This window comes from Ovis aries, chromosome 11 (assembly GCF_016772045.2).
Source record: "Ovis aries strain OAR_USU_Benz2616 breed Rambouillet chromosome 11, ARS-UI_Ramb_v3.0, whole genome shotgun sequence".
Lineage (NCBI taxonomy): Eukaryota > Metazoa > Chordata > Mammalia > Artiodactyla > Bovidae > Ovis > Ovis aries.
The window spans coordinates 43,462,139-43,602,476 of record NC_056064.1 but is presented as its reverse complement, the minus strand read 5'-3'; the positions used below and the strand labels follow the sequence as shown (position 1 = coordinate 43,602,476).

The 140,338-nt window shown below is 48.6% G+C and overlaps 4 protein-coding genes across 43 annotated transcripts; 3 read left to right on the top strand and 1 right to left on the bottom strand.

Moving 5' to 3' along the window:
• Positions 1-24,281: 24,281 nt before the first annotated feature.
• On the top strand, positions 24,282-37,737 carry PYY (peptide YY). Of its 2 annotated transcripts, none has more exons than XM_042256044.2 (4): positions 24,282-24,372; positions 36,984-37,171; positions 37,261-37,341; positions 37,495-37,737. In XM_042256044.2, the coding sequence occupies exons 2-4, from the start codon at positions 36,984-36,986 to the stop codon at positions 37,517-37,519; spliced, it is 294 nt and encodes a 97-aa protein (XP_042111978.2). In that variant the 5' UTR covers positions 24,282-24,372; the 3' UTR covers positions 37,520-37,737. The 2 variants fall into 2 exon arrangements, with proteins under 2 accessions (XP_042111978.2, XP_042111977.1); XM_042256043.1 differs by lacking the exon at positions 24,282-24,372 and adding an exon at positions 36,482-36,572.
• Positions 37,738-44,613: 6,876 nt separating this feature from the next.
• On the top strand, positions 44,614-46,184 carry PPY (pancreatic polypeptide). The gene is made up of 4 exons (XM_027975444.2): positions 44,614-44,674; positions 45,431-45,621; positions 45,818-45,889; positions 46,035-46,184. Exons 2-4 carry the CDS (start codon positions 45,431-45,433, stop codon positions 46,057-46,059), a joined length of 288 nt encoding a protein of 95 aa, XP_027831245.1. The 5' UTR covers positions 44,614-44,674; the 3' UTR covers positions 46,060-46,184.
• A 3,539-nt stretch (positions 46,185-49,723) lies between these two features.
• Positions 49,724-95,524, top strand: MPP2 (MAGUK p55 scaffold protein 2). 8 transcript variants are annotated; one of them, XM_060394906.1, is made up of 17 exons: positions 49,724-49,886; positions 52,201-52,352; positions 52,987-53,155; positions 66,646-66,752; positions 66,947-67,113; positions 69,584-69,634; positions 74,321-74,439; positions 87,854-88,006; positions 88,120-88,269; positions 88,567-88,794; positions 89,556-89,687; positions 89,781-89,886; positions 89,968-90,036; positions 90,256-90,417; positions 91,066-91,268; positions 91,612-91,740; positions 92,994-95,524. In XM_060394906.1, the coding sequence occupies exons 6-17, from the start codon at positions 69,604-69,606 to the stop codon at positions 93,168-93,170; spliced, it is 1,659 nt and encodes a 552-aa protein (XP_060250889.1). In that variant the 5' UTR covers positions 49,724-49,886; positions 52,201-52,352; positions 52,987-53,155; positions 66,646-66,752; positions 66,947-67,113; positions 69,584-69,603; the 3' UTR covers positions 93,171-95,524. The 8 variants fall into 8 exon arrangements, with proteins under 8 accessions (XP_060250889.1, XP_060250890.1, XP_060250888.1 ...); XM_060394907.1 differs by lacking the exon at positions 52,201-52,352; XM_060394905.1 differs by lacking the exons at positions 52,201-52,352; positions 52,987-53,155.
• Positions 95,525-111,981: 16,457 nt separating this feature from the next.
• On the bottom strand, positions 111,982-123,852 carry CD300LG (CD300 molecule like family member g). 32 transcript variants are annotated; one of them, XM_027974451.2, is made up of 7 exons: positions 123,769-123,852; positions 122,556-122,882; positions 121,273-121,735; positions 120,323-120,457; positions 118,231-118,283; positions 114,920-115,039; positions 111,982-114,437 (listed from the first exon to the last, which is right to left on the bottom strand). In XM_027974451.2, exons 1-7 carry the CDS (start codon positions 123,809-123,811, stop codon positions 114,424-114,426), a joined length of 1,155 nt encoding a protein of 384 aa, XP_027830252.1. In that variant the 5' UTR covers positions 123,812-123,852; the 3' UTR covers positions 111,982-114,423. The 32 variants fall into 32 exon arrangements, 30 of the variants coding, with proteins under 30 accessions (XP_027830252.1, XP_014954298.2, XP_014954299.2 ...); XM_015098812.3 differs by having other exon boundaries at positions 120,323-120,435; XM_015098813.3 differs by having other exon boundaries at positions 120,323-120,435; positions 121,273-121,642.
• Positions 123,853-140,338: the final 16,486 nt, after the last annotated feature.

Sequence of the window (140,338 nt, the reverse complement as noted above, 5' to 3'; positions counted from 1 at the left end):
TTCCCGGTTCTGGGTCTCTCCTGCCTTTGCTGCTCTGGATCCCTGCCTCTGTCCTGGCCCCTCATCAATTCTTCCAGGTCTTTCCCCGCCAGCTGCAGTTGAGTCCTGCCTCTTGCCAACTCGGGGCCTTTGTGAGGGCAAGGATGACCTCTCTTTTCAGATTGGGCTCCCTGAGGGCAGGGTTGGTGTCTCTCTCTTCAGCTGGGGGGCTTCCCGAGGGCCCCAAGTAGCCAAGAGCATCCACCCCATTTCCCCTGGCTGGTGGGGCTCACCCTGGCTGGGGATCTCCTTCCCTCTTCTTGGGCTTCAGCCCAGAGGGCTGTGTCCGCAGACAGCCAATGGGACCCAGGAATACCCCAAGTAGATGATTAACTCCAGGCCAGATGACCCTGGGGTCACTATCCCTGGGGCAGGCCAGCCTATGGTTGGGAACCGACCCTGCCTTCTGGAGGAGACGTCTGTGGGTGTGTGGGGTCAGCACCCTCGCCTAACCCGCCCTCTGACCTGAAGGCCTGCAGGATCACTGTTGGTCTATGATTCCAGCTTGAATTTTGTTTTTCCCTCATTTTTCAGAGCAAGATCTGTTGTCAATGGGCTCAGAACTGGGCTCCTATCTTTTTTTTTTTAATATTTATTTATTTGACTGCGTAAGGCCTACTTGCAGCACATAGTATCTCTGTTACATCATGTGGGAGCATCACGTGGTGTTGTAGCATGGGGACTCAGTAGTTGCAGCAAGCTACACTTAGTTGCTACAAGGCATGTGGGATCTTAGTTCCCTGCCCAGGGATGCAACCTGCATCCCCTGCAATGCAAGGTGGATTCTTAACTACTAGACCATCAAGGAAGTCCCAGGGCACTTATCAGGTCTTGGGTCCTCAAGATGCTGGGAGCAGAAATAACCTTCTAACTCCTCCAGACACCTCCCCTCAGCAGGGGCCTCAGCCCTGGACACAGGGGCAGGTTTGGAGGGTCAAGGTTTTCCCTCCCGTTAGAGTCCTCCTTGGCTGCCACTTAGTATACGTGGACATGGAGGCAACAGGAATCTGGGCAGGTGAGGGGCCAGGGTTGACAGCTGACAGTCTCAATCATAGCACAGGAAGAAACACACACATAGATACACAGATCAGACAAAAGCAGAGACCCACACCATCCGTTAAGATGCACACAGGTATGCAGACACAGAGTACATAACCTGGAGACTCCCAGCATCTACAGTCTCACGGACACACATGTGCACATGGATACACAGTGCAGACACACAGATGGAGAGAGAGAGAGAGTTCTGCTCAGACACACGTTTGCACATTTGCAGAGACTTTCTCAGCAACTGTCATACATAGAAACACACGCACATATATGTGCAAAGGTACTGAGAGCATGTAGGTATACACCTAGCTGTAGTCGTGGACGGTTTCAGGGACATGTAGATCCGGAGATTCAAGTGTACACAGACTTGTGCACACACACATGCACACACACACACACAACATCCAGAGTTAGAAGCCCAACCCACTCCTCCTTGAGACCACACCCATCTACCCATGTACAGAGGCACGCAGCCGCACTCATTCACATGCTGTGATGGCATCTGGCATGTGAGAAGTGTCCAGCAACTACTTATTGGATGAATTATTGAAGAGAGAACAGAGAGAAAGAAGCAGAGGCTGTATGAGACTTCACTGGCGGTCCAGTGGTTAAGGACTCTGTGCTTCCAAAGCAGGGGGGGCAGATCTCATCCTGGTCAGAGGACTAAGATCCCACAGGCCTTGTAGTGTGGCAAAAAATAAAAATAAAAAGCAGAACCCATGGCAAGGAAAGGTTGGCTTCATGGTTTGCCAGGTCTGTGGAATCTGTGTTCACAGGCTGCCCTGAGGCAGCCCTCTTCACTGTTCAGTATGTACATGCCAGGTACTGAACTAGGGGCTCTGAGGATGAGGTTCCTTTTTTTTTTTTTTTTCTTTTCTGGATGGAAGACAGGCGGCCTGGGCTCTGCTGCTTCTTTGATTATAGAGGTTTTGGCAAGGCATGTATTCTCTGAGCCTCAGTTTTCTCACCTGTAAAATGGGGGAAAGATCATAAAACTTGATCTCACTGCATCATGGTGAAGATGTAAAGCTCTCGGTGGGCATGCAGTCAGCCAATTCCTGGTAAATTTTGTAGGACAAACAACCCGATTTGTTCAACAAATTTCAAGGAAAAGAGGAGGAGGGGAAAGGACGAACACATAAGTCAAAAGATGTATTTTGAAAGTCCCTTTTCGTCCTTATTTGGATTCCTTTTTTAAAAAAAATTGAAGTATAGCTGATTTACAATGTTGTGTCAATTTCTGCTATACAGGAAAGTGATTCAGTTATATGTGTGTGTGTGTGTTAGTCACTCAATCATGTCCAACTCTTTGTGACCCCATGGACTGTAGCCCGCCAGTCTTCTCTGTCCATGGGATTCTCCAGGCAAGAATACTGGAGTGGGTAGCCATGTATATATTCTTTTTCATATTCTTTTCTATTCTGGTTTATCATAAGGTATTGAATATAGTTCCTTGTACTATACAATAGGACCTTGTTGTTTCTTATTTGGATTCTGATTCAAACAAACAGTAAGCGTTTTGACAATCAGGGAAATTGGAGCACAAAAGATATTTTGTATTTTAATTTTTAGGTGTTATTTGATTGTGCATTAATGTTTTAAAAATGATTCCATGTTTTTTAGTGTACATATGGGATATTTATAAATGAAATGATAAGATGCCTTGAATTTGCTTCAAAAAAGCCAAGAGAACAGAAAGTGGGGTGGAGGAACAAAGCCACAAGACTGACCATGAGTTAGGAGCTGACACTTGTTGAAGCTGGGTGATGGCTCCAGGGGATTCACTATACAATCTCAACTTTTATGAATGCTTGCTGCTGCTGCTAAGTCACTTCAGTCGTGTCTGACTCTTAGCGACCCCATGGACTGCAGCCTACCAGGTTCCTCCATCCATGGGATTTTCCAGGCAAGAGTACTGAAGTGGGTTGTCATTGCCTTCTCTATGAATGCTTGGACATTTGCCAAATACAAGATTTAATGAATTCCCACATGTGTATGTTCCCAGTCTGACATAATGTAAACACTTAATAAAAACTAGTTTTTTCCTTCCAAGCAGTTTTCCTCCAAGGCATAAATATGTGAAATAATAAATACTCCATAAATACATAATACAAGGTGGAGGAGGAAACCCACAGATTTATGGATTTAAGATTTTCAGTTCTAAGTGTGTCATGAGCCTCTTGTCCAGCAGGGGGCTCTCTACTCTCTGCCTCGCTCACCCTGCTGTCCTGGGGATTTGTTAAAAGGAATAAACGATCGGCCGTTTAAGAAAGATGAGGCTGGCATGCAGACATGTTAACATCTGATAGAGCCTCTCTATCTGAGATGACAGAAGGAAACAGAGGGAGAAAGAAGGCTTTGTCCATAACCTTATGATAAGAAGGGTCTTTCTTGAGTTTATAATCTCTAGGTATCGAGGATATTTGTTTCAGGAAGGGCTACTATAATAATGGACTTCCTAGGTAGCACTAGTGGTAAAGACCCCCACCTCAGAGAGGCAGGTTCATTCCCTGGGTCGGGAAGATTCCCTGGAGGAGGGCATGACAACCCACTCCAGTATTCTTGCCTGGAGAATCCCATGGACAAAAGAGCCCTATAGATTCTCACTTGGACAAAGGAGGGCTATTAGTCCATAGGGTTGCCACGAGTCAGACACGGCTGAGTGACTGAGCACGCACTATAATAATAGCGAATTCTGGGAATGCTCAGGTACCCCAGGGGTTAGGACTTGGTGCTTTCATTGCTGTGGCCTGGAACTAAGATCCCACCAGCTGTGCAGCGCAGCAAAACAAATAAGGCAAACTCTTCCTGATCTAGGCATGTGATATGTATTAACTTGATTCTCACACAAGGCCAGGAAGTTAGGCATTACTTTGTTTTGGCCATGCCACCCAGCTTAGGGGAACTTATTTCCTTGACCAGTGACTAAACCCATGCCCTTGGCAGTGAAAGCACAGAGTCCTAACCACTGGACACCAGGGAATTCCCACCATTATTACAGAGATCCTACGAGGCTGGTTTCAGACAAGTGGACGTAAGGTGCTTTCAGGGCACAGGCAGAGCTTCCTAGCAGACAATTGGAAAAGGGGTCTGGAACTCAGGAGAGAGGTCAGGGCTGGAGAGGCACAGAGAGGGTTATAGATGAGCCCCTGGGCCTGGGCATGAGCTGCCAAGGAGGGCTGCAGGAAGAGGAGAGGTTAGAGGTGGTGCAGGGCAGGAGGCCCACCAGGAGTCACCCTGAATCCATGTTTCAAGAAGGAAGGGGCAGCCCTCTGTGTAGATGTCCCAAAGCCTGAGAAAGGACCATTGGCTTTACTCATCTGTGACTGTTCAGAGGGGTGGTGGAGAGGTGGGGGGGCAGTCAAGTGGCAGGGAGTTGGGAAGGGGCATGGGATAAGACCATAGCATGGAAGTCCTAGAGAAAATGAGGCTGGAGAAAAAAGCAGGGCCATGGAATTCAAAGTGTGGTCCGTGGCATCACCTGGGAGATGGTTAGAGATGCCCAGTCTGGGGTCCACTTTAGGCCTACCAAGTGACAATCTGCAGTTTAACAGGACCCCTAGGGGATTCTATGGGCATTAAAGTGTGGAAAGTAGTGTTGTAGAGACATGGGCTGGAGTGGTGGTTTTCGATATGGGGAGGTCCCTAGTGAGTTTGAGGAGGAGGAGAGGGAGAGGTGAAGAGGCTGGGGCTGGGGAGCTGGACCGAGGTGTGTTGTGTGTGTGCCTATGGGCGTCGGGGGACTGAGGTATTGTGTGGCACTCAGGGCTAAGGTATTGTGGTGCTACTTGGTATTCCTGTGTCATTTGGCTGAAAGCTCCAGTGTTCTCCAGAGGAGACAGGAGTGTGTGTGTGTGTGTGTGTGTGTGTGTGTGTGTGTGTGTGTGTTGCATGTATGAAGATAAGATGTGGGACAGAGTCCATACGTGTCATTTGTACTGAGATGTTTTTGTGTGTTCTTTATATGTTAAAAAGGTCAACTAATGGAAATTTCTTGGGGTTAATCCTGAGATGCGCCTGTTTAGAGGTGAGGTTAACGTGTAGATAGCGGGTTAAGAGGCAGCAAGGTTCAGGAAACTGTCCTAAGGGTGAATAGTCAGCCTTCCGGACTCAGCGAACTCAGGGCACAGCTCCACACCCCAAACTTCGCGCCTGGTCCTCAGCGGGCGGTGGACGCGGATTTCCCTGTGCGCCCTCAGGCTGTAATTACACACTGTTGCCACGAGGGGGTGACGCCGGCCCGGCCACGCGGTACGAGACCCTGGTGAGCCTCCGACAGGCCGCGTCCCATCCGCCTGTGCAGCGATCTCCTCAGTAAAGCGATCTGCGTGAGGGGCCAGTGGGAGCACACCCTTGAGCGGTGGGTCTGGGGGTGGACCCCGGGGTCCTTCGTGGCCCGACTTACGCCCCCTCTCTCCGAGTTCTGGCCACCAAGCTGGCCACCGAGCCAGCACCTTCTCAGAGCCACCCCATCTTAGCGCGCTTCTCTCGGATCCAGTTACTCCAGCCCTCTTCCCTAAAAGCTCAGCCCAGGTCGACTGAGACGCCCTGGGGAAAGTACCAGTGTTGCCGCCTGGACTGTTAGTGTGGTGGGGCGGGCGAAGGGGAGGGAAGGGCTCAGCTCCAGGATGGGTTGAGGCCGGTGCTGTGGGTGCAGATTAAAGAGCCTGAGTAGCCAGTGAAGGACTTTTGAGGAGGAAAGGGGCTAGATCCTAGCCAGGCTCTTGGAAGAAGTCATGTATGGATGTGAGAATTGGACCATAAAGAAGGCTGAGGGCTGAAGAATTGATGCTTTCGAACTGTGGTGGTGGAGAAGACTCTTGAGTCCCTTGGACTGCAAGGAGATCAGTTAATCCTAAAGGAAATCAATCCTGAATATTCATTGGAAGGACCGATGCTGAAGCTAAGGCTGAGGCTCCAATACTTTGGCCACCTGATGCGAAGAGCTGACTCATTTGAAAAGACCCTGATGCTAGGAAAGATTGAGGGCGGGAGGAGAAGGGGACGACAGAGGATGAGATGGTTGGATGGCATCACCGACTCAATGGACATAGGTTTGGGTGGACTCCGGGAGTTGGTGATGGACAGCGAGGCCTGGCATGCTGCGGTTCACAGAGTCACAAAGAGTTGGACGCGACTGAGCGACTGAACTGAACTGAACTGATAACCATCCTATAATGTGATCCAATAAGGCTACATTCTGAGGTACAGGGGTTAGAATTTAAACATTTCTTTTTGGGACACAGTTCAACCCATAGCACTTCTTAATGGTGCCTTGTAGTGACTGCTTAAGACTTCAACAAGGGTAAAATTTTTTCATTTATGACTTAATCAGCTTTCTATTATTAAATGCCTAATTTGCATCCAATTTACATACAATTATAAATAATGTCCTAGGACTTCCCTGAAGAATCCTATGGACAGGGAAGCCTGGCATGCTGCAGTCCACGGGGTTGCAAAGAGTCAGACCTGACTTAGCAACTGAACAGCAACATCAAAAATAAAAATAAACACAAGAAGACATCAAGGTGCCCACGGACCATGAAGATCAAAGTAGAAATCACTGTTCTCAGCATAGCTTCATCTCTGCTTTGATAGAGGGTTGAGCAGCTGGGGTGCAGGGAGCAGTCAAGGGTGACAGCTGATCCAGAGGGACCCAGAGTGGGTGAGTGGTAGGGTGGGGGTCAGGGAAGTTTCCTTGCGGGGCTGAATCTAGAACACATTAGGAGTTAGCCTGGCAGAGGGAGGTGATCCGAGCCGTAATATTGGCTATGCTTTTATGACAGGCACACACGCTTAACGCTTCCGTGGGCACGGCTGCTGTTGACCTTTCTCTCTGTGATTTCTTCCAGTGCTTTTATGCTCGCTCGTAAAGAGCTCTTTCCTCAAGAGGTCTGATCATCCTGTTTCTTCCTGGTTTCCTAGGGTTCAGTCTATTTTTGCATTTAACTCTCTGATCTACCTGGAAATTATTTTGGTGGTTGATGTAGGGATCAGAGACCCCAGTGGAAGGACCAAGGGACCGACAGGGGAGGTTGGGTGGCTGCAGGGAACCCTGCCTTCAATTCCTGACATGGTGGCTCCTGGGCTCCCGCAGGTCACCCTCTACTCCCTGTGGTTCTTTTAGGTGGTAGCTGGGGTGGGTGTTGTGACTGAAGCATTGGGCCATTGGAGGTGACGATCCAGTAAGACCATGTTGGCCTAACAGGATGAGAGATGCAGAGCAGACTGCTGTTAAGAACTTCCAGGATAAGGATCAAGCAAGATGGGGAGGAGGTGTCTGTCGTCTGTCCTTGTCCATTCCCTGCCACCCACGCTATCGTTCTCTCTCTGCTCCCACTCTCCACCTCCTCAGAAATAATTGTATTTATCTGTTTGTTTGCTGGTTTGGGGCTGTGTTCCTGCTAGACTGTGAGCTCCTAGAGGACATGCATAGCTTGTCTCCCTTGCTCCTTGTCGTGTTCCCAGTGGTGGGAACAGGGATCGGCACCAAACAGGTGCTCAGGGAGTATTGGGTGAATGAAGGAAGGTTGGCCTCTTTGGGCTGGTCCTATGGCGGGGTGTGGGCAGGTAGGGGGCCAGGAGCAGCTGCCATTTGGAGCATCTGCTCCAAAGCCAGAGGGCAGATTGTTTGGGGGCACACTGAGGATCCAACCTCCCCCTCACCTGGGGAAGATCTATTGTGTCTGGTTTTTGGGTCTGCATTTGATCAGGGGCAGGGAGGTGGAGGCGCTGGGGGTCTCCCTCTCACAGATGCTCTCTGTAGCTAAAGCGGGTCAGAGGCAGAGGCTGGGCCTGTGTCTGGGTCTGAAGGGACGAGGCTGGGGGGCGGGGCTGAGTCATGGAGGCGGCCAATCCTGATGAAGTTTCCTGTCTGGGGGCTCCGAGACATTCATTACAGCCAGGAGGAGAAGTAATTAAGCCAGAGAAGAGCAAGGGTGGGGAGAGAAGGGCCTGATTTTCTCAGGAGGCTCTCGGTATAATTAATCAGGGCACAGGAAGGCAGAGCTCTGCCCAGTCTGGGAATATAGGTAATAGAGACACGGCTTCACGGCCTCAGTCACCCATGATTGTGATGACACCAGAGGGGCAGGGGCCCAGGAGTGCGCTGGCACCTGGCTCCATGAGGCAGCCTGAAGCAGAGAAATGAGCTCTGGCCCTACTAGACTGGCATGGCCACCTGCTTGGAGTGGGACCTGGGGCAAGGTGCTTCACTTCTCTGAGCCTGTTTCCTCATCAGTAGAATGGAGCTAATAACTTGGACCTCACAGGACTGCTCTGCAGAATAAAGGTGAAACAATGAGCAGAGTGTTTAGCAAGCAGCACACACATGTAGAGCTGGGGTCCAAAAAGTAGTTTGTGACAGCTGGGTGTGAGAGTCCCGGGGGGAGCAGATGACTGGGCGAGGAGTAGGGAACTCGCAGGCTGCCCTGACGGTGGTCTGTGTTCTGAGTTCTGGGGCAGGCACAACAGCCTCGGGTACTGCTAACAGACACTTACTCTGTGGTTTTTGGTTTGTTTGTTTGTTTTCCCATTATGTGAAAAATATAATGGCAAATATAATGGGACCATATCCATTATGTGTGGTCCCTGCAGTGCTCTTTGTAAGGGTGTTCTCATGCCTATTTTCAGATGAGGAAACTGAGGCTCAGAGAGGCAAAGTGGCTTACTGAAAACCAGAGGGTTGTGAGCTGGGATTCTAGCTTAGGCCTGTCTGGTACCGTATTCCTCAAATAACCCTTTCCTTTAGGCTGAAAGGCTATAGAAACTTGGGGTTCACAAGGCCCCATCACTTCCATGGGGAGTGATGGGGCACCCAGCCTCCTCCTCAGTCACCCAAAAGGCCTTCTTCCTGGACATACACTTGGGCATGTGTCTTCAGGAGAAAAAGAGCTGGATACTCACTTCTCTATGGGCCTTGGGGGTGTACCTACCCTGTTACCTAATCCTGGCGAATCACGGGTCTTTCCTCCTCCCCGGTCCGGAGTCTGGTCGCTACTGTTTCCCAGCTGAGACCACAGCCCCTCTGGGGTCTGGTCCTAACTCAGGCTCCTCATTCCTGACCAGAGATTGGAGGAGGTGGGAGAGGGGCCTGGACTTTGACGCTGGGCCAGGAAGGCGGCGGTCAGTTCCACATTTTTTGTTCTCATTTCTTTTGTTTGTTTTTAATTTTTTCGACTAGCACTTTTCTGACTCTAAATACGTATTCATTGTAAGCTAGAAAAAGTAGAGAAACGTAAAGAAAAAAAATCTATAATTCCATCCCAAGAGATGTTTACTCTTCATATTTGTTTTAATTTTAATTTTTAAGAAAGTTCTAATGGAATATAGTTGATTTATAATATTGTGTTAGTTTCAGGTGTCAGCAAAATGAATCATTTATACATATATGAACATTTTAATGTATAGTATATCCCTGCAGGATTTCTTCCTAGAAATAGATATATAGAAACATTTCTTTCTATAAATATATATGTATGTGTTAGTCGCTCAGTTGTGTCCAACTTTTTTCGACCCCATGGACTGTAGCCTGACAGGGTCCTCTGTCCACATGTGCTCCTCCAGGGGATATTCCCAACCCAGGTCCTGAACCTGGGTTATGTATATACAAGTACGTGTATATACATAACATAGTTACAAACTCAGAATCATTCTATATGAATGATTTTTGTACTCTGCTTTTCCCCCCCTTAAGCACATAAGCATTTCCATATCACTTAACATTTTTCTAAAACATCATTTTTAATGGCTCCATTAAAATGGTGCATATTTCCTACATACTATAATTTGCCTGTTGCTGGACATTTTGGGGGATTTGTGTTTCCCTTATTGTGTGTGTGCTGTTGTTAATTGCGGCTGTGATGTGTATCCAGGTGCTTATTCCTGGATGTATCCAATGGTTACATTCACAGAAATGGAAACTCTGGATGAAAGATTATATACATGTTACCAGCCTTCTGAAAGTTCTCTTGTAGTCTTATCTCTAGTGTTTGCAAAAGGGCCTGAGCAGCACTGGGCATTATCATTAAAAAAAAAAAAAAAAAAAACTTTGCCAAAAATTCTTAATAGAAAAAAAACATCTGTTTGTTTTAATTTGCATTTTTTGATTAATAGTGGAATAGAATCAATTCCCATTTGTAAGTTATTTGTGCATTATCCTTCCTCACAGTTTAAAACAGGGGTCTCTGACTTTTTTCATGGACTTATTTAACTGGACTGGATTTAATTAAGAGCAAAACCGAGATGTAACAATGTCGCAGGTCCAGATCTAGACTTAGATGATCAATATCAGCAACCCCAGAGCCAACCTGCTGCCTGAGGCCTGAATGCAATGGGCAGGGCACAGACGTGGCACACCGCGGGCTACCTGGGAATTGCCTTCCTGATCGTGCCTCAGTTTCTCCATTGATAGGCTCAGGAAGCTGGATGAACCCTCTGGTTTCTTGTGAGGGGGTGGGTGCAGGCTCCGGATTCAGGCAGCATCAGGTTCAAGCGCTGGGTGCTAAGCTTTTCAACTTCTCTAAGTCAGCAATTTCCACTTCTGTGAAGTGAAAGTCACTCAGTTGTGTCCCACTCTTCGCGAATTCTCCAGGCCAGAATACTGGAGTGGGTTCCCTTCTCCAGGGATCTTCCCAACCCAGGGATCAATCCCAGGTCTCCCACATCGTGGGCAGATTCTTCAGCAGCTGAGCCACCAGAGAAGCTGGAGAATACTGGAGTGAGTAGCCTATCCCTTCTCCAGCAGATTTTCCCGACCCAGGAATCGAAACAGGATCTCCTGCATTGCAGGCAGATTCTTTACCAGCTGAGCTACAAGGGACACCCTTCCACCTCTGTAAACAGGGGCGAATAACAATGCCTTCCTCACTCAATTGTTGGACAATGGCTGGGAAGATGAAATCAGATGATAGTGATGCTTCTCAGGCAGCCCTGTGCCCCAGTTAAGCTTTGGTCACATTAGATATTATTTTGATGATGATATTATTTAGTAGTAGTAGTAGTTGGAGCAGCAGCAGCAGCAGTGGGGGGTGGGGGGGTGGGGTAACATTTAGGGATTCCTGTTGAGTCTCCTGCTTCATTGAGAATCCAGGTCAAGATGTGGGTACCACAAGGGAAAGGAGGCCAGCACAGCCAGGCGTCTAAGGGGCAGCCAGGCTGATATCAGGCCACAGTCCTGGCTGTCTGGAGAGGAAGGGATCAGGGCTGACCGAGCAGGTATGGGGCAGCTGCGGGAGAGGCACTGGAAGGGCTCAGGCCTCCCGGGGGTTGGAGCTCCACTGATAGGGATCCGGTCACTTTTCCTGGCCCCACGGGGAGATTGGAGGCCGTGGGGTGCCGGGGAGGGGCGGTGCCCTCCACTCGACCCCCGCTCTTTATCAGTGATGGCCGGATGAGCGCACAGAACTAAGGGTTCCGGGCCCGGGCCTAATGTAGGCAGGCAGTGGGTGCCGTGTTTGCGAGAGATAAGAGATAAGAGCGAAGCTTTGTACACAGACGCCACTTAGTTGCACAAACAGGCGCCGCTCGCCTGGCTGCTCAGGACCCTGGGCAGGCGCGACCGTGGCTTCCTGGCCAGAGTTGAGCAGTGTGGGGGATGGGAGAGCATGGAGGGGCATGGGGCAAACTGTGGGGCGTTGTCAGTTTCTGGAGTGTGTCCCCCTGAGCCCCGGGTGGGGCGGGGGGTGGGGGGTGTGTGGGTCAGAGTGGAAGCGTGTGTGCTCTGTCCATGTTCCTGAGGGTGAGAGCTGGGTGCCCGAGCTTGCGGGGGAGTTGGCAGTGGGAGCTAGTAGGCCTCCTGTGGAGTGTGAGCGCCCAGGGCACAGGCTCACATCCAGCACATCCCCTCCAGCCAGCCTGCGGGGACCTACTTGTCCACTGCCCCTTGACAAACCTCACCTTCCTGCCCTTGGGGACAGGCACCCACACCCGTGGGTTTCCAGGAGTGGGAGGCTCAGGCTGCCTGTGTTCCAGCAGGGCTGGGACTGGGGGACACTGAGCAGACCCCAGAGTTGGGGGTGTCACCAGTCAGGGGTCAGGGCCAGAGAGCGCCGGGAAGGCCACACCCATGTTTCACTTCCTCCTTTGTCCAGGGCTGTCAGCTCCGTCCCCACATCCCTCCTTTGGCCCCCATCTTCCACTCCAAGCTGCCTTCAGAATCTCAACATACTGCTGGGGACCTCAGACTTGGGGCCACAACCCTCCTCTTCCTCCTCAGGGCACCCCCTGCCCAGGGTTGTCTGCGGAAGAAATCATCTTATCTAGGACAAAATGAGCAGCTGCCCCAGACCAGGGAAACCTGCCAAACATAGATGGGTCATAGGCATACGGCCCAGATTCCCAGTTGAGTACAGAATCCAGTTTGGCCCAAGCTGGCCAGAAGAGTTGGACACAGCTTGGCGACTAAACAACAGCAACAGAGCCTTACTGACCTCTGATTAGGTTGAAAGATGGTCCAATTCTGTCCAGTCATGTCTGAGCAGACGCAGGAGCCTGCCACGTACTTAGGTCTGTTTTTGTATTTCCTTACTTTGGCTTGAGCCATGGCTCAAACTTTCTCTGATTTTGCTCTATTCCTGCTTGAAAGCAAGACCGCCAAGTACTAGGATCCAGGTTGTGCACGGCACAAGAGCATTGACTCTCAGGGGCACCGTTCACATTGTAGACATAGAGTGGTGTATATGAGCATACGGCAGCCTCCCCATGAAGTCCTTGATCAGAAGGGGAGGCCATGTATATGCATGGGAGAACACACTAATGGCTCACACACGCACAAATGGTTTGACCCCATCCAATCTGTGCTCCAGAGTCTTCTGGCCTTTTCTGACAGCCTGCCACTCTGAGATGTAATTCTCAGCCCATTCACTCTGAAGTGGGGATGCTTGCCAATTAGTGCTGACCTGCCATTCAACTTCAGCGTTGGGGAAATGTGTGTGGGTGAGAAAGTGGGTTCAAGTGTGCATGTGGCTAGAGCTTCCATCCTCTGGGGTTCTGGAGACCCCGTCCCTGCCCAGGCAGAGCTGGACAGAGCTGGAGGGTGTCTATGCAGTGATAATTTCATCCAGTTCCTTAAAGAATGCATATGTTTTTTGACTGCCGACTTAAAATGTTTATAGAAATTGATAACATTGGACTGTAGTGATCATACCACTAAGAGAGTGGAAAAGCAAGCAACAGAGTGGAAGAAGAGATTTGTACAGGACTCATATCCAAATATATATAAAGAACTTGTACAAATCAATAAGAAAAAGACAATTTGATTTAAAAAATTGGATAGAAGGCATGAACAGGAATTTCACAAAAGAAGTCAATAAACATATGAATAGATGTTCAACTTTATTAGTGATTGTTGTTATGGTTGCTTAGTTGCTAAGTAGTGCCCGACTCTTTGTGGCCCCATGGATTGTTGCCTGCCAGGCTCCTCTGTCCATGGGATTTCCCAGGCAAGAATACTGGAGTGGGTTTTTGTTTCATTTTCCAGAGGAATCTTCCTGACTCAGGCATCGAACTGGAGTCTCCTGCATTGGCAGGCTGATTCTTTACCACTGAGCCACAGGGGAAGACCTTATTAGTCATTCAGTTCAGTCACTCAGTCGTGTCCGACTCTTTGCGACCCCATGAATCGCAGCACGCCAGGCCTCCCTGTCCATCACCAATTCCCAGAGTTCACTCAAACTCACATCCATCGAGTCGGTGATGCCATCTGGCCATCTCATCCACTGTCGTCCCCTTCTACTCCTGCCCCCAATCCCTCCCAGCATCAGAGTCTTTTCCAGTGAGTCAACTCTTCGCATGAGGTGGCCAAAGTACTGGAGTTTCAGCTTTAGCATCATTCCTTCCAAAGAACACCCAGGGCTGATCTCCTTTAGAATGGACTGGTTGGATCTCCTTGCAGTCCAAGGGACTCTCAGGAGTCTTCTCCAACACCACAGTTCAAAAGCATCAATTCTTCGGTGCTCAGCTTTCTTCACAGTCCAACTCTCACATCCATACATGACCACGGGAAAAACCATAGCCTTGACTAGATGGACCTTTGTTGGCAAAGTAATGTCTCTGCTTTTCAATATGCTGTCTAGGCTGGTCATAACTTTCCTTCCAAGGAGTAAGCGTCTTTTAATTTCATGGCTGCAGTCACCATCTGCAGTGATTTTGGAGCCCAAAATAATAAAGTCTGACACTGTTTCCCCATCTATTTGCCATGAAGTGATGGGACCAGATGCCATGATCTTAGTTTTCTGAATGTTGAGCTTTGATCCAACTTTTCACTCTCCTCTTTCATTTGCATAAGAGGCTTTTTAGTTCCTCTTCACTTTCTGCCATAAGGGTGGTGTCATCTGCATATCTGAGCTTATTGATATTTCTCCCAGCAATCTTGATTCCAGCTTGTGTTTCTTCCAGCCCAGCATTTCTCATCATGTACTCTGCATAGAAGTTAAATCAGCAGGGTGACAATATACAGCCTTGACGTACTCCTTTTCCTATTTGGAACCAGTCTGTTGTTCCATGTCCAGTTCTAACTGTTGCTTCCTGACCTGCATACAGGTTTCTCAAGAGACAGGTCAGGTGGTCTGATATTCCCATCTCTTGAAGAATTTTCCACAGTTTATTGTGATCTACACAGTCAAAGGCAAATGCAAATTAAGACCACAATGAGCTACTACTACACATCCATCAGAATGGCCAAAATGCTATGTATTGACAGGGATGTGGAGCAACCAGGAATCTTATCCTGCTGGTGGGAGCATAAACTGGTACAGACATTTTGGCAAAACTGTTTGTCTTCCCTTTCTACTAAAGCTTAACATATGCACCCTATAATCCAGCAGTTCTACTCCTAAGGATATACACTCAACAGAAATGTGTACACACAGGACTTGCCTGGTGGTCCAGTGGTTAAGAATCTGCCCGCCAATGCAGAGGACACAGGTTTGATCCCTAGTCTGGGGAGATTCCACATGCCACAGAGCAACTAAGCCCCTGCACCGCAACCACTGAGCCTGTGCTCTAGAGCCTGTACGCCACAACGGTTGGGTCCTGCCTACCCTAGGTCACTTGTTTCGCAGCTAGAGAGTAGCCCCGCTCACTGCAACTACAGAAAGCCTGTGTGCAATAACAAAGACCCAGCACAGCCAAAAATAAATTTAAAAAAGAAATGTTTGTGTACACAGTCACCCAAAGACACTTCCAAGGATGTGTTCATAACCTCAGTTTTCATTATGTCCTCAAACTCGAAACTACTCAAATACCCATCAGCAGTAGAATGAAGAAATAAATTGTGACAAATTCGCACAATAGTCACAGAATATTATATAGAGATGAGAATGAACAAACTAATTACACACAAGAATGAATGTCACAAGCATAATGTTTAGTGAAAGAAACTGGACATAAAAGAATACCTATGTGATTCTGTTGCTGTGTAAGAAGTAAAGTGACCAGGCAGGGACGTGATGGGAGGGGGCGCTAGTAGGACTTCTCGGGGAGGGTGATGGTAATATGCTCCTTTGTTGTACTGGGTGCAAGTTACACTGGTGTGTTTAGTTTTTGAAAACCCACTGAGGGACTTCCCTAGTGGTCCGATGGCTAAGACTCTGAGGTCCCAATGCAGGGGCCGCAGCTTCAATCTCTGTTCAGGGAACTAGATTCCACCTGAGATCCCACATGCTGAAACTAAGACCTGGCACAGACAAATAAATTTAAAAAAAAAGAACACACATTGAAGTGAACATTTACAATTTGTACATATTAATGTGTGGGTACTATTCTCAAATAAAAAGTGGATTTTTTTTTTTTTAACATTTATGGAGCTCCTGTTTGGATGAATTTCAGCTCTGCACCACTGATTCAACTCTCTCTGCTCTGTCCCCACCCCCATCCTCTTGCCCTCTTCTCCTCTTGATCCTCATCTAGATGCCCACATTCTCATTTCCTCCAGGACCAGCCTGCTTCTGGTTGCTCAGGTCATATAATTATATCCAAATATATTAATTTTTTTTGTTAGAGGAAGGAATGCTTTAAATTTATGGTTCACAAAGATGCTGTATAGGCAAGTGCAATCCTTGCCTGGAAGTCTTATTTCCCATTTGATATTTTATCAGTTAGAGTTAGGTTCACTTTGAGTGAAGATAAACTCAGATCAGCAATGCCTTAAACCAGTGGTCCTTAAACTAGAGCATGAATCAGAATCACATAGAGGATTTCTTAAAACACAAATTACCTATTGTAAATCAACTATATCTCAATTTTTAAAAGTTAAAACAATAAAATAAACAGTGTGAGATTAAAAAAAATCATATTTCTGGACCCCATCCCAAGATTCTGATTCAGTAGGTCTAGGATGGGCCTTGAGACTATAGTTTTAACAAGTTGCCAGGTGATAATGTTGCTATTATCTGGAAACTGCACTTTGAAAATGACTGCCATAAATACACAAGGTTTTATTCTTTCATATAAAAAGCCCAGAGGTTGGCAACCCAAGTGGTGTGGCAGTGGGTTGTCAGGGACCCAGGATACTTTAAACTTTTCTTTCTGGCCTCCTCACGTGTCACTTGCCTCATGGTTCATTATGGCTGCTTGAGCTCCAACCATCAGGTCTTCCTCCAGCAAACAGGAAAGAGGAAGAAGCAGGAAAAAAACCAAAAATCAGAAAAACCCTAAAACCCATGTCGTTATGGTGCCTTAAAATGTCTTTAAAGAAACTTCCTGGAAATTATAATTATAATCAGCACTTCCATTTGCAATTGATTGGCCAGAACTAGGTTACATATACAAAACTAACTGCAAATGAGGCTGAGACTGTTCTTTTCTGGATGACCAGGTGACAGCTAAGTCAGGAGTTCTCTGACTCATGAAGAAGAGAACTGGGGGTCACCAGGAAGAGCCAAAGAGCACACCCCACCCTGTCTGCACAGGAAGTGGGAGCCCAGGGTCAATAGTTAAGATTAGCTGACCTCAGGTTATGCAAGTCAGCTAACTTCCATGTCTCTCTTATCTTTGTGAAATGGGGACTTATTCATGTCTTCATCTGACACACACTTACTGAGGCTTTTCCCTGACCTGGCACCAGGCTGTGGCCAGGATGGAGAGGAATAAGTCAAAGGCATTGCATGTAAGGTACCACCGTCGAGGGTCCAGATGGACAGATGCCTCTGTCCTCCTGATGAGGGGTATGGAGGGCTATGCTGTGAGAATCACAGGGAGGGGCCCTGAGCAACTCATGTCTGGGTGTATATACATTTATATGTGTGATTTTGTGGAAACTGTGCTGCCACTGAAAGTAAGGATGTGAATTCATTCATTCAAGTATTGCTAGACCCCCACTATGTGGCAGACCCTACTCTAGATATACATATGTCTCTGAAGAAAACAGACAAACCTCTTTCCTCATGGAACCAACATTCTAGTAGGATCTTAGTTGGTTCAGCCTACTGTAACAAATTACTGCAAACTTAGTGGCTTAAAAAGCAAAATGTAGGGACTTCCTGGTGGTCCAGTGGTTCAGACTCAGTGCTTCTGCTCCAGGAGGTATAGGTTTGATCCCTGGTGGGGGAAAAAGACTTCACATGCTATACAATGCAGCCAAAAAAAAAAATTTTTTTTTTAGATTTCTCATGGTTCTAGAGACTGAAAATTCCAAGATCAAGGCACTTACAAATTCAGTCTTTGGTGAGGGCCCCCTTCCTAGTTCAAAGAAGGCTATCTTCTCACTGAGTCCTCATATGGCAGAGAGGGGAGGGAGCTCTTTGGAGTCGCTTTTATAAGGGTACTGATCCCATTTATAAGAGCTCCACCCTCATGACTCATGACCTCATCACCCACCAAAGGCCCCCACCTCCTAATGTGGTCACAAAACTCTCTAAATGATGGGGTTTGGAGAGGTTCTGAGTTGATGACAGCATTCATGTGCCAGGAGGGTGGCACACCCCAACTCCATAGAACAAAATGTCTTGCGCTTGGGACATGCCAGACCTCACCCTGTGTACCTCTTTATCTGTGTTCCTTATAACGTCCTCTATAATAAATCAGTATGTAAAAGTAAAGTGTGTTCCTGAGTTCTTTGAGCTCTTTTACCAAATTATCAAACCTGAGGAGCGGGTGAGGGAATTCTCAATTTACAACCAGGTGGCCAGAAGTACAAGAGGCCCAAGAGTTGTGATGCTTCTCGAGGGGTATGGGGAGGACAGTCTTGTGGGATGGAGCTCGTAAGTTCTGGGTCTGTGTTAACTTCAGGTAGTTACTGTCAGGATCGAATCAAACTGTTGAACATCCAGTCAGTGTCAGGAGAATCAGAAAATTGGTTGTTGGTACTGAAAACATCCCAGAGGTGGTTAAAACCATAGGGGTAGATAATACCTTCATGGTGGGAACTATACACCCCAGTCTCCCTCCAAGCTTGGTGTGGATGCAGCCAAGTTCTGACCACTGGGGTGGGGCAGAAGGAAGGTGTGCAGCTTTCCTATCAGATTTTTTAAAGGAAAATGCTTGCCTTCTACTTCCTCTTTTCTCATTTCCATAGCTAGAATGAGGATGTGGGGGGATGACTGTTCTTCAGCCATGCAGATGGGTGCAACAATCTTGGGGTAACAAGACAGAAGGGGTCTGGGCTCCCTGTGGATCAGAGGCATCCACCCTTTGGACTGTCTGCCAGTGTGGACCATTATGTGAGAGAAAATTAAACTTCGGTGGCATTTAAGCTACTGCTATTTGATCTCTATTAAGGCAGCTATATCTTAATTAATGTGTTCGCTGTTGATTGATTCAATGACCATTTCCTAGTGCCAACGATTTACTAGCCCATGTGAAACATCGTTGATCACAGATACAAGGTCTGAAAATGCTGGGCGATCAGGGAGCTGACTGTCCTTCAGTTCACACCGTTTTCAGGACGTGAGTTTCTGTACCAGCAGCGCAAGTTTCCTGTGACTGTTAGCCCCTGAGGAGTTTCAGACTCAGACAGGAGTCTCATTCCTAAGAACAGGAGTGCTTACGTGTTAGCGAAGCACACAGGGACCCAGGGGGTGGGGTGGGGCTGGAGCCCGGGCTCCTTACTGTATCTTGTTCCAGGATTCAGCACAAAGGCCAGCATTAAAAAAAATTTTAGTTAAAAAAAATGTAACTGTGATTTCAATTACTAAAGTAATGTATATACACCCTATAAGAACATCAAAGCTATAGATCAGTCAGTTTAGTCACTCAGTCATGTCCGACTCTTTGTGACCCTATGGACTGCAGCACAACAGGCTTCCCTGTCCATCACCAACTCCCAGAACTTGCTCAAACTCATGTCCATTGAGTTGGTGATGCTATCCAACCATCTCATCCTCTGTTGTCCCTTTCTCTTCCTGTCTTCAATCTTTCCCAGCATCAGAATCTTTTCCAGTGAGTCAGTTCTTTGCATCAGGTGGCCAAAGCATTGGAGTTTCAGCTTCAGCATCAGTCCTTCCAATGAATATTCAGGACTGATTTCCTTTAGGATGGGCTGGTTGGATCTCCTTGCAGTCCAAGGAACTCTTAAGAGTCCTCTCCAACACTACAGTTCAAAAGCATCAGTCCTTTGGTGCTCAGCTTTCTTTATGGTCCAACTCTCACATCCACTCGTGACTACTGGAAAAACCGTAGCTTTGACTAGATGGACCTTTGCTGGCAAACTATAAATAGAAAGTGGATAACATACTGGGGCCTTGGGTTAAAAAATCTCAGTTAAAGTTGGGCAATCAGAAAAAGAGACTCAAACATGCCTTATTCATTTTCTTTGGACTTCAAACATATCATGCGCATTCAGATATCCACCTCTCTCTGGATCTCCTGACTCAAGCTCCTCTTGTCTTTCCTGTGTAAATCCCACTGACAGTCCTGCAATCCATCACTACTATTTCATGTTTCGCTAAATGGGCTGAGAATCTAAAGACACATGTGAAATTCTCCCACATAGAATTGCCTTGATTTGTTAGGACTTTCCTTGACTATTTTGCAGTCATCTTTCACACCTAATCTCACATTTCAGTCATTCCCTTTGTTGAGTCTTTCCAAAGCATTCAACTTAGTTTTCTGGGAACTGATTGTTTATGCACTCACATTTCATCAGTGTGTGTAGTAATAGATTATACTGTTATATGATATCAGTGAAAGTATACCTGGTATAAACAGCAAGAGAACACACCCACCTTACTCTTGGTAAACAGACAATTCAATACAGAGAGAGTCCTGTTTTTTACACTGAGGGTCAGCAAACTGTAGTCTGTGGACATGTTTTGGTATATCCTGTAGATCAGGAAAGACTTTAAATTCTTCTCTCTCTTTTTTTTTTTTTTTAAATTAAGGTAGAATTGATTTACAATAATGTGTTAGTTTCAGGTATACAGCTTGGATTCTTATGAAAGAGAAAAATAAAACTTGGTGGTGTTTAACCTACTGTTATCTGGTCTCTATTAAGGGAAGGCTTCCCTGGTAGCTTAGCTGGTAAAGAATCCACCTGCAACCATGGTTCAATTCCTGGGTTGGGAAGATCCTCTGGGGAAGGGGTAGGCTACCCACTCCAGTGTTCTTGGGCTTCCCTGGTGGCTCAGCTGGTAAAAGAATCTGCCTGCAAGGCAGGAGACCTGGATTTAATCCCTGGATTGGGAAGATCCCCTGAAGAAGGGAGAGGCTACCCACTCCAGTATTCTGGCCTGGAGAACGCCATGGACTGTATAGCACTTGGGGTTACCAAGAGTCAGACACGACTGAGTGACTTTCACTTTGTTTCACTTCATAGTTGATTTACAATGATGTGTTAGTTTCAGGTGTACAGCTTGGAGTCTTATGTCAGAGAGAAATAAACCTCAGTGGTATTTAAGCTACGGTTATTTGGTCTCTATAAGGCATCTCTATCTTAACTAATGGGCTTCCCTGGTGGTTCAGCAGCAAAGAATCTGCTGGCAATGCAGGAGCCGCAGGAGACGTTGGTTCGATCCCTGGGTCAGGAAGATCCCCTGGAGGAGGGCATGGCAACCCACTCCAGTGTTCTTGCCTGGGGAATCCTATTGACAGAGGAGCTTGGCAGGCTACAGTCCATAGGTCGCAAAGAATCAGACACGAGTGAAGCGACTGAGCACGCGTTCATCTTAACTAGTTGAATCACTGATTGATTCAATGACCATTTCCTAGATGCCCATGATACGCCAGTTCCACGTGAAACTTCAGGAATCACAGATGCAAGGTCTGAAATGGCCTCCCTAGCTCAGCTCCTTCTGACTCTTCTCATTGCTCATAGAAGGAAATGGCAAGCCACTCCAGTACTCTTGCCTGGAAAAATCCATGGACTGGGGAGCCTGGTAAACTACAGTCCATGGGGCCGCAAAGAGTCGGACACGACTGAGCGACTTCACTTCACTTCACTCCAGCCCTACAGGCCTCCTCACCATTCCTCAAACTGTCAACCTGACTTCAACCTCAGGGCCTTTGCACTTGCTCTTTCCCCCACCTGGAACATTCCTCCTAGGGTAGACTCATGGTTTGCTTCCTTACATCCTTCAAACGCCATCTTATGGTGAGGTCTTCCCTGACCATCCAACATAAAGCAAGTCCCCTGCACCCTGCACTCTATCCTTACCTGGATTTGTTTTCTATAGCACTTATTTTCTCTCTCTCTTTTTAAAATTTATTTTAATTGAAGGCTAATTACTTTACAGCACTTCTTGAAATCAGACATACTATTAATACATGATTTCTTGTTTATTCATTTCCTGGGCTAACTTTTTAAAAAATGCACAACATGAGATTTGCAAGTTACCTTATCCTGGGGCAAAATAAAGACTATAACCTGGGAGGCAACATTTCAAGTAGCTCTTAGAAACTGCTCCAAAGAGGTAGGAGGGGAAGGTCAGTAAGTATGTGATTTTGGTAAAAAGGGAGTACATATAATCAAGCACATATTTCTCTGCAGAAGGTTTCTGTAGGTCACAAGACACAGTCGTCACCATGAAGGATTTTTCGTGCTTTTCTAGATATAAGGAGATATGAGAATTGGGCTCATAAAATCGGCTCCTGAAAATGTCTAACTATCTGAAGATCTGTTCTGCCAGATTTTTCCAGAGCACAGAGTGCCTCATTTCTGCTCCACCCTGAATTCCTATCTGGGGGATGTTGAAGGTCAGCAGCTGCAGCAGTACATGATTTAAATCCTTGTAGAGGTAAATGTCAAGTGCAGATGGCAAGTGCCATATAGGTGATACCTACCACTAGAATGTAAACTCCAAGAGGGTATGGATTTGCCTGTTCATTCACTGCTCAGTCCTGGGTGCTTAGAAGAGTGTCTGACAGAGAGTAGGGGCCCAATAAGTGCTCGTTGAGTGAGGATTGATCACTCTTGCTGCATGGCCATTTGCTGTGTTTAGATTCCTCGGTATGAGGCCCTGCCTGAGGCTGGAAGGTAGTGGACTAGTGCTGCTCAATGGATGGGATATCAGAGAGTGAGGGAGATAGCGGAGGGTGGGCAGGTGGTGGGATGTACAAAATTAAGACTTAGGGCAGGGATGGCATGGACTACCCTCTCCTGATGAGTAGCCCTTGAGTCAACCACTGGGCAAGAACAATAGTCAACTGGGGTCTAAGACCATGGCCTCCTTGACCCCTAAGGTGGCCTTGCTAGGTGTTCTGAAAATGGGGATCAAGGGAACCCTAGTGATTCTGTCCCTACTTTCCTTTGAGGACACATTGGAGGCAGGTGCTGGATACGAGTCTATAATAACAACCATTTGGAAGTTTCTCCACTCACAGATGTCAGTCCCCCATCCTCCAGACATATCTCATAGTGACTGAATCATGGGTCAGTGATAGCGTTGAGAGTGTGTGGGGGGGCAGCTGAGCCCATTGATCAAGGGCTAGGACATCCTCTCCACTAATCAGAAAGTTAATACTCTTCAATGAGGCGGTGGTGATTAATGAATCAATAGGTTGATCCTGTAATTGTGGAGTGGCAGTCTGGCTCTTTCCCTCTCTTTTAGTGGTATGGGCAGGTGGATCAGATGGGGTTGGTAGACCCCATACTTACTTAGGTTCCCTAATTCTACTCCCATACCTGACTCCTAAGCCCCATGATTATACAAGATAGTAAGCCTTTCTGTCCATCATGACTGAGTGGGCCTCTCCCTGGGGTCAGCCTCAGCCCTTTTCTCTGGTTTGTATCCCAGGTGACCTTGGCTGTTGCTTCCTCACCTCTCAGAGCATTAGTTTCCTCATCTGTAATGTGGGGAGAAACGCAGCTCATTGTGTTATTGTGCCTGAAATCATGTACTGCCCACTACACAGTAGGTGCTTAACAAACAGGAGTCTTTCCCTTGGTGGGAATCTTTGACCCTGAGCCCAGAGGAGATTGTAATGGGCTAGGGATGGTGGCATGTTGTTGGGCATTCCTGGCATCACTCAATCCTGTAAGACTCCAGTACCCAAGTGACCCCTAGAGGGAAATGGGGGCACACTGCCTTGCAAGGGGTCTGTATACCAGGCCTGCTGGACCCGAACGTGTATGTGTCAGGCTGGGTGTACAGGTGGCTGACTCAGCTGCTTCTGGGAGAGAACTGACCTTTGCCCCCTCCCACCCCTCTCCCAACTCTTGAACAGAGGGAGACATCGTGGAGTATCCAGAGGAGTCCCTCCTCCAAGACTTCACAGACAGCAGGTCAAGAGCCAAGGTTATTGCTCCCATCCTGTCCCCAGTGGAGAGAGATTTTTCCCCCACAGGTCTTGTCACTCCTCAGTTCTCCTCCAACATATTATGAAGCAGGGGATGAAAAGACTGGCTTTTGGAAGGTGAGGCTACAGGTCCCACAGGCTGGAAAATATATTCTGGCCTCCTGCCTGCATCTCCTCTCCCCCACCATGGACAGGCTAGAAAAGACAGAATGTCAACCCTGGTCCTAGGGGTCTTCCCAGGAATCTAGACCGAATGGTTCACTTCCTCAGGAGGCTACACCTGCTGTTGGGGTGCTGAAGGGTGAAGATGGGGTTCTGACTAGGCATCCTGTCCAGAGGTACCCTGAATCCAAGTGTGGGGGCTCCCCCCTGGGCTCCTTGGAGGTGGAGACATCATGTACTGTCTGAGTGTAATCTCAGCGATCTGCTGTGGGGTGGGGGGAGGAAAAAGGAAGAACCCCCTCCCTTCAACTCCCCTCCCCTTTCAGACCAGGATATAAGCCCCACATGAAACGCACTGAGCTGAGGAGGCTGCAGCCCCACCTGCAGCAGTCCAGCCCTTCGGACTCCTCTGGCCTTCCATCTCCTGACCACCCTGCCTCTGGAGCTGTCGCTGTGAGTGGCCTGGGACCCAGCAATGGTCTGGTCGGGGGATCCCAGGCTAGTTTGTGGGGAAACTGAGGCTAGCAAGGTGGAAACGGACTGAGTGGTGAGAAGCTGGTTTAGAAGGGGGTCAGTAGAAGTGGGAAGGAGAAAAGCCGGGGAGTCCCTGCTGCCAGCATAGTCTTTTTCCTCCATTTGCCCTTCTGGGTAAACATGGTGGAGGAAGGCAGGGCTTATGCCCTTTTAAAAGATGAGGAAACTGAGGCCAGAGATGGTGCAGTGCCTGAGAACACACAGCCAGCAGGTGGCTAAGCCTTGGTCGGGAACCAGCCCCAGACAGGTCGCTGAAGCTTGGACCAGATGGCAGCCTCAGACTCCCGCCTCAGGAGCAGTTGCTCTAGCTGAATCTAGTGCCCCTCTGCAGATGATGGCGGGGCGCAGATCGTGGCCCGCCATGGCCATAGTGCTGCTGGCCCTGCTTGTCTGCCTGGGGGAGCTGGTCGACGCCGACTCCAAACCCCAGCCTTCAGGTGAAAAAGCCTCATGGGAAAAGCACCACTTCTCGCTGAGCCACTATGCCAAGCTGGCCAATCGGTAGCGGTGAGCGAGTGCGCGGGGTGGGCGGGGCAGGGTCTATGACAGGGGCGTGATCACTCATGACCCCGCCCGTTTCTGGCCCCGCCCCACAGACTTGTGGATCCTAAACTCTTAGGATCTTTCCTCTCCAAACGGATCAGTGATCATGCGAATCGCCCAGTCAAGTAGCGGTAAAAGTGCCCCGCCACACGGCTGTCCCCTGGAGCGCGGCCTGATCCTTCTGCCACCCTAGCCCCGCCACCTACTACTTTCCCCCAGTCTCATCTACCCAGATCCGACGCCGAGCTTGGTTCCTTTCCTTTCTCTCCTGCAGGCCAGAGGAGCCGTTAACTGTGGTGAAGACCACCACGGCCCCCAGAGAGAGATATGCTAAGACACCGACCCCATTTCCATGTTTGCTCCTGACCCCGGAACCTGGATTCCTCTCCAGGCTTGCTGTGTCTGAGGAGTGTTGGGGGTGGGGTCCTCATTCCTTTTCTCGGTGTCCCTTCCCTTGGGGTGGAGGGCTATGAATGGTCCTTCCTTGTTCCCTAAATAAAGTGCAAATTTCTTTGAAATGGAAAGTGTGATTATCTATTTCCTTTACCTAATCCTTCCTGGAAGTGGCATCAGGTGGGAGTTGTAGGGTGGAGGGGAAGATAGAGCTGAGAGGGTAGAAGATGACGCCTAAGACAAAAGGAGCTGGAGGTCAGGGCTGGGGCAGAGTTCAGGCTGGGTCTCTCTCTGCTCGGACCTAAGAGAAAATGTTACCGCCCTGCAGGGGGAGTGAATGGCACCCAGACAAGGGTCCTCTGGCGCTCTAGGCAGGTGGGGTGGGGGCAGGTTGAAAGTTCTTCCAAAGGGTTAGGGAGGAGCAGGAAGAATTGCTGCTGGAGGGTGAAGGGTGTGGAAAGGAGCAAGCTAGGCAGACCAGCAGAGTAGCTGGGGACAGAGCTGCGCCATCCCCCAAAGAGGGAAGTGTCTGGAGAATGGGCTTGGCACCAACACCCCAGGTTACCCCAAGGAGATGTATCACTAACCCCGGGGGCTGTAGTGGCTAGGAGCGGAGATGGGACCCCAGCTGAGGCTGTGGAGGGAGAGTCATTTGTGGGGTGAGATGGGTGTGTGTGCTGGGGCAAGGGGTCACTTCCAAGACCCCCAATGCCTGGGCAGGAGCAGTGGGAGTGTGGAGGCTGCCCTTTTTCTCCGCTGCCGCCCTCCCCTTTCTGCATTCACACTCAGGAGATAAGTCACCAAGCATGGTGTTCTGGGGACAAGGTCATGAGAGGGATGCCCTCCTGAGGTGGCTCTGGGAGAGGAGCCTCAAGCTGGCTCTGCCATCGCTGGAGGAGAGGCCCCTGGTCAGACACCACCTGCCCTGGGGTCCCTGGGGCTCTAGCACCTTCCCTTCCCTGCACTTCCCTCTAGCCTCCTAGAAGGTAGGGTGGAAGGGGGAGAGGGAAGCAGGTGGAGGGCCTGGTCAGGTCGCAGGCCATGTAGACTCCAGTGCTCTAAGCCTTCGGCCTGGCCACTTCCCCTTCTGTAGATCCCTTTCTCATTTCATTCTGGAGATCAGTTTCAGGGTAGTGGCTACCTCCTCCTAGAAGCCTGCCCTGACTGCTTTGAAAGGTAGAGTTAGTTCTTTTCTCTGGTTTCCTCTTCCTAAAGCATTCCACTATCTGAGACCCATTTCCTGCCACTATTCCTCTGTCTTCTTTCCTCTACTCTAACCAACCCCTAAAACCACTCCATGCCATGGCTGCCTCAAGTTTTGGTTCATTTTGTGGTTGGAGGCATGGGACGATGTGAATCTGTGTTGGTGTCCATGGTTTTCTGTCTGTTGGTCTGCATGGAAGAGCTGTGGTCAGTTTGAGGCTTGTAGATGAGAACTCTGGTATAAATTATATAACCACGGACAATTTATGCCCAGCTTGACATGGGTTTGCCTCAAGTCCACTGTGGGGAGTGTTGAGAGGTGGTTAATCCATTGCTGATCAGATTTAACCAATATTAAGGGTCAGAGGGAAGCTTAGATGTAATATTGATGACGATAATATCAATAGCTACCCTTTCAAAAAAAAAAAACAAAAACACTTGCTCGGAATTCACTGGTGGTCCAGTTGTTAGTACTTGGCATTTTCACTGCAGGGGCCTAGGTTTGATCACTGGTCAGGAAACTAACATCCTACAAGCTGTGCAGCTTATCCAAAAAAAGAAACAAAAAGCACTTACTTATGTGCTAGACACTAGCTATTTGTTTTATATACATTATATTGCTAAGGTATTGATCTGATTTTAGTAATCGAGACAGAATTAAGAATGACTTAAACAAGAAAGTATTTTATTTTTCTTGTATAAAATGTGAGTAGTATCCAGGGAGCTGGCAGCTCTTCTCCACTGAGAATGTCCAACAGCCCAGTTTCCTATTCTGTGGCTTCCGTATGCCCTCATCTACATGAATGAAGATGGCTCACCTGGTCCACAATCACTGAAGCTGTATTTTAGCCACCAGGGAGGGAGGAAAGGAGAAAGAGCAGGTGTGCCGCTTACTATGCTGTGTAACAATTAAACCTAAAACTTAGTGACTTAACCGTTGTATTTCACTCATGATTTTGTGGGTCAGGATTGAGAAGGACCTGACTAGGCTGTTGTGACGCGGAGTGTCTCATGCAGTAACTGTCAGAAGCTGTCTGAGTCTGATACCCAAGAAGCCTCATTCATATGTCTGGTGGGTTCTGGTGGGTGTTAGCTGGGAGCTCATACTGACCCCTACACGTGTCATCTCCAGCCTGATGTCTTGGGGTGGTTGGACTTACAGAACAGTGGCTCCTAGAGCTAGTGGTCCAAGAGAACCAGGAGGTTGACTGCCTTGCTGTATTAGTTTGCTGGGGCTGCCATTACAAAGTCCCACAAACTGAGTGGTTTCACAACAGTTCTGGAGGCTGGAAGTCTGAAATCAAGGTGTTGGCAGGGTTTATTCCTTTGGAGATCTGTGAGCGAAGGAGGTGTGCCCGGCTTCCCTCTGTGGCTTCTAGATGGGGGTCTTTACCCCATGTCTCTTCACATCATCTTCCCTGTATGCCTGTCTGCTTCTGTGTCCAAATTTCTCTTTTTGGAATGACAATAGTCATGTTGGATTAGGAGCTCACTATACTGCAGTATAGTGAAGTAAAGTCACTCAGTCGTGTCCTACTCTTTGTGACCCCATGGACTGTAGCCTACCAGGCTCCTCTGTCTATGGGATTTTCCGGGCAGGAGTACTGGAATGGGTTGCCATTTCCTTCTCCAGGGGATCTTTCTGACCTAGGAATCGAACCCGGGTCTCCCGCATTGTAGGCAGACGCTTTACCATCTGAGCCACCAGGGAAGTACCTCACCTTAATGAATGACATCTGCAATGACGTTATTTCCAAGTAATGTCACATTTCTGAAGTACTGTGGGTTAGGATTTCAACACATGAATTGGAAAGCGAGGAGAGCAGAACACACTTTAATTCATAATAATTACCTTTTGTGACCTGGCCTCAGAAGTCATATAGCATCTTTTTTTCTTTAATTATTTAATTAATTTATTTGGCTGGGCTGAGTCTTAGTTGCAGCAAGCAGGATCTTTGATGTTCATTGCAGCATGCTGGGGGTTTCCCAGATGGAGCAGTCGTTAAGAATCCAACTGCCAATGCAAGAGCTATAGGAGATGCGATTTCTATCCTAGGGTTGGGAAATCCCCTAGAGAAGGAAATGGCAACCCACTCCAGTATTCTTGCAAGATAATTCCATGGACAGAGAAGACTGGAGGGCTACAGTTCATAAGGTTGCAAGCTGAGCATGCATGCAGCAGGCAGAATTTTTTTTTCTAGGTGTGGCATGTGGGAGCTTTAGTTGAAATGTTTTAGTTGGGGCATATGTGTTCTTTAGTTGGGGCATGCGAAGACTTAGTTGTAGCATGCGGGATCTGGTTCCCTGACCAGAAATCCAACTGCAATCCCTTGCATTGAGAGTGCTGAGTCTTAGCCACTGGATCACAAGGGAGTCCCTGGCCAGTTGTCTTCTGTATATTCCAGAATTTATATACATACTTAATTTTCTTAAATCCAACCAGGTAGAGCTCACTTACAAATCAACCTCAGCAATGTTCTCCAAATACACCTATTGAGACATACATATATGCAGGCAGACACAAGGAGAGATCTCATTGATCCATTTTCTAAACTTAGTCATGAAGCAGCTATCACAATATGACTCACTTGTTGTAAATAATAATTGGAAGAAGTTAAATTTAAAATAATTTTTTCTCTCCTCTTTTCATTTATTTTCTCAGTCTCAGAAATCAGAGATTATCTAGATAAGATACTTTATCCTGAGAGCTCAGGTCTCAGGGAGAGAAAAATCAGAGTCTTCTAGAAGGACTTACTCCCACAGGGTCAGAATTCTAGAGAGATATATTTCCCCCCTTCAATCTGGCTTTCTCTGCTGGTTGGGAATTAAGCAGGGGTAGGTTAAAGTTCAGCTAGCATTATGTACTTAATTGGCATCACTGAAGGTTCATAATTTTCATAGATAGCCCCTTACTTTCTTTTTAATGATTTGTAAAGTTGGTCAGCCTGTGTAACAAGAGTGTGTGTAACTCAGACCAACCTAAGTTGTGCCTTTTGCCTAGAGTAGCCATATCCTCTAAGTCATCTAAAAATGTGAAGCCAAGCAAAGGCTCATTATGGTGCTTAGAGAATGATTCAGGTGTCAAACCAGAATACTACTTAAAGGTTTTTTCAAATCTTTCATAATAGTCCAAAATGGATTTGTATGATCTTTGCTTGAACTGCTGAATCTCTGTCTAGTCTACAGTTTTGGGGGAAAGCTCTGGGATAAGTTTGAGCAATTTCTGGCTAATTCCTTGCATTCAGTGTGAGTTTGTGGTTCAAAATCCTTTAAGAGGTGTTTCCATTCTGCTTTCTTTCTTTATTCCCTTGCTTTCTGATGGCTCAGCAGGTAAAGAATCTGCTTGCAGTGTAGGAGACACAGGAGGTATGGGTTCGATCCCTGGGTTGGGAAGATCCCCTGGAGGAGACAATGGCAACCCACTCCAGTATTCTTGCCTGGAAAATCCCAAGGACAGAGGAACCAAAGGCGGTCTATGGAGTTGCAAATACTCAGACATGACTGAGCGACTAACACTTTGCTTTCAGAAAATAACTGATGTATTAACTGAAAACTTAGGCTCGTAGGTCAGGATGGTTAACTGGATTCCTTACTATATATATTAAATATAAATTCTGTAGCAAATCTCAATAGATTCTGACTTGGATTCCTTAACTAAGGAATTCTAATTTCCTTGGAAATTCCTTAACTAAGGTTCTAAGTTCTGCTTGGTCCAGAGTGTGTACACCAAGGATGGTTTATCTCTTGCTATAATAGGTTTCTTCTTAAAGGTAGCTATAATCACTTCCGATTTTTAAAAAAATCTTCCTTTACTAGAAAAGGGAAGAGGTGAAAGAATTGGAAGAGAAAAAGACAGTGTCTGGGACAGGCAATTCAGATAGAAGAGCATATGTGGGGGGAGCAGACGGAGAGGCAGAGCCAGAGGCAGAGTGCTAGCAACCTTTTCAAGTTCTGCTATAGTTTCAAGCAGTTAATTGTTGATTTCCTGCAAAGAAGTTACGCTATCATTTCTCTTTTAGGATCTTCTAGGTACCAATCAATGTAAGCATTCCATTCTGTCTATTTGATCCTAGGCCTTTTCTAACTGTGTGCACAAAAATTAGCGATTTTGGAATATCTGAAAACTCCGATTTGGCCATTTTAGGTTGAGATCTCCTTTAGTATGATTTGCCAATTAATTACATACTTGTAACTGTGAGTTTTGTATATACATAACTCTGGCTGGGGTGTTAGTTAGAGACTGGCTTTCTGATGCCCCTTGTTTCTGTGTTTGAGAGGCTCTATTTCCCATTTTAAAAACTGAATTTATTTGTCAGGGACAAAATTTGCTAGTGAAATTGTGTGATGGGCCAGCGTGCTGCTTGTGAGCGTAACTCCCGCAAGTGTCGCCCTAGCGTTGTTTCAGTCCTCTTGCATGTCTTAGCTGCTTCTTTTGGTGGCCTAAAACCAACATGGGTGCTCAGATCACTGACTGTCCAATTCTTGTTCGTGACCCTCAGTGAGCAAATATTTTAATTAATGAATGGGATTTCCCTATGGGACCACTGCATGGTATGAGGGCTCTGCCTCCACCACTCCTGTAAATTTCTCAGTCTCTTGAGAAAGCCATAACCGGCTGGAAGGAGTCTTATCCCTTTTCTTTGGGGCTTTCATGTAATATCTTCACTTTTATTCCAACAAATTCTATTAAGGCAGTCAAATGGAGGAAAACATCAGATCAGGCTCTTACCTCACCATCCAGCACAGACCACTCAGTTTCTTACAACTGAGCAAACCCTGGCATCCTTCCCACCCCACCTCACCAGTATCCTTCACTGGAGTGGGGCAGCTACCTGTCACTCAGTCGTGTCTGATTCTTTGGGACCCCATGGACTGTATAGCCCATAGAATTCTCTAGGCCAGAATACTGGAGTGAGTAGTCTTTCCCTTCTCTAAGGAAAGGCTGGGATCAAATCCAGGTCTCCTGAATAGCAGGCAGATTCTTTACTGGCTGAGCCACAAGGGAAGCCCAGGAATACTGGAGTGGGTAGCCTATCCCTTTTCCAGCGGATCTTCCTGAACCGGAAATTGAACCGGGGTCTCCCGCACTGCAGGAGGATTCTTTACCAACTGAGTTGTCAGGGGAGTCCTAGGTACCTGCTACGCACCGCTACATAAGACTCAGGATCATCAACAAGTATGGCAGACCCGAGAACCAGGAGTTCCGTTCAGTCCAGTTCAGTCGCTCAGTCGTGTCTGACTCTTTGTGACCCCATGAATCGCAGCAGGCCAGGCCTCCCTGTCCATCACCAACTCCTGGAGTTCACTCAGACTCACGTCCATCCAGTCAGTGATGCCATCCAGCCATCTCATCCTCTGTTGTCCCCTTCTCTTCCTGCCCCCAATCCCTCCCAGCATCAGAGTCTTTTCCAATGAGTCAGCTCTTCGCATGAGGTGGCCAAAGTACTGGAGCTTCAGCTTTAGCATCATTCCTTCCAAAGAAATCCCAGAGATGATCTCCTTCAGAATGGACTGGTTGGATCTCCTTGCAGTCCAAGGGACTCTCAAGAGTCTTCTCCAACACCACAGTTCAAAAGCATCAATTCTTCGGCGCTCTGCCTTCTTCACAGTCCAACTCTCACATCCATACATGACCACGGGAAAAACCATAGCCTTGACTAGACAGACCTTAGTCGGCAAAGTAATGTTTCTGCTTTTGAATATACTATCTAGGTTGGTCATAACTTTTCTTCCAAGGAGTAAGCGTCTTTTAATTTCATGGCTGCAGTCACCATCTGCAGTGATTTTGGAGCCCAAAATAATAAAGTCTGACACTATTTCCACTATTTCCCCATCTATTTGCCATGAAGTGATGGGACCAGATGCCATGATCTTCGTTTTCTGAATGTTGAGCTTTAAGCCAACTTTTTTGCTCTCCTCTTTCACTTTCATCAAGAGGCTTTTTAGCTCCTCTTCACTTTCTGCCATAAGGGTGGTGTCATCTGCATATCTGAGGTTATTGATATTTCTCCCGGCAATCTTGATTCCAGCTTGTGTTTCTTCCAGCCCAGCGTTTCTCATGATGTACTCTGCATAGAAGTTAAATAAGCAGGGTGACAATATACAGCCTTGACGTACTCCTTTTCCTATTTGGAACCAGTCTGTTGTTCCATGTCCAGTTCTAACTGTTGCTTCCTGACCTGCATACAGGTTTCTCAAGAGGCAGGTTAAGTGGTCGGGTATTCCCATCTCATTCAGAGACTTACCCAAATGGGTCTGGATTCTCCAAGGAGGCAGATGGGCACAAGGGACCTCTGCTGGTATGAGGGCTCTGGATCCTCACAGAGTTCAGGCAAAGTACAGAATTCCACTCTGGGTCCCTTCCTCATGGTTTCCATAACAGCTGACTTCTTGAAAAATGTAAATGTGAGTTCCATGAGTTAAGTTTTATTTGAGGCAGCATTTCAGATAGCTCTGAAAAACTGCTCCAAAGAAGTGAGTGTATGTGTGTTTGTGTGTGTGTGTGAGAGAGAAAGAAGGTCTATATACATGTGAATTTGGTGAAGGGGGAGTACAAACAGTCAAGCATGTGTTTTTTGACAAAAAGTTTCTGCTAGTCACAAAGGGCAGATGTTACCACAAAGGACTTTAGTGCTTTTCTAGATATGAGGAATTGGTCTCATAAAATCGGCTCCTGAAAATGTCTATCTGAAGAACTGTTCTGTCGGTTTTTCCCTGAGCACAGAGTGCCTCACTTCTGCTCTCCACCCTGAGCTCCTTTCAGGGGGTGTTGAAGATCAGCAGCCGCAGCAGTACATGATAATCCTTGTAGAGGTAGATAGCAAGTGCCAATTTGTAATTGACATCTGCCACTAGAATGTAAACTCCACGAGGGTATGGATTTTGCCTGTTTGTTTGCTGCTCGGTCCCTGGTGCTTAGAAGGATGTCTTGTTCATAGTAGGGACCTAAGAAGTGTTCATTGAGTGAGGACTGATTACTCTCGCTACATGGCCATGTACTGTGTGTAGACCCTTGGACATGAGGCCCCACCCGAGGGTGGAAGGTAAGGGGCTAGTGCTGCCCAGTGGATGGGATATCAGACAGAGGTCTTGTGTAGGGGAGGTGGGGAGGTGGGCAGGTGATGGGATATATGGAATTAAGACTCTAGGGATGAATGGCATGGGCTACCCTCTCCTGATGAGTAGCCCTTGAGCCCATTGGGCAAGAGCAATGGTCAACAGGGGTCCAAGTCCATAAGCCTCCTTGACCCCTAGGGTGGCCTTGCTAGGTGTTCCGAGAATAGGGATCAAGGGAACGTCAGTGTTTCTGTCCCCACTTCCCTTTGAGGACAAGTTGGAGGAAGGTGCTGATCCCAAGTCTACAATAACAGTTATTTGGAAGTTTCTCCTCTCTCAGATGTCAGTTCCCCACCATCCAGACAGGTCTCATAGCGACTGAATCAAGTGTCAGTGATGGTGGGTGTGTGAGTTGGGGGATAGCTGAGCCCACTGATCGATGGCTGAGACATCCTCTCCACCAATCAACAAGTTAATACACTCTTCAATGAGGGAGTGGTGATTAATGAGTCAATTGGCTGGCCCTATAATTGTGCAGTGGGAGTCTGGCTTCTGGCCCACCCTGAGGGACCTCTTCTGGTCCCATTTGCTTTCACTCTAATAGTAGAGGGGAAAATGATTTATTGAGAGGTTGAACCTGAATCTGGGTCTTTGCCCATGCCTTCTTAACTTCTGCCCTCTACCCTCAGACTCCACCCTCCCCAAGATGTCAGGGGGTTCCAGGGATGCCACAAATTCCCTGTGGGCATCTCACAGCTCATGTCATCACTCTCTGCCTTGGTCAGAATGCTACAAACACCCTGTCACCACCCTAGCTGGTGCTGCGGTATTAGCTCAGATGTCCCTGACCCCTTTAGCTTGCAGGCTCCTTGTCTAGGCCTTGATCCTGGGACTGTAGCTGTCCTCACCAGTTCTGTGGCCACCCTCTCCATCGCTATGGTGAGCACCTGTCTTTGTCTTCCCAAGGCCTCTGGAAGGGTGGAGTTCTTTCATTTCTGCTGTTTCCTCTCCAAACTGGACACAGGCTTGTTCCCATGTTTTTGTCTGTCCCTGTGTTGCGGGAACTACTCCAGTTGGGGCTGCACAGGGATGACGGAGTATCTCTGCCCTCAGATGAGGGCTCCCCAGTGAAACTGCTGCTCCTCTCACCACAGACAGGGAATCCCCAGGGATGTGACCTGGGATTTCTGGAGAACAGAGTTGGGCCTCACCCTCTAGACATGACGTCCTAAGAAAAAAAGATTTTTCTCCCCGCACTGAGGATAGGGTTCATGTCCCCTCATCCTCAGGGCATCTTCCACATCCATGCTCAGTGTGCCCACCTGGCCTTTCTTGGGACGTGTGGAGCCCAGAGGGCCCAACTAGCTGATAAGCAGCCATTTCCGGAGAGTACAGGTGACTGAACCCATAAAAAGGTGATTGAGAGAGCCGTGGGCTCCACTTCCAGAGCTCTAAAAATAACACCCATGGCCATCTGTCCTGAGGGTGGAAGGGCTGGCCCAGAACTAGGGGCCTGAACAAGAGGGTCCCTCCTGCTCTCATGGGCTGATGGGAAGTCTGCAAGCACTGGAGGATCCAGGCAGGGCAGAGAAAGGGAGCTGGAAATGTTCATTAGAGACTTCCTTGTAGCACTCTTTTTTCCTGTCGGAGGCAGGTGGGTCTGATGGGGTTGGTAGACTCCATACTTACTTAGCTTCCCTTCCCCTCCCTGCATGCCTGACTCCTAAGCCTCACGGTTGTCTGAGATAGTAAGGCTTTCTGTCCATCGTGATTGAGTGGGCCTCTCCCTGGGGTCAGCCTCAGCCCTTTTCTCTGGTTTGAATCCCGGGTGACCTTGGCTGTTGTTTCCTTACCTCTTAGAGCATTAGTTTCCTCATCTGTAATGTGGGGAGAAACGCAGCTCATTGTGTTATTGTGCCTGAAATCATGTACTGCCCACTACACAGTAGGTGCTTAACAAACAAGAGTCCTTTCCTTGGTGGGGATCTTTGACCCTGAGCCCAGTGGAGATTGTAATGGGCTAGGGATGGTGGCATGTTGTTGGGCATTCCTGGCATCACTCAGTCCTGTAAGACCCCAGTGCCCAAGTGACCCCTGGATGGAAATGGGGGCACACTGCCTTGCAAGGGGTCTGTATACCAGGCCTGCTGGACCTGAACATGTACGTGTCAGGCTGGGTGTACAGGTGGCTGACTCAGCTGCTTCTGGGGAGAGGACTGACCTTTGCCCCCTCCCACCCCTCTCCCAACTCTTGAACAGAGGGAGACATAGTGGAGTGTCCAGAGGGGTCCCTCCTCCAAGACTTCACAGACAGCAGGTCAAGAGCCAAGGTTATAGCTCGCGTTCTGCCTCCAGTAGCAAGAGGTTTTCCCCACAGTTCCTGTCAATGCATTATGGAGAAGAGGCTGAAAAGGTTGGCTTTTGGAAGGAGTGGTCGTAAGTCCCACAGGCTGGAAAATATGAATCTGGCCTCCTGCCTGCATCTCCTCTCCCCCACCATGGACAGGCTAGAAAAGACAGAATGTCAACCCTGGTCCTAGGGGTCTTCCCAGGAATCTAGACCGAATGGCTCACTTCCTCAGGAGGCTACACCTGCTGTTGGGGTGCTGAAGGGTGAAGATGGGGTTCTGACTAGGCATCCTGTCCAGAGGCACCCTGAGTACAAGTGTTGGGGGCTCCGCCTTGGCTCCTTGGAGGTGGAGACATCACTTACTGTCTGAATGTAAGCTCAGCGATCTGCCCCTGGGTGGAGTGAGGAAGGAGAGCCCTCCCCCCTCCAGTTCCCCTCCCCTTTCACACCAGGATATAAGCCCCACATGGAACGCACTGAGCTGAGGAGGCCACAGCCCCACCTGCAGCAGTCCAGCCCTTTGGACTCCTCTGGCCTTCCATCTCCTGACCACCCTGCCTCTGGAGCTGTCACTGTGAGTGGCCTGGGACCCAGTAATGGTCTGGTCGGGGGATCCCAGGCTAGTTTGTGGGAAAACTGAGGCTAGCAAGGTGGAAACGGACTGAGTGGTGAGAAGCTGGTTTAGAAGGGGGTCAGTGGAAGTGGGAAGGAGAAAAGCCGGGGAGTCCCTGCTGCCAGCATAGTCTTTTTCCTCCATTTGCCCTTCTGGGTAAACATGGTGGAGGCAGGCAGGGCGTATGCTCTTTTAAAAGATGAGGAAACTGAGGCCAGAGATGGTGCAGTGCCTGAGAACACACAGCCAGCAGGTGGCTAAGCCTTGGTCGGGAACCAGCCCCAGACAGGTCGCTGAAGCCTCGGCTAGATGGCAGCCTCAGCTTCCCGCTTCCGAGTAGATACTCGGACTGACTCTAGTGCCCCTCTGCAGATGATGGCGGGGCGCAGATCGCGGCCTGCGATGGCCACAGTGCTGCTGGCCCTGCTCGTCTGCCTGGGGGAGCTGGTCGACGCCTACCCCGCCAAACCCCAAGCTCCGGGAGAGCACGCCTCGCCAGATGAGCTGAACCGCTACTACACCTCGCTGCGCCACTACCTCAACCTGGTCACTCGGCAACGGTGAGAAGGTGTGCGGGGTGGGCGGGGCCTGGCGGCCACCAGGGGCGTGGCCAGACACGACCCCACCCATCTCTGGCTCCGCCCCGCAGGTTTGGGAAACGAGACTCCTCAGAAGCTCTTCTGTCTGTACTGCTCTTTCCAGATCGCGAGGACCCGCCGGTCAAGTCGCGGTAAAAGCGCCCCGCCGGACGGCTGTCCCATGGGGGGTGGCCTGGTCCTCCTTCCACCCTATTCCCGCCGCCTCGTACTTTTCCCCAATCTCGCCTACCCAGATCCGACCCCGGGCTTGGCTCCGTATGACTCCTTTCCTTTCCCTCCTACAGGCCAGAAGGAGCCTACCTGTGGTGAAGACCCCGACGGCCTCGAGAGAGAGACATGTGCTAAGACACCAACCCCATTTCCATGTTTGCTCCTGACCCCGGAGTCTGGATTCCTCTCAGGGCTTGCTGGCTCTGAAGTCCTTATTTGGGGTCCTTTTTTCCATTTCTCCCTGTCCCCGCCCCTGGGCTGGAGGGGCCGGATGTGGTCCTTCCTTGATCTCTAAATAAAGTGCAAATTTCACTGAACTGGAAATGGTTTCTACATCTTGTCTCTTGTCCTTCGTGGAGGTGGCATCCAGGTGGGAGTGGAGGGTGGAGGGGAGAAAGCTGAGAGGATAGAAGATGACGCCTGAGACCAAAGGAGCCCGAGGCCAGGGCTGGGGTGGAGTGAGGGGCCCTCTCTGCTCTGAACTAAGAGAAAACGCTACCCCCCAGTGTGAGGAGTGGATGGCACCCAGACAAGGGTCCTCTGGCGCTCTAGGCAGGTGGGGTGGGGGCAGGTTGAAAGTTCTTCCAAAGGGTTAGGGAGGAGCAGGAAGAATTGCTGCTGGAGGGTGAAGGGTGTGGAAAGGAGCAAGCTAGGCAGACCAGCAGAGTAGCTGGGGACAGAGCTGCGCCATCCCCCAAAGAGGGAAGTGTCTGGAGAATGGGCTTGGCACCAACACCCCAGGTTACCCCAAGGAGATATATCACTAACCCCGGGGGCTGTAGTGGCTAGGAGCGGAGATGGGACCCCAGCTGAGGCTGTGGAGGGAGAGTCATTTGTGGGGTGAGATGGGTGTGTGTGCTGGGGCAAGGGGTCACTTCCAATACCCCCAATGCCTGGGCAGGAGCAGTGGGAGTGTGGAGGCTGCCCTTTCTCTCTGCTGCCCTCTTCCCCTTTCTGAATTCACACTCAGGAGATAAGTCACCAAGCATGGTGTTCTGGGGACAAGGTCATGAGAGGGATGCCCTCCTGAGGTGGCTCTGGGAGAGGAGCCTCAAGCTGGCTCTGCCATCGCTGGAGGAGAGGCCCCTGGTCAGACACCACCTGCCCTGGGGTCCCTGGGGCTCTAGCACCTTCCCTTCCCTGCACTTCCCTCTAGCCTCCTAGAAGGTAGGGTGGAAGGGGGAGAGGGAAGCAGGTGGAGGGCCTGGTCAGGTTACAGGCCGTGTAGACTCCAGTGCTCTAAGCCTTCGGCCTGGCCACTTCCCCTGCTGTAGATCCCTTTCCCTCTCCTCAGTCTGGGGATGAGCTTCAGGGTAGTGGCTACCTCCTCCCAGAAGCCTGCCCTGATTGCTTGGGGGTGGAGTTGGATCTCTCTGGTTTCCTCTTCCTACAACAGTCTACCTTCTGAGACTCACTTTCCATCACAATTCCTCCTGTCTTCTCTCCTCTACTCTAACCACTCCTCTACTCTAACCATTCTAACCAGTTGATCAAGTCCCAGGCCCAACCCCAGGAGAGGTAGGATGGGATCATGCAATGGCTGCTACAGACTTTGGTTCATTTTGTGGTTGGAGGTGTGGGAGGATGTGAATCTGTGTTTGTGTCCATGGTCTCCTATCTGTTGGTCTGCTGGGAGAGCTGTGGTCAGTTTGAAGCTAATAGAAGAGAGCCCTGGTATAAATTATACGGCCACAGACAATTTCTGCCCAGCTTGACATGTCTGGTTCACCATAGGTGACAAGGGTTTGCTTCAAGTCCACTGGAGGAAGTGTTGAGAGATGATTACTCCACTGCTGATCAGACTCAACCAATGTTGGAGCTGGAGGGAACCTTAGATGTAACATTAATGATGCCAATATCAATAGTTACTTAAAAAAAAAAAGGCACTTTACTGAGAATTCGCTTGTGGTGCAGTGGTTAGGACTCAGCACTTCACTGCAGGGGCTTGGGTTTGATCCCTGGTCAGGAAACTAAGATTCTGCAAGCTGCGTAATACAGCCAAAAAAAGCACTTACTTATGTGTTAGACAATAAGCTAATTGTTTTACATACATCATATGGCCACGGTATTGATCTGGCTTTTAAACTTGAGATGTAATTAAAAATTCCTTAAGAAAGGAATTTACCTCTCTCTTACATAAAATGCCAGTTTCATCTGGGGCATTGGCAGCTCTGCTCGATGGGGTTGTTAACAGCCCAGCTGCCTATCCTGTGGTTTTCCCAAGCCCTCATCTAAATGACTGAAGATAACCCATCAGGCTCATAGCAGCATCCCAGTTCTAGCCACTGGGACGGGAGGGAAGGAGAAAGGGTAGTTGTGCTGGTTATTGTCCTGTACAGCAAGATATCCTAAAAGCAGCTCTATCTTACACCATGAGTCTTTCAAGGGCAGGAACCCCACAGTTGCTGCAGAAGCCTCAGAGACAAAAGATCTGGATTTGAGTCCCATGTCCATCATTCCCTGGCTGTGTGACTGGCCTAGTCATTTCATGTCACTGCATTTATTTCTTCACTGATGAAACAGGGATCCTCAGACCTTAAATAATATTGGATTGGCCAAAAAGTTCATTTGGGTTTTCCCGTAAGTTTATGGAAAAATTCTAACACACCTTTTGGCCAATTCAATAATATTAGTTCACCATTTTAAGGCTCAGAGAGATGTAAGCTGCCAAAAGTCACGCAGCTAATGAATGTCAGAGCTAGTGAGAGGAAGAGCTGAGTCTACAGGTCAGCTTGACACAGCCTGGCACATGCTTATGAATGTCCCCCTTCTTTTCCTTTCTTCTCCTACTCACTCCGAAAAGTGAAAGTGTTAATCCCTTAGTCGTGTCCGACTCTTTGTGACCCCATGGATTGTGGCCTGCCAGACTCCTCTGTCCATGGGATTCTCCAGGCAAGAATACTGGAGTGGATTGCCATTTCCTTCTCCAAGAATACTGGAGTGGATTACCATGCCCTCCTCCGGGGGATTTCCCCAACCCAGGGATGGAACCCAGGTCTCCTGCATTGCAGTTGGATTCTTTACCATCTGAGCTACCAGGGAAACCCAAGAATACTGGAATGGGTAGTCTATCTCTTCTCCAGGGGAACTTTCTGACACAGGAATTGAACTGATGTCTCCTGCATTGCAGGCAGATTCTTTTTTTTTTTTTTCCTTTTAAATTAATTTATTTTAATTGGAGACTAATTACTTTATAATATTGTGGTGGCTTCTGCCACACATTGACATGAATCAGCCACAGGTGTACATGTATCCCCCATCCCGAACCCCCTGCCACCTCCCTCTTCACCCCATTCCTCTGGGTTGTCCCAGAGCACCAGCTTTGAGTTCCCCGCTTCATGCATGGAACTTGCACTGGTCATCTATTCTACATATGGTAATATACATCTTTCAGTGGTATTCTCTCAAATCATCCCACCCTTGCCTTCTCCAACAGAGTTCAAAAGTCTATTCCTTACATCTGTGTCTCTCATGCAGTCTTGCTTATAGGGTCGCCATTACCATCTTTATAAATTCCATATATATGCGTTAATATACTGTATTAGTGTTTCTCTTTCTGACTTACTTCACTTTGTATAATAGGCTTCAGTTTCACCCACCTCATTAGAACTGACTCAAATGCTTTCTTTTTTATTGCTGAGTAATATTCCATTGTGTATATGTGCCACAACTTCTTTACCCACTCTTCTGCCAGTGTACACCTAGGTTGCTTCCATGTCCTAGCTATTGTAACCAGTGCTGCAATGAACATTGGGGTAAATGTGTCTCTTTCAATTTTGGTTTCCTTGGTGTGTATGCCCAGCAGTGGGATTGCTGGGTTGTATGACAGTTCTGTTTCCAGTTTTTTAAGGAATCTCCATTCTGGTCTCCAGAGTGGTAGGTATCAACAGTGTAAGAGGGTTCCCTTTTCTCCACACCCTCTCCAGCATTTATTGTTTGTAGACTTTTTGACGGCAGCCATTCTAACCGGCGTGAGATGGTACCTCATTGTGGTTTTGATTTGCATTTCTCTGATAATGAGTGATATTGAGCATCTTTTCATGTGTTTGTTAGTGCAGGCAGATTCTTTACCAGCTGAACTACCAGGGAAGAACTCACTCCTAACCCATCTCAAAACGGCTCTGACACTGTTTCCTTCCAACCACCCCAAGGGAAAAACTCCCCTCCTTCCACACCCAGCCCGTATGTGACCCAAAGCCCTTACTTGACCCACATGCAGTTTTTCTTTCCTCCCCATTCAACTATTCTTCTCCTGCAGTAATTTATTATATGGATTGGTTTAGCCTGTCTCTTAGAAAGAAAAAAGCCTTCCTCAGGAAAAAATTGAGCTGAAAATGACAGGATTTGCTTTTGCAGGCACTGTGGGCAGGGAGGACTACTCAGCCCTCCTGAGCCTTTAGGGGACCCTGGAGGCAGATGGACTTCTCATGGTGGACAGAAGTCGGGGCAGAGCCCAGGTTGCAAATTAATGACCCGAGCTCCTAGTTGGGCCTGAGTGGGTGGGACAAGGACCCCAGGGGTGTGTGTGTGTGTGTGTGTGAGAGAGAGAGATAAACCTCAACCCAAGGGCTTCCCTAGGGAATGGGGGACCCCCTGAGTTCCTGGTATCTGGGGCTGGCCACCATTTCCTTTCCCTGCCCCCTTGCTGCTGCCAACCCAGTGTGAGAATAAGACAGTGGCCTAAGAGTTGACCCAGGCTGCTTTGGAGGAATTTTTGGAGGGGTTATGTAAAGCTAATCGCATTCCTGCCTTTGCAGTCCTGTATGTAAGGACCACCTTCGCCCTGTGGCCTCAGGTGTTTCTGGGGTCTTCCTTTCCTGGTTGTAAGAAGTGAAGTGCAGCCTTCACTCCATCCTAACACTGCCCAGTGGCCACCGTCCCTGTCCCAGAGAGCGTGGGGTTGGGCAGGGGAGGCGGACCACTTTCACTTAGTCTGTCTGCAGATACGTCCTTGGTGCTTCTTGAAGCAGAGCTCCATGGCAAGCCCTGGGAACAGATGAAGGTGAGTGAGAAGGATCACCCAGTCTGGATGTGATCATACGTTTGAGAAAACACATCCACTGCCCACTCCTCCTCAGTTGTCACAGCATCGTTGAGAGGATCCAGAAGAAGAATCTCTTGTTCACAACGGAGAAAAATGAAAGCTGTAGGTTCTGCTGACATTGTAGAGTAACTGTCGTTTTTGTAGGCACTGACAAAGCTGTTTACCTCTGTGACAGGACGCAACTATAGATGGCCTCAGCTTTGAGCCAATCCCCAGATCTACCATCTGTCTGCAGGGGCTGGGACCTGCCCTGGGTAATGGCCATAACCGGTCCCACAGCAGCTGCAGTCCTGTGGGAGCCCAAGCCCTTTGTACTATGGCTGGAGCCTGGCGCCCCCTGGTGGCACCCTGCAGCCCCTGCCGGCCTCACTAGAGGCCTGCCTATTGGGGTGTATATGCTAAGTCGCTTGAGTTATGTCCGACTCTTCGCGATCCTATGGACTGTAACCCGCCAGGCTCCTCTGTCCGTGGGATTCTCCAGGCAAGAATACTGGAGTGAGTATCTATGCTCTCCTCCAGGGAATCTCCATGACCCAGCGATCGAAGCCATATCTCTTACGTCTGCTGCACTGGCAGGTGCGTTCTTTACCACAGGTGCCACCTGGGCAGCTCCAGCCATTAGGAGACCAGCCACTAATTCACCAGCCTCATTTTATCAAGTTGGACCCCGAAGCCCAGGGAAGGGCCAGCAGGGCTTTTGGAGACAGAACGATCTCTATTCTGCTCTGCGGAATTGGGTGGAGCGTTATTGTTCTTGTTGCCAGAAATCAGAATTGAGAGGAGGAAGGCAGAACTCTGGCAATTCCTGAGCCTTCCTTTATCCTCATTATCGTGAGGAAAATCAAAGCTTGGATCTGTGCAGCATCACCTCCAGTCCTCATCTCCACCCCACCCTTGCCCATGGTCCTCTCCCAACACACTCTTTTGGTGTTGTGATCTGAAATGGCAGAACCTCGGGGGTGAGAAGTCCCTTGCCCACTACTAGGGCTTCACTGAGTCATTCAGACACAGTCAGTTATGCTCCTACCCCTGAGCTGGGGAGGGAGCCAGGGGTGGGGGAAGGGACACTGAGCAGGGAAGACGCAGAGGCTCCTGGGACCAGGGCGGGGGGCTGGGCAGGGGGAGGTGGTGGTGGTTTGCTGGCACTGGTGGGGTTGGAAATCTAAGTCAGAACTTGAGTCTTAGACAGCTGTGTGACCTTGGGCTAGTATCTTTGCCTCTCTGAGCCTCACGTTTCTTAGTCAGAAAGTGGGAAATTATAGCAATACTTTAACAGCCTTACTTAGAAAAAAGAAAAAAAGAGCACAGATTTTGGAGTTAGACTTTGTTTCAAACCCTGGATCTCCACTGACTAGTTACGTGGCTTGAGGCTAGTTACTTAATGTCTCTGAGACTCAGTTTCTGAATCTGTAAAATGGATTGTTGTAGGAACTCACTGAGGTGATTGAGCTGGGAGCACTTTAGAAAATTCAAGGCTGTACAAGTGATTCTGGTTTTTATCTTTATCTTGGAATAGAGGCACTGGGAAATGGCTACCAGATACTGGCCTCCCTACCCAGGAATAAGAACAGGCACACCAGTTCTCATTGCGCATCTATCTGCTATCCGGGGAGAGGTTTCTCCCTACCTGGGTCCCCACTCCTTTTCACATTCCCCAGTTCCCTGAGGCATCTCTCCCGTTCCATCTTGTTCTAATCACAGATGCACAGGAAGTCCTGAGTCTCCAGCCTTCATCCCTGGAGTCTCAGAGCCACAGCCTCAATCTTCTGCCCAGAGGGAATCTGCTTGAGTATTTGGGTTAACCCTGGGGAGGCAGGCAGGGCTGTTCTGAGTTCTGCAATCAGAACCTTTCAGTTATCCTGCATTCCCAGGACCCCATCCTTCTTGAACTAAGCCTGCTCTGGCGCCCGAAGGCAGACGGGGGCCTGCAGGAGACTGATCGTGGCCCACTTTAACCCATTATGCTGCCAGTGTGACACCCACAACACTGCCCTGTCCCCCTCTTGTCCCTGGTCCTGGTGCTGGCGTTGCAGGCACCAGGGAGATGGTGGGAGGAGGGGGTGAGGGCTGGGGAGGGAGAGAGGCTGACAGGAGGCGGGGACTCGGGGGGCTGAGGACTATAAAAGGGCCGTGGTCAAGGACAGAGTGGGGTCCATCCAGCCTGAGGCAGGCACTGATTTTGTCCAGCGCCCACTCGCTCAGGACTCAGGGTAAGTGGGCTCAGCCTGTTCCTAGCTCTGGGGCCGGGGGGCTCAGAGGGGCCAAGGGTGGGTTGTGTGGAAGGATATGGTGCTTTGCAGGGCTGGGGGCCTCCAGAGGCCTGAGGTCCTGCTTGGGTCTAGCTCTACACTTGGACAAATCCATTACTTTGGGAGAGCAGCCTGCTGGCTAGAAGCCTGCAGGTGTGCGCCGGGCAGGGGGTGGTGGCTGTGAGTCCGTGTGTGTGGCCATCCCTCCTGGTGACACGGGCTGCGGTGTCCTCTCCAGGACTTGCATCTGCGTGTCTATCCCTGGCAGAGTGGCTGAGGGAAAGTGGGGTGGAAGGCTGTGGATTTCTGCCCCTTGGTTCACAAGTCCCTTCTGTGCACCCCCACCCTGTAGGGGAGCTGGAGCACCCCTACTTCCCACAGCCCCTCCCCTCCAACTCTCACCCGTAGCTGCCTCTTCAGAGCCATCAGGCCCTGGTGTCTGGAGTCCTGGGTCTCCTACCCAAGTCCCAACCCCCTACTTCTCTGCTACACTTTTCTGCTTTGCCGAGGCCCTAGCTGAGCTCCAGCTGCTGTTCTGCTCTGAAGAGGGGCCTGGTGAGCTCTCCAGGGCAGATCTAGGAGGTGGGGTGATCAGCTCCCAGTAGCCCTTTGCTCTGCCCCTTGGTCTCCAGGCTTGGAGAAATGAGTGATGGGCTACGGGGAGGGGGGCGGGGTGGGCACTCTGCTCCCTCTATCTCCCTGATCCTGGCTCCTCAGATGGCTGCCGCGCACCGCTGCCTCTTCCTGCTCCTTCTGTCCACGTGCGTGGCTCTGTTGCTGCAGCCACCCCTGGGTGCCCTGGGAGCCTCGCTGGAGCCAGAGTATCCGGGGGACAATGCCACGCCAGAGCAAATGGCCCAGTATGCGGCTGAGCTCCGCAGATACATCAACATGCTGACCAGGCCCAGGTGAGTGTGAGACGGGGAGAGAGGCCCCAGCCAAGACCCCAGGCCCAGCCACTTCCATGTTCTTTGGGAGCAGAGTATCTCTACAGTCTGGCCCAGGCCCCTGTGCCCTGGGCAGGATGGTGCCCAGGGATAGGCATGAGGCAGGTGAACTGGTACCTGGCCATAGGGCTGGCCCCAGCTGTCTCTCCCCTCCCAGGTATGGGAAAAGAGACAAAGAAGGCACGCTGGACTTCTTGGAGTGTGGGTCTCCCCACTCAGCGGTCCCCAGGTGGGTTTTGTTCTTTGTCCTGTGTGCCCAGATGCCTGGAGCAGGAAATGGGGGTGTGTAGAATGGGGGAGAACAGGTGCCTGAGGTCTCCAGAGGGCACAAGGACTACTCACTCACACTGCCATGTTTTGCCCTCTTCTTGCAGGGAGATCAGTACAATGGACTCATAATGCCACCTCCTGCTCCTCTGACTCCAGGGTGAGGCTGGCCCAGCTCTCCCACCTGCACCCTTGGCTCTGGCTGTAGCTTGCTCCCTGCTTCCATATTGGCTAAATAAAGCAAATCAAAGTTCTTAGCCTCACTGTCTCTGTGTCTCTGTGGACCCCTGGTTGGGGCAGAAGCAGGCCAAATGCACAGGAAGAAAGGGGCAGGCAGAGAGAAGGGAACCGAGGGTGTTATGACGGATCCAGAACGTCTGGAGGGTCATCAGAGCCATTTAATTCATCCTGTCCACTTCACAGAGGGGCAAGTTGTGGCCCAGGGGGAGACAGGGACTCCCCCAAGGTCATTCAGAAAGTCAGTGAAACTTCAATCGTCCCATTTCACACCTCTAGACCCTCCCAATCATTGGCTTGATGGCAGCCCTGCCCCCAAATGGATCCCCACCAACGTGTTCTTATAGCCTAGGCAGTAGGTGAAGTGCTAGTTTGTCCTAGAGAGAGTCCAGCCCAGAGGAACAACTGGGGTTAAGACAGTCACGGTTTACATTGGGGCATTTGGAGTTGCCCTCCTTGGGGCGGTGAGAGGTGGGTCACTGTGCATGATGGGCTGAAGTGTGGCCCCTCACAGGCACAGCACACAGCAGAAGCATGGCCGGAAGAGGGGGACAGAGATGGGGAGGGGTCTGGAGATAGTGTCACGTGAAATTGTTGGGAAAATGAGCGTCTGTGTGCCAGGGGCATTTAACCCTCTCAACGACTCTGTGAGGGGGGAGATACTGTTATCCTCACTCTGCAAAGGAGGAAACCGAGGCTCAGAGAGGTCCAGCATTTTGTCCAAGGTCGGGCAGCAGATGGTAATCCAATACAGGGACACAGCATCGATTTTAGAGTCAGATGAACCTGGGTTTGAATCCCGGATTGGCCATATTCCCTCTGTGTGCTTTTGGGCAGATCCATAACCTCTCTGAGTCTCAGGTTCCTCATCTGTAAAATGGAAAGAATGATAGGGTTGTAGTGAGCAGGACATGAAATGATGCACGTGAAGTTTTTAGCATGGCCCTTAACCCAGGAACGCGCTCAGCAGACCAGAGCTTCTGAGGGGCAGACTTGCAGCCAAGCAGCTGTTTCCATGAAGTGTGGCGGAAAGACATGAGCAGAGGGATGACTGGTCTTCAAACAAACACAGCTTCAGCTTATGGAGGGTTAGGGTTACCTCCACGTGCCTCCAGAAAAGGGCTCCAGAAGGCAGACATTGCTGGACTGTAAGGAAGCATCACTGAAGAACCAGAAAGCTGGGAAGAACTTGTTCTGAGAGACAGTGAACTCCTGGGCAAGCCAAGTCGCAGAAGGGAGGCTGCAGGAGGAAGCTGACCTTACAGGGAGGAGGTTGGATTAGCTGAGTGATGGCCACCTCCAGGAGACCAATCTGTGGTCTGCACGCTCCAGTTCAGGGAGGGAGAGAAGCCGGACTCTGCCTGGGGAGGCATGGGCTGCGGAGGGGTCTTAGTGGCCTTTGCCAGCCCTCCTCTTCTCGGGCATCTTGAATAAGGCGGGTGGGATGTGTGTCTATGTGTGACTGAGAGGGAGCGCCCTCATCTCTCTCCTCTTTTCCTGGCCTAGGAGCACCTGTGGATAAGGGACCGTCACGGTGGGGCTGGGAGCAAGAAGTGAGAGAATGTAAATCTTTGTGGTTCCTGGAATGCCTCCTTCTGCTTCTCTCACATGCTCTGCCTGAAGGGATGAAGCCTGTCGGTTTGGGGAATGAGGGGATCCACTTTCCTGGGCTCAGCACCTCATGTTGAACACATGGCAATGACACCAGAGTTGTGGTTCCCCTCAAGTTCTGGCTGTGCAAACAACTCAAAAGTGGACCTAGGCCCTAAAAGTCAAAGGGCTAGCAAGGATGCCACACTGGGCAAGTGCATGGCTCAGGCAAGGGGGTGTCTGGGAGGAATGCTGGTTTCAGCAGAAGAACAGTTTGGATGATGGAGCCTGAAGTCCCAGAATTTTCTCTGGCAGCTAAGGGGATGGGTTCTGAGTGGGGAGAGGTGTAGATACTTCCCAGAGGCAGGAATTGGGATTCTACTCAGAACATCCCTGTGTGAGAGTTGGATGAGGATGGGGCCTCTGCCCCTGCCCAGGCCTCTCTGATGGTCCCCAGTTCCCAGAGGAGACAGCTTCTTAGGGACAGGCCTAGGTAAGCTCCTGCCTTCCCTTTGCTCTGCTCACAGCCAGAGGGGCCAAGATGATCCCTGAAGCCAAGGCAGGACTTATGCTCTGCACACTGTGGGGGGTGGGGTGGGTGGGTGCTTGTTTGCAGGCTGGCATCACGGCTGCCCTGCTCTGTGTAGAAACTTGAGGGGGGCGGGTGTTAAATCTGGCTGGAGTCCCTCCTCTGAGGTGGCTGGGATCCACTTCCCTCACCTATGCTCTCCCTCTTGGTTGCTGTTCAGTTGCTCAGTCGTGTCCAATTCTTTGTGACCCCATGGACTGCAGCACTGCCAGGCTTCCCTGTCCTTCACTATCTCCTGGAGTTTGCTCAAACTCATGTCCATTGAATCGGTGATGCCATCCAAACATCTCATCCTCTGTCTCCTACTCCTCCTGCCCGCGATCTTTCCCAGCATCAGATACCCTATGTTCAAAGGCAAAGAAGAAGCCGCAGCAACACGGACGGAGCAGCGCAATCGCGTTCAAAATCAAACCCTCTTGGCTAGGGCCTCCACAGCAGCCTCCTCAACCCCCAAGTAGAGTAAGTGCCTGGGGTGTGGGAAGGTGGATGGGTTGCAGGAAGGAGGCAGGGAAGACCCCTAAACCCAGGTCCTTCCTTCCTACGGTAGGAGCTCCAGGAACCCCGCTTTCCCCTCCAAGGACAGGTCCTTTCCCGCCCAGGGCTCACAGAAGTCAAGGAAGCAACAGAGATTCCGTTTCTCTTTATTGTTCTCACTGAGGGCGGGCTGGGCAGGAGTTAGGGCCCCTCTCATAGTATAAAGAGGGTCGATGGGCGGGGAGACTTGAGTTAAACTTCGGAAGTCAAAGCCCAGCCTGGAGAAGGAAGTCCCCGGGAATCTCCCGGGTCCCCCCAGCCCTCCTTTCGCTCCCGCCCAACCTGCCCCTACTTCCGAGGACCCCGACTGGGGCCAGCCGGGCCCAGGCTCTCCTACCTGGGGCCCTGGGAGGAGGCTGGTGGTTGGGGTTTCGGGGTGTTCCGCGGCTAGGGGTTCGTGGTTTTCCGTCCGCGGAGTTTCGTCGCGTTCGTAGGCAGAGGTTTCGTAGCGTTCGCTGATAGGGGTTTCGTACTATTCCTGGGGTTCGCGTCACTAGAGTTCTTGGTGTTCTTGGACTTCATGCTGAGGAACACGTCTTTTCAGAAGCCATGGGGCTGCTCTGAGAGCCCAGTTCCCGGCTGCGATGAGCAGGGAGCTGGGTGGGGTGGGGTGGGCCAGGGGGGCAGGCGGCGTCTGTTTCCTTCCATCCCTTTCCCTTCCCCCTTGCCCACCTGCTATTGAAGAGCTTCTCTATGAACTTGTTGAACTGGCCTAAGTTGGACAGCCAACGGGCGGCCCGGGACATCCAATGCTGTTGTCCTTGCAGCTCCTCCCCCACGGCCCCGTCCGGTCGCCGAAGCACCACTAGGCAAACCAGGGCTAGTGCGCACGCGCAGCGCAGAGCCGTGGGCTTGAGGGGGCGGGGCAGACAGAGGAGGGGCGGTCACGTGACGTCCAGACCCGAGACGTGGGACGTAGACAGGTACACGAGCGCCATAAGGGACTTCCAGGTACCCAGGCCGAATGGTGCGCACCTGGCCACGCACAGTGATGGACACAAAGCACCAGGTACACGGGGACCCTGGCGATGGACTGGGAGGTACACCCTGAGATGGACACACCGGGATGGTATAGAGCCATTGGCCAGCTCCGTGACCTCACTGACTTCTTCAACTCCTTTTCGCCTCACTCTTGGCTCTGCGGCCTCCTTGCTGTTCCCCCAAAGTGTCAGACATGCCATTCACTCTGCGTGGAGCCTTCCTCCAGGTATCCATATGACCAACTTCCTCCCCTTCTTCATCTCAAAATTCAAAAATCATCTCAAAATTCACCTTCTAACGGACCCTACTGGGATGCCCCTACTTAACATTGCAACTCATCTCTTCATCCTGTTCTATTCTCCCTCTCTTGCAACTTCTAACTTACTATATTCTATGCCTTTTTAAAAAATGAGTAAATCCTCAGTGGTAACCCCTCTACCAGTGTAAGCACCTGGCAGCTAAGGGGATGGGCAACTGGGCCCTTTGCCTGTTTTGTTTACTGATGTATCACAAGCACCTAGAACAATGCCTGATGCTTAGTAGGTGTCCCCTGGGATTCTCCAGGCAAGAATACTGTTGTGGGTTGCCTTTTCCTACTTCAGGGGATCTTCCCCACCCAAGGATTGAACCCGAGTCTCCTGAATTGCAGGCGTATTCTTTACCATCTGAGCCACCAGGGAATCCCAGGTGCTCAATAGTACATGTTAAATGAAAGACTTAACACAGTTGCATACAGCAATGATAGTCCAAGAGTCCCCATGAACACCTGTCACACACAGAGAATTTTGTGCTGGCAACACTCAGGCGGATCCAGTGATTGATACACTGTGATGCCCATATACATGCTGCTTATGGCTGGAGCCTGTGAGACCGTTAACCCTCTCTTGGCCAGGAACTCCCCTCCTCCCCACCACCCAAAGCAGGCAACCCTGGCAGCTGTCCTGGCAGAGGGGGCTGCCCTGGCCTCACTCCTTCATGCCCTCAATGGCTTGAGGAGGGCCCCTGAGTGCCAGTCTCCATCCCAAGCTCCAGGAGAGCACAGCTGACAGGGACCACCAGACATTACCATGGTGCTGGGCAGGTGCAGAGCGGCACGGCAAAAGTATCTCTGCCCAGGACCTCCCTGGCTCTTTATATTCTTCGGCATCCATGCCCTCTTTCCCTCTAAGGCTCCACCCCTCCTCCTGCCCTGTGTAATAACCTGCGAATTGGGAACAGGGAGAGGCTGGGGGTGGAAGCACATGGGCTGCCAGCCGTCCTGAGCAGGGCACAGTGCCTGCCAGAGGCCCAGAGGTGTGGGTGGCAGAGGCAGAGGCACTGGGGAGTAAGGTAATTTTGCTCCAAGCCTACAGATCCCAGGGAGGAACTGTCTCTGGGGTTGAAATGGGGCAGTGCTTTTCCCAGAGGCTATTTTCAGGGATAGGAGGGCTTTCCTGGTGGCTCAGGTGGTAAAGAATCAGCCTGCAATGCGGGAGACCTGGGTTTGATCCCTGGGTTGGGGAGATCCCATGGAGGAGGGCATGGCAACCCACTCCAGTATTCTTGCCTGGAGAATCCCCAAGGACAGAGGAGCCTGGTGGGCTACAGTCCATGGGGTTGCAAACAGTCGGACACGACTGAGCGACTAAGCACAGGAGGGAAGCTAGGTGCCCCTTACCTTCTAGCAGCCTCCAGGGTGCCTCCCTTCCCCACAGGGCTACTGTGAGGCCTCAGCTGCTGGCTTCTGGGCCTCTGGCCTTGGGAGGTGGGTGGCAGTGAAGCTGAGGTTTCTGCCTTCAGGATCACAGACCTCTCTGCTCATCCTGGAGGATTTTCTGGCCTGCTCAGCCACTTTGGAGCCCCTGCTGTATGATCCGCAGAGCATTCTGAAGGGTGGTTGGTCTTGGCTACTTGCTTGAAGGAGGAACTCAGGTCTTGGGTTGCCTCGGGTCACAGAGTTTTGGCTGTCTGGACCTGTCAGGGCCTCTCCAACTGCTCAGCATTGCTGCTTTTCTGGGGTAAGGTTGTGAAATATAGACTGATGCTTTTTCATGCCTACCCTATCCCCAGAAGGGGCACAGTAGGAAGAATAGGGGCTTCTGGGTAGGAATCCTGATTTCATTACTTCCTGGCCATGTGACTGTGATCAAAGGACATTATTTCCCCTGAGCCTCCGCAGCCTTGTCTGTGCGATGGAGCTGGCTACACCTACAGCACAGAGCTGTTGTGAAAACTGAGTCCGATGATGCAGCTGAAGCCCTTGGACAACTCCTGGCATAAATAAGCGACTAGCCAGTATGAGGCCTCCCACTCCGAGATATGCTCCCCCACTCCCCCAACCTCCATCTGCCTTTCTCCCTCAGGGGAAGTGGTGAGAAACTCAGTGTCAACATAATAGAAATTTATGGGATGGCTCAGTAGCCAAGTGAGACCAGGACTACACTTCCATGGAGCCAAGGATCTCCAGGAGAAGAAATGAGATTCCTATGATAAAATTCCACAGTACAGATGAGAGGTGAGATATAGAGGCCAGTATACCTCAAATCCCAACAAACAGGCTATTATTTATTCTGTTTAGGCACAGGCCCGGGGCTTCGCAGGTGACACTAGTGGTAAAGAACCTGCCTGCTGATGCAAGAGACATAAGAGGCATGGTTTCAGTCCCTGGGTTGGGAAGATCCCCTGGAGGAGGGCATTACCACCCACTCCAATATTCTTGCCTGAAGAATCCCATGGACAGAGGGGCTTGGCGGGCTGCAGTCCATGGGGTCACAAAGAGTTGGACATGATTGAAGTGACTTAGCATGCACGCACAAGCCCAGCTCTGATACCCCGTCTCCAAAAGAGCTCCAATATGTGTCTTCTTGTAGCACTGGCTGTGAGAACCCAGGCTGCCCTTACACATCCCTGGGCTCCTCCTCAGGCAGCAGGGCCTTCAGTCCCTCACTCTTCTGGGTTCAGTTCATTCCAGGAACCCTCAAGTTCTGAGGGCTGGTGCTTGACTCCCCTCCTTCCTTAGCCAGGATAAAAGAAAATGCTCGATGGGGTGAGCAGGTTGGGGGAGGAGGCCTAAAGAACGCTGTGTTATTATCAATAACAGTAGTTCTGTGAGTACAGAGTTACATACTGATAACTGATAATCATTGCAGCTGCTCAGTGCCGCCAGGAGGAGCGTTCTGGTACAGCAGCTATAATTTTGATGATCCATGCAGGCGTTGTTAACTGCTTTCACATTTGAGGAGTCAGAGAAGTTCTGAGACCTACCTAATTGGATCTGGAGGAGCAGTCCCATCTTCTTGGAAAGCTGCCCCTAGCCAGGTACATGCCTGTCTTTCCCTCAGGCCTCCAACCATCTGCTGTCCTGAGTCCTGCTCCATTGCCTCCCAGTTCCTTCGCCCATCTAGTGCTCCTAACTCCCGCAGGGGGGCTGGTCACCTTCTGTACCCCTCCCCTCCCCAGTCCCCTTCCATCTGCTAGGCTGTTTTTCCCAGGGGCCTTTTCGAGTGATTGCTTCCCTGCTCCTCCAGGCCAGACACAGGCATCGGCATCAGACTGACCTGGGCTCCAGGTTTGCTGTGCTGCCTGCTGACTGTGTGTTTCTGGATAAGTCACTTTGCTTCTCTGAGCATGATGTCCTCAGCTATGGCCAGTACACACAGCTAGGTCACGGGGTTATTGGGAGGCAAAGCTGAGAGGAAGCTCCTCAGGCGTTAAGCTACAAATCTGCCTTGAATTCTGTGAGTCGCCCCCAGACCCTTCAGAGAAATTCCCTCTTTTGCTTAAACTGGCTTGAGTTGGACTTTTACTTGCAACCAAAGTCTTCCCTGGTGGCTCAGATGGTAAAGAATCTGCCTGCAGTGCTGGAGACCTGGGTTCCATCCCTGGGTTAGGAAGATCCCCTGGAGAAGGAAATGGCCACCAACTCCAGTATTCTTGCCTGGCGAATTCCATGAACAGAAGAGCTTGGTGGGCTACAGTCCATGGGGACGCAAAGAGTCCAACACGACTGAGCGACTAGCGAACTGTCACGCGAGGGTACGTTCCTCAGTTCTTTGTCTCGTCACAACAAAGATTTGCAGTGACAAACATTAAAGCCCCCTCAGCGTGTCACAGCTCTCAGGTCTTGGATAGACCGTGTTACAGCTCTCAGGTCTCGAATGGACCATGTTATAGCTCTTAGACAAATCAGTGTTACAGCTCTATTTTATTTAGAAGATAGCAGGAAAATCCATCTTCGAGGCATGTCGATCCAAAGAGGAGAAGAGCGCCCCAACGCGTAGGAGAGAGAGCTGGCTTTGGCTCCTCTATTTATACGTTTATCTCTCCCTGGGCCTGTCCTGTGTAAATTGGGCCACCAGGAATGTTGTTTGTTTTACCTGAGGTCCTCACTCCGGTCCTCGGACCTTCTTTTGTTTTATTTTTGCGGGCTTTTCCCTTCCTTGTCTTTTAGCCACTGCCATTTTGGACTCCTTTTCCCTATTCTACCTACCTAACAGAACCAAACCAAAGAAAACTGAGAAACTTCCCATTACTTCCTGGATAAAGTCTAATCTTCTTAGCATGATGTCTTCACAATTTGAACTCAAGTCCTTCACAATTGGAACTCAACCTACTTTAAGAAAAAAAAAAAAAGAAAAACCTGTAAAAACTTTATAGAAGAATTTAAACACAAAAATCTGCCCATTTTAAATAGATAATAGATGCATTTTGACAAATATGTAGTCACCCCCACATAGATTCAGAACATTTCTGCCACCCCAGCAAGTTCCCTCTTGCTCCTTTTCAGTTCCTCTGGCCCCAGGCCAGCGCTGATCTGATTTCCATCGGTTAGTGTTGCCTATTTTGTTTTAGTTTTGCCATCATACTATTGTTGTTCAGTCGCCAAGTCATATCTGACTTTTTGCAACCCCATGGACTGCAGCACGCCAGGCCTCCCTGTCCCTCACCATTCATATAAATGGCATCAAACAGTGTGTTCTCTTTGTGTCTGGCTTCTTTCATTCAGTGTGACGTTTTTGACATTTCTGTGTAGTGTTAGGCGTCTTGGCCATTTGATCTCTCTTCTTGTTGAATGGTACTCTTCCTTTGTGAGATGTATCACAGTTTGTTTATCTTCCCCTGTTCTCGCCATTTGCATTTCAGTCCACTTTCTTCAGCCACCTTCCCACTGTTCCTGGCTCCTTGCACCTGTCTAGCCCTCTGCCTGCTACATTCCAATGGTCTCCTAGACAGCCTCGCTCTTTCACATTCCTCCTCCTTTGCTTGTGCTGCTGCTTGTCTGGAATGAATTGTTTCTCCTTCTCTGCCTGGTAAAACACCCCTGCCCCCCAGCCCCGGGGGCAATTCCACTTTGCCTCCCTGGTCCCCTCCCTGCCCTGCCCTGCCCTGGGCTCCTGGGGCTTCTTTTTCTGCTCTGGTGACTGTGATGGTGTTTATGGGGTCTGCTGACAGGTGATGCCCACGTCTGGTTCTTGTGCCAGCCTGAACTCCAGCAGAGGGAACAGTGCCTTAGTCATTCCCCATCCCACGGATAGGGCCCAGTGCCTGGAGAACAGATGCCTGGGGTTAGTTGGGAGAACGTGTGTTAACTACCTTGCCTGAGTAACAGAATATGAAAAATCAGGATGTGAGTTTCACTTCTTTGAATATTCCTAGAGGGATGAGGAGGAGGGGCAGGGCAGGCCACCTCCCAAAAGGGGCCAAAGCTGCCCGGGGAAGGATCAGAGAACCTTGGAGAGAAATGGGGGAGCCAGTTCTTGAGTCTGGTTCTTCTTGCCTGAGCTTGGCAGGGACATCCAATACCCTTTTGCTCAAGCTGGAGAAGGCAATGGCACCCCACTCCAGTACTCTTGCCTGGAAAATCCCATGGACGGAGGAGCCTGGTAGGCTGCAGTCCATGGGGTCGCACAGAGTCGGACACGACTGAGCAACTTCACTTTCACTTTTCACTTTCATGCATTGGAGAAGGAAATGGCAACACACTCCAGTGTTCTTGCCTGGAGAATCTCAGGGATGGGGGAGCCTGGTGGGCTGCCGTCTATGGGGTCTCACAGAGTCGGACACGACTGAAGCGACTTAGCAGCAGCAGCAGTAGCAGCAGCAGAGACTCCTTCCAAAGGGGGCCGGCCTAGCTCTCTCCTCACAGCCTGTGGAGCTGAGAGCTTCAGACTCAAATCTTTTGCCTTAAGGAATCTATTTGATGATGTGGGTATCTGGGCTAACTCATGGGAGGCTGGTGGAGCTGCTCCCATGCCTGGGACTCAGTAGCTCAATCTTCTTGATGTCCTTCCATCCTCTTTGTCTTGACCTCACTCTTAGGCCACAGGCTTTGACCTGATCTAGCTAAGCCTTTTGACTGGATCCCAAAGCAGAGTAGGGGGGCAGGTGTTCTAAAAACAGTTCTTGTTTATGCAAAGGGGAGTGTTCTGGAAAATCCCAGACGGGAAGCCCTCAGGGTCCTGCTTTAGTTCAAGAGGTCACTTAGCATTTTTTTTTGTTTCCCGTGTGGTAGAAGTTTTATTACAGTGAAAAAGGGATAGAAAAAGGTTCTGACATAGACATCAGAAGGGGGCAGAGAGTGCTTTTTTTCTAGCAGCAAGCTAGTAAAAAAATATTTATTTGGTCGCATCGGGTCTTAGTTGTGGCACATGGTATCTAGTTCCCTGACCAGGGATTGAACCTGGACTACCTCCATTGGAAGCATGGAGTCTTAGCCACTGAACCACTAGGGAAGTCCCCACTTGGCATGTTTATTGCACAGTGTTTATGGAGCACCTGTCTGCCTGCAGGGGTTGTAGGCACTGGGGCACATCATGAAATCAATAAAGTTCCCCTTCTAGGAGCTTCAGTCCCACTCACACTCTTATTGGGGGATGGTGGCTCAGAGAGTAAAGAATCCACCTGCAATTCAGGAGACAGGGGTTCCATCCCTGGGTCGGGAAGACCCCCTGGAGAAGGGAATGGCTACTCACTCCAGTATTCTTGCCTAGAAAATTCCATGGACAGAGGAGCCTGGTGAGATACAGTCCATGGGGTCACAAAAGGTCAGAGACAACTGAGCAACTGTCACTTTCACTTTCAAAGGTTTCATTGAGATATAATTCATATATCATAAAATTCATCCATTTACTGAATACAGTTCACTGGTTTCTGGTATATTCACAGAACTGTGCAGTTGCCATCACAATCAATTTCGGAGTATTTTTTTTAATCACCTCCCAAAAGATACTCCATGCCCTTTGGCAGTCACCTTCTATCCTTCCCAGCCCTAGACAGCCAGCAGTCAACTTTTATAGCTGAAAAACATTCCATTTCATGGCTATACCACATTTTGTGTATCCATCCATCAATTGATATATATTTGGTTTGTTTCCACTTTTTGGCTATAGTGAATAACACTGCTATATGTGGACCCCAGGTTTTCATTTCTTTTGAGTCCACACCTAGGAGTGGAATCGCTGGATCATATGGTTCTTTGTTCAGCGTTTTGAGGAACTGCCAGACTGTGTCCCACGGGGCTGCTGCACCATTGGTTCTATGCACTCTCACTGAGGGAGGCTCCCCTGGGCCAGACCAGAGTGAGAACTAGTGAGCTGATGTCATCTTTCCTGTAAGACAAAATACCAGTAATTTCCCAACCAGAGTTTAGTTTCCTAGCCTCAATTTAAGATAATATTATTTGCATTCTTGTCATTCGAATATTTAGTCTACTACTGAAGGGTCAATATATAACCTACTTGATTTCTTAACCTGATAGCTACATTCTCTCATAAACCACCACAGACAACTGTTTCCTCCAGAACCTTCCATTTTGGGCCACATTCTCAGTCCCAGGGGATGCCCGGTTCTGGCTTCATTGTCAGCGTGAGCAGTGGTGAGATGCCCATGTGCGTGACTCCTGAGGCCTGTGCAGGCAGAGGACGAGAAGGAGCTGGGTTTTTAAAAAAATATTTATTATTTATTTTGGTTGCGCTGGGTGTTAGTTGCAGACTGTGGTGTGCGGGCTTGGTTGCCCAGCTGCATGTGAGATCTCAGCTACCCCACAAGGGATGTGAACCTGCATCCCCTGCATTGCAAGGCAGATTCTTAACTCCTGGACCACTAGGGAAATCCCTGGGTTGTTTTTTCTTTTTTTTAATTATATTTTATTTATTTTTTAAAAAGTTTTTTTTTAATTGTGATAAAAGTCACATAATGTTAAACATGCTATTTTAACCATGTTTAACTTTATGGTTCAGTGGCACTAAGTATGTTCACATTGTTGTAGAACTCTCACCATCATCTGTCTCCCAAAATTTTCACCTTCCTAAACTGAAACTCTGTCTCCATTAAACACTAACTCCCCATTCCCTCTCCCTTCTTCCTTAACCTGGGCCCAGCCTCAGGGACTGACCAATGTACTTTCTGACTCTATGACGTTGACTGTATTCTAGTCAACTAGTCTAGTCTACTTTAGTACCTCGTGTGTGTGCTGTGCTTAGTCACTCAGTCATGTCTGACTCTTTGTGACCCCATGGACTATAGCCCACCAGGCTCCTCTGTCCATGGGAGAATGGCAAGAATACTGGAGTGGGTTGCCATGCCCTCCTCCATGGGATCTTCCCAACCCAGGGATCCAACCCAGGTCTTCCACATTGCAGGGGGATTCTTTACTGTCTGGGCCACCAGGAAAGCCCAATACCTCGTATAAGTGGAATCAAACAATATTTGTCCACACCCAGTGTGTGTTGGAATGCATTTTTAAGGTTAACTTAATATATGGAGGAGTTTGGTCCCTGGGTTGGGAAGATTCCCCTGGAGGAGGGCATGGCAACCCACTCCAGTGTCCTTGCCTAGAGTATTCCATGGATAAGAGTCTGGCTGGCTATAGTTCATAGGGTCAAAAAGAGTTGGACACAACTGAAGCGACTTAGCACACAGCACAATACATGGAGGAGGAGCTATTTTGATCGAATTTTTGCTGGCAGAGAAGTCCCTCCTCTATCCTTCATCCTTAGACCCTAGAAGAGAAGGAAGACAGCTCCCTTATCATAGTATCACAAACTAACGAATGCCTAATGTGTCCCTTTCCCAGCCCCCCTCTCCCATCCAAATAGGGGTGCCCTAAGAGGAATGTTAGCGTCACATCAGACCCAGGAGAAGTGGGAGAGAATTTGGCATTGACTTAATAAAAATATCTGCTAAATAGGTAAACAACAAGGACCTACTCTAAGGTACAGGGGGCTATATTCAATATCTTGTAATAACCTATAATGGAAAAGAATATATTTACAACTGAATCACTTTGCAGTACGACAGAAACTAATATAACAGTGTAAACCAACTACAAAAGTGGAAGTGTTAGTCTCTCAGTCATGTCCGACTCTTATTGACCCCATGGACTCTAGCCTGCCAGGCTCCTCTGTCCATGGAATTCTCCAGACAAGAATACTGAAGTGGGTTGCCATTCCCTTCTTCAGGGAATCTTCCTGATCCAGGGATTGAACCAGGGTCTCTTGCTTTGCAGGCAGATTCTTTATTGTCTGAGCCACCAGGGAAGCCCATACCTCAAATAAAAAAAAAAAGTCTGATGAAACATGAAAGCATATATTCTTAAAATTCATAGAAAGAAATATCTTTTTTAACCAACTCAACATAATTAAGATTTATACAATTTTCACACAAAGCAAGATACAAAGAGAAACATCTTTCATCATGCAGATATCGATCAACCATTTTTGCATGTCTCTTTGGAAGGAGGGCTTCCCTGGTGGCTCAGACAGTAAAGAACCTGCCTGCAATTTGGGAGACCTGAGTTCCATCACTGGGTTGGGAAGATGCCCTGGAGAAGGGCATGGCTACCCACTCCAGTATTCTTGCGTAGAGAATTCCATGGACAGAGGAGCCTGACGGGCTACAGTCCATGGAATGGCAAAGAGTAGGACTTTCACTTTCAGTTTTGGAAGGAGAGACAGTCTTCCTGAGTGAAGGAACGGAGTTGACTCCTCTTGAGGGCATCGGCTCTGCCCCTGCTCTCAGATGCTGTGCCAGGGACAGTGAGGACCAGAGGCCCTGCAGCTCCCAGCTGGGTGTGGCCAGAGACTAGTCGTGGACCTCTCTGGGCTCCTGAGTCCTTAGACACCAAACTTAAGCTCCCCTCACAGGGTGGGCACTAGAGAGCACAGAGGGAAGCATCAGTTCTGGGTGGCCTCTTTTCTTCTCTTGGTTCTGGGGGTCCATTCATCTCCCTCTCCTGGGTTCCCTCAGCTCCTCCTGCTGTCCCCAGTGCCTGCCTCATTCACAGCTGCCTTCTCAGCAAAGAGACTTTGGGGGTCATCTCTGCATCTAGTCACCTGGAAGTCCTCACCTGTCCACACCGTAGCCCCAGTCTCACACCCAAGGGCCTCAGGCCACATCTCCTGCTGACAATCCCTGCCTCGAACCTGTTCCCAGCCTTGGCTGTATGTTGGAATACCCTGGGAACTTTTCAAACTTCTTTTATGTGACCCCTCCCTCAGAGCCTGTATGCATGTTAGCAGAGCATTCACTTGACATCAGGCGCTTCACTAGATGCTGGAATTACAGTGGTTAATAAGATGAAGTCAACATCTTCAAAGAACTTTACAGTAGTAGGAATAGGTACATAGTGGAATAATTAATATTTCAAAAAATATCTTCAAAGAACTTTACAGTAGTGGGCGGTGGCGGTGGTTTATTCGCTAAGTCGTGTCTGACTGTTGTAACCCCATGGACTGTAGCCCGCCAGGCTCCTCTGTCCATGGGATTCTCCAGGCAAGAATACTGGAGTGGGTTGCCATTTCCTTCTCCAGTGGATCTTCCCGACCCAGGAATCGAACCCCGGTCTCCTGCACTGCACCCAGATTCTTTACTGACTGAGCTATAAGGGAATGGGAATAGGTACTTATTTAGTAGAATAATTAATATTTCAAAAAATATCTATCAAGAGGCTACTTTTTGGAAATCCCTGTTGGAAAGGTTTTTATCTCCTTTACGAGCAGAGTGGAAGGTGATCTCTTTAGATATATGGATGGATGGAGTCAGAAGAGATTTTGGTTAACTAATCCTCCCATTTTACAGATGAGAAAACCAAGGCCAAATGGCCATGTTTTCTGTGTATGAGGTGGAAGCTGTTCTCCAAAAACTAGAAGACTCTTGCTTGCAGTATGGTATCCCTGCCAGGTGCTCTCGAGAGCCGCTAAGCCTTTCTCAATCCAGTATCTGATGCCAAGTTAATAAAAGATTTAAGGCGCATTAGTATTATAATCAAGTTTAGATAAATTAAAGATTAGATTAAGCTGTGATGAATAACAGCTAAGGATTAGCAAGGAAGATTACAATTGCTTTTAAGTATTTATTTCTTTTAAGGCTGATTATTATATGAGTGATCTTAAACTAAGTCCAATTTAAATGTTATTTAAGTTCAGCTCTTTTTGCGACTTACCATGTTTTTGGAAATTGAAGAATAATTGGTGAGAAACCAAGCAAATCTCTTTACTAACCAAACCTACTAAGCCAGATTCTGCCACTTGCTTGCTAGGTGATATTGGGCAAGTCACTGAACTTCTCTGGCTTTCAGTTTCTTCATTTATAAAAGGAAGCTAATAATAGTAGCTATGAAGTGAGGAGCACCGTGCGTACAGCAGAGCCAAGATGACCTGGGGTCAAATACCAGCTCTACCACTTAGCAGTGTAATGCCTTTGGGCAAATTGCTTAACGTCTCTGTGTGCAGTTTCTTCATCTGTAAACTGGGGTGATAGAATTCCCCACCTTGGTATGTAATTATGAGGATCAAAGAAATGAACACATGTGAAGAGACAGGAATTGTGCCTGGCAGTGTGCTTACAAACAGTGGCTCTGGCGGGGATGATGTTTAGAGCACAGAGCATCAACCCACAATTGCAAGATAAAATTTTGAATTATGAGCAAGCTTTCTGAAAATCGAAGAATGCAGATCTAACCGGTGGGGTGAATTGTGAGGAGGCAGGTGCGTCAGACTCAGATGAAAAAGATCTCTCTCATTTCTCCTAAACTCAGCCTCCTTTCATTCCTTCATCTTTGACCCTTCCGCCTTCCTGCCTTGTCCAGGGTCTGCAGGGGCACTCCAAGGCCCAGTTGGCGTGTGGGAGTCTCCAGCCATAGACACTGGCTTATGGGGGTGGATAGCAGGACTTCCTCCCATGCCCAGAGCCTGCACTGCCTTTTGTGAAGTTAAAGAAAGTGAAAGTCGATCAGTCGTGTCTGACTCTGTGAACCCATGGACTATACAGTCCATGGAATTCTCCAGGCCAAAATACTGGATTGGGTAGCCTCCAGGGAATCTTCCCAACCCAGGGATTGAACCCAAGTCTCCCACGTTGCAGACAGATACTTTACCATCTGAGCCACCAGGGAAGCCTTTTGTGAGCTCGTGCCTACTCTTGTCGATGGACTACTTATGCCTGGTCCCCTTACATGGTGCCTGAAGCAAAGCTCTTGCCACCTCGATCGGGCGCTGGAAAGAGGGTAAGTGTGGTGGGTGGCACAGTTAGGACTAGGCAGGATGCCACTAACAGGTGGGCAGGAAGGAAGAGGACATGCTGTCTGTAGCAGATACCTGGGGCTCCAGAAGCCCTGGGGGGGCCGCCGTCTTCCCCGGGAGGACCCGAGGTCAGTTATGGGCACATCAGACAGCCAGAGAGAGAGACTAACCACCCACTGCTCAGCTGGCACCTAGTGAGGGCCTGCTCAGACCTACTCCCAGGAAGGAGCCACAGTTATAGGGCATTTTCTGTGTGCCTGGTACTGTGGCATCCACTCTGTGCCCTCTCCCAAGGTGGAGGCTGTTATCCCTATTGTGCAGATGAGGAAACTGAGGCTCAGAGAGGTTATGTAACTGACCTAGGACACATATACCACGTGGCAGAGCCAGGATTTCAACGCAGAGCTCTCTAGTTCCAGAACATCCCACCCCATGGGGTTGTGGCAGAGTAAAGCAAGGAGGCAGGGCAAAGTGGAAGTGTTGGGCCAGGGATGGGGTAAGGAGGGGAGGGCAGTGCAGCGGCTTCTGGGAGAAGTTTTGGACCTCTAGACCGGTATGTGATGTGGGGGCAGGGCCGGTTGGTGTGTGGCTGGTGGGTGATGATGATGGTGGAGGGGGTTTCAGAATGTCTGAGGTTGTGATGGGAATCAGGGCCCAGAACATTTGGTTCTCCAGGGAGAATTTGGTTTGATCCTGGAGGCTGGGGTTGAGGGGTGGGGAGGGGGGCCACAGCTAGCTGTCCAGATGCCCTGTTGAGGCTTGGGTTAAGCTAGTGCTGAAGTTGGTATCTGACTCAGTATCAGTGAAGCTGGCACCCTATCTGGAACAGAATAAGAGCAGCCTTTCTCATAGAAATTTGGTTTTCTTTAGAAATTTGGTTTTCGAAGTGGGGAGTGCACCTAGGGGTGCATCAGATGATCCTTTAGGGTGTGGTAAGAAAATACTGGAACTTCTATTTATAGTTTAAAAATAATCATTAGAATTTTTGAGTGTGATTTTTAATATACATATTAATAGTAACTGTGTATATTAAAAATCACACTCGAAAATTCTAATGATTATTTAGTAGCATATATATAATAATATGGCTTCCCTGGTGGCTCAGATGGTAAAGCGTCTGCCTGCAATGCAGGGGACCCAGGTTTGATCCCTGGGTTGGAAAGAGCCCCTGGAGAAGGAAATGGCAACCCACTCCAGTACTCTTGCCTGGAAAATCCCATGGACGAAGGAGCCTGATAGGCTAAAGTCCATGGGGTCGCAGTCAGACATGACTGAGCGACTTCACTTCACTTCATATAATAATATATAAATATAAGTATACTTACAGTGATGGTTCCAAACTTTTTTGTTTTAACTGAGAGATACAGACAGTAGAAAAGGCTTCTAGAACAAGACTGGTGAATTGCTGCGGTAGTGGGCTAAGAGATCGGAGCGGGTGGGTGAAGAAACAGAGACTCGGGGTAACTGTTGGCGGCCCATGCTGGTCATTACCGGAAATGCAACATCACTCAATATAGCACGGGCTCTTTTAGGGCTTCCCTGATAGCTCAGCGGGTAAAGAATCCGCCTGCAATGCGCGAGACCTGGCTTCGATCCCTGGATTCGATCCCTGAATGGGGAAGATCCCCTGGAGACGGGAAAGGCTTCCTTCTCCAGTATTCTGACCTGGAGAATTCCATGGACTAGAGTCGGACACGACGGAGGGACTTATTTCACTTCACTTCACTTCTGCTGAAAATTTAGAACAGTCGGACACGGCTGAAGTGACTTAGCAGCAGCAGCTCCGAGTTTTATCTCTTTCTGTGCGTTGAATCCCAACGCCTTGGAATGAATATCCACTAGAGGAATATCTTGATTTGAGGGTAAGCAGAGACACTGCCTACACCGTTGTGACCTCTGGGGCGCAGGCAGGGAAGAAGACAGATCTCAGAGGAAGAGGACACATTCCTCTCTTTTCCACCTACCTCCTCCCCAGCCCCACCGCCTCATTTCTCCTTACTCCCCCTGTTCCTCCATCCCACCGGCAGAGGGGGCAGCCTTTAACTGCCATGGAATGCGTGTGGACCCCTCCAACCTGCTTCCTGCCCCAGCTACCCTATACCCCATCAGTAATATCCTCATTCTTTGGGGCCCTGCTTAGAACACAGCACGTCTATTATGACATTCAGTTGTACCGCTAGAAAGTGATTTGTGTGTCTGACATTCCCGCTTCCGGACCTCCACCTTCAGGAATCACTGATGCTGGCCCCATAGCTGGTATCTGACGGTATCAGTGAGGCTGGCACCCTATCTGGACCAGAATAAGAGCATCCTACTCTGTATCAGGAAATGTTTCTCCTCTCTCTGTAACCTCATGGGGCTGTTGTGAGAATTAAACAATTTATCAATTGTAAGGTCTTGAACAGATGTGAGGAGCTGGCATTCTATAAGGCCCTTATAAGAGAGATGCTTGCTGACTAATGGGGCAGGGGGCAGGGTGGGGGGAGTGCGAGGAGGCAGCTGGTAAGAGTAATGAGTTGGGCTCCATTTCCTAGAGGGCCAAAATCAGGGATCCTTGTTCTGGGGATCTTGAATGAAACTAAAAGTTTGCTGTATGTTGCTATGGGGTAATAGTTGCCTGACTGAGAAGTAATACTATGGAGAGATTCAAGATGCTTCCACTTCCCCACCACCAAATAGCCAGGTGGACAGGCTAGAGTAGAGGGTAACTTTCATGATGGGAAGAAGACTTCTCTTTTTAAAAAAAATTTATTTGGCTACTCCTGTTCTTTGTTGTAGCATGTGGATCTATTTCCCCGACCAGGGATCGAACCCCGGGCCCCCTGCATTGGGAACGCAGAGTCCTAGCCACTCGACTACCAGGGAACTCCAGGGGACTTCTTCCTAAATTGAATTAGGAAGATCTTTTGGCTTGAAGGCAGAAGAGAGGGCAGAAAGCATTTTGTTCCAGCAAGTTCTTTGGTTGGAGACAGAAGCCTGTAATTCCAGTCCCTGCCATCTGGGGTCGCTAACTAACTTTCTTCTCCTTGCTCAGTAATAAGGGATCGAACCGAGGTCTCCTGCACCGCAGGCAAACTCTTTAGCTATACTCAAACCTGGCTTTCCCCCGTGGCTCAGTGGTAAAGAATCCGCCTGCAATGCAGGAGACGCAGGTTTGATCCCTGGGTTGGGAAGATTTCCTGAAGAAGGAAATGGCAACCCACTCCAGTGTTCTTGACTGGGAAATCCCATGGACAGAGGAGCCGGTCGGGCTACAGTCCACGGGTTCGGAAAGGAGTCGGACAAGACTTAGTGACTAAACAACAACGGTACTGAAACGTATGATTGCCGGAGCTCAGGGCAAGCTGAGTCTCCTGCAACAAGGGGACCAGTCCCCCCTGCTTCCAGGATCAATTTCCAAGTCAAACCCGTTTCTGAGATTTCCAAGCAAGTTTCCAGAATGCAGTGCCTTTCTGATCTTAGGAGACCTTCATATTCTAGAGAACAGTTGGAGAAGGTGCAGGGTGGGGAATACCGCTGCCAGAGTAGTACCTCGGCTGACCCTGAGTGCACCGCGCACGTCATAGTCATCCGGCTGAGCTTTCAGTACTCCACGGCTAGAACTAAGTGCAGGTCTACAGTGGAGCCAGAAGCTGGGGTGACGGCGGGCAACTGGGTTTGTCTTTATTTCTTGAGATGGAACTACGAAGAAGGATGGCGAGTCACCTTGTTCTGTATTCCGTAAACTGGGGTATGGACCAGCTCTCCTGTCCAGGCTTGAAATAGAGTCTCAGCTCGCCCCGCTCCCCCCCCCCCCCCCCCCCCCCCCCTTTTTTTTTTTTTTTTTTTTGCAAATTCGCCTAGCGAGTCTGGGATCCAGGTATCCACCAAAGAATTCTTAAAAGCTGCTCCTGAGTTTGAGGTCCTATGGGGGTGGCTCTCCTGCTCCTTGAGGGGTCTCCCTAAACTTCTGCTCCTTTACCCAGTTGGGAAGCAGGATAATGAGGAAAGGTGAGGCAAACCTTGAACTGGAACGCGGGTCTAAAGCTGAGAGAAGGGGTCGGGTCTCTTACCATCGCCCTTTTAAGGGAATCACTGGGCGCCGAGAGACTAGTGGGTACAGGTCCCAGTCCTTGCTTCCCCGGGTAGGAAGCCAGCTGCGGGTCGGAGAATCGTGGGCTGTGTAGTGTCTCCTAAGTCACCACCTCCCTGCCTACCCACTAGCTGCTCGGAAAGGGTACTTTCTGCGGGTGGTCCCGCGGCGTCCTTACCCTCTTCCTCTCCTCTCTCGGTCTCCGCCCCTTCGCGCAGAGGAGGCCTCGCCGCTTTAAGAGCCGGAGTAGCGATTGACAAGCAATAAACGCCGAGCGCCCGGCTGCGCGGGAGCCACCCGGAGCTAGGGGCCTCTCCGGGCGCAGGTAGGCGCCCCCCGGCCCCCTGGCCAGCACCCACCCGAGGGCCCTCTTGGTCCTGGAACGGCACTTGGGGCCCTTTCTCTGCGTTACACCTCTCCTGGCCTCTTCCCTCTGGCCCCTCCCCTCCCTCTCACCCTCCCGCCCCTTCTCTCCCTCTCACCCTCCCGCCCCCACTCCCCTTTTCTCGGGGCTCGTAGAGAAAGATCAGACCTCGCTGCCCGTGGACACTGGACCCCCGCCCCTGCGGTGAGGGCTCCTAAGTGACGTCAGGCACAGAGCCTGGTGAGCTGTGCCGGGGCCCGAGTGTCCGTGCGGCTTCTCCGGGGACTGTGCGGATTCTGGGGACTTCGGAGCCGGGCATTACGTAAGAACCGTGTTATTAGCTCTTCCGGGGGTGGGGGCGCAAGACGGAGGTTGTGTGGGTCCCCTTGGCTCCCCTGCCACCTTGGGGGATTGAGATTGAGGCCAACACCTCAATCTCTCCTGGGAGAGGGTCCTGCGAAGGGGGTGTGCTGCTGCTTCGCCTCCCAGGTTGTAGAGGGGGCGGGTCTGGGTCGGGGGCCAGGACTAGGATCTGGAGACCTGGGAATGGGTCGGTGACAGGAGCGAGGAGTCAGGGCCAGAAAGTTAGGTCAACTCAGAGCGGGGAGCGTGAGGACGCGGGCGGGGGTGCGGGGTGTGCAGCCATTCAGTGACCTCATCCCCTAGTCTCCGCCGGGCGCGCACGCAGAGAGTCTTCTTTGATGGCTCGCAACACACCCCCCTCCTCCCAGGTCCTAGCGCCCAGCTTTTTAGGACCGGGCTCTTGGGGCGGGGGCGCTCCGATCGTCGGTGCGTGCAGGCCCTCCTGGCCACTAGACCCCATCCTGCAGTCTGCCTACCGCTCCCCACGACCTGTAGATCTTCAAAGCTCTTTTGTCAGACCTTTCTCCTCTATATCTCTTTGTACGCGTCTTGACAGAGCTCGGAGGAAACCTCTCCCTTTCTCGGTGGGCCCACATCGGCTACCGACCCTGGGTGGTGTGGGTAGCCTGGAGATAGGGGTGAGAGGGCACGTGGGCCCAGGGTTTTGGAAGCTGAGGTGCGAGTTCTCAGATGCCTGGGCTCTGGACCTTGACTCGGAGCCAGGCTGGTTTGCCTGGCACTGCTGTTCTCCTGTGGGCACAGCTGGCCCCGCCCTCCCAGAGGCTTGGGTGGGGGTAGGGCAGAGCTAGCCGATGCCCGTGGGAATCGACTTCTCAGGGAGAAAACCCAGGCAGGCTGGGCAAGACTTCTGGGGACCGGATCCTCCCTGCCTCTTCCCACCCTCCACCCTCTGGGGAAGGAGGACTTGGGAGAGTAGTGCCAGCTGGAGAGAGCTGCAGGCTCCAGGTCCTCAGGACCCGGGCGGGCCGGGGGTGGGGTTGGGGGGTGGGGAGAAAGGGATCCCTCTCTGATGCTCTCTAGGAATAGGGGTGGCAGGGGTTGTGCCCAGGGCACTAGCTGGCGCAGTGGATCCTGGGCATTGCTCCCAGTCTGGGTGCTAGCCTGACAGGGGATGTCCTCCCTTTCCCCTAAAGCTCCTTTCTTCCTTGTCCTCGGGGCAGATCCAGGAGGAAGGGGAGTCATCCTTCCACTTTTGTAATTTCTGCTACTTGAAATTACAAGTAGCAGGGAGCACAGATGACCTGCTCAGGCCTGGGAAGGTGATAGGAAGAGAGAGGATTTCATTAAAATCAGGTAGTGGTCCCTCTAGGGACCTTTTTAGGGGGAGGAGGTGAAATCGTGGCTCCCCCACCCCCAGGGCCCAGTAGCAGTCAGTCCTAAAGTGGGCACTGCCAGATGCTTTCTTCCACTCCCCCACCCCTGCTGGGAGCCACCGCGCCTCCTGTTGTCATGGCAACTGGGAATTAGGGTTTTCTCCAGTGGCACAGGCCCAGAAAGGCAAAGGGATGAAGGATGGTGGGTTACCCACCTGCACCCTTCCTTGGAGAATAAGGGATCCAACCCCATTCCAGGAGGACCTGGGATGCAAACTGGGTCTATAAGTTCCATGATGGGTTTTGCCCAGAGCCCCCTGCTCTCCTTGTCCCAGCTCTGGGCTAAGAAGGGGTAAAGGGAGAAGGAGAAAGCAAGAGAGGCCCTATTGAGGTATGACATCATTTCTGCTAGACAGATGAACAGATGTTTGTAGAGCATCTTCACTGTGCTGGGTCTAGGATCCAGAGGCAAAATAAAACAGCTGTGATTCTTGACCCATGGAGCTTAAAGTCAGGGAACACCCATTTTCTTACTTTTTACCTTTTTACTCACATTGGACTTTTCCCCATCCTCTCTCTCTCTCAAAATAAATAAAATAAAAAAGACAGATGGTAGGCAGAAATAAATTTTTTTTGAGTCATAAAACCTGGAGTTTCATTGTAGCTCTCCTTTTCTTTAAAAAAATATTTTTATTCATTTATTTGGCTGCACCGAGTCTTACTTATACATGTGGAATTTTCAGTTTTGACATGTGGGTTTTAGTTCCCTGGCCAGGGATCGAACCCAGGCCCCTAGCATCGGGAACCCAACATTTTAGCCATTGGACCACCAGGGAAGTCCCCATAGCTCTCTTTATTAGCTTTGTGACCTTGGACAAATCAACTAACCTCTCTGATCCTCTGTCTCCTCCTCCTTGGAGAGATGGATGCGTCATGTCTGCCCTTCTTGCCTCCCAGAACTAAGGGATAGTTTAGTATCAGGGCGGTGCCCTCTCCCCTACCCCACTGGCTCCTCCTGAGGGGGAGGTCCTTCCTAATTCCTTCCCCATTATTTTGCCCTTCTGCCTTCTCAACCTCCTCTCTCCCTTTCTTCAGGAGCCCTTGCTGATTTCACCATGCCGGTCGCAGCCACCAACTCCGAGACTGGTAAGAAGTGGGGGTTGGGATGTCAGTTATATCAGTGGTTCAGGGGATTCCAGGCAGGTTGGGGAGCACAGTCAGCCACTGCCACAGCTCCCTGTAAGAGCAAACTGACCCTGCTGCAGCTGTTCCATCCAGCTGCTCAGCCATTCCTCCGGGCAACTTCTATCACCCTGCTGCACCTGCCCCAGGGTGGGGCTGGAGACAGAGCACAACTCACCTCCATGGAGGGGGATGCATGCTCTGGAGACTTCCACAGTGCAGTGCCCCCCAGATAGGTAACGTGGACCAACACATGGGAGTGTGTGTGTGCTGGGCTGTGGAGAATGCCAGGTCAGGAAGCCTTGGCTTAGTTCTGTAGGAGGTTTTAGGGCAAGGTTGTGGGCCACCCAGACAAGCTAGGACGCCTCAGGAATGATCTGCTTAGATTCTTGGAGGCTGTGTCTCTTCCTCTGTCAAGAGGTGATGCGAAACTCAAAGGCTGTAATAGGGAAAGCATGTTGCCATTAGGGATATTCACAGCTTTGCTGTGCTACTGAGTTGTTGTTACCTCTTTAACCTGTGACCCTGAGTCAGGGTCACCTTGCTTTGAGGACCTAGGTTTCCGCATCTGTAGAATGAGGTGATAGGACAGGATCAGCGTTTTTAACTTGTATTGGTCCTGGATCCCATTGAGAATCTGATGCAAACCGAGGACCTTAATCATAGACAAAGACTTCTATGCACGAAGTCTGCATTCTGCTCCAGGGGTTCAGGGATCACACCCTGAGTGTATGCAGAGACCCACCAGGTGAAGTGCCCTGTACTCAGGCTCTCAGAGGGCCCTAACAATTGTGAACTGTTCTTGTTTTTCTCTCGTTGATCCCTGTTTGGGTGCCTCCTGACCGTGTAGCCCCTTCTGTCTCTCTAGGCGCTGCTATTGCTTCTGCAAGCTGTTCCAGGCCTCCCAGTTCAGTTAGAGTGACTTCTCTGTGCCCTCCCCTCTGAAAAGCTGAAGCAGGAAAGTGAAGGCTGCTGTGAGGGGCCAGAACTAAACTGTGACACCCTTGTCCCCCCAGGAAAGGCCTCTTCTCCATGCAGTGGCCAGACTGTCCCAATGTCCCCTAGCTGCTGCAGCCTTGGAGGGTTCAGTGCATTCCCCACTGCTCCAGCCTGCCTGGGCCCCTCTGTAAGCTGCTTAGGGGTTAATTAAGCCCATCCCTGAGCCTGTGATTAAAGGCCTGTCAATCTGGGGCTGTCCAGTAAACCCATTAATGGTGCCTGGCAGGGGTGTAGAGGGAGGGGAAGGCCCAGCGCTTTGGTTTCCCTGCTGCAGGCCTCTTGATGGGCCCTGGTGGGGTGGGGGACAGGGTAGGGAGTGGAGTTCAGGAGATAGGTGTGAGGGTCTGCTTCTTCTGAGGACTCCTGGGGTACCTGCTCCCCTGGGTGTTGTGTATCCAACGGGCTTTCTGTATCCAAAGGAAGAAAGTTGCTTAAAGCAACTTAAGCAAAGCAAGTTGCTTAACCTCTTGGAGGCTGCATTTCTTCCTCTGAAAAGAGGTTATGGGCGACTCAAAGGCCAGAAGCTTTGTCTTTCCCTCAGGTGGCCCTCTGTGCCTGCCCCGGGGTTGGACTGGCTCCTGGCCTCAAAACTCTAATGGTGGCTTCTGCCCCTTCTCATTTGGTGGTCATTACACTTCCCATGGGTCTGATAGACAGCTGTACCCTTGGCTCTAAGGTCAAGTTCACCCCCGCCCTTCCCCTTTACCTTCCCCCAGAGATCCTTGCCTTGGCCTCTGCAGAGATTAAAGCTAGCAGGGTCTTTCTACCCTGATCCACGTATCAATATAGCCACTATCATCATGAAGGGAGCGAGATGGTGTGGATGTTTTCCTCTTGCAGAGAGACCCTAACTCCATTTCTAGTAAGGAGGAGGAGCTCTTTCCCTGAGGGTTGGAGATGTGTGGGTGTTGGCATGGGCTGCGAGTTTGGACACCTCGCCCCTGGACTCCAGACCTGAAGCTCTGCCTCAGCACCGGGTTCCCTCCTTTCTTTGAATTAAGGCTGGGATGTGGGGCTTTCAGGTGGAGCTGTCCCTTTAAATCTCTGGGTTAATGTTCTAGTGTGTAATCCTGCTTGCTGCCATGGCAACCATGGTGTGCTCTGACCCTGTGCCACTCCTCAGGGAATGGCAGTCTGGTGGCAGCAGCAGTGCCTAGTGGTGGCCTCAAGGGTACAGGGTCTCAGGGGAAGGAATGGTGGCTCTGGGCTGGGGTAACTTTCAAAACCCCTCCTTTCCTGCCCACGCTAGTCTCTTCTGCATGAATACTCCCTCACCTTTCCCAAGTCCCCAGTACCCTAGTCCCAAGATGCCTGACTTGCCCACAGGCATCGCCCCTGAAGCAAGTTGGAGGGGGGGCGCAATTGGAGATGGGGATGGAGAAGCTACTCCTGAGATGTGGGGTCTGAGGGCTGTGCCAACTGCCTCCTCATGAGAGTCATTCTTGGGGGCTTCCTTTGACCCTGAGGGGGTCACTGTAAAGAAACTGGGCTTGGTGAGGGGACCGAGAGGAGCGGTTGGAAGTCTCGAGGAGGAGGTGGCAGGCGGTGTAATTGAGGAGGGACTTCTAGAAGAGAGGGACTGGAATAAGATGGGGCCAAGTCCCCACCCACCTTGGGTTTCTGGGAGGGGAGGGTCTCTGAGCACCGCTCCAGTCTTGATGGGGGGCAAGCTTAACAACACCCCCACCCCCATCCCCCGGCCGGATACCTTTCCTCAGCCGCCTCCTTGCCTTTTAGTGGTAGGTATTCAAACGGGAATCTGGCCACCGTGGGACGAGGACCCTTCCACGGCCCCCTCCCTGCTCTTTCACAGCCCCCTCCCGCCTGTCTGCTCCCAGTCTGGGCTTTGGCCAATCAACAAGGCGGTCAGGCTGCTGAGCCTTACAATTGGCTGATCCTGCAGAGGGCGCTCCCTGAGTCCCACCTCCTCCAGCGCTGCCCACCTCTGGCTGGGAAGGCTGCGGCGGCGTGGAGGCTACTCCACAGCCCAGGTCCCGGACGGGGTCAGCCATGGCCGGCAGCCCAGGGAGCGGGGCCTCTTTGGAGGGTATATCCCTGGGCTCCTCTGAGGAAGCTGAGCTACGGAGGGAAGGTAGGGAAAGGTGGAGTGGCGAGGCTGGGGTCTGGTCCTGAGGGGTTTAGGGCATCTGGAGAGGGTACCCTAGAAGCGGGCTCTCCGGAGCCTAAGGGTCTCGGGGCGCGGTCCCCCAGGAGGGCTGACCTGTACTGAGGGCACCAACTCCCTTGGCTCAATCCCCTCCCATAGCTGGCAGGCTGGGGAATCTGTGTATGAAGATGACAGGAGAGGAAGGGTCCCAGGATATCCTGGCAGAGTCTGAAGGGTTCTTGCCCTGGCCTCTTTCTGAGTCCACTAAGGATCTTGCAGGTTTCTGACCGATGCCAAGCCCAGACATGAGCAGGAGGGGTCTGGAGGGCAGGCATGAATGTCATTTGTGGAAAAGGTGGGGAGAATGAGAGGGAAGAGAGTGGGAAGCCAAGGGTCCCTGACCAGTGGATGCCAGCTTCCAATCTCAGAGCCTCCTGCAGCCCACCCTCATTCCTTCCTGGAGGAAGGGGCATGGCTGAGAACAGTGAGAGGTGCCAGGGACTGTACCCACCCTCCTCCTTCCCAGCTTGGGTGCTGTTATGCAGATGTAGGCGTGGGTGGCAGGGTGGCAGAGTAATGATACCCCCTGCCCATCTCTGCCCCCAGCTGGGCACACTCTGCTTCTGCCTCCCTTCCCCCAGAACCTGCCACAGCCAGTAGCTCCCACCTCTGCTGGTGGGGGAAGACAGCCCTTACCTGAGGCTGAGCCCCTAAGCAGTGGCCCAGCTTCAGGTGCTCTCCCCTTGCTGATGTCCCATCCCCAGCTGAGGGTTTGGTGATCCCTAGGATGACTTGGTCTGACCTCTACCCCTGGGTGTCCACAGCCATCCCAAGCCCCAGAGTGCCTATTTCCCCCAGCTTCTACCAGTGTCCTGGGCCTCAGCTTTGGCTTCCTATGATTTGTATTAATTTCCAGGTGATTGTCTTTCAGAGCTGAAGGGCCTGTAGATACTGCCCAATTTAATCCACCCATTTTACAGGAAAGAAAGACTGAGGCCTGTGACGGATGGTGACTTGTGCAAAATCACCCTGAATTAGTGGCACAGCTGGTAGTGGATGGCGGGTAGGCCCTGACCTCCTGCATGGCTGCCTGCTGACTCCAGGCTCACACTCCAGGGACGTGTTCCAAGCGCCATCTCTCTCATCCCTGAGCCTGCCACATACGGGTGGCTGAGTCCTGGGGCTTCAGCCCGTCCAGAGATTGAATTATGTGGTTCTCTGGTTTAGGGCAGAAACTGGAACCTGACATCTGCTTCCGTTTCTCCCCTCCCCCACCTCAAAGTCCACTTCCTGGTGCTGGGAGCCTTCCACCTGCCCAGGCTAGTATTACCTAGGGCCTAGAGAACAGGCCAAGGAAATTGCCCTTCCCCTCTTAGGACCTCTGCCACAGGCATTCTAGCGCCTGGAGTGCCAGGCAGGGAAGGATGTGCTGTGGGGAGGGGCTGTCTTCTGTGGGATGGAGGGTAAGAGGGGTGGGGTTTCTATGGTGTGTTTGGGTGCTCAGCTGGCACCTGTGTGTCTCACTGTCTGCTCCTTCCCTCCAGCCATGCAGCAAGTCCTGGACAACCTAGGATCTCTCCCCAATGCCACGGGAGCAGCCGAACTGGACCTGATCTTCCTTCGAGGCATTATGGAAAGTCCTATAGTGAGATCCCTGGCCAAGGTAGTATGCTCCAGGGAGGTGGACACAAGGGTGCTGTGCCTGGGATGGCATAGCGGGGGTGGGATGTTAGCCACAGGGAGCCCTGGGAATGGGACAGGTGGCATCCGAGACCCTGGGAGGGGGATATGCATGGACATCCATGCCCGGCTGATCAATCTGAACCACTGCAGGTGGTGGGGGCCCACCTCCACTCCTGACGAGTGCGGAGACATGCCCATGTGGATGGATGTTTGGTGACTGCCAGCTTATGGAGGGTATGCTTGGTTGGGAATGAGCATGCTTGTGCTGTAGAATCTCTGAAGTTCAGCCTGCTCATCTTTCTGCCTCTGGACATTTTGTGCAGACATCTTTCTAAGGTCACCTGCCACATACCAGGCAGGGGACAGACTCACTGAAAGAGAAAGTTATAAACCGGTTTGGTAATGACTTTGATAGAGGCAGATGCACTAGGTGTTTGGGGAGGGTAAAGGACAGACGCCTGACCCAACCCAGGGTGGGCAGGGAAGCTACCCTGGAGGAAGGGTCACTTGTGTTGAGTCTTGAAGATTGAGGAGGAGGGGCAGTACATTGCAGGCCACGAGAAGAACGTCAACAGGAACAGAGGTGAGAGCTAGAAACGTACAGGGGCTGTAAGTGTTGAGAGCTAGAAATGTACAAGGGCTGTAAGTGGTGCTGTGAGGCTGGAGCTTTAGGTGTGAGACAGGGAGTGTGAGCTGTGGAGATGTTGGCAGCTGTTGGCAGCTGATGAAGGGCCCTAGGAGCTGTGCTTGGGGTTTAGGCATCGTCCTGTGATGCCCTGTGAGCAACTTGGAGCCTTTTGTGGATTTTAAGCAGGCGTGTGATGATGGCACATGGGTGTTTTGGGAGCCTCCCTCTGGTAGCCACAGGGAGGATGGTTGGAGGGTCATGACTGGAGTTGGAGAGACTGGAGTCAGTGATCGTCCTGAATTAGACTTGTGGTAACAGTACTTGAGGGAAGGGATGATAAAAGAAATATTTAGGAAATAAATCAGCAGTACTTGATGCTCGGGTGTGGACGGTCAGGGGTGGGGGTAGCCAGGCACCTGGGATTCTGTACTAGGGAAGGGCTGGTGCCACCTTCAACTGAGGCAACAAGCAAGGATGGACCAGGGGAGGGGGCGACCCCTTTGCTGAGTAGGAGGAGAGGAGGTGAGAATGATGCCAATAGCTGTGTTGGAGGCAAGGCTGGGAGTCACAGGGAATCGTGTTAATTGCTCAGGTTTCTCAGGGGGGTGGGCGGTCTTCAGCTGAGAATTAAGGATCAGGGGTTGAGTGGAGTGGGGGTGGAGGGTGGGATTTAGAAGTGAAGGTACAACTAATAATTAATTACTAAAGAGGAGAGAGGGAACCCACCGAAAGTCAGGGAGCAGGATCAACAGGGCCCCAGATCATTAATCCAGGGTGAGGATGATTCAGTCCAGAGACACTGAGGGTGGCTTTGGTCCAGGGCTTGTGCCAGATGGGGGCTGTGGGAGGCTGAGGTGCAGGAAGAGGTGAGAGTGGCTCAGAGCACTACCTCTGGGGCCGAGGCTGGGAGGGGAGGGGAGAGTGGCCAGGAAGAAACAGAAGGGCAGGGAGAACATGGAGGCAAAGGCCTGGGGGCTCTCTGGGGTCAGTAGCGAGAGAGTGTACAGCTGGAAGAGGAGAAGGCCGAGGTCAGAGAGGGAGGTGGGAAGTGAAAGGTTTCCAAGGAGGATAGTTCTAGGGATGACATTTTGAATGTGGCTATGGGGGTCAAAGAGGCCATCAGTGTTAAAGAATTCTAGGAATGGATGGGTCGAGTGTGGGATGGGGTGTCTACACGGCCATGAGGGTGGGGAGACGCTGGAGGCAGCCCCAGGGTCTCCGGTAAATGGTGGTGGGTGTGACCAGGAAATTGGATGATGGTGGACAAGGGTGGGGGGTGGGGCAGTACAGCTAGGAGGTGGGCCTTCCCCAGGGTGAGGTGGGGACTCTGTCACAGGGCAGCTGTGGCCTTTCCTGACATGGGGCTTGGAAGGGGACCAGATGCTAGTGGGAGGCTCTGAGGAAGAGAAAACCGAGCAGATTGGAGGAGATTGGAAAAAGGCAGGTTGCCTCTCAGTCAGTGGTTAAGGACTGGACTTATGTAATAAAAATCAAAACGAGGAGTTATGCATGTTTCAAACAGAGAGAATATGAGCTCCTTGAGGACAGCAGTGCCGGCTTTGTTTACTACTCTGTCCCCAGAGCCTAGAACGGTGCCTGGCACATAATAGGTCCTCACTGAATGTTTGTTGAATGAATGAATACAAGAAAGTGTGCAGAAAAAGTACCCACCTCCAGGATGTGAATGCTGATCACATTTGCTTTCGTTCTTGCTCTTTCTTTTTAAGAAATAAAAAGCGTGTCCAGTAAATGCCTCTCCCCTTTTCATTTCCACTGCTATCCCTGCCTGCAGGTGACCGGTGGCTGGAGTTGATGATACCATGCCCCTGAATATTTGCCCATCTTGACTACATATGTATTTAGATGTAAACCACATGCCCCTGTTATATGTGTTTTTAAACTTTACATAATGGAATGATAGTGGAAGCAGCTATGTTTTTTGAGATCTCTAGTTCATATAAGTAATACAGTTACTGACATGCATAGAGATATAGATTCATTTGGACTGTTGTGTAGTACTCCAATATGTGAACAGAGCCCAGTGTATTCATTTTCTGGTCCCCCTACTGAGAGACAGGTACACTGTTGCTGACTTATCGCTGTTAAGCACAGTGCGGCAGTGAAAATCCTTACATCCATCTGCTTCTACACCTGGGTTAGAGTTTCTCTAGGGTGGACACTTGGCAGCGGAATTGCTGAGGACCTGCATTTGAACCTCAACATCTATAACCTTCCAAAGCTGACTTCACAGTTGGATTTATTTAACCACACCATCTCTGAGTCACGCTAGCTATTGCTTCTATAGTGTGACAGCCAGTGAAATAAGGAGGCTCTCTCGGGATGCAGAACCTCAGGGTTAGAAGGTTCTTTAGCCAGAGCCCTCCAGAGTGGGACGCGCCCCCACCCGCATCCCCACCTCCACAGCATTCCTCTCTAGTGGCCTCTTAGAACCCACCTGGCAGCGCTCCAAAGGTGAGGCTGATGGCTGGATGGCTCTGTCGTTCACCTGGTTATTCCATCATCCGTCCTCTAGTCAACAGATATCTCTTGCGTGCTCACCAAGGCCAGGCGCAGTGCTAGGACGGTGGCAATGAAACGTCAGATAGTTTATTCTTCTCCTGAGGGAGCCCCGAGCCTGTCGTTTTCTCACTGAGCTCAGCAATGTCCTAGTCCTGGGACCACAGCCTGATGGAAAAGCTACCAATGCACTGTCAGTTTACATAAGTAAACTTCCTTCTCCAGGAATGTTCTCTCCATCTAGCTGTGAAACAAACAGGAAATGAATCTCCATAAGGGAGCATCTGAGCTCAGTAAGGACTTCCTTGGTGGCTCAGATAGTTAAGAATCTGCCTGTAATGTGGGAGACTTGGTTTTGATCCCTGGTTTGGGAAGATCCCCTAGAGGAAGGCATGGCAGTCCACTCCAGTATTCTGGCCTGGAGAATCCCCATGGATAGAGGAGCCTGGCGGACTATGGTCCATGGGGTTGCAAAGAGTCAGCTCAGGAAAAATTCCTCCAACCCCTATATATGTGACCCTTTGCAATACAACTTTGCCAGTCCTCTCATCAAAAGGTAAACTTTCTCCACTCTTCAATCTGGGCTTGACCACATGACTTGCTTTGGACTACCAGACCTACATCTTACTCCTTCTCACCCATTTTAATGATTACGTATACACAGGTCAGTTTCTAACCTATTAGACAAAGTATTTTATCAAAGATATAGCAGCAAAAGCTTTAGAAGCTCAGAAACCCACAGGAGTAGAGCCCAAGTAGAAACCGATGTGGTAGTTATTCACCTCCTTCCCTTTCCCTGATGACACGGACTCTCCTCTCCTCTCTGGGGAGGTGCCAGACAATGCGAGAGGGGCTGCCTTAGGTAGATCTGGAACCAGGGAGGAGCAGGCCCTGAGGGGACAAGCCCAGAGAGTTACAGGCGCTGAAGAAAGTCAAATCTGGCAGGCAGCTCGGAAATCCAGAGGGTTGGCTACAGAGAGCAGGTGCAGTCCTGGCAGGTGGGTGACGTCTGGGAGCACTGACGTGGACCCAGTAGCAGGTGTTCCAGCAACAGGCAGGGCCACAGTGAGGAATCAAAGGCAGATGACCTTCAGAAATTTAGGCAAACTGTTATCAGTGGGGACAGCGGCCAGTTTGGAGGCCTGTGAACTTATCCACATGAGATGAAGATGAAAATAAACAGCCTTTGAAGTCCGATTCATTGACCAGCTGTGTGACCTTAGTAGGGCTGACAACCTCTCTGAGCTTCAGCCATTACTTCTGAGAAATGGGGATGACAATACTTACCTCTCAGAGTTGTGGTCAGGAGAGGGGAGGTCATGGATGTGGAAGAGTTTGGCCATTGGACTGGAATTCAGAGGGAAGAGCCAGTCCTGTGGTGGTGGTGGGAAGGTGAGATAGTTGGCAAAGAAAGGCAGGGTCTTAAAAGAATGGGGGGCCAGGAGGGTCACCAAGATGGAGACTCTGACCAGGGGACATGGTGGGGAGCCTAGTGCATCAGTTAGCTTTTGCTGTGTAACAAACTACCCCACAGCATAGTGGTGTGACTTGTGTCTCGTGATTTTGTGGATTGACTGGGTGGTTTTCTGGTCTGGGCTTGCTCAGTTGGGATGGGGTTGGACAGCCTCAGTCATGTGACTGGTGACGCAGCCGGGAAGGCTGCACTGTCTGGGACAGTGTGGTCTCTCATTCTCTAGGAGGGTGGCCCAGGTTGCTTCACATGGTGGTCTCAGCAGTAATGAAAGACCAGCCCCCAGTCCTAGGCACTTTTCAAGCCTCTGCTTTTACATCTCATTGGCCAAAGCAAATCATGTGACCAAATTCAGGTGGAAGAGTCCCTTTACCTTCTGGCTCACCATGCTTTCAGATTTTGAATTACTTTGAGATTTTGAATTACTTAATTATGAGCCTGGGCTTCAAGTGGGAATTCTGTCTCCTGATCAGAGAAGTTGGAGTGGAAAGGTGGAGGGAAAAGTTTTCCAAGGAAAGGCTGTGGCGTGTTTCTGCATTTGCAGTTTACATCTGGCTCTACATGGGGAGCTGGCAGATTTGGGATTAAGAACTAGCTCTTCTGTCAGCCGGGTATGAACCTGGCCCAAGTTTCTGGTCTGTAAGGAGCTTGAGGGTCTGTAGATTCATCCATGTTGCTGCAAATGGCATTGGTTTTTTTTTTTATGGCTGAGTAATATTCTGTTGTTTATATGTACCACATGTTTATCCATTCATCTATTAATGGACACTTAAGTTGCTTCCATGTCTTGGCTATTGTAAGCATTGGTTACTAATTTAACTCCATGTGTCAGAGAACATATTAGATATGACTAAATGTTTAAGAAATGGAATCATTTGAGATTTGTTTTATGATCCCAAACATTGCCTGTTTTGGGGACTATTCCATGTGCGGAGAAGGCAATGGCACCCCACTCCAGTACTCTTGCCTGGAAACTCCCATAGATGGAGGAGCCTGGTGGGGTGCAGTCCATGGGGTCGCGAAGAGTCAGATACGACTGAGCGACTTCACTTTCACTTTCATACATTGGAGAAGGGAATGGCTACCCACTCCGTATTCTTGCCTGGAGAATTCCATGGACAGAGGAGCTGGGCGGGCTACAGTCCATGGGGTTGCAAAGAGTCGGACATGACTGAGCCCTCGGTACTTCCTGCTGCTGCTGCTAAGTTGCTTCAGTCAGTACTTCCTATGGCCCAGCAATTCTGCTTCTGCGAGAAACTCTCATGTGTGCAACAGGAGACACAGACCAGAGTATTCATAGTAGTTTTGTTCATTGCCATTTGGAATGGTAAAAACCTGAAATGACCCGGAGGCCTCTCAGAGAGAGAGGAGATGAATCAAATATGGCATAGGCACATGATGGAATATAATATAGCCATTAAAATGAACAAACTAATGGGATATGGGAAAAAAGAATGGATCATAGCAAAATGACATTAAATGGAAAATAATATTAAGTGAATATGTTTTCACTTAATATGAAAAATAACAAATTTTTGCAAAAAAATTGTAAGTGAAATAGTTTTTTACTTAATAATAAGTTAAAAAAATCAGGCCTTTGGGAATTATATATAGCACAATTCCCTTTTTTTAAAAGGTAAAAATAACTAAAAACAGTACTTATTTTAGGAATATATTTAATATCTATAGATACAATAAAACTATATAAAATGAGAAGCCAGGGCATGATGAACACAGGGAATCAAGATGTGGTTTCTGAGTGGGGGAGGTGGGTGGATGGGTGTGGGGGGCATGTGCTTAGATGTAGGATAGTGTCAAGATCCTTATTTATGGTTTAAGTGGTGGGTTCTTGCATCCTTGTTATATTATTACAAAAGTACACAGTTTCAGTTCAGTTCAGTTCAGTTCAGTCGCTCAGTTGTGTCTGACTCTTTGTGACCCCATGAATCGCAGCACGCCAGGCCTCCTTGTCCATCACCAACTTCCGGAGTTCACTCAAACTCACGTCCATTGAGTCAGTGATGCCATCCAGCCATCTTATCCTCTGTCGCCCCCTTCTCCTCTTGCCCCCAATCCCTCCCAACATCAGAGTCTTTTCCAGTGAGTCAACCCTTCACATGAGGTGGCCAAAGTACTGGAGTTTCAGCTTTAGCATCATTCCTTCCAAAAAACACCCAGGACCGATCTCCTTTAGAATGGACTGGTTGGATCTCCTTGCAGTCCAAGGGACTCTCAAGAGTCTTCTCCAACACCATAGTTCAAAAGCATCAATTCTTTGGCGCTCGGTCTTCTTCACAGTCCAACTCTCACATCCATACATGACCACAGGAAAAACCATAGCCTTGACTAGATGGACCTTTGTGGGCAAAGTAATGTCTCTGCTTTTGAATATGCTATCTAGGTTGGTCATAACTTTCCTTCCAAGGAGTAAGCGTCTTTTAATTTCATGGCTGCAGTCACCATCTGCAGTGATTTTGGAGCCCCCAAAAATAAAGTCTGACACTGTTTCCACTGTTTCCCCATCTATTTGCCATGAAGTGATGGGACCAGATGCCATGATCTTCGTTTTCTGAATGTTGAGCTTTAAGCCAACTTTTTCACTCTCCTCTTTCACTTTCATCAAGAGGCTTTTGAGTTCCTCTTCACTTTCTGCCATAAGGGTGGTATCATCTGCATATCTGCGGTTATTAATATTTCTCCCGGCAATCTTGATTCCAGCTTGTGCTTCTTCCAGCCCAGCGTTTCTCATGATGTACTCTGCATAGAAGTTAAATAAGCAGGGTGATAATATACAGCCTTGACGTACTCCTTTTCCTATTTGGAACCAGTCTGTTGTTCCATGTCCAGTTCTAACTGTTGCTTCCTGACCTGCATACAGGTTTCTCAAGAGGCAGGTCAGGTGGTCTGGTATTCCCATCTCTTTCAGAAGTTTCCACAGTTTATTGTGATCCACAGAGTCAGAGGCTTTGGCATAGTCAATAAAGGAGAAATAGATGTTTTTCTGGAAGCCAGTTTAATAGCAGCTAACTAAAAAGAAGTCATGCAGGAACCAAGGATGAGAGCATGTCATGAATGAAGGATATGATTAATCCAATTCTGAGTTCTCAAAGTCCCAGAAAGAGTGTTGCAAATTGTGATATATGTTGGGTGTCCTCAGTATTGGTCAATCAGCCTGCTGGTAGTGTTTCTTTTGTATAGGAATGATTAAATGTTTCAAGTTTCCTCTGGCCCATGAAGGCTGAGCTTGGAGAGTTGTGTTCTTCTGTCTGTGGGGAAGATCTCCAGGGGCAGCCACAGGGGTAGGAATGGATCAGCCTAGGGGGAGGGGTCATTAAGTAAAAGATGGGAGGTAATGACTTGGAAGACACACTGGCTTCCTGCTTGGTTAGGTCAGGGCTCCTTGGGAAACTTGATGCCCTCATCCATAGAGCAGAAGATGCTAAAGCTAAAATGGACAATCTCTAGGCTGCTCATGTCACCTGGGCCAGAGCTAGCCCCCATTAACTGGAAGGAGTCTGGCCGGAGTTGCCATGGTGAGGGGGCTGCAGGTCTCAGTGCCTTCGTTTATTCTTGAAACATGGTTCCTGGGGTCCTGGGCTCTTAGCATTGTCTAGACACTGGTAACAGAGCCAGGTCCTCCGTGGGCTGTGCTGAGTTAATGACTGAAGATCACACAGCATTTGGTAGAAACTGCTGGGGCATTTCTCTGCCCTCTGGCTTCTGAGGATCATCAAGGCATAACAGGTCTCCGAGTACTACTTCTTTGCCCCTTCAGTTGTCTGTTTCCCCAGCAGGAACGCTCTGTCCAGCCGGGCTGTGGGAGTCAGTCTGAAAGGCTGCCCTCCCAGGGAGGATGATTTAGGGGCCCCCCTAAATGGGAAGCTGTTTAGGGTAGAGAAGGCAGAAAAGGAGCCTTAATTGAGCAACTGCTGTGTGCCAGGCACTGTGTCCGTCTCATCAACTCCTCGGAGTATCCTTATGAGATGTTAAAATTTCCTCATCTTATGCACTTGAAAAACTTACTGTTACGGAAATTTTAAAAAATGTTTCCAGAACCCCTATCATCCATTGCCCTACTTCAACCTTGAACAACTCAAGAACAATCTTGTTTCATCCATACCTCCACCTCCTTCTCTCTCTCTTGAATTATTTTGAAGCAAGTTTCAGATATAATTTTATCTGTATTTCAATATTTGTAGTTAAAAGTTCTTCAAAAATATTTGCACTACCATTATTACACATAGAAAGTTAAGCAATAATTTTCTTACAGATTTTTTTTAAATGGTGTTGTAATACCTAGACAGTCATTTGGAAAGATATCAAAGCAGATCCATACTTCACACCATTCATCAGAATAAACTTCCAAGCAGGTCAGAGATCGAAAAAACAAACTATATACATCCTAGAAGATAACATGGATCTGTGTGTAAAGGAAAGCCTTTTTTTTTTTTAAACTATGCCTCGAAATTTGGATGCATAAAATATTAATAAATTTAACTAAATTAAATACATAGTTTTTGCAGTGACAAAAAAACATAAGCTGAGTCAAAAGATAAATGACAAACTGGGGGAAAATATTTGCAAGAGGTATTACAGATAAAGGGCATATCTTCTTAATATAGAGAATGTTTTAAGAAGTGAGAAAAAGAAAAAACAAGATCTGATGGAAAAATTGGCAGGAGATGTGAACAGACAGATCACAGAAAAAGATATACAGATGGCCTTTAAACATATGAAGAGATGCTCAGCTTTGCTCATAATAAGCAAAATGCAAATTAAGCCCCACTGAGAGATGGCTTCTCATCTATGTGATTGGCAGAAATTCAAGGGTTTGATCACACACTCTGGTGGCAAGGCTTCAGGAAAGTTTCTCTTCTAATGCTGGTGGGAAGACAAAGTGGCACAAGCCCCATGGAGGGGAGTTTGTCAGTATCTAACAAAACCACGTATTTATTTACTGCTTGACCCAGCAAGACTTCTAGGAATTTACATGAAAGATCTACTCCACGAATATGGAATGGCTATGCCAAGGCTATTCACTGCAGTTTTATTTGCAATAGTAAGATATTAGAAACAACCTCCATACCTATGGAGAGTCGTTGAATAACTTATGGTACTCCAGTCATGAAATCAGGCAAATGCAGTGATGGAAAGATGATAATAAAGGAAGATCTCCATGGAGCAGCACAGAGTGATTCCAGAACATATTGTTAAATGAAAAAACAGGGCCTTCCCTGGTGGTCTAGTGGTTAAGAAACCTTGTTTCCATTGCATGGGTTTGATCCCTGGTTGAGGAACTAAAATCCTGCATGCTGTGTGGTGCAGCCCAAAACCAAGAACAAACAGCAAAAAGAAACCCAAACAACAAACCAAACCACTTCTTAAACAAAAAACCCAAAGTATCAAAGAGTATACATAGCTTTTATATAAGACAGAAAGGGAAATATTTATTTATTTTTTAAGGAAAAACGCAGACTGAATAAACCAGAAACTAATGAAAATGATGCCTTTTAGAGTGTTGGTATGAATGTAGTAGAAGGGATGGAGATGGAAATAAGACTTTTTGAGTTTACTTTTTATACAGATTTAAGATTGCAGCCATGTGAATGTTGTACATATTAGATTATATTTAAAAAGTGAAAAAAATCTAACCCTGAAATTAAGTGCAGATAAGTGAATCCATTCATATATCAAATTGTTCAGTTCAGTTCAGTCACTCAGTCGTGTCCGACTCTTTGTGACCCCATGAATCACAGCACGCCAGGCCTCCCTGTCCATCACCAACTCCCAGAGTTTACTCAGACTCGCATCCATCGAGTCAGTGATGCCATCCAGCCATCTCATCCTCTGTTGTCCCCTTCTCCTCCTGCCCCCAATCCCTCCCAGCATCAGAGTCTTTTCCAATGAGTCAACTCTTCACATGAGGTGGCCAAAGTACTGGAGTTTCAGCTTTAGCATCATTCCCTCCAAAGAAATCCCAGGGCTGATCTCCTTCAGAATGGACTGGTTGGATCTCCTTGCAGTCCAAGGGACTCTCAAGAGTCTTCTCCAACACCACAGTTCAAAAGCATCAATTCTTTGGCGCTCAGCCTTCTTTACAGTCCAACTCTCACATCCATACATGACCACTGGAAAAAAACCATAGCCTTGATTAGACGGACCTTTGTCGGACTTCTCTGGTGGCTCAGAGGTTAAAGTGTCTACCTGGAATGCAGGAGACCTGGGTTTGATCCCTTGGTTGGGAAGATCCCCTGGAGAAAGAAATGGCAACCCACTCCAGTACTCTTGCCTGGAGAATCCCATGGAGGGAGAAGCCTCGTAGGCTACAGTCCATGGGGTTGCAAAGAGTCGGACACGGCTGAGTGACTACACTTTCACACTTTGTTGGCAAAGTAATGTCTCTGCTTTTCGATATGCTATCTAGGTTGGTCATAACTTTTCTTCCAAGGAGTAAGCGTCTTTTAATTTCATAGCTGCAATCACCATCTGCAGTGATTTTGGAGCCCAAGAAAATAAAGTCTGACACTGCTTCCACTGTTTCCCCATCTATTTCCCATCAAATTGTTAGCAGAACAGAAAAAGGAATTAAGTAACTTCACAAATTTCTGACTATATGCCTTAAGTGGGATATTTAGTAAGCCTGTACTACTTAATATTAGTAGCCACTAGCCAGCCCCATGTGGGTACTTATTTAAATACTTTACTTAAATCAAAATACTTAAGCTAAAATGCTGATATAAAATTAAAAATTCAGTTTCGTAGTTGTACTAGTCATATTTCTCAACAGCCACATGTGGCTAGTTGCTACCACAGTAGACAGCCCAGATATAGAATATTTACATTAACACTGTAAGTTTTTAAAAACTATTCTGGGGACAAAAAGAATGCAGATAAATCTTGATTTTTACTTGGGTAAAATATACAGAAGGTGATACCTAAGGTGATAGGTAGTAATAGTTTAGCAATTCTGAAACTTTCTGAACATTGAAGGACTGAATAAATAAGTAAATATATTAAAGTTCTTGGGAGAAAATTCTCACCAAACGAGGAGGGAGATACAAATATGGAATAGGAGAAGGCAAGGAAAATCAGGTAGAGTTAGATTTTAATTAGAACAGTCAGTATTAGCTAACGTCTACTGAAGTAATGACACCCAGAATCAGCGAGCACTGAGTGCCCAGATCTTGGCTTCTGAATACCATTCCCCAGCAAAAGGAGTCAGGTTTCCTTGGGGAAATTGCTGATTCCACATCTGGAGTAGCTGATGATGGAAGGAAGAAGGTGCTCATAATGGGAACAAGTCAAAAGGCGCACTGCGGACTCCCCTGAACAAATTTGGGGCAGACTGAGACAATGAAGATACCAATGATGATGGATTAGAACACACTGAATAAAAAAGTTCATAGTGATGCAGAACGAGAGAGAAGGAGGAGGAGTGGGAGGGGAAAGGAAAAGCTCTTTCTTCTAATAGAGCGCCAGCTAATGCATGTGGAAGGAATAATGGGGTTAGATAATGACTATTTTGCAACCCTGACATAATAACAATTGATTCAGGCAAAAGCCATAAATGGAGACTAAATCCATCAGTGAATGATTATTGGGAACTGAATAGTCACATGGTCTCAAAGTGTGGAGAAACCTTAAGATCACTTATATAGAACTCTTGCCACGAAGATTAACTTGAGTCTAAGCATGTAGAAACAACAGATAAATCCAGCTGTGGGGCACTCCACAAACTACTGACCTGGACTCTTTGAAAATGTTCTGAAAGACTAAAGGGTCTGTTCTAGGTTAAAGGAAATTAAGAGGATATGACAACCTAAGTTAACATCTGATATTGATTAGACTGTGGATCAGAAAAATAAAGCCCTATAGAATATGTTTAAGGCAATAGTGACATGAACATGGACTATCTATTAGATAATATTATCTTGGTGTGCAAATGTTGAGTTTCTTGCCTGTAATAATGTTATTATAGTTTATATACCAGATCTCCTGTTTGTTCTTAGGAGATGCATGTTGAAGTACTTTGGGGTGAAGTACTTTGTCTCTGCAACTATCTTCCAAATGATTCAGATGGCAAAGAAAGTCTCCATATATATCCTTGAAAGGGGACTCTTTTCTTCACGCTTGACATAACTCTCCCTGCTGGGCTGGTCACTGGCAGAGACTTCCTTTTCCCTTTTCTCATGGAGCCCAGAGTCAGTAGAGCAACAAGTAGGTTCAGAGCCCTCTCCTGGTGCCGTGTCCTGACATCTTGTCCCTTTCCTCACTGGGAACACTGAGCTCAAGGCTTGGAGACCCAGGTATGAGTCCCTGTGATCCTGGACAAGCTACTCCACTTCCCTGGCTTCCTTATCCTGGGCCATGGGGTGTCCAACACCCCACCCTACCATGATGTTGGGTGGGAGAAGGTGTCCTTGAACTCAGATGCTTATGGAGTTCTGGTGGCTGGGGACAGTTTGATGACTTTAATGGCTCTCTGTGGCAAGAGATGGCAATGAGGTTTTATCTTTTGGATTCTCTCTTCCCTAAACTGGGTCCCAATTGCTTTTGGGGGAGAAGGGAGATAGCAGGGCACATGTGCGTATTTGTGAGTGTGCTTATATCTCAATGAATGAGGCTCTGAGGCTAATACCACGAGCAGCACTGTCGGTAGGGTCTAAAGTCCGGATCTGGGGGTGGGAAGATGCCTGGGAATGGAGGATGGGGCATGGCTTGGTACCCTGGGGCCCTTGGGGAGGCATCAGACCTCACCTGCTCCACCCCCACCCCCAGGCCCATGAGCGGCTGGAGGAGACGAAGCTGGAGGCAGTGCGGGACAACAACCTGGAGCTGGTGCAGGAAATCCTGCGGGACCTGGCGCAGCTGGCGGAGCAGAGCAGCACCGCAGCCGAGCTGGCCCGCATCCTCCAGGAGCCCCACTTCCAGGTTTGGCCCTCCCCCAGGTTCCCGGGCTGGGGCCATCGGGAAGTTAGGACTGGGATGGGAAGGGACCTCAGGGCACTTCCCCATGGTTCCTCCTCTTCCTCCCATCTCTCCAGTCCCTCCTGGAGACGCACGACTCTGTGGCCTCAAAGACCTATGAGACACCACCCCCTAGCCCTGGCCTGGACCCCACATTCAGCAACCAGCCTGTGCCTCCTGACGCTGTGCGCATGGTGGGGATCCGCAAAACAGCTGGAGAGCATCTGGTGAGGATGCCCGGCTGCGCCAGAGAGGGAATCTTCGGGGGGAGGGTGTTACGAGTAAGCAGCGGGATCAAGTCCGGTCAGGGGAGGTCTGAAGACAAGGTCAGCTTTGTCCAGGGTCGGGCGCACACATCTCTGTTCTGCCCACTTTTGGCCCTTTAGTGCTCCTGGAGGTGAAGAGTTTGGGGAGAGTATGGCAGAGAAAGTGGCCATGAGGGTGGAGGTGGAAGGGTAGAATGGAGGGGCTCCTAGGACACGCATTTGAAGATTCTGACCTGGAGCCTGCCCTCCGTCTCCCAGGGCGTGACATTCCGCGTGGAGGGTGGCGAGTTGGTGATCGCCCGCATTCTGCATGGGGGCATGGTGGCCCAGCAAGGACTCCTACACGTGGGCGACATCATCAAGGAGGTGAACGGGCAGCCGGTAGGCAGTGACCCTCGCGCGCTGCAGGAGCTCCTGCGCAGCGCCAGCGGCAGCGTCATCCTCAAGATCTTGCCCAGCTACCAGGAGCCCCATCTGCCCCGCCAGGTGGGCTCCTGCACCAAGCTCTACCCCCAGCACAAGACCCAGGGGGTGGCTGAGCCTCCCACCCGCCAGGGTCACCGGCCTCGGGGTGGGAGCGGCTCCTCTCCAATCAGTGTGCTCAGAGCAAGAGGGGGCGGGACCTGGCAGATCCAGCCACGTACAGGTCTGTGCACCTTGTGAACACGCTTGCATGCTTGCCCTGGTCTTGAGCACTCATGCGCATGTGCAATGGACATGCGCACATCTAAAGCCTGGGGTACCAAGTGTACAAGTGAATTCCTGCATCGCCCGCAGCCCACTATGTGCCTATGTGTATGAGGGTGCTCAGCGTCGGGTGGTCCCGTGTCCCATACAGCTGCCTCCTGGCTGGTGGATTGTGGAGGTCTCGCTCCTCTGCCCATCTCTTCTATTGGTTGTCTGGCTTTTTGTCAAAGCCCTCTCCTCTGGGGGAGGGGAGGGTGTAGAGGGGACAGAGGGATCCTGCATTCGGGTCATGCATACCCCAGGCCCGAGCAGATCCCCTGTGCTTCTGAGTCCTTTTGTTCTGGATGCAAAGGGAGGTACTAGGGGTGGGCTGGGCAGGCCTTCAGGCATCATGCCTTTAGATGGGCAGTGCCAGGCTCTCATCTTTGTGAAAAGAGGAGGACTGTGTGACACTCCCAGCTCCTACTCTGGGCATAGGGGATGGCAACGGGACAGGGCTCCGACCCCTCCAGCTTTCCCCTGCTTCTGCCCTTAACTCTTCTCGGCAAATCCCTGGCCAGGTATTTGTGAAATGCCATTTTGACTATGACCCGACCCGAGACAGCCTGATCCCCTGCAAGGAGGCAGGCCTGCGCTTCAGTGCTGGGGACCTGCTTCAGATTGTAAACCAGGACGATGCCAACTGGTGGCAGGTGAGTGCTGGTCGCCCATGTAGTCTCCCCAGGCATAGTGTGTCATTGAGGTGAGGGTTCACTTAGGCAGATCTCTGTCCGTGGTCATTTTAGGCATGCCATGTGGAAGGGGGCAGTGCAGGGCTCATTCCCAGCCAGCTGCTGGAGGAGAAGCGGAAAGCCTTTGTCAAGCGGGACCTGGAACTGACACCCACCTCAGGTACAGTCTTTCCCCAAGACCCCAAATCTGAGATCTGACGTGGCCCTGCCTGGCCTCACTGGTCCATCTCCTTACGGCCAGGGACCCTATGTGGCAGCCTTTCAGGAAAGAAAAAGAAGCGAATGATGTATTTGACCACCAAGAATGCAGGTGGGTGTTGGGCGCCCCTTTCTCCCTGTCCGCTTCTAATGCCCTCTTTTCCCCATCAATAACTGGTGCATCTCTTGGTTCTGAGACTGCCAGTCCTGTCCCTAAGCCCTGCCTGGTTTCTCCCTGCTGCGTTGGCCCCAGCCCTCTTACTCTCAGCCTCCCTGAGAGCCCAACCGCACCCCCTCCATCTGATGAGCAGTGCCATCTCCCTGTGTCCAGAGTTTGACCGTCATGAGCTGCTCATTTATGAGGAGGTGGCCCGCATGCCCCCCTTCCGCCGGAAAACCCTGGTGCTGATTGGGGCTCAGGGCGTGGGCCGCCGCAGCCTGAAGAACAAACTCATCATGTGGGATCCAGATCGCTACGGCACCACAGTGCCCTGTGAGTGGGAACCGGGTCCTGCTTGGTGGGGGGTTGGGGGCGAGGGAGCAGGGGCTGCCCTGGTGGCCAGGGCTGGTCCTCTAAATGGGCATCTGCCCTAGGTGAAGTGATACCTTTGGGCGAGGTGTAGGGTGTGCGCCCTCTATGGGTGAGTGTGGGAACTGCAGGCTGGGAGGGCGCAGAGAGCTGTCTCAGGACCCATTGGCCAGGTGGACGTTGCTAGCCTTGCCTCTTCTTCCCTCCCGTTTCACTTGCTGAAAGCCCATAGTGAAACAGAGCTATAAGCTGTGCATGGGCTTGTATAAGACAGGGCTTCTTGGTGACAGAGGCAGCTGGGGTATGAAAGCTCCTGGCTCCTAGAGGCAGGAACCTGAGTGCTGACCCCAGGTGTGCTTGGCCTTGCTGTGTGGCTTTGGGCTGCATATTGCCCTCTCTGGGCTTCAGCTCTGCATCTATGAACAGTGGGTTAGAGCAGTGATCTCTGCAGGTCCTCTCAATATGGACATCTTGAGTCCGTAGGTGCCAGTGCTGAGGGCTAGGGGCAGGTGTGCAGGAGGGCACAGGGGTTCTTGGCTCTCAGAGAACACGAGCCCTTATGTCTGAGATGATGCGTCCTGCCTGTGCCCATCGGCCCCTCCTTCCCCCTAGACACATCCCGGAGGCCCAAGGACTCAGAACGGGAAGGCCAGGGTTACAGCTTTGTGTCCCGTGCGGAGATGGAGGCCGATATCCGTGCTGGGCGATACCTGGAACATGGTGAATACGAGGGCAACCTGTACGGCACACGTATCGACTCCATCCGGGGTGTGGTGGCTGCTGGCCGGGTGTGCGTGCTGGATGTCAACCCCCAGGTACTGCTGGCCCGCTCCTTCCCAGCCTGCTCAGTACCTCTCTGGGTACTCTGCTTGCCCCCAGTATTTCCCCATATATTTCCACACATCCTAGTATAACCCCTCAATTACTGCTAGGGCCATAGCCCACCCAGAACCCCTTTCTCAGCCTCCTGCACCCCCACTCTTCTAGTTTCCTCCAGTTCACCCCATCCCAGCCACCAGCCAGCTGTTCTTCATTCACTCCCAGGTTTCATGTTCTAGAAGCCCAGGTACCTCATTCTCCTCTGTTCCTAGGTACCTGTCCTTACCCCATCACCCCAGATGTACATGGGGATATACTCCTGGCCCTCCTCTTCTGCAGGCAGTAAAGGTGCTGAGAACAGCTGAGTTTGTCCCTTATGTGGTGTTCATCGAGGCCCCTGACTTTGAGACACTGCGGGCCATGAACCGGGCGGCGCTGGAGAGTGGAGTGTCTACCAAGCAGCTCACGGTGAGGGCCTGAGGTATGGTGGGAGGGGCCTAGTGGCTGTCTGGGAGTAGGGGCCAGCCAGAGCTGAGGAAGAGAAGGAGATGGTGTCCGCAAGGGGAGAGGCGCCCACCCAAGGTACCCACCCAGTGAGGTAGGACTAACAATTCTCACTTTATAGGTGTGGACATGGAGGTCTGAGCAAGGAAATGAAGGGACGCAGCTAGTCCGGGGCACGGGAGCTTCTGCCAGGCCCTGCCCAGTCCACTCTGTGGGAACAGAAGCCTGACTCTAGGGAGCCCAGAGGGCCGGAGGGCAGAGGTGGGCTGTTGACAGCTGGGGAAAAGGCTGAAGGGAGGGAGGAAGCTAGAGACTGGAAGGCTGGCTGGAGGGACCAGGTAGCATCAGGGAGGAGGCTGTGCATGGAGGAGAGGCTTCAAGTCAGGTGTTGCACGACTCCGGGGCACCCTTCAGCTCCCAGGGACCCCTGAGAACAGTCTTCCTCTTCAGGTGCAGGGTTTGCAGAGTTGAACCCAGGGGTCCCTCTGCTGGCCATATCTAGTACTGCAGCTCCCAGACTCAGTTTGGAGCACTATGCAGGCCCAGGAGCAAGGTCTGGGCTGGGCTCCCCAGGGCTGCAGCACCAAGCCCCTGCCCCGCCTCCACCGCCGGACACAAGCAAGGCCTACTGGAGCCCCTCAGACAAAGCTGGGCCAGTCCTTGAGCTCCTGCCTGGGGTTATTTAAGTCAGTATTCAAGTTCTCCTCCCACCTCTGCCCCACCAACTTGGATTGGGTCTGGGACCAGGTTTGTCCTGGGCCACACAGGGATGTGCCCTTCAGGCTGCCTAGGTAAGGGGGCCTAGTCAGACTGAAGGGAGGACTGGTTTTGGAGTCAGGCAGACCCTGTGCGGCCACTGGCTGTCTGTGTGGCCTCTGTGTGTCTGAGTTTTCTGTTTAAATTGGAATAATTAGTTCTACTTGCAGAGCTGTAGTGAAGATTATGCAAGTTACAAGTGTTCAGTGTTGCGCTTGTCACTTCCTGAAGGTTATTTCCTTCCTTCCTTCTACCCACCTGTCTGTCCATGGTTACAGGAGAGCTGCCATGGGGCATGCAGGGAGGAGCTGCTGCCTCCCAAGCCAGGGGCTCTGAGCCTCAGTGGTTGGTACTTTGGGCTCTGGGGAAGGGCCTAGATGATACAGGCTCTGGGTCCCCTACGTGGGGGGGGGGGGTGTCTGGGAGACACTGACGGGTGGTAGGCCTGCTTGTGCTGGCAGGAGGCGGACCTGAGGCGGACAGTGGAGGAGAGCAGCCGCATCCAGAGGGGCTATGGGCACTACTTCGACCTCTGCCTGGTCAACAGCAACCTGGAGAGGACCTTCCGTGAGCTCCAGGCCGCCATGGAGAAGCTGCGCACGGAGCCCCAGTGGGTGCCTGTCAGCTGGGTGTACTGAGCCTGTTCACCTGGACCTCCGCTCTCTGGGTCATAACCAAACCCTGAATCCGTCCCCTTCTCACCCGTGACCCCCAGCCCCCATCCTCAGCTCCTGTCCCTGGCTCTCTGGCTCTCCCTGGGTCTCGGCCCTTCATCTGGCTTCAGCGCAGAGGCGAGTACTGCCAGGGAGGTGGGTGTTCATGGGGTACCCCTGTGCCCAGGTGCTGCCCACTCCCTTCATCCATTGGCCACCAGATGTCCCTCTCTGGGGGCCAGACCGTGCCCAGGAGGGTGTCAGAGTCACCTCCGTAATGCTCAGTCCAGAGGAGAGAAAAGCTACTTTGGGACCACACGTGGTCGTAGGTACACTGCCTGCCCCTCTCCCACCAGTCCCCTCTCCAATCACTTTTCCTCCTCCGGACTGGCCCCACCCCTACCCATTCCTAGGCTCCTCCTACTTCTCACTCCTGCAGCCTAGGAGCCGGTCTTAGGCTGGTTCCCTGTGACCAAGGGGAGTACATGACTCCCTGGCAACCAGGCAGGCCCGGGTGGGGGTGCCATCCTGGTGCCATCCCAAAGGTTGAAGGAGCCGAAGCACCAGCTAGTTGCCACAGCCAGGGACCCGTGCAGCTCTCAGCCCCCTCGGAACGGGGCTGGGTCCCTGTCCTTCCCTCATCCACAGCTTTTCACTGCCGAAGTCTCTCCACGGACTTCTCCAAGGTGACCCTGACAGGGCAGCTCTTGCTCCCTGCAGGGCAAGGCTGGCAGGGGCCATGGGCCCCTGGGGTGGGTTGGAGGCCAAGCCCTGTGAGGAGAGGAGCCTGCAACTTGTGACGGGAGAACTCGCAGCCCTCCGTGGCCCGTGGCTGGGGTATGTCCGGGCCCCCTGTCCGTCGTTGCTGTCCATTTTGGTCTCTCTGGCCGGGTCCAGGTGGCATGAGGGCTGCCTGAGGGCTGAGGCAGGGTGAGGGCCGGGCCATGCGGTGTGGGCTCGGAGGACATTTGTGCCCCAGCAGGCTCCCTGCGTGACTCCAGGGGGCGCCATTCCCCCTGTAGTCTGCAGTTTCTGTTTCGCCTTGCGGCGGTGTCTGGTCTGTTTCTGCCACTGGTGTGTGTGTGTGTGTCACGCTTTGTTTTGGGAAAGGGAGAAGCAAAAGGTAGTTTTGCTTTGGAGGTTACTCTCTGGGGGCCCCCCTTTTTGGGGCTCACCATCAGCCCCCATTTCTTATGAGACGCTTATCCCGGATTCCAGAGGGTTGGCCCTCCCAGGATATCTTCCTCCAACTCTCCTATTGTCTCCTGATCCTAAATGCTTGCCCTCCAGTCCTTGGGAGGGCGATTGTGTAAAATAGGAGAATCCCTTTTAAGAAAAGAATGCTGTCCTCGACTTCCCCCGGCATCTCATCCCTCATCCTTCTCTGTGACCTTTCCTGGGGTGAACCTGTCCTTGTAGGGGACCTCCCCCACTATCCCTACCCCCAGCCTTTGTGCTCCCCAGTTCTTCTGAGTGTCTAGTCCGTCTTCGCTGCACTGTCAGCCCAAGCTGGCCCCTGAACCACTGTGTGCCCATTTCTTAGGGAAGGGGAGGGAGAAGAAACAGAATATTTATTACAAAGTTAGAAATATATTTATTATATTAGGGATCTCATTTGCATTTGCCTAGGTATACAAGTGAGATGTGCCGGTCAAGCCTGCTCCCATCTCATTTGCATAGCTCTGCATCCACTATGCACCTCTGCTTTCCTCTTTTCCCTTAGTCAGCGGTTCTTTTAATTTATCCTCCATTAGCTCTTCCTTGCTTCCCCCTCACCCTTAGCCCAAGGAGACTGGGAGTGGGAGGAAAATGGGTGTTCTCCTGCTGGCCCGGGGCCATGGTGCCCTTTGTCCATCCATCCCCACCTCACCCAGAAGACTTGGGAATAGAGGCAGCCACCCCCCTCCCTTTGGTAACGCTCTAAAGCACCCTGATTAGAAGACCATCCTCTTGGATGGGAATGGGCACTGGACATCATGCCCAGGAGCTGGTACCTGGTTCTTCAGGGTGAATCTCCATCTTCACCTCTGGTGACACCCGAGGGTCAGGGCTGGGCCCCTCCTTTCCTGTCTCCATCCCTCTCTGAACAGCTTCCTTCCTCCCCTGCCTTAGCCCCTCTTGAGGGACCAGGGCTGGGTTGGAACAGGTGTGTGTGCTCCTCCTCCCCCCTCCCACTGTGGATGCTTGTATTGAGGAACCTCAGGATAATGAGGACCCCGTCCGCCTGTCCATACCCAGTCCCAGCCCAGCTATCCTTCCCCGTCCCATCCCTCAGCCATCTAATTCCCGAGCTTTCTCTCTGACTGGTTTTCTTTCCTTTGATTAAATGTGAAAGCAAAGGTTCGAGGCTCTGTCTGTCTTTTGTTGGGATCGAGTGGATGGCTTCGGGAAAGGTTTAGAGTTGGGGGAGCACAGCATAGATGATTCTGGAATGGAAGCTGGAGTGACATGTCTTGTGTTCTGTGATGTCCCACTGTTCCACACTCCCCAGCCCCAGAAGATGCTCTTGTTAAAGGCTTGTATCCAGGAGTCTATGAGCATCCATGAGGGCTGGGGAACTCAGGGAATCCATAGCTAATCCACTCAGCTTTACCCAGGACTAGCTGTGTGGTCTTAGGCAGGTTCTTCTCCTCCTCTGGACCTCAGGTTCATCCTCTGTAAGGTGTCATGGCTTCTCCCGGGGTAATGCTAGGATTGGTTCTAGGTGCTCAGCAGTAGGGGCCATAGAGAGTGGTTGAAATATCATCCCCATGTCTCCATGGGTGTGTGGTTGAGGGGTCAGCTTCCTTCCCACCTGAGTTCCTCAGGGGATCCCAGGATGCTCACTGAACATTTTCAAGAAGGGCTTTGGCTGTTCCCTTCTATGACAACCAAATGTTGAACTGGCTCCCTTCCTTTGATATCTCCAAAGCATCCACTCACCCAGGGACTAGTGTGGGGACAGCTTGACTGGTGATTTGGAGGCAGCCATGGGGCCTCACGTCATCCACCTAACAGCTCTGACGAGAACTGAGAACCGAATAGTAAACATGCCAGTTCCAAAATGTCCCTTGACCATTGCCAGCTCAGGGAATGTTTTCTTAGCCAATTTTTCCTCCTTGGGTCCTCCCTTCATGTCGCTGGTCCCTCTGCTGCTTCTTTCTCTCACTGTGGACAAACTTCATCCCATCTCCTGGGGCACCCCTGGAAACTCAGTCCTTCTTTACTATACCAGCAACTCTGCACTTGTATTCCTCTCCACCTCAGTGGTTCTCAGCACTGGCTACCCATAAAAATTGCCTGGAGAGTTAAAAAACAAAAAAAAAACAAAAACCACAATTGTTTGGATGCCAGTCCAGAGCAATTAAATCAGAAATTCAAGAAAGGCTATCAGCTGTAACTAACAACCAGAACATCACAGCTTAATAGTTTAACAACTTTATTATTCCTTTCTTGTCCACATCACATCTGATGGAAATGGGGTGGCACTGCTAACAATGATTCAGGGATCTAGTCTCCTGGGTTATTACAAGGGAAGCTGGGAAATGTAGTCTTTCTCAGTGCTCCGAAAGAGGAAACAGGGTCTAACCAGCCTCTCTGAGGCTGAGAGTGGAACTGGGATGCAGTATGTTTTAAAGTGCCCCAAGTGATTCTAAGTGAAAGTGTTAGCTGCCCAGATGTATCCAACTCTTTGCAACCCTGTGGACTGTAGTCCATCAGGCTCCTCTCTGTCTATGGGATTTTCCAGCCAAGAATACTGGAGTGGGTTGCCATTTAGTGATTCTAATGTGTAGCCAAATCTGCCAGCCGCTGCCCGTCTATTTTGCCCATACCCTTCAGGTGGAGGGAATTTCCTTTTAGCTCCAAATTGGCACCAAAGTATTTTCCTAATAAAGACAGTTGAATTTCTTTCTTTTTTTTTTTAAGTCGCTCAGTCATGTCGACTCTTTGTGACCCCATGGACTGTATAGTCCATGGAATTCTCTAGGCCAGAATACTGGAGTGGGTAGCCTTTTCCTTCTCCAGGGGAACTTCCCAACCCAGAGAGCGAACCCAGGTCTTCCACATTGCAGCCAGATTCTTTACCAGTTGAACCACAAGGGAAGCCTGACAGTTGAATTTCTAAAGGGAATTCTGCTGCCAGTTTTTTTTTTTTAAATCCTTTTCCCCTCTTGGCACAGTAGCCTGTGCTTCGAAGGGAAGAAAGGATTCTTATCATATCGTGTGCTATGCTCAGTTGTTCAGTTGTGTTCAACTCTTTGCAGAGAGAGGCTTCTCTCTCCATGGGATTTTCCAGGGAAAAATACTGGAGCGGATTGCCATTTCCTACTACAGGGGATCTTCCTGACCCAGGGATCAAACTGGTATCTCTTGTGTCTCCTGCATTTGCAGGTGGATTCCTTACCACCAGCACCACCTGGGAAATTCATAATCATTATAACTAGGCTCAAACACATCTTCATTAATCAAAAAAGGAGCCATTACATCCAACACATTTTTGCCAAAGAGAAATAAGTTTATTTATTCCTGTTGCATAAAACTCGCTACTTCCGGATTCAGTGAACTCTTGGAAAGTATTTCCTGCCTCCTGCTGGTTGTGGAAATGTTTTCCCTGCAAAAAGTTGTCAAAATGCTTGAAGAAATGGTAGTCGGTTGGCGAAAAGTCAGGTAAGTATGGCGAATGAGGCAAAACTTCATAGGCCAATTAGTTCAACTTTTGAAGTTTTGGTTATGCAGTGTGTGGTCAGGTGTTGTTGTGGAGAATTGGGCCCATTCTGTTGACCAAGGCCAGCTGCAGGCATTGAAGTTTTCAGCGCATCTCATTGATTGGCTGAGCATACTTCTCAGATGTAATGGTTTCACCGAGATTCAGAAGCTGTAGTGGATCAGATAGGCAGCAGACCACTAAACAGTGACTATGACTTTTTTGATGCAAGTTTGGCTTTGGGAAGTGCTTTGGAGCTTCTTCTCAGTCCAGCCAGTGAGCTGGTCATCAGCAGTTATCATATAAAATCCACTTTTCATTGCACATCACAATCCAATTGAGAAATGGTTTGTTGCAAAGAGTAAGAGAAGACGACACTTCAAAATGACCATTTTTTTGATTTTTAGTCACCTCATGAGGCATCCACTTATGGAGCTTTTTCACCTTTTCAATTTGCTTCGAATGCCAAACGACCAGAGAACAGTCGACGCTGAATTCTTTGACAACTTCTCGTGTAGTTGTAAGAGGATCAGCTTCGATGATCTTCTCAATTGGTCGTTGCCAACTTCTGATGACTGGGCGCTGCGATCTTCATCTTCAAGGCTCTTGCCTCCTTTGCTAAACTTCTTGAGCCGTCACTGCACTGTACATTCATTAGCAGTTCCTGGCTCAAGTGCTTTGTTGATGTTGCTTGTTGTCTCTGAGGCTCTGTGACCCAGTTTGAACTCAGATAAGATTTCCTGAATTTGTTTTTTGTCTCACATCATTCCCCTAGCCTAAAACAAATGTAAAATAAACAGCAAGTAATGTCATTAGCAAAAAAAAAAAAAAGACCCACAAAATGGGAAATGCACATTAAAATGATGTGTAACATAACCACGTTTATTCAAGAATGCATTTTAATGTCAAACAGCAGCAAAGTTCAGCAATGCAAATCCACAATTATTTTTGCACCAACCTAATCGTAAGGAATGTTTCAAGTTACTCTCTAATTTTTTTTTCTTAGTCTTGCTTGTTTATTCTAGAAGAGGGAGCTCCAGGTTCATTTTGTCAGAGTATTCCTTCTTCCAAGTGGGATCTTAACTGCTGCTGCTGCTAAGTCGCTTCAGTCATGTCCGACTCTGTGCGACCCCAAAGACAGGAGCCCACCAGGCTTCCCCATCCCTGGGATTCTCCAGGCAAGAACACTGGAGTGGGTTGCCGTTTCCTTCTCCAATGCATGAAAGTGAAAAGTGAAAGTGAAGTTGCTCAGTCGTGTCCGACTCTTCACGACCCCGTGGACTGCAGCCTACCAGGCTCCTCCATCCATGGATTTTTCAGGCAAGAGTACTGGAGTGGGGTGCCATTGCCTTCTCCGATCTTAACTGGAATTGCATTAAAATAATCCACAATGACAAACCTAGACAGGGTATTAAAAAGCAGAGATGTGACTTTACTGACAAACACCCTTGTAGTCAAAGCTATGGTTTTTCCAATAGTCATGTACGGATGTGAGAGGTGGACCATAAAGAAGGCTGAGAGCCAAAGAATTGATGCTTTCAAATTGTGGTGCTGGAGAAGACTCTTGAGGGTCCCTTGGACAACAAGGAGACCAAACCAGTCAATCCTAAAGAAATCAACTCTGAATACTCATTGGAAGGACTGGTGCTGAAGCTGAAGCTTCAATACTTTGGCCACCTGATGTGAAGAGCTGATTCATTGGAAAAGACCTTGGTGCTGGGAAAGACTGAAGGCAAAAGGAGAAGGGGGTGGCAGAGGAAGAGATGGTTAGATAGCATCCCTGACTCAATGGACATGAATTTGAGCAAACTCCAGGAGATGGTGGAGGACAGAGGGACCTGGCGTGCTGCAGCCCACGGGGTCTCAAAGAGCCAGACATAACTTAGTGACTGAACAACAATCTAGCAGGAATTAGGGCTCTTTAATCTTGCCATCCAGGACTGTGTTCTGCCTCTCCACATATTCAGGCCTCCCTCTAGCCCAGGGTCGCCAGCGGCCTGTCTGCTAGGCAATGCTGTTTAGATCGGCGTGTTTCCAGGCAGTGGCAATGTGATAAAAAGGACAACATGGTGACTTTCTTATTAAAGGAAGTTCATTCCTCTCAAAGAACTGCCGTTTTGGGAATTCTCTGGTTGTCCAGAGAATCTGCCTGCAGTGCAGGAGACCCAAGTTCAATCCCTGGGTCATGAAGATCCCCTGGAGAAGGAAATGGCAACCCATCCTAGTATCCTTGCCTGGAAAACCCCATGGACAGAGGAGCCTGGTGGGCTGCAGTCCATGGGGTCGCAAAGAGTTGAGCATGACTTAGCGACTAACACTTCACTGGTTGTCCAGTGATTAGGACTCGGTGGCCTCACTGCCACGGGTCTGGGCTCAACCGCTGGTGGGAGAATTAAGGTCCCACCAGCCTCACTGTGTGTCCAGAGAAACAACAACAACACAAACTGCCCTTTGTCTCAAGATTCTCTCTCCTCTCCCTACTCTTTGGGGTTAAAATGGTCTTCCTTTTATAAAAGGGCTCTGACATTAGAATTTTTTTAGAAGTTCCTCCACCAGGAAAGTCCCCAGAATTATTTTCTTATTTCTGAATGCTTAAGTTGATAATGTATATTTTGGAAGTTTTGCTGATCTGTGAAATCTCAAAGTTTGAATTAGATTCCTTGCTAGGTTTAGTTATATAGGTGTCCTGCGTTTTGCTGAGTATTTTGCACTGGGGTTGCTATCGTGCAAGACTTTCCCCCCTATTATACCTTCTAATAAATTATCCAGTTCCTTTAAAAATTATAGCATGAACGTTAAGTCCAGTGGTCACCCATTATCTGTGGGGGATACGTTCCAAGACCCCCAGTGGATGCCTGCAACTGTGATAGTATTGAACCCTATATATACTATTTTTTCCTATATATACTTACCTATGGTAAAGTTCAAGTTATAAATTAGGCACAGTAAGAGATCAACAACAATAATAATAAAGTAAAATGATTTTATCAGTGTACTGTAATAAATGTCCATTCTGATTCTGTAGATCTTGCATGGGACCAGAGATTTTGCATATCTAAACAGTTCCTGGTCACGCCCATGTGCTACTCTTCATGGAACACATGTGAATTAGCAAGTGTTCAAAGCAGAGGGTCTCAAACTCAGCATGTTAAAAACCACTTTGGGAAGTTGTACTCATCCTAATGGGCCTCCCAAGTGGCTCAGCGGTGAAGAACCTGCCTGCCAATGCAGGAGATTTGATTCCTGGTTTGGGAAGATCCCCCAGGGAAGGAAATGGCAGCCCACTCCAGTATTCTTGCCTGGGAAATCCCATGGACAGAGGGCTATAGTCCATGGAGTTGCAAAAGAGTCAGATACAACTTAGTGACTTAACAACAACTGTAATAAAAGTTATGTGAATGTGATCTCTCATATACATAAAATATCGTATTGTATTAATTTAATGCCTTTTCCATCTTAACTGAGCACTTATCACGCAGTGTAGCCATAACTTTTGTACTTTGAGGTGCAAGAGCAAAGCTGGAATATATTTCTTTTTCCTTCTTCACAATCTCTGGGATAGAAGGTTCATCTTAGCAACCACAGTGTTTGTTTTTTTTCTTTCCTTTTAAAGTTGAGCACATTCACCTTTTCACTTAAAGGAAGCATTAATGTTTTACAGCTTCTCTGTGGCAAACCTGAATAACCAGCATCACTTCTCTGATGCTTTGGGGTGATTTGGAGAAAAATAAACACAAGCAATGTGGTAGCAAGACAGTCGATCTAATTTAGAAGGCTACTTAATGACTATCAGCTAAGATACTCTGGGACAGGCATCATCACTCTTCTCAAAATGGCATGCAATTGAAAACTTGAAGATTGTTTATTTCTGGAGCTTCCCATTTAATATTTTTGGACCATGGTTGACCACAGGTAATCAAAACCATGGATAAGGTTGGGGTGGATGTATTCATTCAACAACCATCTAATGAGAACCATTGATCAAGGCAGGGTCCCTACATCCAGAGGCCCAGAGTCTAAGGCAGTGGATAGGAAGAAGGTCCTGATTAGCACTCTGTAATGAGAAGCTGTTATGGGAGCACCAAGAAATGGCTACTCAATCAACCCATGGGGGCATCAAAAAGCATTTCCAAGAGGTGCTGATGCTGGAGTGAACTCTTAAACATACGGGGATGTTTACTAAGTGAATGAATGAATGCTTGTACCCTGGAAAAGGATAAGTATTTTGGTATTTTTGATATTGAATTTCTTCTACTCCAGAATCCTGGCTCCGAGTGTGTATGCACATATGTGAGGGGAGGATGGTGGTCGTGGAGTTTTTGCTTAAGGCACAGGTCACTGAACTGACCCCCCTCTACCTTCCAGTCGCAAACGTCCCAGTTAGGGAGTGTCCCTCCCCATTTGTCAGTCCACCCTGGTTTGGGGCCAGACTTAAGACACCCAGACTTCCTGGATTAAGATTCTGCCCCTCTTATGGCCTGTTGGGGTTAAGGTGTGTCTCCATATACTTACTTAATGCAGAAGATGAAGCTGTGTTCTTCTAAGAGAGACAGTGGGAAGAAATGAGACTACCCATAAACCAACCCCTGAAATGTTATACTGCCTTCAGCTCTCGTTTCTTCTCTGCTACATGGGGTCCTGGGCCAGTGGATCCACAGCCGCAGTTACCCTGTGTGCTTCAGTTATACTTTAAGACTCCCAAACCCTATCTGCAACTGCTCATGAGACATATCTCCACGTACATGAACTTCTTTTTTTTCTTTTTGTCGGCTGTGCCGAGTGGCATGTGAAATCTTACTTCCCCGACCAGGGATTGTACTCATGCCCCCTTCATTGAGAGTGTGGAGTCTTGACCACCGGACCTCCAGGAAAGTCCCTGGAAGAACTTTAGAATTTCTAAGTCCCTTAGAAAATTTCCAAGACCCAAAGCCACAGTTTCAAGTGCCTGCTGTTCACTTTCTCTGTGACCCTCCAAGAACCCCATCCACTCCATCTGGACTCTGTGGTCATTGTTTATATGGTTTCTGGCTTCCCCATAACTAAGAGTTCCTAGAGGGCAGAGGCCAGGCTTTCTTGTCCTTTGGCACAAAGCCTTAATATATACAATTATAATCAAGCGAAAACCATTTCTTTGAACAAATAAAAACAATCGGCTGACATCTGTAGACATTTTCTTCCCTTAAATATTTATGAGTTGGGCAATGATCTCTGTCCTTTTGAACAGGAAAGGGTTTTATAACATGCAGTGTGATGTCTCTCTTTTACAGGGAGGTAGTAGACCCGGGGTGTGTAAGTTCTGAATTCTGAAACTGGTTAGGAACAGAGACTTCATTATTTTTATTACCATATAACTTAATAAAACTTCAGCATAAATTCATGAAGAAGGACTTAGAAACACCTTGAAGTATGACCTTTCTGGGACAACACAAAAGGATAAAGTTACATTTGGCCCAAGTTAGGTAAACTTTAAAGGCACATACAAACACTCCCAGCTACATCCCCACACCAGGGAGGGGTCCAGTCAACTAGAGAGATGTTTCAATCTACTTGTTCATTTCAATAATGACTGTAATAGTTATGAATAACAATAGCCATTTTCAGGACTTCAGCCGTGAGTGAATTAGAAAAATTATTCTAGGCTAAGGAATCAAGCAGAAAAGCCATCAGGAAGGGAGCCCTGGGGGGAGGTGTATGGACAGTTGCCTGAAGATGGAGCTGACGATTAAGAGGGTTCATTGAACCCACTTAACCAAGGACATCTTTCAGTTGGCAGGAGTCTAGCTCGTGGGAGCAGCGAAATGTCCTCGAAAAATGCCATCCTGGAGCCGCAGTGCACTGTGGGGACCAAATATGCCAGGTGTGAGGCATGAGTGTACACCTCTGACCACCGTCCCCAACCAAGGAGTAGGCAGTATCTGGGTGTTCATATTTGTCTCCTCTCTTATTTCATGTGTGCAAGTCTTGGCGCAGTGCCTGACAATTTCACAAATAATCTGAGTGTTTCAGCCTGCTCCCACCCATTTTTATTTTTATCGGGGCTTGGTTTCCCTTCCAGAAAGAGATCTTCCTTTCTCTCTGCTGTTTCCCATAAACCTGCCCTCATGCTGTGTAGTATTAGTACTCAAGTGTTGGTTTGTGGACCATTTCACTGGCAGCAAGATGAGAAAATTAAGAACAAAAGGGAAGTTTATCATTAAGCTGAATATATCTACTTTTAAGGATTATCCTTTACTGTGATGTGGTGATTATGAATTTTATTTCATCACACACTAATGTTAAGAAACACTGCATTATTTTTCTAACCTGAATAAAATCTTTCCCTGAATCCCTGCTCATCAGAGTGGAAAGAAATGAGATCTCAACCCTATTTTGGAGAGTTTCTTCACTTTCCTAGAGTTGCACAAAAATTAAAGGACCTTACGTGGTGCCTGGAAAATGAGAGTCAGGGTTTTAGTTCAGGTGGAGTGAATAAGGTACCTAGTGCTTTTATTTATTTATTTAATTTTTAAATTTTAGAGTGCTCTTTATTTTGACACTTACAGGGCATGGCTAAGGCACGTTCACAAGCATTTGTTAGAAGTTATGTGCAAAACAAATTCTCTTGGGACTTCCCTGGTGGCCCAATGGTAAAGAATCCCCCTTCTAATGCATTGGACATGGGTTCAATCCCTGGTACGGGAACTGAGAACTAAGATCCCACATGCCTTGGGGCAACAAAGCCCACATGCTACAACGAAGACCCAGCACAGCAAACAAAAAACAACCTTCTCTCACTCTCCAGCTGCTCTTCCTTCCCTTTGTACTTGCTGCTACAGACTGGTCCCTACCTATCTTCATGGGTTTCCCAGTGGCTCAGTGGTCAAGAACCTGCCGGCAATGCAGGAGAGGCAGGTTTGATTTCTGGGTTCGCAAGATCCCCTGGAGGAGGAAATGGCAACTCATTCCAGTATTCTTGCCTGGGAAATCCCATTGACAGAAGAACTACAGTCCAAGGGGTCACAAAGAGTCAGACATGACTCATCATGTACACTTCTGCATGTATCTTCATATCTACAAATCCTCAGTTGTTTTGAAAATACAGACAAGGTTTTAGGGATCTGCTTCAAAATATGAATTAAGCTTCTATGCCCTAAATCACTAAGACATCAAAACTCAGGAGAGCCTTATGCTTTTAAACAATGAGATCCAATGTGAAACAATTTTCATTGCATTGCTGGGACTTGTGGGAAGGGAAATCTCAAAGAGGCCACAAAACAAAACAATCCTCTTGGGCATGGTGAATGGACAGGAAAGGTGGAGTTGTGCTAAAGGCAAATGCCAATATTAGCATCACATTTGGTAAGTTAGATATTAACCCAGGGTCAAGGTAAGGCAACCTAAGATTCTGGTATGTTAGGGACCTGGTCCCAAGTTGCTATCCTATTCTGGACCTCTCTGGACAGAAGCAAATGCAAATTGTTTCTGGAAGAAAGTATCCTCAATTTCAGCCTCCAGATTTTCCATAGGTTCATCCAAACACAAGCTCAACAACGTGAGATCACAAACACAGAGAAACAGACCACCATGCGCAACAGTCAACATAAACAATATATTTATAGGTCCAAGGACTTCTGATATTAGCCACAAAATGTAAACTAACCAAATGTGTGTAAATGTTTAATGAAATAAAAGATGGCATTATAAAAATTAACAAGCAACAAGACACTAGAATGGTCAATTTTGAAAGAGAACCATCCAGAACTTATAGAAATTAAAAAAAAATACAATGATTAAAACAAAAACTAATTGGAGGGAGCTAACAGCAAATCAAACACAGCTGAAAAGAGATGAATGAATAAAAAAGCTGCTCCCTGAAGTATGGTCCTTGGATTAGCAGCATCATCACCCTGGGGACTTGTTAGAAATGCAGACTCTCAGGCCCTATCCAAAACTACTGAATCAAATTTGAATTTTAGACACTTCCCTAGTGGTCCAGTAGCTAAGACTCCACACTCGCAATGCAAGGGTCCCAGATTCGATCCCTGGTCAGGGAACTAGGTTCCACGTGCCACAGGTAGGAGCTAACATGCCGCAACTTAAAATTCTGTGTGCCCCAATGAAGATCGAAGGTCCTAAGTGCTGCAGCTGAGACCCAGTGTAGCCAAACAAATATATATTTTTAGGGATTTTGTAGTTTAACAAGATTCTTTGGCAATTAATAGGCATTTTCAAGTTTAAGAAGTACTAAACTAGAAGATAGAGCTGAAAAAATAGAATGAATAACAGAGAGATAAGAAGGGAAATATGAGAAGGTAAAAGCAGGTATAAAGGTAAGGTCTAAAATTTTTTATCCTGATCAATGGAGACATTTTTAAAAAGAATGAAGTACAGAAAATATTTGAAGATAAATATTTTTCAAGAACAGATGAAATATATGAACTCACAGATGTAAGGATTTGTACCAAACAAGAAAAATTTGGGGACTTCCCTGGTGGCCCCTGGCTTAGCCTCTGAGCTCCCAATGCAGGGGGCCTGGGTTCAATCCCTGGTCAGGGAACTAGATCCCACATGCCACAACTAAAAAGATCCTGCATACCACAAGAAAGATCCCTGGTGTTGCAACTAAGACCCAGCTCAGCCAAACAAATAAGTAAATATACATATTTTTAAAATTTGAAGTTTGCAGCCAGGAGTAAAACTTCAGGACACCAAAAGAAATTGAAAAACAGTCTGAGAAAAAAAAAGAGCACATTGCTCAGTCTGACACCAGCAACACTTACAGCTAGAAAACCAAACAATAGTATTTCCAGAATGCCGAGAGAAAATGGCTGTAAACCTAGGACTGTATACCCAACAAAATCCTTCCAAGAATTTTGATAGAGTTTTTCAGATAAAAACTGACAGATTTTACCATTTACATGATGTTTTAAAAAGAAAAGCTAATATGTAAGAATCCAAGTTAATGTTGTTTATGTAAAATAGCGATGAGCAATAGTGTCTAGTTTGTACCTTCCCACAAAGAAAATTCTAGGCCCAGATGTCTTCACGATGATTTCTACCAAACATATAAAACATGTACCAATTATACATAAACTCTTCCAGGAAATTGAAGATGAGGGACACTTCTCAGCATTAGTTCAGTTCAGTCACTCAGTCGTGTCTGACCCTTCGTGACCCCGTGAACCGCACCATGCCAGGCCTCCCTGTCCATCACCAACTCAAACCCATGTCCGCCCAAACCCATGTCCATCGAGTCAGTGATGCTCTCCAACCATCTCATCCTCTGTCGTCCCCTTCTCTTCCTGCCCTCAATCTTTCCCAGCATCAGGGTGTTTTCAAATGAGTCAGCTCTTCACATCAGGTGGCCAGAATACTGGAGTTTCAACTTCAACATCAGTCCTTCTAATGAACACCCAGGACTGATTTCCTTTAGGATGGATTGGTCGGATCTCCTTGCAGTCCAAGGGACTCTCAAGAGTCTTCTCCAACACCGCAGTTCAAAAGCATCAATTCTTCGGCGCTCAGCTTTCTTTATAGTCCAACTCTCACATCTAAACATGACCACTGGAAAAACCACAGCCTTGACTAGACAGACCTTTGTTGGCAAAGTAACGTCTCTGCTTTTTAATACACTATCTAGGTTGGTCATAACTTTCCTTCCAAGGAGTAAGCGTCTTTTAATTTCATGGCAGCAATCACCATCTGCAGTGATTTTGGAGCACAGAAAAATCAAGTCAGCCACTGTTTCCCCATCTATTTTCCATGAAGTGATGGGACCGGATGCCATGATCTTAGTTTTCTGAATGTTGAGCTTTAAGCCAACTTGTTTACTCTCCTCTTTCATTTTCATCAAGAGGCTCTTTAGTTCTTCTTCACTTTCTGCCATAAGGGTGGTATCATCTGCATATCTGAGGTTACTGATATTTCTCCCGGCAATCTTGATTCCAGCTTGTGCTTTTTCCAGCCCAGCGTTTCTCATGATGTACACTACATATAAGTTAAATAAGCAGGGTGACAATATACAGCCTTGACGTACTCCTTTTCCTATTTGGAACCAGTCTGTTGTTCCATGTCCAGTTCTAACTGTTGCTTCTGACCTGCATACGGGTTTCTCAAGAGGCAGGTCAGGTGGTCTGGTATTCCCATCTCTTTCAGAATTTTCCACAGTTTATTGTGATCCACAGAGTTAAAGGCTTTGGCATAGTCAATAAAGCAGAAATAGATGTTTTTCTGGAACTTTCTTGCTGTTTCCATGATCCAGCGGATGTTGGCAATTTGATCTCTGGTTCCTCTGCCTTTTCTAAAACCAGCTTGAACGTCAGAAAGTTCATGGTTCACGTATTGCTGAAGCCTGGCTTGGAGAATTTTAAGCATTACTTTACCAGCGTGTGAGATGAGTGCAATTGTGCGGTAGTTTGAGCATTCTTTGGCATTGCCTTTCTTTGGGATTGGAATGAAAACTGACCTTTTCCAATCCTGTGGCCACTGCTGAGTTTTCCAAATTTGCTGGCATATTGAGTGCAGCACTTTCACAGCATGGTCTTTCAGGATTTGAAATAGCTCAACTGGAATTCCATCACCTCCACTAGCTTTATTGATAGTGATGCTTCCTAAGGCCCACTTGACTTCACATTCCAGGATGTCTGGCTCTAGGTGAGTGATCACACCATTGTGATTATCTGGGTCGTGAAGATCCTTTTTGTACAGTTCTTCTGTGTATTCTTGCCACCTCTTCTTAATATCTTCTGTTAATATCTATTAACAGAGTGACAGCTGGTGAGGAGCTGGACTTCTTCCCCTGCCCAGGCTGGCTCTTAATATCTATCTGCTTCTGTTAGATCCCTACCATTTCTGTCCTTTATGGAGCCCATCTTTGCATGAAATGTTCCCTTGGTGTCTCTAATTTTCTTGAAGAGATCTCTAGTCTTTTTCATTCTATTGTTTTCCTCTATTTCTTTGCAATGATCACTGAGGAAGGCTTTATCTCTCCTTGCTATTCTTTGGAACTCTGCATTTAAATGAGTATATCTTTCCTTTTCTCCTTTGCTTTTCTTGTCTCTTCTTTTCACAGCTGTTTGTAAGGCCTCCTCAGACAGCCATTTTGCTGTTTTGCATTTCTTTTTCTTGGGGATGGTCTTGATTCCTGTCTCCTGTACAATGTCACGAACCTCCATCCATAGTTCATCAGGCACTCTGTCTATCAGATCTAGTCCCTTAAATCTATTTCTTACTTCCACTGTGAAGTCATAAGGGATTTGATTAAGGTCATACCTGAATGGTCTCGTGGTTTTCTCCACTTTCTTCAATTTCAGTCTGAATTTGGCAATAAGGAGGTCATGATCCGAGCCACAGTCAGCTCCCAGTCTTGTTTTTGCTGACTGTATTAAAGAATATAATCAATCTGATTTCGGTGTCAACCATCTGGTGATGTCCGTGTGTAGAGTCTTCTCTTGTGTTGTTGGAAGAAGGTGTTTGGATTCCCTGTATAACATCAATTTCGTATATATTATATATGTTCTTTTCAGATTCTTTTCCATTCTAGATTATTATAAGATATTGAACACCACATAGTTCCCTGTGTTATACTGTGAATCCTTGTTACCTCTTTTCTATATAGTAGTGTGTATCTGTTAATCCCAAATTCTTAATTTATCTCTCTTCACCCTTCCCCTTCTGTAACAGAAAGATTATAGAAAATCTCTTCAGGCTTCAGTGGATTAGGATCACAGCATCTCAATCTTTGTAGAAGGGTAGTTTAGGGAAGGACCTAAATCTTAAATCATTTATTTTCACCATCAATACTCTTTTTGGTGTTAAAATATTTCTCTGAAAGAAACAAATGAGATGATAAAGGATAGTTGATTATTATAGTTAATGTCCTAATTTGACAAAACAGAACATGAGCCATGTTGACATTCCCCTAATTTTTACCTCTCAGCAGGTTTCCAGGCTGGAAACTCTTCCTCTCAGGATGGGTGAACAGCGGCTTGTTGCAATTCTTTTGTTCAAGGGCCTCTCGTAGCTCACAGAGCTGAAGATTTGGGTGTACAAATATAGAACCAAGCTATATCAAGCTGAGGGACTGCAGAGTGACAGCTGGTGAGGAGCTGGACTTCCTCCCCTGCCCAGGCTGGCTCTGTGACAGTGCTGGGAGCTAGGTCAGTGTGGCAGGGTCTGTGAAGGATGCTCAAGTTTCTAATAAATCCATAGAAACTTGGAATCTTGAGGATGTCAATCCTAGGCTACCTTGGAGAGAGTTTTACCTCTGAAAGACATAAAGTCTGGGACTTCCCTGGCAGTCCAGTGGCTAAGACTCTGAGCTCCCAATGCAGGAAGCCCAGGTTTGATTCTTGGTCAGGCAACTAGATCCCACATGCCTCAACTGAACGTTTGCATGCCACAACTAAAACTCAGTGCAGCCAAATAAATAAGTAATTTTTAAAAACATAAAATCTCTTTAGTGGAAACACTGTCTGAAAGTAGGCAAGGGGTGGGCCTGTGATGACTTGGCTGAGTCCCCACCAAAGCTCTGGCTGCTGTAGGCGACAGATTGAGAGGGCAGGAAGGTTCTTTCCCTCCTGAGAAGCCCCCGTTCTCACCAGCCTCTAGCTGAGGGATTTATCATGGGGGGGAGCCTGCTTTGGAGGAAATTTTGAGGTCTCTCTGAGACCATCCGTAACTTACTGCTTCCTATCTCCCCCAATATTTGGGCACACACTGTGCCAGGATCCTGGGCAGAGTCCCCAGAGCTCAGACCTGGGGCTCCCTTTCCACTTGGAAAAGGTAAGGTGTGCTCCCCATGTGACACCCGCCACTCCCACCCTGCACTGGCTGCCACTTTCTGGTGAGTTTCCTTAGAATCATAAGATCGGCTCCACCTTGCCCAGCCCCCTTGGCCCTCACTTCTGGGGCATTATAAGTGGTTTCTCCTCCTAAAGCCACAGGGGCAAGGGTGGAGGCTATTGAGGACTTTGAGAAATGCTGACTGACAGGCCCTGGTGGGATTGAAATGGGTTCTACTATTTCTGAAAGCTGTTCAGCGATGAGTATCAGTAATTAACAAAATATTTATGCCCTCTGACCTGGCACGTCCATATAAGCAAATCCTTCTGAAAGAAATCTCCAAATGCAGACAAAGCAGTGTGTGAAGATTCACCACGATGTTATTTATAATAGCAAAAAGAGAAACAAGTATCTAGTGAGAGGGAATTAAAATAAGCTGACATGAAATATTATGCAGCCAATAAACTTTAATTTAGAAAATGTTTGTAAAAACCTTATGCAAAAACATGAATGCTTAATGATATAATAGTTAAGTATGAAAAACAGGATATAAAATTGTATGACAAAATAATTTGTTAAAAACACATCGGCAAGTGATATGGAGGAAAAAAACTGGACAGAAACAACAAAATGCAGTAACGATGGTCTCTGGGTAGCGGTGAGACAATGAGTGGTATGTTTTTTCCTTTTTATCCCTCCATATTTCTAGGTTTTGTGTACTGAGCAGCTCCTGGTTCATTTTTCAGAGAAAATAGAAAAAGGAAAAAAAGTAGTGGTTCCGATACTTTACCTCCCCTCTCTTCATTCCAGGGGACCAAATTCAGGGTCACTTTCAGGTTCCCCTTGGGGCCTGTCCTGTCCCCTCCCTTGCCTTTATTTACTTATTTATTTTAGATATTTTAATTAATTAATTAGGCTGCGCTGGGTCTTAGTTGGGACATTTGGTGTCTAGTTCCCTGACTGGGGATCGAACCCGGGGCCCCAGCTTTGGGAGCACAGACCCTTAGTCACTGGACCACCAGGGAAGTCCCCCTTCTCCCTGTTAGATATCCAGCTCCATCTGCGCTCTGTGTCTTCCTACCCACCTCCCAGCTGCCAGAACCCACAGGCAATCAATCCTTTCTTAACAAGGAAGGAGTTGAGATTTTTCCCATCCTCCTTCCAGAGTCTGGAATGGACCCTGAGTAGGAAGACTGATTCTGGACTCATGCAGCAGTGAACAGTAGCTTGCAGTAAACAGCAGTCAGCAGCAGCTGGCTTAGTTCCCTGACCAGGAGTCCTAACTGCTAGACCACTGGGCCTAAATCCCCAGTCCTTGACAAGAAAGAAATCTCAAGAGGAGGCAGAAGGTAAAGAGAAAAGTAAACATTTATTGGAAAAGCAGAGTACATGCAAAAAGAAGCATGGATGAACTCCGAGAGTCTTAAGAGCCATGCCTTTGGGAAGTTTAAATCCTTTATAAAGAGGCAGTTATACAGGTCATTGTCTTCCCTCTGGCCAACTGTCTTGTTTGTCCCCCTGGCTAATTTGTCTCAGGACTCCTCCCCTAGGTGAGCACACACCCCTCAGCCAAGATGGATTCCAGCCCAGAGGCCTACAGGGTGACCTCCCTTCCTTTTGCTTCCCTTGCCCCATTCAGATTCAGATTCAGTTCAGTTGCTCAGTTGTGAGTGACTCTTCATGACCCCATGGACTACAGCACGCTAGGCTTCCCTGTCCATCACCAACTCCCGGAGCTTGCTCAAACTCATGTCCATCAAGTCGGTGACGCCATCCAACCATCTCATCCTCTGTCTGTCCCCTTCTCCCCCTGCCTTCAATCTTGCCCAGCATCAGGTTCTTTTCCAATGAGTTAGTTCTTTGCATCAGGAGGCCAAAGCATTGGAGTTTCAGCATCAGTATCAGTCCTTCCAATGAATATTCAGGACTGATTTCCTTTAGGATGGACTGATTGGATTTCCTTGCAGTCCAAGGGACTCTCAAGAGTCTTCTCCAGCACCACAGTTCAAAAGCATCAATTCTTCGGCACTCAGCTTTCTTTATAGTCCAACTCTCACATCCATACGTGACTACTGGAAAAACGATAGCTTTGACTAGACAGACTTTTGTTGGCAATATGCTGTCTAGGTTGGTCATAGCTTTTATTCCAAGAAGCAAGCGTCTTTTAATTTCATGGCTGCAGTTACCATCTGCAGTGATTTTGGAGCCCCCCAAAATAAAGTCTGTTACTGTTTCCCCATCTATTTTCCAGGAAGTGATGGGACCGGATGCCATGATCTTAGTTTTCTGAATGTTGAGTTTTAAGCCAACTGTTTCACTCTCCTCTTTCATCAAGAGGCTCCTTAGTTCTTAGCTTTCTGTCATAAGGGTGGTGTCATCTGCGTATCTGAGGTTAAAGGAGGGGGAATATGGGATCTCTTGATCTTTTGCTCCAACAAGGTTTAGTCCCTCTTTGTTCTTGCCAAGACTGCTATCTTGGCAAGTGTCCACATGAGACAAATCCTGGCTATTTACCCTGTTTCTGTTGTTACTTCCATTTCAGAGCACAAACAGGAGTCTGATTATAAATGCCTAACCTGGAGCCCACTTCTCTCCTGTCTCAGGAAATGCAAACAGGAAACTAGTTGAAAGTGTCCGGCCTGAGGCCCATCTTTTTCTCGTCCCCAAGAAATCTAAATAGGAGGAGGCCAGTTGTAAATGCCTAGCCTGGAGCCCATCTTCCTCCTACCTCAAGATCGGATAGACAACCACTCCTGGCCAGTCTTGGGCTTGGCCTTTCTGATGTGCACTTGACCTGAGCCTGGACTCAGGCAGGTCCAGGAAAGCCTCCAGCTGGGCCATGGTGTGGTGGGAAGAGCAGGCCCTATAGGGGGAAGGGAGAGACTCCACACACCAAATGTTGACTCTCTAAGCTGGAGGGACCTGAGAGCTCAACCAGCCCACTGGTACTCAAACACCAGTGTTAGAATCACTGGTGCACTTGGAAGAAATGCATAGTCCCAGGCCCAGCCTCAGAGATGGTTTTGGTAGTTTATTTTCTTCTCTTTTTCGGCAGTACCATGCCAGTGCCCCTTGCAGTGGAAGCATGGAGTCCCAATTACTGGACCACCAGCCAAATCCTGGTTTGGGCAGCTCTTGATGGGGCCCCAGAATCATCTTTTTAACCAGCTTCCTGGTTAAAAAGGGATGCAGGTGGCTCACAATTGGCTTTGAGAAATCAGGATCCAGGCCAACCCCACAGGCTCCCTCCTCCTCACCAGCTTATGTGGGAGAACTTAGCCCTGAGTCTGAGGATGGAAGGAAGGGAGGAGAAGGTGGCGTCTGGAAGGGGAATTAGAAGGGACCTGTGACTGGGCACCGAGGCCCAGGGGACCCCCCATAGCAGACACAAACTTCGACCAGACCCTCTGAGCCCTGCCTGACCCCTCGAAGGTCCAGCGGCTGTATGTTTTGCCCAAGGATGTGGCCATCTTGGAGAGGTCCCAGTTTCCAGCTGGAACTGTGAGGCCACCGCATCAGGCCCCAGCGCTGACGAAGCCTTCAGGGTCAGCTGAGATGGGCAAGAGGAAAGCTTGGGAAGGGTGGGGGAGAGACCTGGACTCAGGCAGGAGGATTCTGAGGTCATAGCAGAAAGCTTGCCCAAGTTAGTGCAAGTTCAGCCCTTCCAGAGATTCAAGGAGAGCGTTCGATGGCTAGACTGAGCTGAACTTTGAAAAGCCCGGCTCGTCCCCAGACATGGGGAGGGTAGAGGCTGGGGTCATGTCTCCCTTATGGTCCCGCCAAGAGGCTTCGTCATCCTCTGAAGTCTGTAAAGACAACAGTATGGGGTGAAAATCGGAGCCCAGCTGGGGGATCTCCAGGCAGCTACTGGGTCCCCTCTGGCCTTTCCCACAAGCTCTGGGCCTCTGTCCATCTAAGAGACGTAGGACTAACCACTCCTTCTCCCCAGGACCCCCAAGGCTTTGTTTCACACCCCCCATTTCCCCATTCCCTGGGGGAGCATCCTTATGGCCTCAGGCCCGGTTCTGACTGCAGATGTGGGAATCCTGCCAGCCCAGAACTCTTTAAGCTGTCACTCCTACCATGCTACTCAAGAATTTTTCTGGGTCAGAAAAAAAGAGGATGTGAAGTCAGGAGCCCTGGCTTCCCCGGGTGAAATGGCCAAGACTCTGGTTATGGTGGGGGCGGTGGGTAGATGCTGAGAGCAGGGCCCTCCCCCCACTTCCCTGCATTGTCAGAGTGAAGCCAGGCTAGGCGGCTCCAGGCCCCCAGAGCCCTCTGTCCACACCTGGCTCAGGCACCAGATCTCCGTGTTGGAGCTGGCAGAGGGCTCGGGGCTGGCGGGAGGCCCAGTGGGCTCTGCAAGCTTGATCACAGTGGACTCCGGGACACAGCTGTTCCCCAGCGCCTGAAACACAGATTCAGTCAGAACAGCCTGTTCTCGGGGGCCACAGGGATGGGCTGCAAGCCGCAGCAGCAGGAGGGACAAGCAGCGGGTGGGCTGTGGAGTCAGAGTCCTTAACGACCAATTTACTCCGTCTCAGTGTGACCTTGGGTGAGCCACCTAACTTCTCTGGAGCCCAATTTCCCAAGCGGTAAAATGAGGAGTGAAATATTCCCCTTAGGCAAATAATAAACATTTCTGATAATGTTTTATCACACTCAACAACTGGAACTCCTGGAGTGATTAATTTGTTTCCATGATTGTTATTTCTCTCTTTGAAGCAGGAAGACTGTGCAGGCTGCAGGCTTTTTGTCATACATAGGCCGGAGACAGCAAAGTTGTACACTTCACAGACTCACTGAATAACAAACAGCACAGGAAAGATTCCTTAGGAATCGTCCTCTGAGCAACCCCTCCTTGATCAGATGAGAAAACCGAGGCCCAGGGAGGAAAGATGGGTAGTCTAGAACGAGTGAGGCAGCCCATCTCCTGACACTCAGCTGCTCCCATGGGTACTCAGGTCTGAGTGCTGGGCCCCTCTGCCTCTCACTTTCTTGCCCAGCAGCTGGGCAGAGCAGAGGCTGGAGCTGGCTGAGGCCCCCAGCCACTTCTCCTAAGGGTACAGCTGCCCTGAGTTGGACCAGCCAGCAGATCCCACAGTCTGATGGGCACTGAAGCCAAGGAAAGAAGCTCCCACTTCCGGGATAACTACGAGATGGCTTATCTCACTTGTTCTAACCACAGTCCTGAGAGATGGGAAAACCGAGGCTCAGAGAGGTGATGTCACTCGCCAGGCGTCACACAGCAGGCGGGGCTGAGCCGGGCCTTGAACCTGTGACTAGCTGACCTCAGATCCAAGCTCTTTCCTATGCTATGCTGCCATCCGGGCAGGGCCTCACGCACACTTCTCTTAGTGACAGTGTCCCTTGTCTACTAACTGGCCCCGGCTTTGAGCAACACCCTAGCTGTGGGGGGTGGGGGCAGAGGTGGACGTGTGAGCCATCTTTGGTGACACCTGCAGGCTGCTGGGGACAAGGAAAGAGTCCGAACAGAGTTTCTCAGGTGAGATGTGAGTGGGAGAATGAGGGCCTGAAGGCATGGGAGGGGGAGAGAGATGTCACAAATGCTGTCACTCGTGGCCCTTGTCAACCCCAGCCCTGCCTGTGGCGAGGACATGGCAGAGCTGGGCTGGACCAGAGAGTTCCCAAGGTCACTTCCATTTCCCATGAATCCCATACCAACAGTTTTGGGATTTGGTCAAAACCCAGCCATTGCTGACCACTGACCGTCAACAGCTGCAGAAATGTCACCTACTCAGGGGTGACCGAATTTGAGGAAAGAGCTTCGGGGGGCACAGACCAAACCACAAATGTAGCCTGTGGCCAGGACCACTGCCCTCTGCCCCAGGAGCATCTGCATCTCTCAATGGTCCCTCTGCCCAGGCGGTGGACCCTGGGCTGTTCCAGCAAGCGTGGAGGCATTTTCTGGATTGCATTATACAAGATCTATATGAGCCTCTGTTTCTACATGTGTGCTAAGTCGCTTCAGTTGTGTCCAACTCTGTGCAACCCTATGGACTATAGCCTGTCAGTCTCCTCTGTCCATGGAATTCTCCAGGCAAGAATACTGGAATGGGCTGCTGCATCCTCCTCCAGGGGATCTTCCTGACCCAGGGATTGAACTTACATCTCTTGTGTCTCCTATACTGGCAGGCAGATTCTTTACCACTAGTGCCACCTGGGAAGATTCTAGAAGAACAAGTAGTGAGGCAGCATGGAGATTCTCCCTCCAGCCCAGCCTCTCTTTCTGAGTTGGGGAGGGGCGAGCCAGGATGTAGAGCCAGGAGGAGAGTCCTGGCGGTGACCTTGTCAGCCCCTGTATCTGTCTCCACGACCTCTGCCTCACTCCCATTGAGCTTCCTGAGACAACAACAGCTGCTTCCTAAGCGAAGGACGGCCAAGTACCCTATCCCACCTCAGGCCCTTCCTGGGGGGATCCAGCCTGAGTCTTTTGTCCTTGCTGGCGCCAGGAAAGAAGGCAATGGCAGTCCTCCTTTCCTGCTCTAGTGTTTAAGGGAATCAGAGTGGAGGCATCTCAGTAGACAGCTGAGGAAGGAGAGATCAGGTGGGGTGGTGGTGGGGAGGCAGGTGGGGCTGCTATCTTCTAAGGGGTGGCCTTCTCTGTAGGGTGCTGATATGGAAAGCAGGGGTCTCTCCTTGCAGGGATAAGGGAGGGGCCTGGCACCAGGTAGCCTCTCTCCAGGAAAATGGGCACAGGGACCCTCCCCCATTCTTCCTGCCCCCTGGCCCCTCAGTCTGAACGTCAGGGTAGCACACCGCCTTGGTCTCAGAACCAAGGAAAGCTCAGAGAAGGGTGCTCTGGAAAGAGGAGAAATGGGGGTTGAGAGCTCTGAAGCCACCCACTGCCTGCTGTGTGACCCTGGGCAAGACGTTTTCCCTCTCTGGGCCTCAGTGCTCTCTTCTGCAAAAGCAGACTAGCATCTATTGGTAGTCATATTCCAGTGTGCTGTCAGAATCCCCCAAGGCTGTGTTTAAAATTCAGGTTCCTAGCCCCATCCCTCAGAGAAGGCGATGGCACCTCACTCCAGTACTCTTGCCTGGAAAATCCCATGGATGGAGGAGCCTGATGGGCTGCAGTCCATGGGGTCGTGAAGAGTCAGACACGACTGAGCGACTTCACTTTCACTTTTCACTTTCATGCATTGGAGAAGGAAATGGCAACCCACTCCAGTGTTCCTTCCTGGAGAATCCCAGCGACGGGGGAGCCTGGTGGGCTGCCGTCTATGGGGTCACACAGAGTCGGACATGACTGAAGTGACTTAGCAGCAGCCCCACCCCTAGAGGGTTTGGTTGGGACTGGTGTAGAAGAGAATGTTTCTAAGAGACCCCAACCCCAACCCCACCCCCAGGTGTTTTGAAAGGGAGTTTGTACCAAACTTAGAGAAAGGCTGGGTTAGATGATCTCAAAGACCCGCTGTGGATCCAGCTCCAATGTTCTCTGATGCTACAAGGAGAGGAGTGAGAACGGGGCCCCAGGCCAGAAGCAGAGACCTGCGGGCACCTGATGGGAAGTCAGGGTGAGTCTTAAATTCTGGCCTCAGGGGCATCTGAGCTTGGGCCTGTCTCCTTCCTTACCAAGTGGGAGAGATGGACATTGTCCTTCTTCTGTGTCTCCGAGGCCAGCTGAGCTGAAAGAGACAGGAAGGAGCACCTTGAAGCCGGGAGCTGCTCCCACAGAGATGGACGGCCCCTTGCACCTGGGGCTTCTCAGGCAAGAAGATTTGGCAGAGAAGCCCAACCCCTTGGCAGTGACCCTGACTTTTGAGATCATTACACGACAATCCCTGTGTGGGGGCCAGAAACTGGCTAGGGAAGTGATTCTGTGTGCTCAGGTCATTATTTCTTGAACCTCAATGTGTGTATAGGAAATTTTATTAAAATGCAGATTCTAATTCAGTAGGTTGAGGTTGGGGCCCTAGAGTCTGAATTTCTAACAGGCTACCAGGGGATGTCGCTGCTGCCAGCTGGGGACTACAATTTGAGAGGCAAGGGGCTAGAGGCTCTGAGGTTGTGACTGGAATGTTTTCACCCTGTGGGATCCTCCTGACTCCTCTGAGGGGATCTAGGGACATGGGCAGAGTTGACATTTCTTCCTGGGGGCCACACAAGGAGGAGGTGGGTGGCAGGCCCGTCGTTTCCCAGTTGGCAAATTTGGCTTCCTGGCTGTACTGCTTCCCTGCTATACCAAGGGCAAACTGCTTAACCACTCTGTGCCTCAGTTTCTTGCCCTATAAAATGGGGTATTTGCAGATACTGTAATGCAGGCATGCATGCTAAGTTGCTTCAGTCATATCTTGACTCTTTGCGACCCTATGGACTGTAGTCTACCAGGCTCCTCTGTCCATGGGATTCTCCGGGCAAGAATATTGGAGTGGGTTGCCAAGCCCTCCTCCAGGTGATATTCTCGACACAGGGATCAAACTCTCATCTTCTGCAGCTCCTGCATTGCAGGCGGATTCTTTACCGCTGAGCCACCAGGGAAGCCCAGGTTTTGTAATAAGCAGTTCTGAACTCCACAGTATTGAGATTAAAGGAGATAAAAACAACATAAGCCACACCACGGTGCCTGGCACAAGGCGTCTCCCAGTACTGTTATTTTAGTTAAACCTTCTTTATCTTGTGCCATCCACCTCAGGAGCTACACGTGGCCACTGCACACTGGAAATGTGACTACTTTGAATTATACTGGGTTTCAAAGACTCTATATGAAAAACTGAATGTAGAATATATATAATTAGTATTTTATATTGATTCCATGCTCAAATGATAAAGTTTTGGATGTATCATGTTAAATAAAGTTTATTATTAGAATTAACATCACTAGTTTCTTCTTTATTGTGTGTGACTATTAGGGAACTCTTTTAAAAATTTATTTATTTCTAATTGTAGGATAATTGCTATACAATATTGTGTTGGTTACTGCCATACATCAACATGAATCAGGTACACATATGTCCCCTCCCTCTTGCATCTTGCTCCCACCTCCCACTCCATCCCACTCCTCTAGGTTGTCACAGAGCCCTGGTTTGAATTCCCTGAGTCATACAGCGAATTCCCACTGGCTATCTGTTTTACATATGGTACTGTGTATGTTTCCACGCTACTCAGTCAGGGAATTTTAAACCACACATGTGGCTTGTATTCTATTTCTGTAGGCCATATATCTGGGGAAGCTGAGGCTCAAGGAAGTTAGGTGACTTGCCCAAGGCCACACAGCTAAAAAATGGCAGAGCTGGGAATTTGAAGCCAAGCCTTGAAAGGGGCTGAGCATCTCTAGAGACGCAGCAGCAGGTGTAGGGCCTCAAGGAACATCCTGTTAAGTGCTCCGGCCAGCACTCCACCATGTAGTCAGTCCTCACACAAGGTCAGAACCTGCAGAGACTGGATATGGATGGGTTCATGGGATCAACAGGGAGTGACATGGCTGATGAGCTTGATGGGACAGATCAAAGCAAGATGAGAGCCCCCCAGTCTCTTGCTACCCCACTTGAATTGCTTGTGGACTGTCCTGTGGGTTCCTCAGAAAAGAGGAGCAGGGCTCCTGACACCCATGTCTGAGATGCACACACTGAGCCCCATAAGGTCTCTCTGGGGTCATGGGGGGATTGTGGGTCTCAGGGAGACCCCTGGCTGAGAGCCCTTCACCCCTCCCGTCCACATGGCTCACCTTTTTCTCTCCATTGAAACATGCAGCTGCCGAGGGCGGCCAGGCCTGTGGCCAGCAGAAGGGCTAGCAGTACCAGGACTGGGGCCAAGATTCTGATCAAAGGGACGGATACCCTGTGGGCGAGATGGAAGGAGCCTGGTGGCTGTCACCAGATGTCAGTGACACACTGGGCGTTCTTATTCTGAGTCCTGGTCACATCCCTCATCTCTCCCAAGGAGATCAGAGAGCACCAGGGATCAAAACATCTGGTTAGTCCCAATGGAAGGGGCCTCAGACCGCATTGCCAACCCCAGGAGACACTTTCAGCAGGGTCTGAACGGTGAGCAGTTGCCTGGCTACCAGTAATGGAGTATGCATGCGTGGTCAGTCACTCAGTTGTGTCCAACTCTCTGTGACCCCCTGGACTGTAGCCTGCAAGGACCCTCTGTCCATGAGATTCTCCAGGCAAGAATACTGGAGTGGGTGGCCATGCCCTCCTCCTCTAGGGGAACTTCCCGACCCAGGGGTCGAACTGACATCTCTTATGTCTCCTGCATTGGCAGGCAGGTCCTTTACCACTAACGCCACCTGAGAAGTGTAGTTTGTATACAACCCCCCAAGAGCCAGTCCTTCCAGCTGGGAATCCAGTTGGGTAAGAAAAAATCATTTTGTTTGGTTCCATGTTTTCATGCTTGGCATAGGGCCCAGTGCAAAGTGCTCAGGCAAAAGCTGCTGGACTAGGGTGGCTTTCCCTTAAACTGGGCAGGGAGTGAGGTGGGAACTGGGGGCTATGGGGGCCTGCATGTCCAAGGCAACAAGGCTGCTGGCCCCTGCAGTGGCAGATAGGGGGTGGGATGGTGCAGAATCTGCCCTTCGTGAGCAGCTGCGACCCAGAGAAAGGAGTACTGGGTTCTTATTGGCTCAGAGTTTAGTGCTGACCTGAAAGCTGGCTTTGGTCACCTGGGGCTCACCTGGACTTGGAGCTGCTGCTGGGGACAAAACTGGTGTCCTCTGTTGAGGTAGAGTCCAATTGTGTGGCTGGCTGGGAGATCCCTGCAGGAGGAGAGGTTGCTGGGTGAAGAGAGGTCCCTGCATACGGAGAGGTTGCTGGGTGAGAAGAGATCCTTGCAAATGGAGAAGCTCCTGGGTGGAGAGAGGTCCCTGCATACGGAGAGGTTGCTGGGTGAGGAGAGATCCTTGCAAATGGAGAAGCTGCTGGGTGAGGAGAGATCCTTGCAAATGGAGAAGCTGCTGGGTGGAGAGAGGTCCCTGCATACGGAGAAGCTGCTGGGTGAGGAGAGATCCTTGCAAACGGAGAGGTTGCCGGGTGAGGAGAGGTCCCTGTGTACAGAGAAGCTGCTGTGTGCTTGGACAGGGAGGTCCCTGCGAACGGAGAGGCCTCAGCCTCTGTCTTCCCCAGCTTGGCTGTGGTGACTGTCAGGAGGAGACCAGTAGAAGGTACAAGTCCAAAAGCAATGCCTCAGCACCTTCCCTGATCCTTGATTCCCAGCATCCTCAGACCTCTGGCTCTTGACCCCTGAGCCCTAGTCTCCCTAGGACTAATTTCTCAGAACCTCCCCAGCTACAGGGCACCCCAAACAGAGGTCTCAATGAAATTGTTTTGAGGACTTCCCTGGTGGTCCAGTGGTTAAGAATCTGCCTGTCAGTGCAGGGGACATGGGTTTGATCCCTGGTCCGGAAAGATCGCACATGCCCCGGAGCAGCTAAGCCCTTAAGCCACAACTACTGGGCCCACACGCCTGTGCTCCACAACAAGGGAAGCCACCGCAGTAAGTGTCGTCAGAAGCCCGTGCACTGCAACAAAATGTAGCCCTTGCTCACTGCAACTAGAGAAAGCGCTAAAGACCCAGCATAGCCAAAAAAAAGAAAGAAAGAAACTGTATTGAACAAGCAGGTCACACCTCAGGAACACCCCTCTTGTGTTGCAGTCTGTTCTCTATTGTGAAGTGAAGTGAAGTCGCTCAGTCGTGTCCGACTCTTTGCAACCCCGTGAACTGTAGCCCACCGGGCTCCTCCATCTTTGGGATTCTCTAGGCAAGAATACTGGAGTGGGTTGCTATTTCCTTCTCCAGGGGAACTTCCCGACCCAGGGATTGAACCCACGTCTCCGGCATTGCAGGCAGACGCTTTAACCTCTGAGCCACCAGGGAAGTCCTCTGTTGGGAGGTGCAATTCCCCTGCCCCCAACTCCATGACCCTGAATCCCTCCCAGGGAAGGAGGGATGTGTGTTACCTGGAAAGACAAGCAGAGAGACTGACATAGTCTTATCGAAGCCCAGTTTTTTGACCCCACACCAGTACTTCCCCGTGTCCTTCAGGGTGAGGTTCCTCAGGATGACCGTGAACCTGTTCTCCCGCGGGTTGTCGTGGACCGACACCCTTCCCTCCTGGCCGTATTCTCCAGAGAAGACAGTCCCAGTGCAGCGGGAGATGAAGAGCCCGGCCTCGCGGCACCAGTATTTCTGGTGCTTCTTTAGCTCCTCCCCGTAGGTGCATTGCAGGGACACAGTGTCACCTTCGAAGCCACTGATCTCCTTTGGGTCCACCACCGATCCGTAACCTGAAACCACAGCACATGAGAAGACGGGAATTCCCTGATTTGAGCTCCAAGGTCAAGACCAGAAGGTGTTCCTCAGTCACTCCCTTCTTGGGGCAACCCTGGTAAGAGCTGGTATTCCACTCTGCCACCGAGGGACCTTGGGGCAGGGCTGTTAGTGTTTCCCTAAACCTGGTGTATTGAAGGCTAGTGATGGGGAAACTCTAGATTTAGACAGCCGGGAGTTTGAATCCCAGCACAGCTGCTTAGTAGCTGTGTGATCCTGGGAAAACTGCTTGACCCCTCTAAGTTTCTCTAAGTTCCCAAGTTTTCTATTACCTATAGATAACATGTCCTATGTCACTGAATTAAGATGTTATCATATGTAAGAGCTGCCATGATTTCACATAACATTAAAAAAAAGTCAATGGGACTGACATCAGTTATAAGATACATCCTAAATTTTATGTTTAAAAATTTAAAAAAAAGCAGGCTTGTGAATTGATGAAATGTAATAATTCTTCATCTCTCAGGGTTGTTGTGAGCGCTGCAGCAGAAGTTCAAGAAATATTTGCTGAGTTTAGTATAAGGGGTGTCTTCTCAGCTCCCTGGCTGGCACCGAGTCAGGAAATGAAGACAAAAGAGGCAAAGCTTCGCTCACAGCCATTTAGCCATGAGGGGTCCAGGACCCTCAGGTCTGGGGGGAGACCTGGCTCTCGGTTCCACGAACAGCAAGTGGCCCCTCTGAGGGTTGAGCACGAGGAGTAGGGTGGGGCGAAGCCTGGATGGATCAGGCGGCGGGGCTGCGTCACAGCCCCAGCGAATGTAGATTCAGGAGGTCCCTCTAGCAGACACAGGGGGCGAGCTTGGGGATGAGCCCCACATCCCTCCACCCTCGTCCCCATCTCACCTGGGAGCACGAGGCAGCCCCATAGCATGAGGAGGGGCCGCATGGTGAGCGCCGGGCCACTCGGGAGCGCACAGCTGGGCAACTGGGAGCTCCTCTTTTGGCTACACGGGGCTTTAACTTCCTCCAGAAGCAGATGGAGACCAGGAAGGGAGGGGAGGGGCCGTGCGGGTCCTGGAGGCGGAGGAGGCGCCTCCGCTGTTCCCTCTACTGCCCCTCAGCACGCGCAGACCCCACCCTGAAAACCCACGGAGCGCTTCTCCCAAACTCCCGCAGGAGATCCTAACTCCAGAGGGCCTGTGTGTAGAATTCAGGGAGTCCCTGAATCTGGGTGGGAAAATAGTACATCCTTACTTCCACTAACCTTGAAGTAACATTTATCTTTTTCTTAGGAGTCGTGTTTGCCGTGCTGTGCTGCGCTTAGTCGCTCAGTCGTGTCCAACTCTTTGCGACTCCATGGACTGTAGCCCGCCAGGCTCCTCTGTCCATGGGGATTCTGTCGCCAATTAAAAGTCATGACACTAGCACTTCAACTTGTCACCGATAGCGTGAAATACTGTCTGTGCACCTCCCCACTTAGTTATTGGACCTGCCACTACAGTAAGTTATTTAAAGTGCTAATGAAAAAGCATATTTATTATAGCGTTACATAATTATAAATATTTTAATAACCTCTTCAATATTATTGGTTTTCTTTTAAACGTATATTTTGTCTTATACGTTTAAAAGACCATTATTCTCAGACGTGGTGCATAAGCTTCAGCCAGCTGCCCCTTGTCCCCATCACTCCCCGAAGGGCGCAGTATCGCCCTAGGCCACTAGGCGGCGGTGCAGACGGAGGTGAGGGAAGCTGTCCGGCTGGGCGGAGCCGGGTACTTGGAGCCACCTGCAGGCCACGCAGAAAGGCTGGGCTCCCCAGGAGCACTGGGTTCTCTTGGCCTTTTAAAAAGTGAGCTAGAGGTTTCCCACGGTGGAACCGAATCCTTGAAAGGGAACAAAACAAACACACACGCTGGAGGGTGTCCTGGCATATCGTTTTCCCCAAAGAGCTCTGTCGGTTGTTTTTTCTGACTCCAAAGTCATACACGTTCTAAGCAAAATTTTACATAATGCAGAAATGTTAAAAAGAAAAAGAGAGAGAGAGAGAGAGAGAGAAGAATGAGAGTGTTTGTTATTTCCCTCTTTCCTTAGAAAACCACTGTTAATGTTTTAGCATATGTATTTCCATATGTACAGGTGGAACTTTTACCCACTTGCTGGGCTAATACTTGAAGCATCAATTAACTCAGTGGTTCTGGGAAAGGAGATTGTATGTGTGTGTGATTCTGGTGATGTGGGAATTACGTTTTATTTTCTTTTATTTTTCACTGAAGTATAGTTGATTTGGGGTCTTCCCTGGTGGCTCAGTGGTAAAGAATCTGCCTGCCAATGGGTTCTTGGGTTTGGGAAGATCCCCTGAAAAAGGAAATGGCAACTCACTGCAGTACCCTTGCCTGGGAAATTCTGTGGACAGAGGAACCTGGGGGGCTATAGTCCATGGGCTCTCAAAAGAGTTGGACCACAACTTACTGACTAAGCAACAACAAAATAGTTGAATTACAGTGTTGTGTCAATTAGGAGATATGTTTTAATTTCACAACATTGTGGGGGGAGCTGCTGACATTTAATGGGCAGGGACAGGAGTTCAAAAGGGTAAGAATTCTGTTATGGTCTCAGACTACGAAAGGTAATCACAGTTTTAAAAACACAGATCAAAATAATTTTAATTCTAGTGTTTAATAGTGTATCAGCTCTTTTTTGGGGGTGGTCCTTACACAGAATAATTTCTGATCTTGTTTTCCTTAAATCCTAACTCATTTCTTTTAAGCAGGGGCAAGCATCTGACACTTGATTGTGTTATTCCAGTGTCATGGGGCCTCAGCATCAACACTTTGAAAAAAGTGAAGTGAAGTCGCTCATTCGTGTCCAACTCTTTGCAACCCCATGGACTGTAGCCTACCAAACTCCTCTGTCCATGGGGTTTTCCAGGCAAGAATACTGGAGTAGGTTGCCATTTCCTTCTCCAGGAGATCTTCCTGACCCAGGGATTGAACCCGAGTCTCCTGCATTATAGACAGACGCTTTACCATCTGAGCCACCAGGGAACTCAGTACTTTGAAATATGTGTTACTTGGCTACAAATTGTTTTCCTTTGATTTTTTTCCCCTTCTATTACAGCCCAGGCATTATACTGTCATTTTTAAAAATTAGGTGTGTGAGAAAGCATGTTATTTATGATATTTTGGGAGAGTAAAGGCAGTGTGCCAAAATTTTTTTTTATGGAGGAGTGGCATCTCCTGTGCGCCCCCCTATTCCCTTCATATGTATTATGATGTCCTTCCCGTCCACCCCACCATCTCCACCCTTAGCCAGGAAAGAGGGAGGTCTGACAACTCTGTTAGAAATAGATCCTGCAGGACTTCTCTGGTGGTCCAGTGGTTAAGAATCTGCCTACCAATGCAGGGCACATGCGTTCGATCCATGGTCTGGGAAGATCCACATGCCGTGGGGCAACTAAGCCCGAGTACCACAACTACTGAGCCCGGGGTCTAAAGCCTGCAGGGTGCAAGTACTGAGCCTGCCTGCTGCAACCACTGAATCCCGTACACCCTAGAGCCCGTGCTCTTCAACAAGAGAAGCCACCACCGTAAGAAGCCGGACCACGGCAACTAGAGAGTAGCCCCCACTTGCTGTAACTAGAGAAAGCCTGCACGAAGCAACGAAGACCCAGTGGAGCCAAAAATAAAGAAATAAATTACTTTCAAAAAAGAAAAAGATCCTAGAGAGAAGACCCTGGAGTGAGGCACTGGTCTGGGTCCTATACCTGCCCCTGCCCCATGGTGTATGGGGGGTGGACAACAGATACAAACCCCTCCGTACACAATAGGTTTGGAGATCTGAGAGGAGAGGATACTTGTGTTCTGCTTCCTTCCTGGAGCACTTGGAGATGCCCTCCCATCCCAGGATAGGAGAGCAGGCAGGCAAAAGGGTTCCTGGAAAATGGGCTTGTGGCAGCCTCAGTACACCCTCACGATATCCATAAGCCCAAAGGTGGTTTGGCCATGCCTGTTGGCGCCATGGCTGGGATGAGGAGATGGGGCAGCTGCCTTGGGGAGGAGGAAACAGCCATAGTGCAGCCCATCAGAAACTGGGGAGCCCAGTGGATGCTAGTACTGGGCAGACAGTGAGGAAGGCTGCCCTCTAGTGCTCTAGGCCCTGATGGTAAGTAAAGACCTCCAGGTTTAGAGTCCCTTCCCAGGTGGTACTAGTGGTAAAGAATCCACTGGCCAATCTGGTAAAGAGTAACAGACACGGGTTTGATCCTTGGGTTGGGAAGATCTCCTGGAAGAGGGCATGGCAACACACTGCAGCATTCTTGTCTGAAGAATCCCATGGACAGAGGAGCCTGGCGGGCTACAGTCCTTAGGATTGCAAAGAGTCTGACATGACTGAATCAACTCAGCACACACACACACAGGGGGAAGGAAGGAGCAGAGAAAATTATAAAGAGACTGAATTTACCCTGAGTCATTTGAGAAAACCCAGATTGAAATGGAAGACCCAGATTGAAATGGAAGTCCCAGTTGCCGGGCGGGATTTAGAAAAAGCCTGTTGGCAGGGCAGACAAAATCTGGCCCGGGAAGGGGCCACTTTGTCACCTCCATCCATTCCCTCTGGTTTGGACTTTCTTTGGACTAAGTCACTTCTGTTGATGGTCATTTGTTCCCCTTGGATCAGGGCTTTCAAGATCAGCATGATTGGCACTTGGGGACCAATAATTCTTTGTTGTGGGGGGTCAGTAATCCCCGACAGAGATGTGAGCAGCATCTCTGGCCACTACTCACTAGATGCTGTCAGTCTCTTCCCTGCCCCCCAAGTATAGGCAATCAAAAACTCTCTAGACATTGTCAAATGTCTCTCTGGGAGGCAAAATTACTCTGGGTTGAGAACCACTGTCTTAGATGATGCATGAATCTTTGAAAGAAAAAAAAAAGAGCTGAAGCTGTGTTTACACAGGTGCAGTAACCAGGTTTTAGATGTAGGAGAGTGAGCTTTCTAATCCTGAACCTCAGAGTTAGGAAGACTGTAGTCACAGGCAGAAGAAAGGAGACGGAAATGGCAACCCACTCCAGTATTCTTGCTTGGGAAGTCCCATGGACAGAGGAGCCTGGCAGGCCTACATTCTATGGGGTTGCAAGAGTTGGACACAACTAAGGGACTAAACAACAACAGTCACAGGCAGCCTAGAACACACACTCTCTGCCGGCAAGCCAGCTCTAAGGAAAAAGCAAAGAAAAGAGGGCTGGGTGACACATGCCTTCTTCCTCCTTCCAGTTCATCAGTCAAATAAGTGAAGGTGTAGAGAGAGATCAAAGGTGTTATACCCAACAAAGATGACTGAGGCAGAGGCTGGAGAGAGCCTGGATCCCTGAGTCACCACTTAGAAAAGAGCTGACACTCTTCCAACCCAGCAGCAAACTTGATGTGAGCAAAAGATAGACTTTAATGTGTTTAACCACACATTAGATGGTTAAAGAAGCTGCAGTTTGTGGAGTGTGTGAAGTGTCAAAGTGTTAGTGGCTCAGTCGTGTCCAACTCTTTGTGACCCCATGGACCGTAGCCTGAAAGACTCCCGTGTCCGCTGAATTCTTCAGGCAAGAATACTGGAGTGAGTAGCCATTCCCTTCTCTAGGGGTTCTTCCCAAACCCAGGGATTGCATCCTAGTCTCCTGCATTGCAGGCAGATTCTTCACCATCTGAGCCACCAGGGAAGCCCTTGGGGTGTAGCTTAAGCCAACACAAAGTTTTTTGTTTTCTCACATACATTTCATCCTCTATTCCACTTACCGCCTTGTCCCCAGCCAGTGGCAAACTCAATTGTTCAACTTCCTCCACTGTACAAATCTGAAAACCGCTTATGTTGACTGTTTAAAGGATTTTCTTTTTCATTTCTAGGAATGCCAGTGAAATGATGGGGGAGAGCAGCAATGTAAGATGAAAGTAATTAGGACCATCCTCTCTCAGAAGCTGGATGCAACAGACATATTTTTAAATTTTCTCAAAAACATTGAAGGCTAACTGCAATGTGGTATCTTGGATTGGATCCCAGAACAGAGAAAGAATATTAGAAAACCTTGTTGCTTGTTGTTTAGTTCCTGAGTTGTGTCCAACTCTTTTAAGACCCGTGGTTGGTAGCCTGCCAGGCTCCTCTGTCCATGGGATTTCCCAGGCAAGAGTACTGGAGTGGGTTGCCATTTCCTTCTCCAGGGGATCTTCCCAACCCGGGGATTGAACCCACGTCTCTTGGATTGGCAGGTGGATTCTTTACCACTGAGCCACCAGGGAAACATTAGAAAAGCTAGTGAAATACTATTAAAGTCTGGAATTTAATTAATAGTAATATATCAATATTAATTTCTTAGATGTGACCTATGTACTTGGTTCTGTAAGATAGGGAAACACACATTAGGGGAAACAGTGACTGGTATTCAGGGATTTTCTGTACTAACTTTGCAAAGTTTTTGAAATCTAAAATCATTCCCCAATGTAAAGTTTATTTGTTAAAAAAAAAAAAAAGGCAGCGAAGAGCCAATAAGAGCATGAGGGATTACCAAGCTGAGGTCTGCAAATAGAAAACCCAGAAAGATGAGCTATGCAGGCAAGGTGCCTTTGTCTCTGGGAGCATTTACTGATTTAGAAGAAGTGAGCTAAGAGTGTAGGGCCCTCTAAAGGTGAGGAATCTGTTATGTATGTATTTTTATCACTCAAAGAGTTGCACTTTGGGAGAAGGATGAATTGCAAATAAACCAAGCCACCACGGACTTCACTCAGCTTCCTGTCTTTTGGGTGTCCTAGGAAACGTCAAGCTTTGAACTTGAATTTTAAATGGTCCTGGTCTAACAAGGGCTTAATCTCCAAAATATGCAAATAGCTCATACAACTCAACAATGAAAAACACAAATAACCTAATCAAAAATCGGGCAGAAGACCTTAGCAGACATTTCTCCACAGAAGACATACATGGCCAGTAGGCACATGAAAAGATGCTCAGCATCACTAATTATTGTTCTTGTTGTAGTTTGAGTCACTAAGTCCTGTCCAACTCTTTTGTGATCTCGTAGATGTAGCTCACTAGGCTCCTTTGTTCATGGGAATTCCTAGGCGAGAATACTGGAGTGGGTTGCCATTTCCTTCTCCAGGGAATCTTCCCAACCCAGGGATCTAACTCACATCTCTTGCATTGGCAGGCGGATTCTCCACTGCTGAGTCACCAGGGAAATCCCCACTGATTATCAGAGAAACGCAAATCAAAACAATGAGCTACCACCTCTCACTAGTCAGGATTTGTTATTGTTCAGTCTCTAAGTTGTGTCCAACTCTTTGCAGCCCCACGGACTGCAGCACGCCAGGCTCACCTGTCCTTCACTATCTCCTGGAATTTGCTTAATTCATGTCCATTGAGTTGGTAATGCTATCTAACCATCTCATCCTCTGCTGCTCCCTTCTCTTGCCTTCAATCTTTCCCAGCATCAGGGTCTTTTCCAATGAGTTGGCTCTTCCCAATCGGGTGGCCAAAGTATTGAAGCTTCCAATGAATATTCAGTGTTGATTTCCTTTAGGATTAATTGGTTAAATCTCCTTGCTGTTCAAAGGACTCTCAAGAGTCTTCTTCAGCACCACAATTTGAAAGCATCAATTTTTCAGCACTCAGCCTTCTTTATGGTCCAACTCTCACATTCATACATGACTCCTGGAAAAATCATAGCTTTGACTATATGGACCTTTGTTGGCAAAGTGATGTCGCTGCTTTTTAATACACTGTCTAGGTTTGTCATAGCTTTCCTTCCAAGGAGCAAGCGTTTTTTAGTTTCATAGCTGCAGTCACCATCTGCAGTGACTTTGAAGCCCAAGAAAAGAAAATCTGTCACTGTTTTCACTTTTTCCCCTTTCGCTTGCCATGAAGTGATGAGACCAGATGCCATGATCTTTGTTTTTTGAATATTGAGTTTTAAGCCAGTTTTTTCACTCTCCTCTTTCACTCTCATCAAGAGGCTCTTTAGTTCCTCTTCACTTCCTGCCCTTAGAGTGGTATATTCATATCTGAGGTTGTTGATATTTCTGCTGGTAATTTTGATTCCAGCTTGTGATTCATCCAACCCAGCATTTCAAATTATGTACTCTACATATAAGTTAAATAAGCAAGGTGACAGTATACAGCCTTGATGTATTTCTTTCCCAGTTTTGAATCAGTCTGTTGTTCCATGTCCTGTTCTGACTGTTGCTTCTTGATCTGCATACAGGTTTCTCAGGAGATAGGTAAGGTGGTCTGGTATTCCCATCTCTTCAAAAATTTTCCTTAGTTTGTTGTGATCCACAGAGTCAAAAGCTTTAGCGTAGTCAATGAAGGAGAAGTAGATGTTTTTCTGGGATTCCCTTGCTTTTTCTATGATCCAACGAATGTTGGCAATTTTATCTCTGCTTTCTCTGCCTTTTCTAAACCCAACTTGTGTATCTAGAAGGTCCTGGTTCAGGAGAAGACTTCTGCAGAAGACTAGTTTGAAGGATTTTGAGCATAATCTTGCTAGCATGTGAAATGAGCTCAGCTGTATGATAGAACATTCTTTGACATTTCCCTTCTTTGGGATTGAAATGAAAACTGATCTTTTCCAGTGCTGTGGCCACTGCCGAGTTTTCCAAATTTGCTGACATATTGAGTGCAGCACTTTAACAACATCATCTTTTAGGATTTTAGATAATTCAGCTAGAATTCCATCACCTACACTAGCCTTGTTTGTAGTAATGCTTCCTAAGGCCCACTTGACTTCACACTCCAGGATATCTGGCTCTAGGTGAATGACCACACCATCATGTTTGTCTAGATCATTAAGACCTTTTTGTATAGTTCTTCTTTATATTCTAGCTACCTCTTTTTAATCTCTTCTGCTTCTGTTAGATCCTTACCGTTTCTGTCCTTCATGGTGCCCATCCTTGCAAGAAATGTTCCTGTGATGACTCCAATTTTTTTGAAGAGATTTCTAGTCTTTTCTATTCTATTGTTTTCCTTTATTTCTTTGCATTGTTCACTTAAGAAGGCTTTCTTATCTCTTTTGACCCATCTATCTTGGGTGGCTCTGCATCCCATGGCTCTTATCTTCATGGAGTTATTCAAGCCCCTTTGCCATGACAAGGCTGTGATCCATGAAGGGGACAGTCAGAAGGGCCATCATTAAAAAGTCTGCAAATAACAAATGCTGGAGAGGATGTGAAGTAAAGAGAAACCTCCCACACTGTTGGTGGGAATGTAAGTTTGTGCAGCCACTATGGGAAACAGTATGGTGGTTCCTCAGAAAGCTAAAAATAGAATTACCATACGATCCATCAATCTGACTCCTGGGCATATATCTGAACAAAACTATAATTCAAAACGATACATGCTATGTTCATAGCAGCACTATTCACAATAGCCAAAACATAGACAAGCTAAATGCTCAGCAACAGACGAATGGATAATGAAGATGTGGTGCATATCTACAATGAAATACTACTCAGCCATTAAAAATGAATGAAATAATGTCATTTGCAGCAACATGGATGCAACTAGAGACTCTCACAACTCAGTGAAGTAAGACAGAAAGAGAAAGACAAGTACCATATGATATCACTTGTATGTGGCAACTAAAATATGGCATAAATGAACCTATCTATAAAAAAGAAACAGACTCACAGATGTAGAGATCAGACTTGTGGCTGCCAAGGGGGAGTGGGGAAGGGAGAGGGATGGACTGAGAGGCTGAGGTTGATAGAGGCAAACTATTACAGTTATAGCACAGAGAACTGCTATATCCAACCTTCTGGGATAAAGCACAATGGGAAAAATATTTTTAAAAAGAATATATATATATACATATATATATATATATATATATATATATATGAGTCACTTTGCTGTATAGCAGAAACTGGCACAGCGCTGTAAATCAGCTAAACTCAAATAAATATAATAAAATGGTCCTGGTCTAGTAACACCCTCCTGGCCCCTATCTCTAGATATCATAAAGATAGCAATGAAAGATCCTTTCTGGAGGAAAATAGTATCAATATAAGCCTCCAATTATTGAAAAAATTTTTTTCAAATAAAACCCAATATATGATCAAGGGTAACCAGATGTATGAGAAGACAGCACTCCATAAGTAAGAGTGTGCGGAGACAGCTGACAACAGAAACAGATGCCTGGAGAGTCCAGATATTGAAAACAGGAGGAACAGCCTTGACACAACCATCCTCACTATGTTCAAGGAGGTGAAAGTCAGGCTAGATATTTTTGGCAGGGAACTGGAAAGTATAAAAAATGACATAGCAGATTTGAAACAGAGCAGCATAAAATTCTAGAACTGAAAAAATACAATCATTTAAATTAAGAATTCAACTGAAGAGTTTCAAATTAGACACAGCTGAAATGATTATAGTGTAGAAAGATGTATAGACAGAAAAATGTATCAGAAGAAACTATCCAGGATGAAGCAGAGAGAACCAAAAGGATGGGAAATAGAGAAATGAGAATATGGGAAATGGGGGATCGATGTGTTTTATTGGAGACACGGGAAGAAAGAAAACAGAGGATGTCACACAGGCAGTAACGTCCCAAATGTGAAGAAACACACTCGGTGTTTTGTTTTGTTTTAGATTTATTTATTTATTTTTGTCTGTGGTGGGTCTTCATTGCTGCACACAGGCTTTCTCTAATTGTGATGATCGGGCTACTCTTCATTTCGGTGTGCAGGCTTCTCATTGAGGTGGCTTCTCTTGTTGCAGAGCGCAAGCTCTAGGCATATGAGCTTCAGTAGTTGTGGCTCATGGGCACTAGAGTCCTGGCTCAGTAGTTGTGGCACATGGGCTTAGTTGTTGTGGCATGTGGTATCTTCCCAGACCAGGGATCGAACTTGTATCCCCTGCAGTGCAAGGCGGACTCTTAACCACTGGACCTCCAGCGTTTTTTTAACAGGTGTTTGTTGCTTATAATATGTGAGGTGCTAAAGCCTGTGTCCTGGGGCATGACCCATATTCTCTAGGTCCAAAGGAGGTACAATATGGACATTAGAGGGGCGACAAAGATGGCACAATAGAGCAATGGGGTATTCTTTTCAGTAAGTAGTATTGGGACATGTAGGAAAAATATGAGACTTGATTCCTGCCTCCCATCAAACACAAGAGTCAGTCTAGGCAGATTACAAGACTAAATGTAAAAGGAAAAATGAGGAAGCTTTTCAAAGCTTATAGAACATATCTTCATGGCCTCAGGGTAGAGAAAGAGTTCTTCAACCAGACACAGAAAGCACAGACCACAGAGGAAAAGATTGATAAATCAGACCACGTTAGAATGAAAACGTGTTCATCAAAAGATGCCATGAAGAGCAAAGAGACACACCCACAGAGTGTCATGCATGTTACATGCATGTGTCATGCATGTTACAGGCAACATAGATAACGCATTAAAAAAAGATAACTTTGAGTAAAAGAAGCCAGGCATATAAAAAACTGATTCCATTTAGATGAAATGTAAAAACAGATAGATATACTTGGGTTTCCCAGGTGCTGCTAGTGGTAAAGAACCTGCCTGCCAGTGCCGGAGACGTAAGAGATGCGAGTTTGAACACTGGGTCAGAAAGATTCCCTGGAGGAGGAAATGGCGACCCACTCCAGTATTCTTGCCTGGAGAATCCCATGGACAGAGGAAATTGGCGGGCTACAGTCCGTAAGGTCACAAAGAGTTGGACGTGACTGAAGCAACTTAGCACGCAAGCATGCACGCATATATACTTACATAGAAAAACTGGAAAGCAGAAGTGATTCCTGTAAAAGTCAAGGTAGGAAAAAAAAAGTCAGCATAGGGTAGTGCCTCTCTTTGTGGGAAGATGTTGTGATCTCCAGAGACCTGTGTCCTCTAGGTCACTCGGGGACTTCTGCGGGGTGTGGCTATATAGATGTTTCAGTTCAGTTCATTTCAGTCTCTCAGTCGTGTCCAACTCTTTGTGACCCAGTGAATCGCAGCACCCCAGGCCTCCCTGTCCATCACCAACTCCCAGAGTTCACTCAGACTCACGTCCATCGAGTCAGTGATGCCATCCAGCCATCTCATCCTCGGTCGTCCCCTTCTTCTCCTGCCCCCAATCCCTCCCAGCATCAAAGTCTTTTCCAATGAGTCAACTCTTCGTGTGAGGTGGCCAAAGTACTGGAGTTTCAGCTTTAGCATCATTCCTTCCAAAGAAATCCCAGGGTTGATCTCCTTTAGAATGGACTGGTTGGATCTCCTTGCAGTCCAAGGGACTCTCAAGAGTCTTCTCCAACACCACAGTTCAAAAGCATCAATTCTTTGGCGCTCAGCCTTCTTCACAGTCCAACTCTCACATCCATACATGACCACAGGAAAATCCATAGCCTTGATTAGATGGACCTTTGTTGGCAAAGTAATGTCTCTGCTTTTCAATATACTATCTAGGTTGCTCATAACTTTTCTTCCAAGGATGTTTACTTTTTATTAATTTGTGAAATTGTCTTGTTTATGCCCTGTGAGCACATTTTATTTCACAAACCTAAACTTTGTGTTTTTTTGGAGATGGAATAACAAAAACAACAAAGAGAAGTTATCAGAAATCTCCAAAAATAAAAAGAGGGGCTTCCCTGATGGTCTAGTGTTTAAGAATTCGCCTGCCAATGCAGGGGACATGGGTTCGATCCTTGGTCTGGGGGTATCCCACATGCCGTGGGGCAACTAAGCCTGTGTGCCACAACTACTGACTGAGCTAGTGCTTAGAGCCGGTGCTCCACAGCAATAGAAGCCACTGCAGTGAGAAGCCCAAGTACCACAACGAAGAGTAGTCCCCGTTTGTCACAACTAGGGAAAGCCCATGCACGGCAACTGAGACCCAGCACGGCCAAAAATAAATAAATAACTCCTTAAGAAAAAAATCTCAACCCCCCCCTCCCTAAACTTGCAGTACTTTCCCTAATTCTCACTGAGATGTAAATTGGCTGAGCCCACCCTTTATTCAGACCTTCTGACTCACTCTCTTGGTGAGCCCATGTCTGGGCATCAGCCCATTTCTCCTCTTGGAATTATTCCCTGTTCCCTTCAGTGTCTGGGATGAATGCCAAACCAAAGGATGCAGATTGTATCCTGAAGCAGATTCTTTGTCACCTCTTTGAAGATCAGGGACCACTGAACTGTGTGCTTCCTGTACTCTAATCTTTCTCCAAAGATGCACTCCCCAAGTCATTCATTCCTCTGGCATCAAGCTCATCTTCCTGTTTCATCTGTAGCTGCCCTGGCTGGAGCATCTTGACCAAGTCCTGGGTGGGTGACCCTGCTGGGCTTCCGATCATCCTGGCCAACACTGACCTGAGTCACCTTTTCCGTCCTGGAGCTTGGCCCTCTCCTCAGCTCCCCAGCTCTAAACTCTCATTCATCCAAACACCTAACACTATATTAATTTCAGGTACACAACATAGGGATTTGATATTTTCATACATTACAAAATGATCACCATGATAAGTCTAGTTACCATCTGTCACCTTAGAAAGTTACTACAATATTATTGACTATATTCCCCATACTGTACATTTCATGTCCCTGACATTTATTTTTTTACCTGGAAGTTTTTACCTCTTAATCTCTCTCTCACATATTTCATTCATTTTTCCACTTTCTCCCTTCTGAAAGTGAAAGTGTTAGTTGCTCAGTCATGTCTGACTCTTTGTGACCCCATGAATTGTAGCCCGCCAGGCTCCTCTGTCTATGGAATTCTCCAGGCAAAAATACTGGAGTGGGTAGGCATTCCCTTTTCCAGGGGATCTTCCCGACCTGGGGATCAAACCCAGGTCTCCCACACTGCAGGCAGATTCTTTACCATCTGAGCCACCGGGGAACCCCAACTCTGGTATCTACCAATTTGTTCTCTGTATCTAAGAGTCTTTCTCTGTTTTAGGTTTGTTCATTTGTTTTTTTGATGTTGAGTTGTATGAATATTTTATATATTCTGGATATTAACTGCTTATCAGATGTATCATTTGCAAAAGTTGTCTCCCATTCAGTAGGTAGCTTTTTGTTGATAGTTTCCTCTGCTGTGCAAAAGCTTTTTATTGTGATGTAGCCCCATTTGTTTATTTTTGCTTTTGCTTCCCTTGCTTGAGGAGACAAATCCAAAAAAGTATTGCAAAGACCAATGTCAAAGAGTATGCTGCCTTGGTTTTCTCCTGGGAACTTGATGGAGTCATTTGTCCATAATCCATTTTGAGCTAATTTTTGTATCTAGTGTGAGAAAGTAGTCCGGTTTGATTCTTTTGCATGTAGTTACATTATTATTATTATTATTATTTTAGCAATTTCTCTCCCCCAACTTACTTATAATGTCATCTTTCTTAAAAGTTAAATTACCATATACATGGGGACTATTTCTGTACTTTCTATTCTGTTCTATTTGTCTAGCCGTTGATCGTTTCTTCTGCACAAAGTTTTAAAAAACAGTTTTCATCTCAGAAATGTTTCGTATCTGAAAGGGCTAGTGCCACTCCCACCCCCAAGTCCAGTCCCATAACTTCTCTTTTTCAGAATTTTCCTGCTATTTACCAATGCTTATCTTTCCTGATGAATTTCTGTACCATTTAATGAGTTCCTTCTGCAAACTCTCTTTATATTCTAATTGAGATTGCACTGGGTTTAGAGATTATCTGGGAATGAGTTGATGTATTTTTGGTATCGAACTGTGCTTTTCCCTGAGTTGCAGTTTGCTGTGTCTGTCCTTTACCATATATCAATAGGTCTTTTATTAATACTTTTCCTATGCAGTTTAGCACTTGATATTTAATCTAATCTTGGTTGATTAAATATTTTAGCTTGGAATTTTTCTTTCATTATGAATTATAATTCTTTTTGTTCATAGAAAAGTCATTGAACTTTAATGTCAATTGTGTCCTATGACATCTTATTTAATTTCCCATCATTTCTATTTCTACTTTTAGCCAATTCCCTTGGTTTTCTACACATAACATGTATCATCTGTGCTGCCTCCTTCTTTATAGTATTTATGCCTGTTATTTCTTTTTTTCACTTACCCATGTTAGCCAACATACCAAGAGTGATGTTAAATTACTCTGGTGATGGTTAGGCACCTTGAGATTTGACTATTACAGTCACACGCATTTGGGGTTGATATATGTTCTTGATTAACTGATCCCTCATCAGTTTATCCCTTTATCCCGGGCAGTAGTCCTTGTTTTGAGGTCCACTTTACTTTATATTGGGCTTCCCAGGTGATGCAGTGGTAAAGAATCCACCTGCATATGCAGGAGACATGGGTTTGATACCTGAGTGGGGAAGAGCCCCTAGAGAAGGAACCGGCAACCCACTCAAATATTCTTGCCTAGAAAATCCCATGGAGGAGGCTGGTGGGCTACAGTCCATGGGGTCGAAAAGAGTCCGACACAACTGAGCGCCTAACACTTTGCCTTATATTAATGTAATCACTTCAGCTTTCTTATTCCTTATTCAGTTTTCAGCACTTCCCAGCTGAGTCTTTTTTTAATTCATTTTCTTTTAACATGTGTGTCTTTGTGTTTAAAATGAGTTTCTGCTAGCTAACATTTGGTTAAATCTTTCTAAATCTATCTTGACAGTCTCTGTCTTTTATTTGGAGGATATAAACCATTTACTTTTTACAAAAACAACTTTGAGATGTAATTTACACACCATAAATTTCATGCATTTAAAGTGTACAATTCTATGGTTTTTGATATTCACAGTTGTAAAACAATCACTATAAATCTAACATTGTCATTATCTCAGGAAGAAACTTCATACCCATTATCAATCCCTCCCAACCTCTGTCCTCCCAACTCTCTGCCTCTATAGATTTGCCCGTTTTAGAATTTTCATATTTTTGAAATCATACAATGTGGTCTTTTGGGACAGGCCTCTTTCACTTTGCATTATGTTTTGAGGTTCTTCCATGTGTGGCACATATACTTCATTTCCTTTTTTAAAAAGTAATTAATGCATTTTATTTTGGGGTGTGCTGGGTCTTTGTTGCACGTAGGCTTTCCCTAGTTGTTGCCAGCAGGGCCTACTCGTTGTTGTGGTGTGTGAGCTTCTCATTACTGTGGCTTCTCTTGTTGCGGAGCAGCTCTAGAGTACAGGTGCACGGATTTAGTTGCTCCACAGCATATGGAATCTTGCTGGACCAGGGATCGAACCAGTGCGCTCTGCATTGCAAGGTGGATTCTGGTGGTCCCCACTGGACCACCAGGGAAGTCCCTTAATTTCCTTTTATTGCTAAATAATATTCCATTGTATGGTTATATCACATTTTCTTTATCCCTTTATCAACTGATGGACCTTTGGCTACGATGAATAATACTGCTTCAACATTCTTGTATAAGTTTTTGTGTTTTCATTTCTCTTGGGTATATATGTAGGAGAGGATATATATTTTTAAAAGTTTTTGTTTGTTTGCTTACCTTGCCACACACCTTGTGGGGTCTAAGTTCCCCAGCCAAAGATCAAACCCAGGCCCTTGGCAGTGAGAGAGCAGACTCTCAACCACTGGACCATGAGGGAATTCCCTGAAAGATATATTTGAAAAATCATATATGATTGCCTTTGCAGAATCTATGGACATAATAATATGAAAATTTCACTTTTTATTCTATTAATGCATTACCTTATATGGAGCTAACAGATTTTCCAGATATTAAGCCATTTAATTTCCAAGTATTAAAACATTTAGAATACACTCTACTTGAGCTTTTGTATTATTCTTCTGGTGTTTTGGTGACATTATCAGCTAATATAGTTTTTAAGTTAGTTGCTCAGTCATGTCCGACTCTTTGCGACCCCATGGACTGCAGCCCACCAGGCTCCTCTGTCCATGGAGTTCTCTAGGCAAGAATATTGGAGTGGGTAGCCATTCCCTTCTCCAGGAGATCTTCCCATCCCAGGGGTTGAACCTGCATAGCAGGCAGATTCTTTACCCTCTGAGCCCCCAGGGAAGCCCAATATAGTTTTTAGGATTTTTTTTAAATAAATGAGACTGGTATCTAGGGTTGATGTATGTGTGTGTTGCTTTCTTTGGCAGGTTTTGGTATCAATGCTATGCTCACTTCATAAAAAGAATTTTGAAGATTTCCTTCTATTTCTATGTTCTAGAAGAGTTCAGGATAACTGTTCCTTCAATGTTTGGTAGAGTTCTTCTGCAGAACTATCTGGTGCTTTTTGAGGAAACAATTCTTTGACATCTCCCCTTAAAGTCAGTCTGTTAGTATTTCTGGGGGTAATTTGTATAATAATAATAATAATAATAATAGTAAACTGAGTTTCTGGGCCAGCCAAGTCAAGGCCTCTGAGGTCAGCGACAACATCAAGATCACAACCCCACAAGAATCAAACAGTATGTATTTTTCATGTCTTCCTTCTTTCACCTAGTATAATTTGTTTTGGCAATCACCCATGTTGTTGCACTGTGGGGATAATCTTTGAATAAT

What these genes read in the sequence shown, in the direction of transcription:
- PYY (XM_042256044.2), top strand. Translation starts at nt 36,984, where the DNA reads ATGATGGCGGGGCGCAGATCGCGGCCTGCGATGGCCACAGTGCTGCTG. An exon ending in AACCTGGTCACTCGGCAACG is followed by an intron (nt 37,172 to 37,260) that starts GTGAGAAGGTGT and finishes TCCGCCCCGCAG; the next exon opens with GTTTGGGAAACGAGACTCCT. An exon ending in GACCCGCCGGTCAAGTCGCG is followed by an intron (nt 37,342 to 37,494) that starts GTAAAAGCGCCC and finishes TCCCTCCTACAG; the next exon opens with GCCAGAAGGAGCCTACCTGT.
- PPY (XM_027975444.2), top strand. Translation starts at nt 45,431, where the DNA reads ATGGCTGCCGCGCACCGCTGCCTCTTCCTGCTCCTTCTGTCCACGTGC. An exon ending in AACATGCTGACCAGGCCCAG is followed by an intron (nt 45,622 to 45,817) that starts GTGAGTGTGAGA and finishes CTCCCCTCCCAG; the next exon opens with GTATGGGAAAAGAGACAAAG. An exon ending in CCCCACTCAGCGGTCCCCAG is followed by an intron (nt 45,890 to 46,034) that starts GTGGGTTTTGTT and finishes CTCTTCTTGCAG; the next exon opens with GGAGATCAGTACAATGGACT.
- MPP2 (XM_042256037.2), top strand. Translation starts at nt 72,680, where the DNA reads ATGGCCGGCAGCCCAGGGAGCGGGGCCTCTTTGGAGGGTATATCCCTG. An exon ending in TAGTGAGATCCCTGGCCAAG is followed by an intron (nt 74,440 to 87,853) that starts GTAGTATGCTCC and finishes CCCCACCCCCAG; the next exon opens with GCCCATGAGCGGCTGGAGGA. An exon ending in CTACGGCACCACAGTGCCCT is followed by an intron (nt 90,418 to 91,065) that starts GTGAGTGGGAAC and finishes CCTTCCCCCTAG; the next exon opens with ACACATCCCGGAGGCCCAAG.
- CD300LG (XM_015098812.3), bottom strand. Translation starts at nt 123,811, where the DNA reads ATGCGGCCCCTCCTCATGCTATGGGGCTGCCTCGTGCTCCCAG. An exon ending in CTCTCTGCTTGTCTTTCCAG is followed by an intron (nt 121,736 to 122,555) that starts GTAACACACATC and finishes TCCTCCTGACAG; the next exon opens with TCACCACAGCCAAGCTGGGG. An exon ending in GTTTCAATGGAGAGAAAAAG is followed by an intron (nt 118,284 to 120,322) that starts GTGAGCCATGTG and finishes TGTCTCTTTCAG; the next exon opens with CTCAGCTGGCCTCGGAGACA.